This window comes from Oryzias latipes, chromosome 8 (assembly GCF_002234675.1).
Source record: "Oryzias latipes chromosome 8, ASM223467v1".
NCBI lineage: Eukaryota > Metazoa > Chordata > Actinopteri > Beloniformes > Adrianichthyidae > Oryzias > Oryzias latipes.
Genome location: NC_019866.2, coordinates 18,930,304 through 19,069,954, shown reverse-complemented (window position 1 = coordinate 19,069,954; position 139,651 = coordinate 18,930,304). Strand labels below are relative to the sequence as shown.

The 139,651-nt window shown below is 40.8% G+C and overlaps 7 protein-coding genes and 2 long non-coding RNA genes across 11 annotated transcripts; 4 read left to right on the top strand and 5 right to left on the bottom strand.

The window, feature by feature from the left end:
* Positions 1 to 2,275: 2,275 nt before the first annotated feature.
* wipi2 (WD repeat domain, phosphoinositide interacting 2) lies at positions 2,276 to 14,600 on the bottom strand. Its single transcript, XM_023957736.1, has 12 exons — positions 14,344 to 14,600; positions 13,594 to 13,676; positions 12,678 to 12,847; positions 12,494 to 12,590; positions 11,295 to 11,392; positions 11,054 to 11,146; positions 9,798 to 9,868; positions 9,590 to 9,703; positions 9,350 to 9,514; positions 5,850 to 5,957; positions 4,354 to 4,451; positions 2,276 to 3,543 (listed from the first exon to the last, which is right to left on the bottom strand). Exons 1-12 carry the CDS (start codon positions 14,415 to 14,417, stop codon positions 3,431 to 3,433), a joined length of 1,284 nt encoding a protein of 427 aa, XP_023813504.1. The 5' UTR covers positions 14,418 to 14,600; the 3' UTR covers positions 2,276 to 3,430.
* A 6,617-nt stretch (positions 14,601 to 21,217) lies between these two features.
* On the top strand, positions 21,218 to 35,276 carry mmd2 (monocyte to macrophage differentiation associated 2). Its single transcript, XM_004071928.4, has 7 exons — positions 21,218 to 21,497; positions 26,102 to 26,183; positions 28,634 to 28,794; positions 28,916 to 28,990; positions 29,067 to 29,168; positions 29,280 to 29,349; positions 32,580 to 35,276. The coding sequence occupies exons 1-7, from the start codon at positions 21,469 to 21,471 to the stop codon at positions 32,778 to 32,780; spliced, it is 720 nt and encodes a 239-aa protein (XP_004071976.1). The 5' UTR covers positions 21,218 to 21,468; the 3' UTR covers positions 32,781 to 35,276.
* On the bottom strand, positions 35,208 to 46,335 carry ap5z1 (adaptor related protein complex 5 zeta 1 subunit). 2 transcript variants are annotated; one of them, XM_023957733.1, is made up of 18 exons: positions 46,159 to 46,335; positions 45,204 to 45,341; positions 43,530 to 43,695; positions 43,302 to 43,452; positions 43,121 to 43,233; positions 42,873 to 43,047; positions 41,819 to 41,866; positions 39,183 to 39,323; positions 39,059 to 39,096; positions 38,761 to 38,923; positions 37,850 to 38,028; positions 37,639 to 37,781; positions 37,427 to 37,545; positions 37,013 to 37,140; positions 36,836 to 36,933; positions 36,626 to 36,758; positions 35,700 to 35,914; positions 35,208 to 35,625 (listed from the first exon to the last, which is right to left on the bottom strand). In XM_023957733.1, exons 1-18 carry the CDS (start codon positions 46,197 to 46,199, stop codon positions 35,373 to 35,375), a joined length of 2,442 nt encoding a protein of 813 aa, XP_023813501.1. In that variant the 5' UTR covers positions 46,200 to 46,335; the 3' UTR covers positions 35,208 to 35,372. The 2 variants fall into 2 exon arrangements, with proteins under 2 accessions (XP_023813501.1, XP_023813503.1); XM_023957735.1 differs by lacking the exon at positions 41,819 to 41,866 and having other exon boundaries at positions 35,239 to 35,625.
* Positions 46,336 to 48,109: 1,774 nt separating this feature from the next.
* Positions 48,110 to 77,675, top strand: card11 (caspase recruitment domain family member 11). The gene is made up of 25 exons (XM_011478466.3): positions 48,110 to 48,390; positions 59,092 to 59,291; positions 59,681 to 59,818; positions 60,856 to 61,032; positions 61,793 to 61,941; positions 62,025 to 62,204; positions 64,263 to 64,409; positions 64,632 to 64,757; positions 64,852 to 65,046; positions 65,172 to 65,321; positions 67,037 to 67,100; positions 67,204 to 67,379; positions 67,472 to 67,578; positions 67,655 to 67,695; positions 67,773 to 67,884; positions 67,969 to 68,170; positions 68,336 to 68,462; positions 69,645 to 69,888; positions 70,005 to 70,080; positions 70,276 to 70,371; positions 70,455 to 70,572; positions 73,874 to 74,056; positions 76,047 to 76,168; positions 76,792 to 76,907; positions 77,298 to 77,675. The coding sequence occupies exons 2-25, from the start codon at positions 59,102 to 59,104 to the stop codon at positions 77,500 to 77,502; spliced, it is 3,441 nt and encodes a 1,146-aa protein (XP_011476768.1). The 5' UTR covers positions 48,110 to 48,390; positions 59,092 to 59,101; the 3' UTR covers positions 77,503 to 77,675.
* Positions 77,676 to 81,153: 3,478 nt separating this feature from the next.
* Positions 81,154 to 91,636, top strand: LOC101170346 (carbohydrate sulfotransferase 12). 2 transcript variants are annotated; one of them, XM_023957731.1, is made up of 5 exons: positions 81,154 to 81,254; positions 85,658 to 86,321; positions 86,488 to 86,640; positions 87,558 to 87,737; positions 89,933 to 91,636. In XM_023957731.1, exons 2-5 carry the CDS (start codon positions 85,956 to 85,958, stop codon positions 90,479 to 90,481), a joined length of 1,248 nt encoding a protein of 415 aa, XP_023813499.1. In that variant the 5' UTR covers positions 81,154 to 81,254; positions 85,658 to 85,955; the 3' UTR covers positions 90,482 to 91,636. The 2 variants fall into 2 exon arrangements, with proteins under 2 accessions (XP_023813499.1, XP_023813498.1); XM_023957730.1 differs by having other exon boundaries at positions 81,176 to 81,612.
* A 1,498-nt stretch (positions 91,637 to 93,134) lies between these two features.
* On the bottom strand, positions 93,135 to 96,418 carry LOC101166136 (complement C1q tumor necrosis factor-related protein 1). The gene is made up of 3 exons (XM_023957732.1): positions 96,146 to 96,418; positions 95,963 to 96,080; positions 93,135 to 95,467 (listed from the first exon to the last, which is right to left on the bottom strand). The coding sequence occupies exons 1-3, from the start codon at positions 96,266 to 96,268 to the stop codon at positions 94,926 to 94,928; spliced, it is 783 nt and encodes a 260-aa protein (XP_023813500.1). The 5' UTR covers positions 96,269 to 96,418; the 3' UTR covers positions 93,135 to 94,925.
* Positions 95,477 to 96,144, top strand: LOC111947785. Its single transcript, XR_002873713.1, has 2 exons — positions 95,477 to 95,864; positions 95,951 to 96,144. It is a non-coding gene; the product is annotated as an uncharacterized LOC111947785 (long non-coding RNA).
* Positions 96,419 to 100,780: 4,362 nt separating the features above from the next.
* On the bottom strand, positions 100,781 to 101,041 carry LOC110015509. The gene is made up of 2 exons (XR_002290720.2): positions 100,956 to 101,041; positions 100,781 to 100,890 (listed from the first exon to the last, which is right to left on the bottom strand). It is a non-coding gene; the product is annotated as an uncharacterized LOC110015509 (long non-coding RNA).
* Positions 101,042 to 118,204: 17,163 nt separating this feature from the next.
* LOC101165891 (interleukin-2 receptor subunit beta) lies at positions 118,205 to 126,994 on the bottom strand. The gene is made up of 10 exons (XM_011478464.2): positions 126,702 to 126,994; positions 125,560 to 125,639; positions 125,350 to 125,470; positions 125,200 to 125,266; positions 125,009 to 125,102; positions 124,751 to 124,899; positions 124,393 to 124,594; positions 124,221 to 124,320; positions 120,141 to 120,219; positions 118,205 to 119,347 (listed from the first exon to the last, which is right to left on the bottom strand). The coding sequence occupies exons 1-10, from the start codon at positions 126,704 to 126,706 to the stop codon at positions 118,637 to 118,639; spliced, it is 1,608 nt and encodes a 535-aa protein (XP_011476766.1). The 5' UTR covers positions 126,707 to 126,994; the 3' UTR covers positions 118,205 to 118,636.
* Positions 126,995 to 139,651: the final 12,657 nt, after the last annotated feature.

The window sequence follows — 139,651 nt, the reverse complement described above, 5'->3', positions numbered from 1 at the left end:
GAGTCGCATTGTCAACATTTTTGGCGAGCAAAAGGAACTGGAAGTTTGAGAAAACAAAACTATGCAACTGTCCAGTTCAATCCGTGTGCAACCTCAGGAGCATTTCCATTGGCCTCCATGGGTTTGTAACTCCGTTCACATGCATTTAACTAACCTGGTTAGGGGAGCAACTGTTGGCGGAAGTTCCCTCAACAAAAAACTGGAAAAGGAGCTTACCTGCCAACAACAACCTCAGAGTTGTCTTCATTTCTTGCTTATTCTGGACTTCAGTTTGTTCTGTTTAAATATTTATCCAGAGATAAAGGTTAATCATAAAATATGTCAACTGTTGTAAGTTATTTTAGAACCTTTGGCATGTGTGTTCAACGTCACCAATCTTTTTTTTTACAAAAAGTTTATATTTGGAAAACTCCCTAGAATGAAATTTTTTTTTTCTACAAAACAACCTACAGATTATATGTAATAAAAATAAAAAACTATTGCACAGGTTTAAATTAATCGTACATAGTTAATCATACAGGAAAATATTGGAACTTTTAAGATTCACTTACATCCCAACAATCATAAAAAATACCACAACATCTGAAATAAAACTAAGATGCAATTTATTTGCCAAAATTGTTAAAAATTCAAAATCAGTTTAGTAAAAATAAAAACTCACCTATTAATAAATTGTCACATCAAGATAAAAGTTAATTTAAAAAAAATTATTATAGAGAAACATTAACTTACTATATTTCATGAGAACACTCTTTATTAGACAAACGTTTTCACAGAAATAAAATCCTTCACATCATGTTTTAACTAATGAACCTTTCCATAACAACATGGTTGACATTTTTATTGAGAAAAAAATATTTAAAATGAATAAATATTTTTAAATGTATCATCATCTTTTTAAGCTATAGTCTAAAATCTGCAGAAATGTAACTTGTTGTAATGTCCTTAAAATGAATGCAGTGATCGGTGACTGTGAGGAGACTTCCTCAGTGAACAACTGGAGTTTCAGGGAAGAAAAGACAAAAAGAGGATTGTACCAAAGAAACAGGGAAGCCAACCTCCCCAAGCAGTTTTAGAAGAAACACAGAGGTGTTTGGGCGTAAAAGCTGCCTATCTTTGCAGCGAACCAAAACCAAAACCAAACAAAACATCCTCTTCCGATGCTTGAACCTGACTTTAAACACGCAATGAAGTTATCAGTAAAACTTAACTCTGATGCTACACACACCAGGCATGTGTCACACGTTCAAAAACATGCTGATCGCGAGCTTTTAAACTCACTTTTAGCATATGATGTTCACACAGGACTGTTGCTACTCAACACCACCGCCTACAGCTGGAAGAGGCTTGGTGTCACAGCTCTATTTCGATATATGAAGGATTTGGTGTCCTATATGTTCGGTCGAGTATAAATCGCAAATATTAATTTATCCTCCATGACCAGTTTTCAGACAGTTGGCACTTTTGTGAATTGTCCATCCATTTATCATTCATCACTACCAATTCCAAGTTGCTGATTGGTAAAAGTTCAACCTGATTTACCTTTCAAAGTCCGTTCAATGGCTGTGCGTTTAGGACGTAGAGCCCGAAAAAGGTTGTAGAAACGTTTGTGAATGTGAGGGTTGAACACAGAAGCCCAAAACACACAAATGTACACACTTTTCATTGGATATTTTGGCTTGAACGTGCATTGCCAAGGCCAATGTGAATGCACGGTGCGTAGCACATGCCTGGTGTGTAGCATATGCCTGCAGATGTCATAAATGTGAAAACATCAGATTTTGCAAAAACTATTCAAACCTGTCATGTTCAATTCTACCACAAATTTTGTTTTTTCACTTAGACTGACTCACTGCGGTGTTATTCTTTTGTGTGCCAAAGGTAAAATTTTATTATAAACATGGATATTGTTTAGTCTAAAGGTTTAAGAATAGCATAAAGAAGTGAAAAACAAAAATTTTGAAAAATGTGTCACCAGTAAACTTCCTGTACTAAAAATATAAACACTAGTGAGTTTCTTTCTTGCTTTTTTTCCTTGCAAGTCAAAGTTCCTTTTGACCAACAGCTCCCTCTAATGAGCAGCTGTTTTCACTGCATGAGCTTTGAGGACATTTGGTCCATTCCTAGGAGCACAGTGTGAAACCAGATAATAATCAATGAATGCCCCCCCACCCCCCCCCCCATCAACAGTCTGCCAGACTGTTTGAATACGGCGTCCCAAAATCTCACCTACGATCTGCTCCATGAAAACACGATTTCAAAAATAAAACATCTCGTTCAGTAATACAGAATTTATTTTAATTTCAGATGAATGCTTCACATTTTATACAAAATCATTAGAAAATGCCTTATGCTCCAAAATCCCAGAGCTAATCCTCTTTTTGTTTTGTTTAGCGGCCTCAGAAACTAAAGGATTAACAGGGAATCATGCAGCATCCTGGACCAGTTTGATGAGGCTCAGCTTGACCTCCAGATCAATCAAATTACCCTCCAAAGTCCACCCTGTGGTCACATGGTCAAACATTTCCAGAGCGGTGACTTAAACTGATGCACTAACATAGGTAAGCCCACTACTGTACATTATATAGAGGGAGGATGAGGAGGTGGTCGCATCCTCAGCCATGTCTTCAGATGTATGGGCACAGTACCACATCAACAACACCATGCATGACACATCATTGGTTATATTGAGTCCTTTAAATCAAAAATAATTATGTTTTAGGTTAAAAATCAACCAATGAGTGCAGGCCTGCAGGAGGGGGGGGTCCACTGAGCCTAAATGAGGTAAAAATGATCAAAAGACAAGTGGAGGCGAAATTGTAAATATTCTGTAAAATGTAGATGTTCATCACGCGCGCACACACAAACCCAGGATTCAGCTCGACAAACTGGCAAACGCTGCTCTCCTGTGCGGTTCTCTGAGCATTGTTTCAGGGGTAAACTTGATTGTTGTCACACAAGACAGTGAGACGGTGTCCCAGAGACAGCAGGGGGGAGGCGCAAAAACGTTTGAACATCCGTGCTGACAGACGCCGATCTCCCTGAAGAGGAGAGACCGCAACAGCGAAGCAGAGAGGCACTTCCACAACCAGCTGCAGTTTACACAGTGTTGATGTGTGTCCATTAAGGAAACACAGCTACATTTATAGCCCCACACACACACACACACACACACCTGCTCTCATTGGACTTGGGTTTGTCTGTAGGAGTTGGCACATGTACATGCAAAGCTTGACTTTGGCCCGAACAGGCTAAACTGAGGGATGACGGAGCGGCGAGGGGAGGGAAAATTATTTTTTTTAAAAAGCAGATTGACTGACGGACAGGTTCCTGAACAACTACCCCCCCCACACACCTCCCGTCTTTGATACCGCCCCCTCTAGTGTCACGTGGTTTTAGCAGCAGAGGAACCCTCCAATTGATGAGCGAGTCAGTCAGTTTCCAGGATGAGCGGCGGCTGTTCGTTCTCCTCTTCCAGGCGCAGGTCGCTGAGATCGTCTTCTAGCCCCGCCCCTCCCATGGCGCCCTGCTCTTCGCAGTAACCTAGGAGACATGTTCAGCAGCTTTAAATTCAGCTCAGTTGGTGGCTTACACTTCCAGACACCGACAGCAACATTGTAAGCAGCGTGACATCACCCAAACATGACACAGAGTCCAATTCACGAGTCGGGGTTTTTCCACAATGCAAAGGAGGGTAAATATATCAACAAACCAGTTTCCAGTCCACTGAAAATAAACAATACCTGTTTTAGGAGTGCACAGGAAGCTTTCAAGTCCTTAAAAAAAAGACAACTAAACTCGTCACACGCTTCAAAAAAACTGCTTAAAGTCTGCAGCTTTTTATAGATTACTATGACATAATTATATGACACAATAGTTTAATTGAAGTCTCATTAGCTTAACATTAAAACAAGAGTCATATATTTTTCCAAGTCAACTTTAAGCACTTTTTAAAAACGTTTGAGACTAAATTTTGAGCCCATCAATTACATTCCTTCAGCTGTGATCAATCACAGATGTTACAGACTCAAAATGAAAATATCGACAGTTTTCCCAATAAAGCAGATTATGTACTAAAATGAAGTTAAATAAGAAATACAAAATATTCTAACTTTTTTGAGTCTTCAGCACAGAAATGTTAGTATTCTTTTTGTGTTTGAGCACTTTTATGAACCCCTGATGCACATTTTATTTGTTTTTAATTAAAGACTAAAGTAAACAGAAAAAAGTAACATTTAAGGCACCTAAAGTAATATGAAAAATAAAAATAAGGAACTAGGATCCAGCATCATCTCTCCAGGTATGCAACAGAACAAAATGCTGACGGGTTTGGAGGTCAAATGTGAACTTTACCTTTAGTGACAGCAGCACTGTAGGTCTGAGTTGTGAGGGGACGATCATGAGGCCCCTGCTCAAGGATTTCATTGGGAGGTTCAGCACTGCTGTCTAACCTGAGATCACAGAAAAAACAAATGACTTCACACTTTGATTTTTCATGTCATGAAGCCTCAGATGACTCTCCTCGCCGAAAAGGAGGGTCTAAGGTCAAGGATGCCCAGTTTAGCCTAGTCTGTTTAGTTTAGTTTAGCAATCAGTCATTGTATTTTATAACTGATTGTTCAAATACAGGTATTAGGGGTGTAACGATACGCTAAAATCTTCATTGGGTTAGGTTCAGAATTTCATAGGGCTCGGTTCGGTACATTTTGGTTTGGTACTGCTGTTTAACAAATCTGCCTGATATGAACGGCTATTTTATGAACTATTATTTTAGTGTCATTTATTGTGTGTATTTTGCTGCCGGACACCTGAATTTCTCCCCTGGGAGAATAATAAAGTTTTTCTCTTTCTATCAATTTTCTGTATTTTTTCGGTAGAAAAAACTAAGGCAGAACAAAATTACTTACAAAATGCATTTATTGGTTTTACATAACAATAATGAAATCAACCTATGTAGCTGATCAGCTTAATAAAATAAGAAAAACTATTAGCTGCCAGGAACAAAAACTTTGGCCTGAAAAAAAATACATTTGAACTTGCACATTTTTTTCTTGTCGACCCGATTGTTACACAGTCTGTGATGCCGTTTTAAGTTTGGTAACATATTAGATGTGTTACTGTGGCATACGCTCTCTTTGTGTAACAATGAATACACACAGCATTCGACTTATCCAATTGCCTTTTCCCTTCATGGATGCTGACTCCAAAGCCGAAGTGTTCCCCCCACACAGGAGGGGGGGTCCTCATCTCTGGCCTCGCGTCTGCATTAGCCATATGTTGACATGCTTACTGTCCGTCACCTAATAGTAACTCACGGCTAACATTAATTAGCCCCGGCTATAGCCACTGAGACTCATGGGAAGTGTGAAATCTTGTGTGTTGAATCCTTCACCATCACTGAGAGAGCTATGAAGAGAAGTGAGGTTCATGTTGTTATGCTGTTCGTGTGTGTTCATAATAAGTGGGTGTTAATGTCGGAAAGGAGATGGAGCAATCGATATCTCTGTCTACTCTACCTCTGAGACTCTTAGAGGGAGAGTGGAGTATAGGGCAAGGACAGTCAACGCAGCTAGTTTATTGTCAGTTCGGCTCTCGTTTCCCTGCTACGAGTGATAAAGCAGCTGGGTCGTTACAATGCATATGCGGGAAAAAAGATATGAAAAAAAATACAGAAACGGTACCGAAGTGAACCGAAACGAAACTGCCGTACCAAAACGGTTCGGTTCAACTACGTGTATCGTTACACCCCTAACAGGTATAAAGCCCATTGAGACAACTGTGTTGTTATATTGGGCTATATGAATAAAATTGAACTAAATTAAATTAAACTCTTAGTGTGTGTGTGTTACCTGTGCTGCTTCATCAGTGTGCACTCTCCCCCCTCTTGTGGATCCAGGTTGTACAGATAAAGGTAACCATCAGCCGCTGCGACCAACAACCTGGGAATCTTCTGGATCCTGATTAAAAACAAAAAAGGTTTTTAGTAACTGTGTTATATTGATTCAAATCAAACTTTATTGATAAGCATGTAAAACAATTATCCTCTCAGACAGTGCTGTATAGAACAAAATCTCCAAAGAACTATACAAACAAAGTACAGAACAAGAAAACCTACGAGCTATTGTGAAGCTGAAAGATCTTTTACTCTAATGGGAAAGAAGCCTGTAAGCTGGTCGGCATGGGGGGGGGGGGGGGGGGGGGTCGATCATCCTGGATCTTCCACACAAGCACAGTCTCACAGACTTGGTTTGAAAAGAGGACGAAAGCCTCAGATTTCAAACCTTGCTTTGGTTGAATTTGTTTTTACATTCAGGCTGGAAATGTCCAGCAGTTCAAACAGCTGGTTGTCTATAGAGAGAAAATAGACCCACTGGATGTGCGTGTGTATAATTCTTGATTTGTTGTGTGAATCTGTGTGTACTTGCAATGGTGCATTCACAAGTACACTTGAATATCAAAAACATAGAAACACAAAATACAGTTTTCGCACGCACAACTTCAAATGACAGCAGCTTGAAACTAACTACGAATTCAAAACGGCTCCTCTGTAGATTGTTTCTCTTTCGGCTTTTCCCATCAGGGGTCGCCACAGGGAACGAGTCGCATGGTAAACTTGGCAATGTTTTACGCCGGATGCCCTTCCTGACGCAACCCTCTCAAAGCAACCGGGCTTGGTACCGGCACAGAAGTAGAGAAGGGAACAGGGAGCAGCCCGGAGTCTAAAGGCCCGTACACACCGGGACGAATATTTGCCAGGCGTTATTCGCCAGCGTTTTTCGCCACGTTTTTTGTGTTCACACCCAGGCGATTTTCGCTGACGATGAGCCGAGCGAACATGCAATTTCATTCCCTGACATTAGATGGCGCTTAATGTAAAACCGAAATACTCCTGTACACAAGGTGGCGCTGCGCAACTTTACGCTTCTTAAAGTCGCTTTTCACTCAGAAGAAGAGAGCAAGTATTTACACGCTTGTCAGAATCAAACAAAGAAAACATGAATATTTCAAGCACCAGTAGCTCCAACTGGTGCTTGGTTCGGGGATGTTTTAGAATGTCCGTCATTATTGCTTCGCGGCTGTGTAGACGCTACTTGGCGTCTATCTTCTTCGCTGGTATGTGTGCTCAGCAAGGCAGTTTTGTTTGAGCGCCCCCAAGTTGTGTTTTACTGTAACTTCAGAAGCTCCAGACACGTGAGCAAAAGCGCCGTTCTCATTGGTCGAGTAGATTTCGACGCGACGCGTCGAAAAAAAAAAACGAACCCGAGGCGTTTTTGTTTTTTTTGACGCTTTAACGCCTGGCGTTTTTTCGCGTCGGTGTGCACACTCTCATTGGGGCCCTTTGTTTAGTCACGAGGCGTTAAACGTCGGCGAAAATCGCCGGCGAAATTCGTCCCGGTGTGAACAGGCCTTAACCCTGGTTTTACAGACGGAAGGCGCCGCAAACCAGCACGAGCTAAACCGGCTCCCCAAAACGGCTCCTCTGTAGATAAATGTTTAAAAAGTACACACAGACAAAACCACATGTATGAACCGATCAGAGTTACAGCTGAATGAGGGGGGACTCCTTACACGCCTCCAGATTTGATAGATGATGTGTTTAAATGTTGCTAGAATGCTGGGTCATCACAGTTTTCTTGGACAGCCGTGGTGCAGCGGTAGGGTGGTCGACCCATAATCGTAAGATTGCTCTGGTGGTAGGACTGAACCCCACCTTGCCTCTGGTGGGAGGCTGGCGCTAGTGTTCGGCTAGCGGAGCCGCCACCAGCGTGTGAATGTGTGTGTGACTGGGTGACTGACTAGTACAGCGCTATACAAGTATACGCCATTTATTATCAGGCACATTGAACTTTGATTGGGAATATAATCTGGGAAAACGTGAGAATTTTTGACGCCCTTAAAACAGGTAATTAAGATTTAAAAATAAAAGTCTAAGAGATCGACTCTCTTCAATCTCCTGGTGGCGCTGCAGACTATCGCCATGACGGGGGACCATCTTGAGAGCAAAAACACATTTTTTTCATAAACGGAAATAAATTCAGGTGTCGTGAGGTTAAATGAGACTTTTGTGTGAAAACTGATGCAGCAGTTGTAGTAAAGCACAGCAGCCATCAAGATTTTTGCTGCATTTCCACAGATTTAGTGTGAGGCAAGAGGAAGTGATTCATTGCTTTTTTAATATGTCAGCAAATACCACAAATCCAGCTTTGGAAATCACTTTACATCACACTTTGTAAAAGATGAGGGGGGAAAATACTCACCGTTTCTGTATGTTTTTGATAAAAACCCTAAACATCTCTTTGACTTTTAGCTTTTGCAGATGAAAAACTGCTGTATATTCTCTTTTCGGAGTATTAGGAGTTTTTTTCTTTACTTCACAGTACTTTACCTTTGTGAATTATTTGTTAATGGCCTCATTTTAAGCACCCACTCTGATGAATATTTGGTTTTTGTTGTTTTTAACTTGTTCTTGTGGCCTTTTTATGGTGAAGACAACTAAGCCTAAAATTGCATGTCTGAGTATTTGTTTGTTCAAATCGTTGTGAATCAGGAGCAGATGAAAAAGAGCGTGTTTTTGCTGTGAAAAAGTATGCTGGGTGAGCCACAAGCTCCCTGCTCCGCTCCATTCTGATGCATCCACTTGTAGACAAATAGATCCACGTACGTCTTTGTTTTTCTCATCCGAGCTGACATCTGCCTTAAAGCTGTACAGCTGGATAGCTCCAATATCGCTCGCCATTTTGTTGCATTGGTAATGTTAGGTTGAGGCTGCGTGGGGCTGTAAGCTAGCGGTAGAGCATGAAAACAGAGAGCTCTCAGTTATAGGTGACAGAAGGGGAAGGGGTGGGGTTACTCTGCACCAAGGGTCCCGCCTACAATTAAGAGGGAAATTTCTAATGAATTCCTGCCGCTCTGCAGAAACTATGTCCTAGAAAACGACACAGGTGTTTCGATTTTGGTTAAATACAGCAAAATGATAATTAAAGGATCACTGGGAACACTTTGAAAAAAGATCAAAAGATTATCACGAGTGGGACTTTAAAAAATACTTTCTTATTTGTGCACATGTGGATTTTTTTTGTCTTTTGGAGTTAAATTTAATTTTTGATTTTTAGAAAGTTAATTTGAAAACAATTTTTTGCTTCAGATGAGGATGACAGAAAATCTAAAATATTTTCACTGTGAAACCTTAAATTTAAAGGCTAAAAAGTAGGCTTCCTTAAAATGTCTAAAAATATTTTATTTGTAAATTTTTTACTTTTAAAGACTGGTTTCCTTGTGTTTGTTGCTTACACGAACCCATCAATTAAACAATCAATTGTGTGTTGTGCATTTGTGTGTGTCTGCTCACACAGCTAAGGCGCAGATGTTCTTGTGGCCGCAGAAGGGCAGGCGCACCGTGGCGAACGCTCGCCCCTGGGTGAACATTTCGGTCACTTGAGCCGGCAGGTAGGTGGTGGACGCCATCAGGACCTTCCCTAAGTAGCCCCCCCATGTGGTGGGCTCCTCTGCAGGCCTGTGAGCACACAAAGTGAGAGGCGTGGACCACAGGGGGACGGCAAAATCAAAGCAACTGGCGAGCGACACTTACACATACTTCTCCTTTTGAGTCTCCAACTTGAAAATGTGGACCGTCTCTGTGTTGCTGGAGGCAGAAAGGTACAGGCCCTCCATACTGAAGGCTAACGAACAGATGCTCACGCACCTAAGAGAACAAGAACACTCAGCTCTTTTGTCTCTGAAAAACAGACTTTTGTTCATCAGCTGCAGAGGTTTTCTTTTTTTTTTTTTTTTTTTACCTCTTGACTCCTCGCCGAAACTCAAAGAGCTTCTGTCCCTCTGGGATGGAGAAGACACGGATGACTGTGCCCTGAGAGAAAGAGGCGAACACAAACTCAAAGCAGGCCTGAGCGGAACTGAGCGCAACCGAGGAAGACACCTGAATTTCAATGCCACTCATGTAGGGGTGGGATTATATAAGATCGCTTCATCCCACTGCTTTTTAAAGAATAAATCAAGCTCTGCATGTCTTTTAATTTCTTTCTTTCTTTAATTAATGATCACTATATGTAATTAAGCAAATGTACGGTAACTTAAGCGTGTCTCTATTATTTTTTCCCTGTTTCTTTTTATCTATGCATTTCATAATTTCTGTAATGAGTTTGATAAATCTGGATGACTTTTTTATATCTTTGAGTACAATGCTTTCAATCAATCAATCAATCAATCAATGTTGAGGTTGATTCGAATAAGGCACCAAAATTGAAGCAGAATTTCATTTCCAACTGGTTATAGGAGAGAAAATGTAGGATGCTTAAAGCCATGTTACAGACCACTTTTGTACATTATATCAACATTTTTGTGTTATTTCCGCCCCAACATTGAACATTTTTGTGCCACTTTATTATTCTTGTTTTTATTTAACTTGTCCTTTAAAGAAAATGCCTGAAGTAAAAGGTAGAGATGAAAAAAAAACCTTTTAAAGTTTAGTTTTGTCACCAAATGTGACGATCAGGGATAATCCAATATTTAAAAATCAAAAACCATGAACAGTGTGACAAAGGCTCAGAGCTGACGTCTTATTCTCTGTTTACGCGTTTAGAAGTAAACCAAAAACTTTACTCAACAGCTGTGATTGGTATTTTAGCACAAAACAAAAATTATGCAACGATTGGAATTAAAAACTGGCTAATTATTCACTAAAGTGAAAAAAGTAAATGAATTCAATTACTGCATTTTGTGTATGACAATAAAGCTTTTAATTTGTTAAAAGGCCAAGTTTGATTCTAAAATGTTTTTTTACATAAAAATTATATTTTCTTGACAGTATATGATAAATAAAAGCCAGATATAAATGACCTGAAGAATTGTCTTATTTTGAAAGTACTGTGTTATTTTATTGAGTAGAATATTTTTGAAATCCAATCAAAGGTCTTCAACTGTGGTTCAAAAAAAAAAATCCTCTGCACAGACCACTAATTGTTTTTGTCACATTTCCCTCTGTGGTGCATTAGGATCTCAGCGTTTTTGAAATGTTGCAGGTGTTGGACAGTACCTTCTCCGAGGCTGTGGCCAGTTTGGTTCCGCTGGCGTCGAAAGCCAGAGCTGCTAACGGGCTGTCATGAGCTGGAATCATGTTTGCTGCACGCTAAAAAAAAGAGACATGGAACGGCAGAAAGGATTGTAATGCTCTTCTGCTACACCAACAGGAAATGGAGTGACAGGTTCCCAACATCTGAGGAAATTCCACAGCAGGAGAAACCATTCGGAAGTCTTCGCTCTTTGTTCTCACTCACCAGGTTGACCGTGTCAAACACCTGAACTTCTCCTATCGTGGCGCTGCCCGGGTAGGCCAGATAGCAGTTGTCATTGCTGATAGAGAGGGCACACAATCCTGAAGACACACAACCATAGATCATTGGTTAGTGCTGTTGCCTCAGAGCAAGACGGTCTCTGGTTCAACTCCTGACTGGTTCCTTTTTGTGTGGCGTTTGAATGTTCTCCTCCTGCACGTGTGTTTTCTCCTGCTTCACCCATGATCCAAAAAACATATTTCATGGGTTGGCATCTCTAAATTGCCTCTAGGTGTGTGTGTGTGTGTGATTGTATGGCCCTGCTACTGACTGACAACCTGTTCAGGGCGTACTCTGCCTTCACCCAAAGGTAACCCGAGATAGGCTCCAGCAACCACATGATCCTGGAAGGGATACAGTGGGGTTGTGGAGATGGATGTATTTTCTTCAAGTAGACAATAACATTTCCAAAATGTGTAAAAGTAAAACACCTGTGTGCACCTCATTGACTGTATATAAGAACAGTATTGAGTGACCCCTCCTTACACAGTCATTCTCTTTGTCAGAACAACCAGATACCTTTTTCAACAAGTTCTTGCTGATCTTTTTTATATATATATATATATATATATATATATATATATATATATATATATATATATATATATATATATATATATATATATATATATATATATATATATATATATATAAATAAATAAATTATCACTGCTTACTGGCGATTTCTAGCTCCAACATGGCGGCGTTATTATCACAAAAAAATTGGTGACTGAACTGACTTATTTTGGTTGGAGCTAGAAGTAAGCCGAAATCTAGGAGGGATGTCACTCACTCAGTCCAATTCTCATATACAGTCGATTGGTCCACCTTTACTTTTACAGATAACAGGAAATGAGCTGTAAAATAAAAATAAAATCCTATATTTCAAGTCCAATTCCCCCTAGATATGAACAAATACACACCAATTTTTATTTTAAGAAATTAAAACTTTTATGCTCTTGTGGGCCACATAAAATGACATGGCGGGCCACCATTTGGCCCGCGGGCCTTGAGTTTGACACGTGCCGTAAACCATAACAACTCCCCTTTCCAATCAAAAGTTGGGCATTTCTTCAGAGAAAGCGTTTCCACCCAACGACTTTACAAAAGGAAGTCAGAAGAGGCGGTCCTCTGAGACGCACCTGAAGGGTTGGGAGGAGTTTCTCTAATGGTGTGCAGCACTTTCATGTCTCTGATGTTGTGGATGTAAAGAGACTCCTCCAGACACACAATCAGCCTCTGCAGTGAAACAACACAATGTCAAAGCCAGCCCGACAGCTTCACAAAACCTTCGGCAGACACGACGGCCCTCCTCCTCCTTCTTACCTGTCTGTTGAGCTTGACAGCCAGTATGGTGTTAGAATAGGAGTAGTTGCAGATCTCAGTTCCCTTCTTGAAGTGACACACTTTCAGTTTCCTGGGGGCCTTCAGACTCACAATGGCCACAAGGCTGCTGGAGAACAGACGCTCCACTATACACACATCCTCTGTGTCATCTACACAAAAACACGTCAGGTCATGGCTCTGGTGCGTCTTTTTTCCCAACAATATGATGCTAAGTCACTAGGGGTGTAACAATTCATGTTAACGATTCAATTCCTATCTTAACTTGTGGTTGACTTTACGATTCATAGTCAACACTGGTTCATTTTAAATGATTCGATCTGATTCACTGACCTAAAATTGATCCAGGACATCTTTAGCCAAATATTTAACCAGTGTGACTCAGAGATAAATACATGGGTACTGAAAACTGCAGGTGAAATTTTCCAGATTCCCTGTATTTCTTGCAAAATAATCAAGCGTAAATTAAATGATGTCTTGACCATTTTCTGCTGACATCACATGTGCGTTGTCCGCTGTGATGCACATGGTTACCCTTACGCTATGGCAAAATAAACCTACTGTGTCTCAATCCAAACGGGATTTTACAATATCGATCAGTTTATTTAGTTAGTCTTGAAACAATGTTATAATAGTATAGTTCGATTCAATTAACAACATGCATCAGACAAATCGATCTGGTTGGATCAAGATCAATCAATTAAGTCGATTGATCGTCATACCCCTACAAAGTCACATTAGAGGACTCCCCCCTCCTCACTCCAATCAACAGGGCAGTTAATAATTTAATGGAGAAGTACCTGCACCCATCATGTACTATATAATGACAACAAAAACAGGAGTTTGAGGTACGTGACACAGATTTCATTAGTTAGAGCAGCAGAGCGCGCATACTTACTACATTCATAAATCTGCTCCAGTTTGTCCACAGAGGACAAAGAGAAAAACTTGTATCCTGATTTGCTGCCAACAGCTAAAGATCTGGAGGAAGAAAATAAAGACAGGAACTCAAAAATGATGCGTTCAGGAGTCACCGTCAGGGATTTGAACCCACGGCCGGAGGATGTTTCCTGCAGAGGCACCGGCTTGTGGTCACGTTCAAAATTGCTAAAGCACGCTGGAGGGGGTTACGCAACACCAGTAGGCCAGTTCGAACCGAGCCACGTTGTTGAAATATTCCCAAAAATAAAATTTCCAAATAGACTGTTTCAAAATAATAGCAGCTACCGATCACCGTTTCCTATATGCGTGATCAACTAAATGTCAATTTAGAACCACAGCAACAACAAGCACGTTGACTTTAACAAGAGGTTAAGTTCATTAATGCAAAAATAAACCCCTACATGACCGTCAGGGAATCAAACGTTCGTATTTTGTCCAAAGTTAGCCCCCCGACCACACAGCATCATGTTAGCTAAAACAAGCTATGCTACTAGTGTCGTTCTGGAAATTAACTGTTTCCAGTGACACGAACGCAGTGGAACCAGCAGCTGTTTGCGCTCTTTTTTCAACAGGAACGTCCTTCTGGATTCTTAACAGAAAGTCGCGCAACCCCGTTTACCACACACAGCTGTAGGCAACACTGGCTAGCCTGGCTGGAGGCGACACAGGCCAGCGGATCCCCAGACTCTCCCCGGCCCTGCCTTACGTGTTGTCCTGGTTGAAGTTGGCGAAGAGGAGCTGGCTCCCGCCAGCATCCCCGCTCTGACTAGCCAAGTTCATGGCTCGCAACCATCGACATATAAAGCTTGGGTTGAAAAGCCAGCGACAGGACCGGACCCTCTTTGAGATCACAGAAAGATAAAGGTGATGGACCTCAAGGGGCCATATCTTTTTACAGCTCTGGTGTTCCGCTTGTTGTTGTTACTCGTGAGGGATGTTGCTCACTTTTTCTGCGCATGCTCAGTGGACACGGCGTGCATCGTCCTTAAAGGGCCAGCATTCATAAGAGCTGTCAGACAAAAACAAAAAATACTTGCAAACATTTTATCTGATTTAATTCTCGCTTCTGCGGCTATTAGTGAACAAAAGGCTGTTCAGTATCTACATTATAAACAATAGTTTTTACAATACCAGCGCCCCCGATATTTAACACCAATGAAGCAGTCATATTTACCATGTTGAAGGTCATCTTAACCGTTCAATTGACTTATCTAAACTATAACACACTATTTATGTAATACTAAATGGTTCTTGTTTGGTTCATCTGTCAGTGATAAGCTACTAGAAAACCGGACAGGTTTAAAAACTATAAATTGAGTTTTTTTCACATAGAAACTTATGCAAGACAAAGTCCAGTAAATTCATTTTTTGCTTATTCCTTTCAGACCAATAATAATACCAATAATAATACTAATACTACTAATAATAATAATAATAAAAATAATAAATGTTTCTGTTGGTTTTTAATGTAACAATTTAAACAATTTCCGCTCTTATTCACCTCATGTGAAAACTTTTTCTTTAAGCCAAAACATTTTCAAAGTTTAAATTAAAAACCTGAGTCGATTTGATTAGTAAATGGGATTAAATTGTTAAAGTTTAAACTTCAGATTGAATTTATAATTTTAGAAATTACACCAATCCCTATTGAAAACTGCCCCCCCACACACACAACTTAAAAATCTTATTGAGGTAATAATTTAATTTAATTCTTAAACTACTTCTCTACCAAACAGTAATTAAATAAATACATTTGTAAACGTGTTTTAAAATATTAATGTGATTGACTTTCACCCGAAGTAATTAGACACTAAAAAAAACAAAAAGTCTTTTTTACTTGATTTTATAACTGGTTGGGTTGTTAAAGAGATCAAATTCATGGAATGTTCCTCAAACTAAATCAATGCATATTTTAGACATATAACATAATATTAGTAACCATAACATTTCTAACCTTCAGAAATATTGCAAAACAGCAAAAAAGGAAAATAACAGATATCAATTACAGATCAAAATGCATAAAACAAGCATAAAAAATCTTTTAACTTGGTGTCAGCTATGCAATAAGCTTGAGTGAAAAAACTGAAAAGTTTTGGAGGAGAAGACAGAGGTGTTAAACATCTTTAGATGTAATATTTGTAGCCAATATTAGGAAAAAAGCTTCAGATACTTCTTTATAATTTTTTCCTCCTGTAGAAAAATATTTGAGTTTTATTGTCTGTGCTTCCAGCAGAGGGCAGCATATTGAAAAGAAAACCTCTGAATCCCCTCAGACAAGTAAAGGTCAGTGATCTGTGAAATTCAGGAAAAAGTCAACTCTTAAAAATCTTTGAAAATATGTACTAATTTGCCATTCAATATTTTTCTATTTTAATTTTAAAAAAGTTGTGATTTTAGCTCAACAAAACTGTTTTTGCTTACCATACAGAGAATATTTGGCTGAAGCTGGAATGAATGACATGCAGTTGTCATGGATCTGTCACACTTAGACAGCTGTGATGGTGAATGAACTCAAAGTGCAAACAGTGTTTTATTTGTGCAAGGTTTCTCTGGAGTTTCAGGTGTTGCTCTGAATGTGGGGATGGTGCTCTCATGTGTTCTCGGTCGCACATCAGGGGTGATTGTGCATGAGTTATCCTTTGGAGCCTGAAATCTGAGGTGACAAACCGACACAGATTCTGCAGAATCCAGTTCATCCATGGAGGAGCAGGAACACCTCAGCTTGTTGACATTAGCAAGCAGGAAAGATGAAGAGACTAAAGGAATCTACACAAATCTGCCTTTGGAAGTGATAGCAAGTGTTTTCTGTAGTTGGTTGATCAACGTTATGGTCTCTGACTCCTTGATTGCTCAGTTTTGTCACCAGTGGACATCCAAGAGAGATGTTTTGCTTGTCTATACTTAAAAATGAATCAGAGGATTTTGATGGCTTTGTTAGAACTGTGGACTCTGTGGCCCCGGCTCCTGCAGGCGTCTGTCCATACCAGACTTTTTAAACAGGATTACAGGAGCAAAGCTGCTTTCTTTCTCACATGTTAAACAAAAACGCTTGTTTATATTCTTATCTTTTGCAGCCCTACACTGCAATATCCTTTATACCAATACATGCTTTTGAATTTTGGCAGCAAACGTAATCCAGTAGACCTTCTGTGTACATGGACGTGTTTATTTGACCGCAGTCATAGAAACGGACATTTCATCTGTAAGCAAAGCAGGATGTGTCACATGTTCAGCCCACTCGTGTTTATCTGGGTTTTTTTTTTTTTTTTGGTGTGTGTTTGCATATCCGTTGGGTCTCACGCTTGTGGCATGGCGTCCCAGCCGGCTTCTGCTGGCTGCCCACTGTTATTGTTGGATAATGTTTAATTTTCCATTCACCCCAGAGCCTTCAAAGAGACGCCTGAGGAGCTCTGTAAAACAAAGTTTAACACCCCAATTCATGGAAAACTCCACATTAGGTATCAGTGACTGTACAAGGAAGAAAAAAACACTGTAGAGATTTTTTGCCCTCCATTTTTTCGTATTATCATAATTACATGCTCCTTGTTTAAAAAAAAGAAAATCACAAAGTTGACTGAATTTGCAAAAAAATCTTGTGTTATAAAAGTAGAAACTGGGAATGATAATGTGAAAAATCCACTATATTGGGTCAAAATCTTGTTGGTGCTCAAACTCAGAGGTGAAGACAACTAACCTGATCATCAACTTGAAATGACCTCCTGTTCTCATTTGTTTAAACACAAATCAAGCTCAAATCTTCCGTGGTTAACTGTTGTTGCGCCAACTTCGTCTCCTGTAACCTTTATTTACCAAATCCTTCATGTATTCTTATCAGGACTCACATCCACAATGAATTTTGATCTTTTTTGTTTTTGTTTTATTTTGGTGTCTAAGCTCAAATGATGACACTCACATCACCATGACTGACAGCTGCTGAGTTATTTTCCTTTTCCAAAACGTTGCATTTATTTTTTTGTCATTGCAAAACCTGATTTTGGACAGAACACACCTCATTCTGACTGCCTTAAACTGTCCAATCTTTACCCAATTGTCATTGAATGGTCCATTGAAGATGATATTTCTGTCTGTGAAAATAGTAAATGATGCTATCAAGTATGTTTCAGCAAAATGAGCGATGCATAAATCTCAGTTAGCATTTTTCATGACAATTGTTGTAGTTTAGACCTCAAATGGATCCCACAGCTCCCTGTCTGGGCTCCAAAGCTGTTGACCACAAGCTGAAGCCAACAAGATGAAACTTCTGTGTAGGGCCATCAGGGAAACCAAACCTCTTATTGACTGATATCTGATTTTATATACGTTAATTAATGCAGAACTGACTAAGACTGTGGGTAGTGTTGAATTTCCCATCGTTTTAGTACCATTTTAACAGCAGTGTTGCCACGTTAACCCAAAGCACGTCTCTCAATCCCATGGTACCACAACACCTCAAAGACGTTAGATTGAAGTTACGTCAAAAGAGGGGAAATGTAGACCATTTGAGTCAAAGTGAACACCTTTGTACAGGTAGTAGACCATAGATACCATAATATGTTTGCATTGTGTTGATAAATGTGTTTGTGGAATAGTGCTACCATTGTTTACTCTGACTTTATTGACATCAATATTTCACATCTTCTCTGTCTGTGTGACCACAACCATTGCACTGTTGCACAGAAAAACGTCAGGGTAACACAAAGGACGGCCACATTTTGTATAGAAGAAATGAGTTAGCAGAGAGTTGTTTCTTCAGTATGCTGTTGCTTATTGAGGCAATATGGCATTTTCTCTGAAGGCAATCTTGGTTTTGATGCCTAGATGTTTGTGAAACACTTCATTTTTGTTGCACAAGGTCTTTAAAAATGTATATAACCAATTTTTGACATTTAAATTTAGATTCTGAATTTTTGTTAGTTTGTGTTTTTTCATCAAGTCCATATTGGTGTTGTTTCACAAATTAAGCCTTATATTGTGTTCGGGTCAAAGAAAGCAACAGAAAGCTTACGATGAGCTATATGACAGGTTAGACACAAAGGAAGGAGAGAAGGACTTGTACAGGCTAGCCAGACAGAGAGACAGAGATGGGAAGGACGTGCAACAGATAAGGGTGATTAAGGACAGAGACGGAAAGGTGCTAACAACCCAGGAGAGTGTACAGAAAAGATGGAAGGAGTATTTTGAGGAGCTGATGAACGAGGAAAATGACAGGGAAAGAAGGGAGGAAGATGTGGTTGTTGTGGAGCAGGAAGTAGCAGAGATTGGAAAGGATGAGGTTAGGAAGGCTCTGAAAAGGATGAAGAGCGGAAAGGCCGTTGGTCCTGATGACGTACCTGTGGAGGTATGGAAGTGCTTAGGAGAGACAGCAGTGGAATTTCTAACGAGTTTTTTCAATAGGATTCTAGAGAGTGAGAAGATGCCTGAGGAATGGAGGAGAAGCGTTCTGGTTCCGATCTTTAAGAACAAGGGTGACACGCAGAACTGCAGCAACTATAGAGGAATAAAGTTGATGAGCCACACAATGAAGCTGTGGGAAAGAGTAGTGGAAGCCAGGCTTAGGAAAGAGGTGGAGATTTGTGAGCAGCAGTATGGTTTCATGCCCCGTAAGAGCACCACTGATGCCATTTTTGCTTTGAGAATGTTGATGGAAAAGTACAGAGAAGGTCAGAAGGAGCTGCATTGTGTGTTCGTAGATTTAGAGAAGGCGTATGACAGGGTGCCGAGGGAGGAGCTGTGGTACTGTATGAGGTCGTCTGGAGTGGCAGAGAAGTATGTCAGAGTAGTTCAGGACATGTATGAGAGAAGTATGACGGGGGTGAGATGTGCTGTAGGTCAGACAGAGGAGTTCAAGGTGGAAGTGGGACTACACCAAGGATCAGCTTTGAGTCCTTTTTTGTTTGCTATGCTGATGGACAGGCTGACAGACGAGGTAAGACAGGAATCTCCCTGGACAATGATGTTTGCGGATGACATCGTAATTTGCAGTGAGAGTAGAGAGCAGGTGGAGGAACAGCTAGAGAGGTGGAGGTTTGCTCTGGAAAGAAGAGGCATGAAGGTCAGTCGTAGTAAGACAGAATACATGTGTCTGAACGAGAGGGATCAAGGTAGAAGCGTTAGGTTACAGGGGGCTGAGGTGAAGAAGGTGCAGGAGTTTAAGTACTTGGGGTCAACAGTTCAGTGTGATGGGGATTGTGGAAAAGAGGTGAAGAGGCGAGTGCAGGCAGGTTGGAGCGGGTGGAGGAAAGTGTCAGGAGTGTTGTGTGACAGAAGAGTGCCAGCAAGACTCAAAGGAAAGGTGTACAAGACAGTGGTGAGACCAGCTCTGCTCTATGGGTTAGAGACGGTAGCAGTGAGACAGAGACAAGAGGCTGAGATGGAGGTAGCGGAGATGAAGATGTTGAGGTTCTCCTTAGGAGTGACCAGGTTAGACAGGATAAGGAACGAGTACATCAGAGGGACGGCTCATGTTGCCTGTGTTAGCGACAAAGTCAGAGAAGCCAGACTGAGATGGTTTGGACATGTTCAGAGGAGGGATAGTGGATATATTGGTAGAAGGATGTTGGAGATGGAGCTGCCTGGCAGGAGGGCAAGAGGACGGCCAAAGAGGAGATACATGGATGTCTTGACAGAGGACATGAAGTTGGCTAATGTTAGGGTAGAAGATGTTCATGATAGAGTGAGGTGGAAAAGGATGATTCGCTGTGGCGACCCCTGATGGGAAAAGCCGAAAGAGAAAGAAGATTGTGTTCGGGTCAAAATTGACCCATTTTCACATTTGAATAAAGGCCAATTTTGACCCGAACACTATTTTAGGATTAAAGGGAAGAAAGATTTTTTCCTTTCCTTCATGACAGCTTTTTTTCCCAGAAGGCTCAGACACTCATAAGTATTTGAACAATTTTTGATAGGCTATCCAACATTCAAAATACATTTTAACACATTTATTTGTTTAAACCGAGAGTATTTAAAAAAAAAAACACTAGCTGTAGCTCAGAGGAACTTTATTTAGAAACCTTTTTCAATTTACAGAGCGCATAAAAAATGATTTTAAAGGGAAAAAATGGGTTTGGCAGCATTACAGCAAACAACAGCAACAACATTGAAATAAGATATAAATCATGAAACAGATCATCAGAAGTAGTTGGGCCATTTATGTCTTAGTTTTTAAAGTTTTTAAGCTATAAGCAGTCTATTTTGTATGAGGTGGTTTCGCCTGACTTTATGGACTATTGATTTATTAGAAAAATTAGATATTGATTGATTGAAAAATGAAATGTATACATTTCATTAGAAAATCGGATGGAGCTCAAGCGCCCATATTTAAGGGATGCCACAAAGACTTAACTTTTACATTAAAAAAGGGGTGGGGGGTGGGGGGTGGGGGGATTAATGTAATTTTAGGGTAAGATATCACCCAAATGATCTAAAACACACCTGCAACCTTTGAGTGGTTGCCAGGAATATTTTTGCCTCCTTGACTCTTGGTGTGGCTGTGGAAAGGGGTTGCTTATTTGCTGATGACTTATCACCAGAGAGGGGAAAGGGGGCGGAGAGAAGAGGAGGGGAGGGGTTAAAAACCCGCGCGGAACATCCTGCGAACACGTCCGAGACTCGGAGCAGAACCGCACGCGGGCGCGCTCCTCCATCACCTCCTTCCACGCCACCCGTGTCGGGATGAACTCCCCAGCTGAAGCCGTGTAGGTAAGGTGCGTGACCCACTCTGCAGGCCGCTGTGCCCCTGCGTGGACGCGCGGCAGTGAGTGGGACATCCGGAATGAGGAATCCGTAGGAGGAGGAGACGACGCTCGCCAGTTTGGAAGTTAGAGCGCAGGAGATGGACTTCAAGAAGACGAAATTCGGAAGGTAATAGAGTTTCCTCCAGAAAATGCCAGCTCTAACGTCTCGATTTCATATCTTTTATTCTTTAATGTATTTTTCGGTGTGACAGATGTTGCGCATCCATGCGCACTGACGCGCTGGCACAACCACTGGGTTGTTATGGATTACTTTTGCACGTGCGTGTATGAGACCGAAAGAAGCAACAAGCTTTTATAGAGGCTGAACTTCAGTTTCAGTTTTACTGAAAGGACGTTTCCTTTGATTCCCACTAAACATCTGCAGCGCATTTGACACCAGATTATTACAGGCCAGTCACTGTGTGTGCATAAATGATGTAATTGTGAGAAGTAGAGTTGAATTCCCACAGGAGATTAACTTGTTATGAAATGACCAGTGGAGGTGCAGAAACGTGAAGAAAAGCCCAGATCCCTGCAGGTTCACCCCAAAATCCTCAGCTCCCTGTGCAATCCTATTGTGTGTAATCAAACTCTTGCTTCATGAGGCAAAACCTGGTGTTCCACGTGCTGAGATCAAGCAAGCATGAGAGGGAAATAAAAGAGAAAGCCAAGAAGATAGTGGGGAGCTGTCATGAACGCAGAGTCCTCTAATCATTCTGCGAATCTCTTTCCTTGCCTCTCAGTTGATTACATGCACACATAGAGTTCTGTCAAAACTGATTAGAGGATGCCACGATTCAGCGGCGCTCACACACACATGTACTGTTCTGTTCAGACCCTGGCACTGCCTGAAGAGACATGGAACAAAGAGAGAAAGAATGGCAGCCATTAGAAAGAAAGAAAGAAAGAGCAGTTACAGCATAAGGCTGGAGTTTGACAATGAAAGCTTTTCAGTTTATCTGTTCGGTTTTTTGCCATGTGTGTTTACATGACAGCAAAGTTTTAAAAGCAGAAAAAAGGGAAAAAGGAACATTGATCTGGTACAGTTTGAATATAAACAGATGCAGAAGGAGGACATGTGGGCGCCTACGTGCGTTAACTCGCCCTGATGCCGCCATCCATCAACAAACGCTGTTCATACAGGGGCTGCCTGAAAACTGGTTTATTTTATTTTTTGTAAAACTTTCAAGTGTCGACAAGTTTTTAGCATCAGTAAAAAGACTTTTCTGAAATGTCAATATTGGGTTAAATCCCTAAATCAAAGTTCATCACCAGACTGAGGGTCATGGGCACAAAGCAAACTCAAGAGGAGGAGGGAAAGACAGCGGAGAGGTTCAAAATCCAGAAACAGATCCTGAAAGCGGGGGAAAGGCAAATAAAAAAAACCATCAGCTTTTCAAGTGAAATGATTTGCCAAAAGCGTAGGCACATAAACAGCAAAAGCATGCAAACTATAGATGGTTTTATTCAGAAATGTTGCTCAGGATCTGATATGTTGTGGAAAAAGGCCATTCCAGCAGAAACTTTCCATAAAAAGCTAAGCTAAGGAATTTTGGAACTATTCCAAACAGGAAATGTTGTACATAAGTTATGGGGATTTAAAGTAAACTGAAAGAAAATTGAAAAAGCTTGTGTTACTTTATTATCTACAATTATAACTGTTCTATTTAGCAACATGCAGGTAAACCTTAAAGACCAACTCTGATGAAAATGTTATTTTTGGTGTTTTTAATATGTTCTTGTGACTTTTTTCTTATTATAAAGGACACATATAAAGAAAATTTAGACTAAAACTGCATTTCTCAGTGTTTATTCAAATCGTGAATCAGGAGCAGAGGAAAAAAATGCTGTTTAAAAAGTGACGCAGAAATTTGTGACGTATTTGTGACGTAGAAAATGCCCTGGGCAGGTAACAAGCTCCCTGCTCCGCTTCATTCTAATGCATCTACTTACAGAAAAATAGATCCATGTCTGTCCTCATCTTCCTCGTCTGAACTGGTATCTGACTCAAAACTGTACAGCTGGACAGCTCCAATGTTCTCGCCATTTTGTTTTAACACTAGTGTTAGGTTGGGGGTGTGAGGGACTGTAAGCTAGCATCAGAGCGTGTAAACAGAGAGCTCTCAGTTATGGATGATGGGGATGATCCCGCCCACAACGCAGAGGCAAATTTCTAATGAACTACTCCCGCTTTGCAGAAACTAGGTTCTAGAAAATACAACGCAACCTTTGGATTTTGGCTAAAAACTTTTAACTAAAAGACGACTGAGAAATAAAAGATAAATAAACTGCATCCACTGCAGCCTAGTAGAAAATCCACTTGAACCAAACAAACAAACAAACAAGCAAAAAAATGTTATCCTCTATGGCCTTTATTTTTGAATATCTTGAAATATCCAGGAAGTCATAGCATTTGTGTGTGTGATCACCAAAGCAGACACATTTAAACATTTCATAGAGTAAATGGTGGGACAACCTACACTGTTGCATGGTTATTACAGATCCTGACATAAACTTTTCCTCTGAATAAAACATTTCAAAAGAAAATCTTTCACAAGCAATTTTAGATTTTTCAAAATAAGGAAACATTACAGGAAGAAATAGAACTTTAAATCGTGTTAACTAGGATAGGTATCTTTCAAAGGCATTGTATGGATTTAAGAGGAAGATCTGCAACTTTGCCTATTTGGAAAAGTAATTTGAAATGATGGGAAAAAATATGTTAGTGACAAAGATGCAACACATAGATCAAAAAAAGGGGTATGGATGGTTTCCTGCCAACTTCCAGGCGGAAGACGAAAAAGAACATGTTTGATGATATAATGAAACATGAATTGGTATGTTGTCATGGTGATAAGGTAGAAACATCAAATGGAGTTGGAGATCAAATACAAAGGAGACCTAAAGACCTGAAAGAGTTTCATTTTGTTAAAGCATCAACAAACAACCAATATTGACCCAAGGCCCAACTCAACAAAGCAAACCAAAGCAAAAGGTACATTTATTTAAAATGATTATAATCCAGTTTGTTCTAGATCATTTTAATGCGGTCCAGTTCCTATAATGGGATCAGGTTATATGGTCCTTATACTGATCCTGCAGTATTGCTACTGTTCAGAGGAAAACTCTTTCTTCATACCTCAGTCTGTTGTGGGTCACAGTCAGAGACAAACAAAACACAGACACATCCTCAACTACTTTACAGACCCACTCTAAAGTTTTTAACATGTTCCTGATGATAGAGGACATATATAGGAAATTCATCTAAAAACTGAATATTTCTTTATTAAAATTATTGTGAATAAAATAATAAGAAAAAGAATGCAGTTTGAAAGAGGTCGTATTTGTGATAAAAAAAAATATGTGGGCAGACCACAAGTTCCTTGCTCTGCTCCATTCTGATGCATCCACTTGTGGACTAGATCCATGTATGCCTTCGTTTTCTTCATCCGAGCTGGAATCTGGCTCAAAACTGTACGGTTGGATGGCTATGAATATTGCCAGTCATTTTTGTTGCATTGGTAATGTTATGTTGGGGTTGTAAGAGGTTGTACAGGGCTGTAAGTTGGCGAGAGACCATGTAAACAGAGAGCTCTATGCAACAGGGAGGGTTGCTCAGCACCAACAGTCTTGCCTACAACTCAGAGGTGAATTTCTAATGAACCACTGCTGCCCTGCAGAAACTATGGCCTAGGAAATGACGTAGGTTTTTGATTTTGTCTAAAAATGGCATAATGATAATTAAATCATTGGGATCACTTTTGCAACAGATCAAAAGATGATTGTAAAGGGATTTTAACCCCTTCATAATGTAAGTTGCTAATTTGCAACAAACAGTACTATCAAATTCAGGACCCTACTTAATTTAGAACTTTTTAGAAGTTTTTTAAAATAAATAATTGAAAATATAGTCAGGCATGAAAGGGTTAAATGTGACTTCCTTCAATAAAGACAAAAGGTCTTCAAAAAGCTTTCAGGTTTGTTCCCCACTTTTGGATTTTTCTAGTTTTTAACTTACTTTTTACTGAGCATCTGTTTATGAAAATATAAATGTTAAATCTACATTCTCTTCTTGAGTAAAGATACAGTAGAATATGGAGGGAGGTTTGGGTGAGCAGGTGTGAAGGGAATCTTCCATTGACAGGGTTGCAGCTTAGACAAAAGGGCCGCCACGTTCCCTTTGTTTGCCCGTTTCTCCGCTCCACCTTTTCCTCCGCTGGAGCGTGACGGTACACAGTGAACGAGGTGTGCCTGATCAGCACATGACCTACATGTGTAACGGAATAACGCAGCTGACCCCCACAGACACACCTGTGGCCTCGCATGGGACGCTGCACTTACAGGACGTGTGTGTTTGTTACCTCATCCCGCAGCATCAAATGTGCTTTCGTTACGCCTCCAGATGTTTTCCTCCCCCCTGAGACCAGCATCTCTGGAAGTGAGTCAATTAAAGACATAAGTTGTAACTTTTCACAGCAAATAATACTAAAGTGATTAATGAATAATGAGCTGTGGCATCCCGTTGTGGTGGGAACACTCAGTGACATCACCAGTGACTATGGCAACGCAGACAGTTGCCCCAGTAACAAACTTGAAATCAGACAACGTGATATGGATTAGAGACCAGTAAATCCTCCAAGAATGACTCAATCTCACTGACTTGCTTTCTTACGTGCTCAGTATGCGGTCAATCCCTGTCTGATTCCACCTTTTCTCACCCCTTTCTTGTAGATTCATGAACTGCAGGGTTCCAGCCAGTAAGAGGTACCAGCCGACTGAATATGAGCACGCTGCAAACTGCGCCACGCACGGGGTAAGCCCAACCGAAAAGCAAACATTAAAAGGCTCAGAAGCTGCAAAGGGGTCCTGATGCGGAAAGAAAAGGGTTTTTTTCTTTTTTTTTTGGCAGTGATGGATGGAGGCAGTGGGCCATAATCTGTGAGTCATCCTGTAGTTTCCTCTAATCTGCTGTAGGCTAATCCCTACACGCCGCTGCCTCAAAGCAAATGCACGAACAGAGGAGGAAACAGGGAGAACACTGACATAATGATGGCTAAGCCTCAGATGGGGCAGTTGTAGATGCAATCATGACATCCTTCCTCCCCTTTTGCTTCAATGTGGTGGGAGGGTGTCTTGGGAAATATTTTTGTGGAAGTCACCAGATGGTTTTAGTAAAAAAAAAAAAAAATAGATTTATTCTAGAAAATGATTTATCTGTTACATAACTTGGGCCACAAAAATAGTTTTCATCACACACAATTGATGGTTAGATTATGACATGATCAAGTCAACGCAGTAAATCCTGGTAAATTGACAATCATAATGATATTTGTGAAAATGTATTGAATTTAAAAGCGCCTTGTCAGACCCTTCCATGATTTCAAAGTGGGAGAACTTGCTAAATCAAAGGGTTTTCAAATACTTATTTCCCATGTCAAAATAACAGACAAGGATCTTGGGTTTTTTAAGCAATGACTCCTCTCATTTGTTTGGTCATAAAGAAGTAGTCTACCTCATGAGTACTACATTTTAACAAAATGTAATTGAATTTTTTCTAAACTTTGATGCATTTTAAGATTGTGCATTTTAATAGTATTTTATTTAACTATTATACTGCAATAGTTAAATAACACTTTTCAAAAAGATGTACTTTTTTGCATAAATCTGTTAAGTTGTCTGTGGTTTGGGAGGACCTATAAAAAGAGCTGCCATGTTTCAATAGAAACTAATCTGAAGCTGTTCTGTCAGAATCAAAAAATAATTTTGTGTTTAAGTCTGATTATTTGTGCAGCTTCCGTTTCTGACTAAGATTTTTCTAAAGTGTTTCAGAAAAAGCAACAAAAACAAAAGATTTGCTGTAAAGAATTCCATTTTTCTACTACATCTGCATTTTGACCCTTTTTTAATGATATTGGTGAAGGTGCTCACTCTTCCAGGTGCTGTCTTAATCATGTTTTCAAGTTTTTGCAGCTTTTTTTTATGTATGTAGAACTTTTCACTCCATGAGGAACCTTGCCAGCCATACTTCTGCTTTTTATTGTTCATTTTTATCTCTGAAAAACATGAGAATTATGCCTTTTTGAAACGAGTTGAGGTTCCCACCAAACCTGTTCCTACCATTAATTGTTATGTCATGGTGGACGGCTGGGAAAAAAGGAGCTCCCCTTAAGATTTCCTTTTTTCTTCTTCTGACTTTTCTGAGTTTATTGTGATCCCTTCAGTTCCTGTTCTTCCAGTCTCTTACTCTGAGGATCATCACTTTTTCTTTCATTTTTTCCCTGCCGTAGAAAAGCCTTGTGTGTGACATAAATGTGAGAAAAGAGGGAATTTTGGGAAACCTGTCCGACCACCTTTAAAGAGCAGTTTGTTGTACCTGCTGCTTTTCAGGCAGACACAAAACGCTGCTCTAAGGTTACTTTCACGCCAGCATTCACATCAGGGTTTGTTCAAATAAACAATCATTTTTGCCCCCTTTCGTGTTTACTCCTGTCTAAAACCCGCTGTTCTGGGTTTTACCGCGCCCACAAATAGCCTCTTGTGATTGGTTAACCTGCATGATGTGACTGCAGCATGGTGTGTCTTCATTTTATCAGTAAATAATCCATGAAGGGCAAAAAGCTCTAGTTGTCCCATACCCAACAGCTCATGAAAGCCCACATTTCCTTTCTTATTCAATAATGGCAGATATTTATTTTTTCCTCCATTGCTCTGATGACTGAAGAAGGTCGTACAAATATTCTTATGAAGTGAGAACATTGAGTTGTTTACTTTAAAAATAAACTTCTTATTCATCACAATATGTATATAGCTATGGGTTATTCCTAAGGATGGAGACATACATAAATACTATAACTTGAAATTTCCTGACATCTGCACTTTAAAACTCATTACTTCCAAAAAGAAACTTGCAAAATTGTAATGTGGTCATTTCAGAGGGTAAACACCGCCAAGCTAACTAGCTGTTCAAGCATTTAAATACCAAATGTGTCTGAATTCCCTCACTACTCACTACTCAGTGCACTATAGGGTGTCCGCCATTTTTTGGGGTGTCCGACTCTACGTATTCAAAATCCAGTAATTTCCCAGAAGTCTTTGAGACAAACTAGTGTGCATCAATGCTCACTAAATTGGAATATAGACCACAATTAATTATGTTTGTGTATCCAAGTTTTCATCATCATCACCAGAACACTGTGGATTCCTAAATAGTCTTCGTAAAATGTTTAACAACTTCATTGTGTCCCTTTTTGAAATGTTTTGCAGTTGTGGATCCTTCCCAGCCTGATGGGTGGATCTGTCCTCTACTTTCTCTCTGCGGACCAATGGCATCGAATCAGTGCCTGGCTCTACGGCATTGGCCTTACCGGCCTTTTTGTCACTTCAACTCTCTTCCACACAGCTGCCTGGAAGATCAGTCACCTTCGGTGAGTACCTGTATTTGTTTGGTGCAAACGGACTTTTTTTGACAACAAAAGTGGTTGACAATGAGAGTTTATAGAAACATTTAAGTAAACCTTACCTTTCAAAGCTTTTTTTTTAATGTAGGAAGGTGGAGCAGCGCTTTCACATGTGTGACAGAATGGCCATCTACTTCTTTATTGCAGCTTCCTACTCTCCCTGGTGGGTCATGTGACTTCAATGTAATTTAAATCAGCTGTAACAAACATTAAGGGTCGACATGGGTTTGTGTGGTCAGGTTGATGCTGAGAGAGCTGGGGCCGTGGACGTGTCACATGCGCTGGCTGATCTGGGTCATGGCTTTTGTGGGATCCACATATGTCTTCTTTTTCCACGAGAGGTAAAAGTCTCCTTAAGTCTGGCTCTTTGAAACCAAACAACAGTCCTTTTGTGTTTTGCGTCAAACGTGGGTCTGCCGTTTGATGAACTGGACTGTTTGATGTTCCTGCAGGTACAAGCTGGTAGAGCTGCTGGGATACGTGGCCATGGGGACTGTTCCTGCTTTGGTTATTCTCTCCATGGTAATCACAAACATCAAAGTCTTGTCTTCCTCTGCTTCTAAAAAAAAAAAACATTTGCATTGTGGGGAATCAGACGGGTATTGGTTTCAGTTTGGTTGCTCATGCGGTTGTAACTTTACACTCTTTCCATGCAAATGTATCAGTGGTTCAATAAATTCTACCACTGCCAACTATAATGTCACGAGCTGGAGAAGAAATCCAACACTCATCTGATCTTTTGTTTTCAAAAAAACATAATAGAGGTTTCAGTTTTCAACGTGTTGGTGCTTTAATATTACTACTGGAGTCAAACCCATTTTTAGATTATTTATAAGGTGTAAAATTTTGAATAAAAATACAATATTATACTTTATTTGGAATATCTAGTATTTTAATTTCAATTTTTCTGCATCAAAGACCCAAAAGTTTAGTCATTTAGGCTTCATTTTGTACTGGAAAGAGTGGCCCCTCCCCCATGACATTTCAAACAGAAAGTACCTGGTGGCCCTAAGAAGCCAAAATCCCATAGTCACTCTATTTGTCAGAATAACCATTTTTACTCTGATAACTTTTTAGATAATCAGATAACCAGATAATCCTAGTTTTTTTCACATTATTTCAGTAATGCAAGTCATTCAAACTGACCAATCGGATGCCTCAATAAAAGTTTGTGGTCTCATGTCGAGCATTCAAAGTTTTTGATTAACAGATTCTAGTGGTAGGGGTGTGGCCTTCCAATAAGTGAGAGCGGATGTAATAGAAATGTTGATTCAGACCGACACGGACCAATCCCTGCTTACAGACGTCGACTGGCTCCAACATGGCGATGTCTGTATCGCCAAAAAAAAAAAAAAGGCGACTGAATTGACTTCATTTGGTCGGAGCCAGAAGTAAGGCATTGTCACTCAGTCTGGTTCTCATACACAGTCAATGGTTTTACGTGAGCTGTTTAAGGTGTGGCCCCGCCCACATTCAGACTAGGTCTCTTTAGACCAGTATAACAGTCGAAACCAAACATCTCAGTTTGTTCTAGGTTTTACTTATACGGTTCAGAGGGATCTGTTGTCTCCATGCAAAGAAATTAATATGGGGGTGGGAAATTTGTAAAAGAGGGAAAACATTGGGGCCATTAATTGTTTAGCTCCTTTAGTCTTTAGTGAAATTATGTCATTGCACTCCTGTTAGGAAATACACTGACCAAAAATATAAACGCAACACTTTTGTTATTGCTCCCATTTTTTATGGTATGAACTCAAAGATGTGAAACATTTTCCACATACACAAAATAACCAGTTCTCTGAAATATTGTTCACAAATCTGTCTAAATCTGTGATAGTGAGCACTTCCCTGCCCTGAACAGTGTAAACCGGGATTCATCAAGAGAACACCTCTCCAATGTGCCAGACGCCATCGCATGTGAGCATTTGCCCACTCGAGTGGGTTACGACGACGAACTGGAGTGAGGTCGAGACCTCGATGAGGACGATGAGCATGCAGATGAGCTTCCCTGATACGGTTTCTGACAGTTTGTGCAGAAATTCTGTGGTTATGCAGACCGATTGTTTCAGCAGCTGTCCGAGTGGCTGGTCTCAGACGATCTTGGAGGTGGACATGCTGGATGTGGAGATCTTGGGCTGGTGTGGTTACACGTGGTCTGCGGTTGTGAAGCCGGTTGGATGTGCTGCCAAATACTCGGAAACGCCTTTGGAGACGGCTTATGGTGGAGAAATGGACATTCAATTCCCTAGCAACAGATCTGGTGGACATTCCTGCTATCAGCATGCCAATTGCACGCTCCCTCAAAACTTGCAACATCTGTGGCATTGTGCTGTGTGATACAACTGAAGATTTCAGAGTGGCCTTTTCTTGTGGCCAGTCTAAGGCACACCTGTGCAATAATCATGCTGTCTAATCAGCATCTTGATATGGCACACCTGCGAGGTGGGATGGATTGTCTTGGCAAAGGAGAAGTGCTCACTATCACAGATTTGTGAACAATATTTCAGAGAACTGGTTATTTTGTGTATGTGGAAAATGTTTCACATCTTTGAGTTCATGCCATAAAAAATGGGAGCAATAACTAAAGTGTTGCGTTTAAATTTTTGGTCAGTGTATTAAGTGTTTGGGGTAGACTGACAGGAGAAAACCCTGAAGGAGGAAAGAACACAACAAAGACCAGAAGTAGGTGGTAACATGTTCAGGCCCGCCTGCGACTTTAGGTTAACAAAAAGTTGCAGAAGAGTGTGAGGAAAAACACCAAATAACAACCAGAACACAAAAATCCTTGGAGATAAACACCAGCACTCAATATTTGGAAACTGCTCCGTAAATACAGACACTAATCACTCAAGTGCAGGCAGCTTCGACAGAGTTCAGGTCAGAACCTCAGAAGGGGGGGGGGGGGGGGTCACAGGCAACCTACACAGACATCAAATTAGAAATACAAATAAAGAACTCAAAAACAAAGAAACAAACTACGACATTGAGAAGTTATTAGTGTTCATCTTCAGTCTGAACAAATAAAGAAAAGTATTAAACACAACTTTAATTTCATGATAGTTAATTATAAATAGATTTTTTTCAGCAGACTTCAAGCCCTTTAGCCATATAATCTTGTCGCCCATTTTAATACCAGCAAAGCTATTACTTGTGTTTTATTTGCTCCCACTTGATCATTTTTGGAAATCTTTTGAGCAACTTCTTGTCCCACTTTAGGTTTCATTTTTGCCTTTCTGTGGCTTAATAGACTGCATCCACTGCTTCCTAGAGTATCCTTTGGGAGGGAAAAATATCCTTGCCTCTTCACAGCCAAAAGCACCATATTCAGAATTTTTCTAAAAACGATCAGGGGTGGTGTTACCGCTGTTAAGCATCACCGCAAATTTCTCTAAGTGAAAAAGGAAACAACTAACCCAAATTCAGAAGATTCTCTGTAGGGCCAAATTACCAAAAGGTCATTTTGGAAAAGGGGGGCAGTTGTAGAGTCATTACCATGTTTATCATTAATAAATGAATGTATTTTTCTGTGCATTGACTTATTAAAATGAACTCCTTTATCAGATTTGACCTAAATCAAAATCGTTTTTGGGCCGTGTCTGTATCTGACTGACCCGCACAGGTAAACCCTCAACATTTAGTCAAGTCGTAGGTATCATCAACGACCTGTCAAAGAACCTTAAAGTACACAAAATACTCAGAGTCTTGTTATCTATCTATAAGTATGAAAAAATGACATGATCTGAATCCTGCAGGTGGAGCGGGCAGGTGTGTGTGAGCTGGCAGTGGGAGGAGTCTTCTACGTGGTTGGTGTCGTCTTCTTCAAGAGCGACGGCCTCATCCCCTTCGCCCATGCCATCTGGCACCTTTTCGTGGCGGCCGGCGCAGCCGTTCATTATTACGCCATCTGGAGGTACCTGTACTCACCTGGGCCGCTGCTGCAGACGTCCAGGTGACCTCCAGCTTTCAACCAACTGCCTGAACTGCCAGCTGTAATGCATCTTTCAACATCAAACAGACTGAAGGGCATTTTGGTTTTGACGACTAACACAGGGGGATTCACATTAGGGTTTATGCTGGTGACGTTTAACCTCAAGAGCACTAAGACTCACTTTAATTCAACTTTGTATGACAAAAACACTCAGATAACAACTGATATTTGCAGGCTGGTTTAGTGGAAAGTATATATTTACTGAAAATATTGCTAAGATTAGCTTTCATGTACAGTCGGTCCAGATTTAGCATCTTAGAGAGGCACTGGACAAATGAAGAGACAAAAATTGATATTTCCACCTGGATCTTTGGTCCAAAGACAGGTAGATCTTAATAAACAGGGCTTTCAAAGCCTATACTTCAATAATTCAGTTCAAAATATGAATATAAAGACAAACTGGTCCTTTATAAGAGTAACTTTTATCTGATTTGAATATTATCAGAGGCAAAGCCAGAACATTTTATATGGGACTTTAGAAGGGTGGCAAATGAGAAGAGCACAGTGGAAGGCCATTATAAACAAAAGGATTAATAATACCTTTTTCAAAGTTTTTATTATTACTTTTATTTAATATTAAAACAACTGTTGTTTTAGCTAAGGTGCTATTACTATTGCTTGAAGAAACTTGTATTGATGATTTCTAAATCTTTGTCAAAAATGACATTGATATCGACTCAAAAATTGAGAGATAAATGAGGCTGCAAAGCTTTTTTGGCTCCGTCCCTGAATATTATTAAAGGTGGTAAAAGTACAAAACTCAAAACATTAGATGACCTATGATTATGGTCCGTGGACTCTTTCCATGAATGTGCAGCTCTGAGGATTGCATCCTCACAGATTATCTGCGTTTTTTCCCTCCTTTTAACAATAATCATGACGAACTGCTGTCTTCCTCAGGATTAAGAGAAAACATTCCCAGGTGTTTTTTAGTATGATGTTAAGAATAATCCCTCTGAAATTCATAATTTCAGAAAATGTTTTGTTCTTGAGAAACATAATCTGAATAAAAAAATATAAATATATTACTGATATATAAAGTAGTTTTGTTAAAATAAGTTTCTGAAACAAATCGACCTATGCTCTAATGCATTTAGCTGCATGTGGAAAACAAACTTCTTACAATACAAATACGGAGTCAACAGCATTATTTACAGCATTATTTTCCTGGTGTTACCATAAGTGCCTGTACCTTTTTGAACTGTTATATTTTGCTGCTAGAATTAGCTCGAGTCCTGCTGTGCTCAAAGATAACAAGAAAAAATGAGCAGGAACTCAGCAGCTGACCTGTGACATCAGCACGTCACTTTCTGTTGTGTCAAAAACATCATCTTTGGGTTTCTTCAAAAATGACAAATCATTACTGTTTTTTTCCGGAATTTTGCGCCAATTCTCACCGCACAGACTTTGTGTTTCATTTCTTATGAAAATATTCAAAGGACAAAAGCCTGAGCTGTAATCTGAGTTCACAGCCAGGACTGCTTTATCTGAGCAACGCACCAATTTGAAGTAACCGTTGGAAGACGGTGGCGGTTTATGGAGTAAGTCTGTTTTGTTGGTCACAACATCGTGTACTACGATATCTGTAAAGTCTAACATCACCAGGTAACCCATATAGAAAAGACCAGGGATCTGCAACCGGAGGCTCTGAGCCACATGTGGCTTCTTTATCTCCCACTTTGAAGAAAAATGAGCGAAGGTTGAATCCATCTTCAGAATGTTTTTATTGGTATAATCTTAAGGCATATTCTGGTTTTCTGCTGTGCAATAGTGTCTAGTTGCTGTTCAGAGGCAAAGTTCCTAAAGTATAGAATTTCATTTCCATTTCCATATATCTATATATCTATATATATCTATATAAATCTTTATATATCTTTATATAATGTAAAGGAATTTGAACTTGGTATTTATAGAAAAATACAACACTGTTATTATTTAACTATTGTAAATATTTAAAAGCTATGATTCATAAAAAAAAACGTCATAAAGGCCACAAAAACATAATTAATGTTTCTAAACAGGAAAGTGGAATTTTGCGGCTCTTTCTAGGTTCTGGTCTGTAAGAAACCGACCCAAATGGCTCATTTAACGTTAAAGGTTGCAGACCCCTGGGAAAGACCAAACGGTTAACTTTCAACAAGAACTGAAGGATGAGTTCTGTGGACTCAGGTAACTCATGCATTCTTAACCAAGAGCACTTCAACAACAACCTGGAGTTTCAGCAAAACCTTCAGGAGAAATGCAGATTCTATGTGAACATATTTGAAACTGAGAAAAGCTCTGAATTAATCAAATCTGCTGCAGAAAGATCGAGCACTAACTCAGGATGTGAATGTTTGTAATCATTTCTTATTAAAACATCTATTTTGTAAAATGATTTATTTCTGTGAAATGAATTCAATAAAAAGAAACTTTATTATGAAATGTTTGTGTTTTATCTGAAATCTATTTACAGGAAGAATGTGCAAACTGATCCATTTTTAGGACGGACAGCTCCTGTGTTTTCAGACATGAAGGCGTGAGTGTGTCACATTGTGTCACAGTGTGTGTTTGTGCATCACGGCGAGTGTGTGAGGGTGGTGAGGGCCAGTAGCTGCAGGGGCAGGGCCAGATTGGTGTCTCTGTGCCACCGGGGAGTGTTGACGTGGGGGGGCGGGGTCAGCACGCTCTGAGCTACGCCGGGGGTTTTTAGCAGCGACAGCAACTCCTCCCCTCGGGTTACTATGGCAACCATGTCTTCTTCATCGCTGCACCAGGGAACCGAACCGCCTTTTGTTATGTTTCTCAGCTTGGAGAGGAACAGGGACACCCTGCAGAGAGACAGACAGACGAGTCCAACGGGAGTCCTGACAGGGAAAAATCTGAAGAGCTTCAGAGCTCCTACCTGGGGATGAGGTCATGTGACCGCGATGCCAGCTTTGCCAGGGCGCTCATCAAAGTGGTGATGACTTTAGGGGCCGGGCACACCGACCCAGGGGGAGGGGCAGAGGAAGTGATCTCAAACAGCACGGCCTCCAAAGATTCGAAACAGGAAGTGATGAGCCTCACGGAGCAGCGGGAGTCGGACGATGGCGACAGGTATTCTCCCAGAACCCACACCTGAGCATCAGACGTGTAAGTTGTTTTTAAAATTTACAAAGAAATCTTTTGTAAAAATTAAAACATGTTGACGACAGTCAGATGTGAATTGTAGCAATGAAATTTAGCCCTTTTTTTGGTTTATCAGCTGTTCATGTAAAACTTATTTAGATCTGCAAAAGCAGTTGTTGACATAGAATTGGACACCGAGACAAACAGTATTTGTACTTTGGACATTTATTGCACAGACTAAGCCAGAAGGAAAGTTTGAACATCGGAATTTCTATTTTGAAGGTAGATTTTCTAAATAGACTGATTCAATTTGAGCAAAATTGTTTATTCTTTAACCATTTATTTCCAATTATATATAAAAAACAGTATTTTTAATTGTAGGTGATGCTATATTAAGTGGAGTTCTGGATAAAATGGTACGTATCGAATTAGCAACATATGACATAAAGGGGTTAAATACCTTTTCTGGTTTCTTTGATCCACCATAATACTTGTTTTTACTCTTTAACTCTGCTGGTAACCATGGATTTATGAACTATTATGAATTATTTGTTACTATGGCACAGTTTTAATCATCTTAATGTTGGCATTACTGGTGACGAGTAGTTACTGCTTTTGTTAGATCTTTGACCTCCCCTAGATCAGTGATGATGGATATGATGGCAGATTTGGGGGATTTTAACGGGACCCGTGTCACCACTGCAGAAGACTAATCCTCACCACATGAGTGTAAACGTCTTCTTTGCTGTAGACATTGGCTGTGGTTCCTGCGAACTCCAGCAGCTCTGACGACTGGTCCACCACCAGGGAGGGGTGGAGCTTGCACAGCCGGAGAAGCTGGCAGCTGAACACCCTGCAGGAGGCGCCAAACAGGACTGAAGGAGGCGATTGGGCAAAGACGGTACGAAAGCTGAAGGTGTCCGTTCGTACCTGTGTATCTCTTTGCAGTATGTCGGCATGTTGAGGAGCAGGTTGCTCCTCTCTAACATCACCAGGATCAAATGGGCTAAAAGCTTCTCATCGGCAACCTAAAGATGAAATTAAAGCGTACTAACCAAACTGTCTTTGAAAATCATCAAATCGGCAATCATAAATGAGTGCCTTCACCGTAACGACTGTGTTGAAGTAGATGTGCAGCAGGACTGGGGCGGTCTGAGCACACTGAACCACTCTCGGCCACTCTGCAGCCTCTGCCAGCAGGTCATGGAGCACGCTCAGTCGCTCTATTGTGTCGCCTAAGAGTAGAAAACATCAACTTACAAAAATTCTAAGAGGAGTTAACTGCTTTCAAAGCATAATGGCTTAAAAAATAAAGATGTTTAAATAAAATCCAGAATAACTAAACTGATAAGAATTTAGGAGTTGGATCAGAACCTATTCACTTTATTTTGTTCAGTTTTCTACCCATATTCCTTCAGAATCATAAAAAAGGTCTGAGCTGTAAGTTAAATTGAAGAGAACAAAGGTGACATTTAGAGACGTTCATTGCATTCGTGAGGCCATTTGTAATTCCTGAAGTACCTGAACCCGCCTCTGTGCGGAGAAGAAAGAGGAAAAGTCCTCTGAAAGTGGGGTTTCGGAAGGCATTGAGTGACAGGAGGCTTCGACTGCCCGGATCAGAGATGGGTAAAGTAGTGGACCTGTGAAGTTAAAACAAACTTAGTGATAAAGCGTAAACAAAATCAAAGTGGGAAGCTATTTGGGCAGTTTTTTTTATTTGAGAGTCCTGTTACCTGAGCTGCAAAACCAGTGTGGCAGAGAGACAGGGCAGGTCCAGCAGAGTGTGGAGCAGCTCCACTGCAGATCCAGGTGTCACCAGAGAGGGCAGCAAGTCCACAAAGTCCTCAAGCACCGCCGGGCTGTTCCACGCTAAAAACTACACCAGCAGACTTAAAATAGGATGCAGCAAAAGCTGCATTTGCACTTGTTTGTTTTGTTTTCTACCTTCAGGAAGTTGGGGAAGAAGCGTGTGAACTGTGGAGCTGCGCGTTGCAAACCCTCCAAGTTCAGCCGAAGGAAACGGAGGAAGTCGTGAGCCAGGAAGGGGTCATTGAAGAGCTCGGCAGGAAACTGGCTGAACACCAGCTTCCACACGCTTTCACAGTCCACTGCTGCCATCTCACCTGAAAAACAGAAGAAACACCTGTAAAAATCCTTAAATAGTTAAAAAAAGATTCCTTTTTTTTTAAAAACGAGTTGGAGTTGAGTTTATTAGATCTCTTCTTTGTAACTCCTGCAAACACATGCATTGGGCTGCAGTCTCTGTTGTCCAGGTTTACATAGATTTTGATATGAATCCTGCTTTTCGTTCTACCATCTTCTGATTCTGCTGATTTTACAGCCTTGTTCCCACTATATCTATTTATTTCTTATGTTTTTACTAGACAAAAGCGGTTAGATTTATTGTATTTTGTCATTCCTCCATCTGTACTTTAAATATATTTATTGAATTTTCTGTTTAATCAATCATTTTTTTCTTACACCTGGTGTGTTTTTCAGTGATAAGACAAATTATTCCTATGTTCATTCCTCTCGTTAACAAAGTAAGCACACACTTTTCCAGATTTTCCTCCATCTGCTTCCTGCTCTCACTATGACAATATCATCTGCAAACAATAAAATTCCAGGCAAAAAATGAAGATATATTGAGGTAAAATGGTGACATAGTGCTCCCTCACTATGTCAATAGTTCACCTTTGGCGGTCTCGCGAATTGCATGGATTCCTTTATTGCAATCCTTTGCTAATTTTATCGATTGCAGGTAATTTTTAGAATACAATCCTGCGATAAACGAGGCTAAATTGTATATTTTGAAGCGGATTTAGCGAAGGCAGTTGTGATGTGTGCATACACACCGTGGTTGAGGTAGAACTGCGCCACGGGCAGCAGGACTCTGGCAAACGACAGATCCGAGCTGAGTCGACCAAAGAGGGCTTTAATGCCCGGGAAGGTTCTGTAGACCAGGGACGGGTCCTCAGCGCACAAACAGTCCAGGATGCAGACTGCCTCCACCAGGCACTGAGGTGACAAGGCAGAACAGAAATTTGAACTGCATCTTTTTCCTCATTTTCTACTCCGAAAACAGTTTAAGTTAAACCGCAAACTTGATTTTTTAAATCTTTTTAGACTTTATGTTTGAGTTCAGAAGCTTACCGCTTTCTGCAGCTCTGTGTCTGTTTTCTTGAGGGCCTCTGGGACGGGGTGGTGGAAGGTAAAAGACTGAAATGGTTCAAACTGTGACCACAATGCAAGACATTTCACAGCATATCTCACACACTTCGATCGCACTGCTCGATGAGGCGCTGGCAGTACTGGAAAGATTTCTCTCTGAGGCGCTCCTTTGGAGACAGCAGGCGGCTGGAGGAGGAGGTGGCCGAAACCATGGAAACCACCGACCCATCCACCTCCGACCGATCATCTGTGAGACAAAAAGTTAAAAAATGCAATTTTTCTCAAGATTTGTTTTGTTATAGACAACTTTACAGTGCATTCTGAATTTTTATGCAAATTGTATTTAAGTGTCAAATAGATAAAATTTTGTTTTTCAATTAAACTCATGGATGATTTTGTATCTAGGGGCTCTTCGGATCACTGACATCAATCTCTGACACCTGTGATAATTAGTTTGTCAATTCAATTAAAGGAAAAACAACTAAAGACGGACGTTCCACATTATTAAGCAGACAAACATTTTCAAGCAATATGAGAAAGAAAAAGGATCTCTGCTGCTGAAAAGCAGGAAATGGTTAAATGCCTTGGAAAAGGGATAAAAAGCTTGGATATTTCATGAAACCGTACGTGTGATTATCATGGTATTAAGAGGTTTGTGGCTGATTCAGAGCACACAGGGGTTCATGGAGGTAAAGGCAGAATGAGGAAGGTTTCTGCCAGACAAATACATCAAATTAAAAGAGCAGCTTCTAAAATACCATTACAAAGCAGCGAGTACATATTTGAAGCTGCTGATGCCTCTGGAGTCCCATAAACACCAAGGTGTAGGATCCTCCAGAGGCTTGCAGTTTTGTGTAATTCCTCTATTCGGCCACCCCTAAACAACTGCGACGTCCGGTGACAAAGTCACGTTTTGGGCCAGATTAATGGTGTGAGAGCTGGTCGGCCCCTTTAGGGTCAATGAACGTGTAAAAAAAATGACCTCTCTACAAACCTATTTACAGGAAGAATGACTCTACATGCCTCTTATATGTGGTGTTTCTGACTAACCACCTTCTTCCGTGAAACAAAAATAAACTGTGCTTTTTGTAACTAAATCATCTTCATAAGAAAGCACCATTTCATGCTGCAAGGAATGCCTCTGCATCATTGGCTGCATAAAAGGAGATAAACTGATGGTGTGGCCCCCATCCTCCCCCGGCCCTCAACCCTATTGAGAACCTTTGGAGCATCCTCAAGCAAAAGATCTATGAGGGTAGGAGGCAAGTCGCATCCAAACAGCAGCTCTGAGAGGCTATTCTGACATCCTGCAAAGAAATTCAAGCAGAAACTCTCCAAAAACTCATAAATTCAATGGATGCAAGAATTGTGAAGCTGCTACAAAATAAGGGGTCCTATGTTCAAATCTAACTTGACCCATTGAGGTGTTTTTGATTGGAATAGTTTTTGAGTTCACTAAATATGACCTCCTTATGCAGCAAACTCAACAAATGACTATTTTCAGTTGTTTATATGGAACAGGTTTTACTTTTATCTTTAGGAGCTTTGCTCAATGACATTTATTATATACTCTAATGGTTAGTGACATGAAATGCATGCAGACTGTCATTTACATTGAGTATTTACAAAAATATAATTTATATAAAATGATTTGGTCGGTGCTGTAAAGTGATCTGATTTATCTCCGACTCTTTTGTATTGTATAATGTGCCTTATTGTTCGGTGCGCCTTGAATAACAGAAATTCAAAAATAGACGGATCCTTATGTGCGCTTATAGTGCCAAAAATATGGGTATGTGGATCATTGGGTGGAGTAGAGCTAAATTGTGTGATATGAACCAGGGTTTGTGTCTTTAGCATGCAGCATGGATCCACATAAGAAGAGGAAAAATTAAGCAAAGGTTGGAAACCGGCCTTGTCGTTAAATGTGCGGAAGGAGGATGAGGCGGCACATTAAAGACCGGCAGGAGTAGTCAATGTTCTTCTTTATGTCATTCAGTTACAACCACACAGGATTCAACTTAAGGTGTAGTGGACAGTTCCAACTGATTTTACATTTACTGTGGTTGTGGTTATTATATTTGTTTTGAGTTTTCCCTGTGGAGCTGAAAAGATAGTGCCAAGCCGAGAAGCGCAAGAGGGTTCAACCACTGCCTGGGCTCCACGGGCAGGAAAATTGTTTTTTTTTGTTTTGTTATGGGTCTTTTAATCAGTTTTTACAGTTTTGACTGATTGAAAGGATTTATTTTTGACCACAAATCTGTGCTCTTAGCCTATGACTGACTGTCCATCACGCCTTCATAGTGAGTGTTTGTTTCAGACAATAGCCCCTCCCCCTGACAAACGTTTCTTGGTGCTTTGGTTCATTCTTGCAAGTGCAGAGTGAAACTATTTCAGTGTTGCAGATGCTTCAGACGCCATGCATATAATATTAAGATGAACAATCCGTTTTTCACTCTTCACACAGTACAATATGTTTAGTTACTTGCAATTAGAGCAGTCGTAAAGTTAAAAGTTTAAGATCAGTACGTAGAACATGTAGTAATGTTAGTAAATTATTCATTTTGGCCATTTTTTTCTGTGGATTAAAGTGAAGGCTAATTGCACAAACACCAGAAAGAGTGCAGGTCAGAGGTTAGAGCTGGTTTTAGTTATGATCTGATCAGGATTGTGTGTTTTAGAAAGGAGTTGAGTTTGTTGATTATTCTGGGATGCGTGCATGCAAAGTCCTTTAACTCTTACCATTAGAAAGGGAGTGGGAGAAGGAGAGGCTGAGCTGCAGCCTGTTTGCTGGAGACGATGAAAACAGAGAATTACAGCCTTCCTCTTTCACAATATAAATGTGGAAGCTCACAAAGTAAATAAATAAATAAACTAAAAAGGTGCCAAACTGAGTTTTCAGAAATGTCAAGGGTTTGAATTATTACAGTTCACATTTTTCCCACCTCAGACAGACGTAGCTTGAATGGTTATAAATAAGATTGAATGGACAGGAAGTGTGACATAGAATCTGATTTACTTTCAAAATAAAATGCAGCAGATTCCACACATCACCCAAAGGTAAACATGTGATCTTACAAGTTCTGCTGAGAGCAAAATCTGTTCTGAGAACTTTTCAAAGACCCACGCTGATGAAAATAGTGTCTTTGTTGGTTTTAACATGTTCTTGTGGCATTTTTCTCATGACAGAGGACACATGTTAAGAAAACTAAGCTCAAAATTGCATTTCTGAGTATTAATTTATTCAAATCGAAGTGAATCAGGAGAAAAGGAAAAAAAATACTGTTTAAAAAAGAGCTTATTTTCTATGTAGGGCCACAAGCTCCCTGCTCCGCTCATTTTGGATGCATCCACTTGGAGAAAACTAGATTCATTTTCCCTGTCTGCGCAGACATCTGGCTCAAAACTGTACGGCTGATAGCTCCAAAAGTGAGGACTCTGCGTCAAGGATCCCACCCAAAATTCAGAAGTGGGTTTCTGACAAGTGTGGCTCTGCAGAAAACAAATTCTATTTAAAAGACTACTGGGAACGCTTTGAAAAAATATCAAAAGATGATCGGAGTGGGTCTTTAAACATTCTCTAAACATGTCTAGTCATTACTTTTGTAAAGTTTTTACTTTACAAAAATAGTTACTTTAAAAAAACGAAACAGGGGCCCAGACTTTAAAGTGCTACTTGTTTTTTTCCTGATTTTTGCAGAACATGGAGCACAAGATAATTTCAGATCAAAGCTACAACAGGAGGTCAAAATGTATAAATATGCCCCCCCCCCAGAAATGGCGGCTGTGGTCTTACCGGTATCTACTACCATGCTGTCATTGGAAACACAGTGGTGGGTGAGAAGCCAGTGGCGCAGCATAGAGAAGGAATAAACGTTCATCCATTGGTCCTCTGTGAATCCCTGCCCCACACACAGCACCGTGAAGAAATCCCCCGACACCGTCCCGTCCAGCTCTGCTATGGGCGCCGGCTGATGACACACAAATATGTAACAGACCTCTATGCTCGTCAATTTGTCACAACATCAACTTTAAAGTGCTCACCTGGCGAGACCTGGACCCTGAGAAGAATCCCCCAGAGGAGGCCCCACCCACTTGCACAATGCTTGCATAGCGTAGCCAATCAACAAGCTTTTTATTCAGCAAGGTGAGGTGATCTACAGGTGTGGAAAAAAAATGTCATATTTTAAAGCAAACATGCAGAAAGCTGAGGAGTTGCGGTCACCTGCAGTGAGGCATTCTGGGCAATGTGTGAGGATGCTGTTGACAAGCGGCAGGGTGTGCATGAGCGAGGGAACCGGACCATCAGACGGTCGGATCTCCAGGCTGCGGATGAGCTGAGCGCACAAGTCTGGCAGGTCATCCTTTGATCCGGCCTTGAAAAGACACGACAGGAATGAGGCGACGTCCCTTTGTATTTTTGTTTTGAGTTCTTGCTTTTAATCCAGAGCACCTGTGAGAGCAGCAGACCAGCAGCATGGCTGTTCAGCTGACCGATGTTCTTGTCCTCACCAAAAGGGGGCAGTGTTTCCCTGAGCACCGCAGAACTCAGCACCTGAAGCTGCTCTGAGGGTGAGGAGAGGAGCGACACCAGACTCTGCTGGAGCTCTGAGGGCAGCCTAGAAATAATAGTGACAGACAGGAAATCAGTGAAGCAAAAACAAAGTCACAAACTGAATTACCAAAAGATGAATCTCTTCAGAAGACACAGAAACAGCTTTAATCCTGATCAAACCAACATTTGCAGTTGTCACAAAGCATGTTTTCTTAAAACTCTCCTTTAAACTGTTTACTTTACCTTTAATTTTCCAAAATATTTCAAACTAACTTGAAGTAATTGAAATAAAATCATGATATTTATTGGATGTACTGATCTGTTTTGCAGAGCAGAGGCAGCCTGGTTTTAGCTTTAAGCCCTTTAATCAAAGCCCAAACATCACCATCATAGTTCTGTGTTGGTAAAATCAGCGACTGGTGTTCAGTGCTTGGATTTAGTGGGCTGCTTATCAGCCACAGTCAGAATGAAGCACTATAGAATACCTGAAACCCTCCAAACAAATTCAAACAACAAAGCTAAACAAAGAATGATCTTCTGATGTTGGAATTCATTTTAACTATGAAGCAGAGAGGCAAACAGACTTCAAAGGGCCTATTTCATCCAAAATTCACTTTTTTGAGGTTTTAACGTGTATTTTAATGTAAATTCCTCACAAAAAACAACAACCCCAAAGAGGTATTTTTGATCCATTGAGGCATCTCTGCCTCAGCCCCTCCCGATCCACCAAAGAATTGGGTTCTCACATTGTGACATAGACGAGTGAGGAACAGTCCCTTCCAGGGAGAGTCTGCGCTGCCAGCAGCACCCCCAGGCTAACACACACACACACACACACACACACCCACACTTTCTCCGCTGAGCTAGCGGTGACCATTCAAACTCTTTCATTTGATATGCACAATAAGCAGATCCATCTTCTCAAAAGTTTGGAGCTTGTTTGTTTTCGTTGGCAAAATGCAGACACGTTGGCGAGGCCGCCTCTAGGTTGACTTCATAAAATGGGGGGCGGCGCCTACACGGAGAGACTGGCGGTGTCTCAGATATCGAGTCGTCTTACTTTCTGGTAGGAAAATAACTCATACTTCATAAGAAGATATAATACTCTTAAAGGTTTAAAAAAGGCGTGATATAGGCCCTTTAAAGGTAGACAACAGTTTAAGGTTGGTAAAATAGAAATAATCTGAAGGGGGGAATTCTTGCTAAAATACTGGATCAATTTGATTAAAAGCAGTTTAACATTGAAAACAAGTTTTATTTTATTATGAAAAACTTTATTCACATAAACAATGACTCAAATGATTAATTATTCAACTTAAAGTAATTACCATCACTTATGCAATGGAAACTATCTGAAAAATGTTTTTTTTCCCTAAAAAATAACACAAACATTGACTAAATACTGAATTTAATAGTCAGTGGTGACTTGTAAATAAAGATGCACTTGAGTCGTGATTAAGAACCAATCATTTCGTCCTTCAAAGTAGCAGAAACTGTTGAGCACAAAGAATTCATGAAATACCAAACCCAGGATTCCAAGCCCTGTTGGGGAGATGGAGAGGAAGTTCTTACGTTCTGGAGTACTTGTTGGCGGAAAGGATGAGGTACAGCCGATGCAGGGAGTCCAACAACTCATGGCTGACCTCCTTGAACTGGAGCAACTTTACAAGCCGGATGTAGAACTTCTGCAGCTCAGAGTCTTGAATTTCTCTGCAAAATAAAAAACGTCATCTAATCTTTTAAAAAATAAAAATATGGTTTTATTTATCAGAAAAATCCTAAAACCTATGAAATTTTGAATCCTTTGGACCTTTATTTTACATAACTATGTTAGATTAAAGAAATAAGAAACACAGTTTTTTTAAAACTGATTTAATGTTTTCTTTCTCAGATGAAGGGCTAGACAAAAAAATAATAATTAAAGAATAAACCAAAAATCAAATCAATTTTTACTCAAGAAAATTCAATATTGATTATTCACAACTCTTGATCGATGTCATTTCAGGCAAGATTATATATAAAAAAAAAAACATACAGTTATTTGATAACAAATTGATAAATAATTCCATACATAAATGTTTCACCTTTCCTTTAGTTTTAGTGTCAGGGAGCATTTTTTTATGTAACCAGGGTTTATTGGTTTAAATTCATTTAAAATTGAAATCATTATTCAACCATATTTTCACTACGATCCTATAATATTTATAACGCTACAGTTACAAGACAAAGATGTCTAAAAGCTTCTTTAGTTCAGGATGAAGTAGAAGAAGAACTGAGCTTTTTCACAGTAAAATTGGCAAACATGTAATAAAGAATAATATCCCCACAGTAGTCCTGGTTAAAAGAACAAGAACAAATATGAAGGGAAGGAATTTGATCTAACATGAAGCAATCAACGTACTTGCTAATAATGTTTAGCTTTAACATGATTATAAGGATTTTTAGCAAACAAATCAAAATAAAATAAAAAGTCGCGAGGCACACAGACAGACAGACACTGCTAAAGAAGTAAAACCTGCTTCCTTACCTCGCTTGTCTAATCAGGCTTTCTGACCCGTGAGAATACATTTTTAAAAAGTAAGATAGAAAAAAATACTAAGAATCAGACAGCTTAGAGATGATGGCGAAGAACGAAGTTAGGATCAGAAAATACATTTCTGTGTTGCTAAAAGGTAAACAGTGCAGTCGCTAATCAGGTCCTGACTGCAATCACGTGACATGATAATGGTTCCGCTTTCGGTGCCGAGCGAACACAGACGGTCACATTCTAAAGAAAGCTCTGTAAAAGTCAATGAACCACAATGTTGACCTAGAAATTATAAATGCAGTTAATTAGTTTTACTGTAGTTTTACTAGAGTAGAAGCGGATTGAAAATGCCCTGTAACCAATTTTCTGCATCAGATTAGTCATGCTGAGGTCTATTTTGGACACATTTCCTGAGATGATGTGGTTAAACAAAGTCAGAGACCCCCTTAGCAAAACGCAGTCTATTTCAGTGTACTACAAGTATACTTAGCCCATATACTACAAGTGTCCGGCAGTATACTTTATATAACATCTATATGTTGTAAATTTCAATGTTCCACTTTAGTCTGAAGAAGTATTCATACTGCTTACGCACACATATACTTGATAGACTCAAGGATAGGCTACTTAATAAAATAAACTTCAAGTGTGCTACTTTTTGCTAAGGGTCAGCCTTAATCAAAACATGTTAAAGGCAACCTGTTGTCCTGCTTTAATTAACTGGGACTTAAATTTAAATTTTAGGTTGTAGATTTTGCAAAAATTCTGAAACTTAGTTTGTTAAAGATCACATTAAGCACCAAAGGTTCTTAACAAACATAATGTTTGCACTAACCCTTAGCAAAAAGTTGTCAGTTTAAGTGTACTGCAAGTATGCTTAGTATATACTAAAAGTGAGGAAGTATACTTGAAATTTACTTGTTATATAGTATGTATATATTGTAAACTTGAACTGTTCCAATTTAGTCTAAAGAAGTATTCAATTAGTATACTTTCTACACTACACGTACAAGGTTTACAGTATACGTGCCATACTTATACTCAAGTATAGTGTACTATAAAATAAACTTCAAGTGTGCTACTTGGTTTTTAGAGAAGGTGAGTTTTGGCTGAAGAATAAAAAGAAATCTAAAGTAAACATGTGTGTTTACATATGAACGTACTGTTGCATTCTAGGATGCACACATAGAAAAAATACTTTATTTTTATGATTCCACATGCACCTTGACATGATGGCCACCTCTATTTTCGCAATGCTCCTTGTGTGATGGCAATAAAGCATTCTATTCTATTCTATTCTACATACATCTTCTCGTCAATGAATCCTCTGTTTTCAATGTAGGTGGTGCAGAAATTGAGTGTACTTTCTTAATATTTGGCTCAGAAATCGGTATAAACAATTTTCTAATGGTTTAAAATGGTTATAATAGAACAATTAGGCATGTTTGACCTTGTTTTTCCCTTATATGGTTTGAAAATAAGATCCACCACAAATCAAGACAGAGATCTTCTCTTTCTTGGGTTGTACTGCCTCCCCTCAGATACGTCATTGCTGGCAATGTACAGAATATCAAATAGAAAACATAACAACAAAAAATAAGAGAAAAACTTTTTGAGGGTTTGTGGTCACCATTTCCATGATTCAGTGTGTGTGCATGGCTGAAATAGTTATTTTTTCAGTGAAGTAATGGAACTAAAGTGACATGATAGAAATAGTTTGACATAAGATTAAACGTTAAGGATAAAGAAATGGAAAACAACAACAACTACCTTCTTTTGTTTGGGCTGGTTTTGTCAGTAATTATTCATCAAACAATAGAATCGTCCATGAACACTCCCGCTCCGGCGGCGGCGGCTGACTATCGCGCTGCCTTCATTGCGGCTCGTTTTTTCCATGTGCGCTCACTCGCTCGCGCGCACCACCCGCCCGCCTCCGCTCTTCTCCCCGCGCCTTCTCAGTTTCTCACTCAGACTTTATCACAAGCAACAGGTCGGGGCACAGCTACCATGCGCTGTCCTCTTTCTTCCACAACTTCTGTTCTTTCTTGAGAAATGCAAACAACTTGACTTTTTAACTTTTATTGTTGTTTCGGACAACTTCTTTATTTTTTAAGCGAATCCACAAATTGCTGGAGAAGCTTAGCTACTAACCTACAAAAAAAGTTAGACGTCTCCAGCAACAGACATCGCTGGATCACACTTGGATTTTATTTTGTGCCGCATCTGTCTCAGGTAAGAAAACCCACCAAGACGCACAGGCGTCCCAGGTGCGTTGATTGTGTTTTTAAAGCAGCACAACAGGTTGATAAAAGGTGCGACAGTGGAAAAACTAGACTTCGTCACACTGACACCGCAGGGAGTTAATGTGTCATCACAAACATCAGTGACAAGTGAACGTCGCTTGAAAGGAAATTGTTTGGCAGATTTTTGTTATAATTCTTCTTCTTGCCCATAAATCTGATGCTGTTTTTTCCGGGAACAAAAACTAAAAATGTTGTAGGATCTTCTCTGTTAATTAAATGTCTCCTTAAGGTCAGCTATTCATTCAAACAGGAGTCAATTGGTGGAATGGATAGCTGACCTTGAAAATAACATATTGGTAATTTGACAACAGCCTTGCGCCCTGTTGTCTTGCAAACATGTAGCTTTGCAAGTAGAAATGCATCTCCTGCAAAGCTGCAAATGTGCAAAAGAGTCCTCTCCAGAGGTCCATCTACCTCTCACACACCCTCCAATAGGGCTCCTCCATGCGTGCAGGCACCATCCAGATGCAGAGCACGTGAGAAGTGGTGCTAACCTGGTACCTGGCCGCTGCACATCAGGGTACAAGAGGCTCAAAATGAGGAAACAGCTGTTTGAAAGAAGATCTCAGAACATTCCTTTATGGTTGCAGACTACAGCTCGTTCTGCTCTGCTGTTCTTTCTAGAGATAGAGATACTCTTTACTGATCCCACGTTGGGGAAATTCAATTGCTACAGCAGTTCAGTGCAAAAAAAAAAAAGAAGAGAAGAACAACAGCAATGTGCAAAAGAATGAAGGGTGTTCAAAATACAAAAAAAATACAAACACAAAATGTGCAAAAAAATACAAAAGTAATACTTATGTACACTATTACGACATAAGGTTATGCATAATAATAAAATTAAATAAATAAAGTAAAAGTTCCTTATAACGGTTGCTCAATTTAATAGGGAAAGAAGCTGCCAAGGAGCGTTGATACAACAAAGATGTCCTCATTTTTTTCAGTGGACTGAACTGAATCAGATTGAAATCTCAGTGCAAACGATCGACAGACGAGGTGAAAAATGTGAGATTTTTTTTTCAAGGATGAAAAACATTTTCTTGTTTCTCCAACAGCGACTTTTTTTTTTAATCAGCTTCTGACTAACTGTCATCGCTGAGCTTTTATCTGGGAATTTCAAAATGTTTGGAATTCCTGCCACAGGTGCAGAGGACACAATGGGGTCCAGTGAGAGGGATGTGCAGGGACACAGAAACACATGCATGAATTCATTCACACATCAATGCGTAAATACTCTGCTGGTGCAAATGGATGGAGTTTATGGTGAAATATTGCACATTTTCCTACAACTGAAAAATCTGTGGATAAACTTTCATTGGTTTTATTTATAGTCACCACAAAATGTCTCCAATTTTCAGAGTAAATCAACTGAAACGCATTTATGCCCTTTGAAAAAAAAGTTTTATAGTTTTGCTCTGAAGTTTTAGAACATGTTTTTCATTGATCACAAAATGTGTTTTTCTATAAACTATCTGTAAAAGTAGAAGTTTCATTCATCACAATCTTTAGTAAAAAATCTCCATAGAAGAGCATTAATGCCATATTTGTAAAAAAAAAAAAACATTTTTTTTTTCTGCTGGGAATTATTAGAATTTTGGCCTGTAATTATTGTCTCACCAGGAAAATTGGCAAAAAAAAAAAAAAAAAGATTTTGAATCTTGTATGTAAAAACACAAAAAGCATAAACAGGCTTTTGCTATAAACATTTGTAGTTGTACAGTGAATTATTCTTAAAAAAAGGCGTGGAATGTTTCCACCAACTTCAAAAGTTTTTGTCGTTTTTATATGTTAAAATCTAATTTAATGTTTTAATATTATATATATATCTATTAGGTATATTGCTGCATTGGTAAAAAGTAAATTATATTTTGGTCTTTTTTTGCAATAATTGTGTCCCTAATTTTATGTTGAAATCTTTTTTTCATCTTATTTCTTCCATGACGGACTGATGTGTTTTCGTCACGTTAAATGTTTTAGCTGCAACGTTTGTAACATAGACTTTCATTTCAATATCAAAGTAAAAATTTGAAAAGGGAATTAGCAAAGATTTTATTTTAAAAATAGATTAATATTCTTTATTGTTGTTGTTGTTGTTTTTAATACTTTTGCAACCATATAAAGTTTTCTAATCTGAGCTAAAAATAACCTTTATCTTCTAATCAGAGATGATCCTGTTTTTCCTTCACTCTGTTCCTTAGTCTCCTTAAGCAAAAGCTGAAGAAATTACTTCCATTATTTAACAACACATTAAAGATTGTACAAAAGAACATAAAGCTGAGATATATTGCAGTAAAATCCAGTTTAATGCCTGAAACGGGGTTTTCAAATGTCAAATGCCTTCCTCTAATTTCTTCATCTTTGAGCAAAAATCTTTTCTAAGCTCCGGAAATTTAGTTTTTTTTTGGCATTGGAATATTTGAGTGAGAAAAGGAAAATCTGAATAAAGTAAATGCAGGTTCTGTTTGAAGGGAACTTTCTTCCGTTTTTGGATCCACACTGACCATCGTGTCCTAATTAACTAGTTTTTGAGGAAACTGAGCCAGAAGAAGGAAAAGTAGAAAACAAGAGAGACAAACTATTATTTCCTTGGAAAACTTCACTTCCTTTCACTAAACTTTCTTTGGTAAAATGTTTCTAAAACATAGATGGAGATGTTTTAGTGATAGCAGGCAAAGTAACAATCTGGTCATGTAGAATTAGATTTAAAAATCTTAGAAATCTAATGAATGTTATTAAATTATGTCATGCTTGTGAAACATTGAAAATAAAGAGGTTGTATTGGATTTTGAGGGTCTAGATGTAAAACAAGTGTGTCTGGAGGAGAAGATGAGGAAATGAGGTTGTAAAAAGAAAAAAGATGACTATAATTAGACAGTGATGAGGAAGCCTGATATCACAGCCATTGGTGTCAATTCACACAAAACCAAACCTTTATCTCCTGCTTCTGAGAAACTGTTGCTCTGCTAAGTGCTTTACAGTAACATATCAGCTCCAAACAGGTTTAAAGCAGTGTGGACTCGACGAACTATCAAAACTGTTGTTCCAGTCGCGAGCGGTTCGCAGTGAGATGAGGCATTGGTGCTGTAGGTTGTGTGTCAGTAAGACGGCAAAATCTTCAACGTTTTTGATAGAAGTGAAGCCTCAGCAGCAGAAGCTTTGGCCAGAACTGGAGGTGAGAAGATACCAGTTATAAATCACTGAACACCTGAAATGCCATCATTAATACTTTGGTATGGAGGGCAAACATTTTGTTAATTTGTAACAGTTATTTTGAAATCCTATATTTCAGCTGCAGTTTCTTAAATCCAAAGGGAAAAAAAAACATGTGTTTGAGTTTTAAAGCTGAAGCCGAAAGAATCTAATGACAAAACTCTTGACATAACTAAACATCTCACTTTCTGTTATTTACCTTTCTTTTGAGCTGTTTAGGCATTTAAAGTGAGTTTGTTTATCAGAAATAATTTTTTTTTAAACCAAATATCCCTTTCTGTTCAAAATGTTTTAATATTTCAATATAAAATATATATAAATATGTATTTGTGTGTATAAATAAACAGAAACATGAACAGTTTATAATTTTTTTTGACTGTATAGGAGAATTTGACTGAGTGAGTGTGACGTCATCCATAGAAAATGGCTGACTTCCTGCTCCAGCTAAATTAAGTCAATATTGGAGCCAGAAGACGTCAGTAATCAGTGATCGGTCCGAGTCGGTCTTAGTCAATGTTGCTATGACTCTCGCTAAAGTGAGCTTCTTGGAAGTCCTGACAAAATGGAGAATCGGTTAATCAAACATTTCAAATGTTTGACGTGAGACCACCTACTTTTATTGAGGCCATGTTATAACTTGAAGAACGTGAGTGTCCGCCCTGCAACTGGAAGGTCGTGGGTTCAAACCCCGGCCGAGTCCTACCAAAGACTTTAAAAATGAAACCCAATGCCTCCCTGCTTGACACTCAGCAGTAAGGGGTTGGATTGGGGGGGTTAAGCCACCAAATGGTTCCAGAGCGCGGCTGTGTCTGCAGCTCACCGCTCCCCCAGGGGAGGGGTTAAATGCGTAGAACAAATGTCGCACACCTAGGTGTGTGACAGATAGTGGTACTTTAACGTGCACTTTGAAAAAAAAAAAAGTGGGATTTACAAAAATATGTCAAAAAAGGTATCAGCACAAGAATGGTTCTTCTAACAAATGGAGTGACTGAATTACAGCTGTTTATTTCTCAATGGAAGTTTATGGGATTTTGGCTCCTGGTTGCCAGCAGGTACTTCCTGTTTGAAACGTGAAGGGGAGGGGCCACTCAGTCCAGTTCTCTTATACCGTCAATGGTGTAGTGCCTTGTTGGACTAAAGCCTCCAAGCTTCAAATGTTCTATCACAAAGTTAGAAATTACCATTAATCAAGCCTTTTGATGCATTTATTTAAATTATTATATTAATTTAGCATAACCTGAAAGCAAAAACACAAGTGAGATTTGTTTTTCATTGCTGGAAGTACATCAAGGGGTTAAATCTTGACATCTTTATTAAACTTTATCCACCCATCATTTGTAAACTGATGGGTCTGTTTTATTTGTTTTTTTACTGTCTTAGTAATTCCTCTATGCTTTGCAGTCCTTCCTATAGCAGACATGCTGGCAATAATGCTAACTAACATGTTATTAACATGTGTATTATCATTTCAAGATACATTACTAAAGATTTTAGGAGGGAAAGTTTCAATCATTAAAGCCCAGTTTGGGAGTATTGTTGTATCTTTACACATCTTTGTGTGTGCTTTACTGGTCATTGTTGCTTTTTTACAAACTTCACTCTACAGAGTTTTGGGTTTTGATTTGTGATCTTTTACTCTTCGTCCTTTCTGGACCTTTCTTTTGGCAATCACTGCATGCAGTAAAACATCCAACTAATAAAACGAAATTAGCTTTAATTCAAAATAAATCATTAAAACACTCTTGAAAAGAGTGTTTATGATTGAAAATCATATTACCGTACACCAAACTGATCTATGTGTTGAATTATTACTGGAACTTTTAATGAAACTAATGGGTTTTGTGTGAAAGAGAATTATGCACATTTTTGTGGGTTGGTTTGTTTTTCTTTTGTTAAATAAAACATAACATATGAGCATTGGAGCCAAATTTGTGCTGTAAATATAAAAAATTGAACAATCCAAGAACCTTAAAACAAGCAAAATGCTAAAACATAGAATGATGGTAAAACTTCAGGTTTAGTTTGAAACACTGATGCATATACACACACATACACACACGCACACATACACACACACACACACACACACACAGGGAATATTTTCTCTAAAAATGACCGTTGTAACCACAGCACTACAAACAAATATGGCCGACTGACAGTGCTAAATGAGAATAGAGGAAGAGAGCCATCACACACACATCTGTTTCAGAAAGGAGGAAGCAAAGATGAATTTTCTCGGCAATAGACTCCAAAATAAGAGAACATAGCGGAGGAAATGTGTGTGCGTGTGGTTGCACTAGGGGGTCTGTGAGTGATAAGTGTGTTGTCTGGGTGTTCAAATTAGCATGCAGTGTTCTTCTGCATGTGCACTTGTGCATAGAGCCTTGAGTCGGTCTGAATGTTTTGTGGTTTCGCTGTCTGCTGTGACTTTGTGCACCCTGCACCTTAACAGCTCACAGTGATAAGTTGGGGGGGGGGGCAGCGTGTTACTGATTTTCCTCCCTGACTGCAAATCAGGTGTTGATGTTGGCTTATGAAAATACGAGGTGGAGTGTTTTCACATCCACAGCGCAGTTGAGCTTGCACTTTCACACTGCAAGCTCACATGAGCAGTGACATCAGACACGCATTTGCCTAACTGTTGGCTGCAGGTAACAAAGCACAGTTGTAAATGAACACTCACTAACTGTACAGCATGCAAATGCTGCAGATGCACAGAGACTGTGTACATACGTTTGTTTGTGTGTGAGAATGAAATGCTGCAGAAAGAAACTCAGGTGAAGATTGGAGTAAATCAGAGGAGTAAGGCGGAGAAGACAGGAGACTACTGCACGGCAACAGTATACACAGCTGCATTAAGGCTTTGAAAAGGTTAAATGTCCAAAAATACTTTCTCTAGGTCATTGCATTTCATTCCCAAACCTTCAAAAGGGGTAGGAGGAGTGGGTGTGTGCTGTTTTTCAAAAGATCAGTCAACGGCTTATCCTGTGTGAAAGTAATTTGTAACTGTGAAATCATTCATAACTGGAGTCATAAACAAGCTACATGTTTGTGTCGTTTGAGTGATGCCTTAAAAGCTCCCTCTGATGAAAATTGTGTTTTTGGTGTTTTTAACATGTTCTTGTGGCATTTTTCTCAGATCGGAGGACATTTATAAAGAAAATGAATTTGTGCTTCTGACTATTTCTTTTATTCAAATGGTTGTGAATTGGGAGTAGACACAAATGCTGTTGTAAAAAGAGGATATTTGTGACAAAGGAAATATGTCACAAGCTCCCTGCTCCGCTCTATTCTGATGCATCCATTTGTACTCAAATAGATCCACGTACATCTCCATTTCCCTCGTCCGAGCTGACATCTGGATCAAATCTGTTCAATTGGATATCGCCAATATTGCTCGCCATTGTTGTTGCTTTGCTGATATTATGTTGGGGTGTGAGCTGGCAGGAGAACGTGTAAACTGATAGCTCAATTTTGGGAAATGAGAAGGGAGGGTGGGGACCATGCCAATTCTCCAATTGCCCCGCCCACACCTGAGAGATGGATTTCTAATAAGATCCTACCGCTCTGCAGAAACTATATCGAAGAAAAACGTCACAGGCTTTTGATTTTGGCTAGAAAACAGCATTATAATAATCAAAAGACCACTTGGAATGTTTTCAAAATAAATCAAAAGACGATTGGAGTGAGACTTTAAACGTGACAATAAAGTTGCAGAGATCTGATTCAAACTAATAAAATATGCTAAGCAGGACAATCAGGCCACCAGTTCACCTAAAGGGAACATTTGAAGTACATTTATTTCGAAAAGTGAGTTATTTCCACAGCTGCAACAGTGTGTGAAACAGACTCGAGATTTATCATTCATGTCATTGCCACACTAGTAAAATGCGACAGGACATGTTTGCTGAGACGCAACTTCTTTGCTAGAATGAATACTACTCAGCCACGCCTGGTATGTTCAGGCCTTCACTACTGTGTCACTGAAATTTTGAATCTTTAAAATAAAAAAACTAGCTACAAATAATTTCCAATCCCCGTTTTGAGGCTTTAGTAGAAAATCTGTTATTCAGAAGTTGAGACGTGAGAAGAATTTGACATTCCTATGCTCTGAACATCTAAGCATGTTTGGCAAAGTTCAGCTTCTGGAAATGGTGTGACATTCATGCCACACAAGTAAGTGGGAGAAAGTTGGAACTGTCATAGCCTGATGACAACTACACCTTGGTAAAAATAAACAAGTTGAAAGTTGTAAAGCCTGAATAGAAATATCATTCTACTTAAATACAGGTGCAGCACGCTGTACAATGACAGTTCAAGGTCAAGAAAAAGAGATGTGAGGGTGCCACTTCTTTGTACTCACCTTTCATTTGACTTTGTTATAAGCTGTTTCACCCAAATCTCTCATGAGACTCATGCTTACCCAGCTGCATTGTGGGTTTTATCATAAAGTTCAGGGATTATGTTTTACAGCTGGAACTTTTAGAGAGGAATAAACATTTGTTCAAGCTTTAACCAAATGAGTTTATGTGAATTTCTGAGTGCCACTGTGACCGATTTTCTTTTCATTTGGGCTGCTGTGTCTAATGAGTAGCAAATATTGTACTCGTAAAAAAAAAGATCTTCCTAAAATAACCAAATATGGTAAAAAAGGAAAGACAAATTTAGAGTACCGTTGTGATTGAAGACATCTACGAAGACCTTACTCTTTACAGATGACAAAATTGCAGGTTTACTGTAAAAATGATAAAGAAGAAAATGACAGATTATGATGGTGGATGAGCACATGTGGTCTTTGCTTATTGCTCTTCCCTGTAGACATTCAAGTCCCTCTCTGATCATCTCTTGATCTATTTTGAATGTGTTCCCAGTGGTCTTTTAATTATGATTATGGCATTTTTAGACAAAATCAAAAACCTGTTGTTTTCTTGGACATAGATCCTCCAGAGCAGCAGTAGTTCATTAGAAATTTGCCTCTGAGTTTTGGACAGGACCATTGGCACGGAGAAAGCCTGCTTCACATCCCGTCATCCATCTGTTTAGGCGCTCTCCAGCTAGCTTACAGCTCCTCAGGAACACAACCTAACATTTCTGGTGCAACAAAAATGGCGAGCAATATTGGAGCTATTCTGCCGGCTCAGGATAGCTCAGCTCAGATGATGTATTGACGATGCACATGGATCTATTTGAGTACAAATGGATGAAATGCAGCGGAGCAGGGAGCTGTTGGCCTTCTTACTGTAGCTTTTATGTCCCAGCTATAGGCTTTTAACAACAACGTTTTGTCGTCTGCCCCTGATTCATAATGATTTGAATGAAGAAATCATCAGAAATGCAACTTAAGTATATTTTCTTCATATACTTAGCAGTTTTGGGGCCCCAGGCGAACAATAACATGGGGTCCTTTGCAGCAGTTGTTTTCATAATCTTTTTTAAAATCCTTACCTATGGTGTAAAATGTCAAACAATTTCCTTACTGGTCCACTTTAAAATAAAGTCAACATCAAAAATCCCAATTTTTTTTTATTATATACATTGTTTTTACTTTGAAAAATATTAAATTTATAAAATGCACCAATTTTATGAATCCCTCACTTCCTAGTAGGAAGAAAGGACGATTTTCTGTCTTTTCTTTAATTTTTCAGGTTTTACTAAAGAAGCAAAGGAAACAAACTACTTGAATAAAGGACTAAAAAACTGATTGGCAAAAAAAAAGAAATATTTACGCTAGTTACCATTTTCTTCCCCTCCCTTCGCCTTTCCTCTCCTTTTTTTTCCACTTTTCTCATTATTGACTTTTTTTTAAACCTTCTTTTATTTTTTTTAAATTCTGTTCTTGTTCCTTCTATTTTATCTCCAGCACTCTTAAAAATTTTGGCAACACAGTCTTTGTTTTCTCTTTGCCTTTTCCTCTTTTTAAAGCTGCTCAGATCACTCTGCTTCATTTGACCACTTTAAAAAAAAGTCTTTTGAATCATTATTTAATCTCTGGAAGTGTTGCCAGATAGTCGTGGTTTTCTAGCCCAAACATCATCCGAAAACCACCAGACCCAACAAAAAAAGATAAGATAAAAAACATAAATTAAAAAAAGCAAATGTCCTTGTGGAATGTAATAAAGAGAGATTTGATTTTCAAAAACCTGTTCTTGTGAAAATGACATTTTCCAAGTATTAAGAAAACACTAATAACTAAATCAAACATGACCTGAGATGAAACAAAAAAGTATTTGTTGTTTTTCTAACACCAACAGTAAAAATCCTCCAAAAAACATTAATATGGATTCATAAAACAAATGACCTATTGTTTTAAATTAATATCACAAAAAGCACTGATGTTTTCAGGCCTCATTTTGTCTTTTCAGCGCAGCTTCAAGTCAGATCCCAGCATTAAATAAACGAAATACATGATCTATCAAACAGAAAGGGAAGACATGGAATAAAGATGTCTAGAATGTAAAAACAATTAAAAAATCATGACATTATTAGCATATGCTGCGTATACTAAAGGGACAATCAAACTGACATCACTCGGGATAACATAATCCCTCGTGTGGCAGAGCCAGTGTTGCCAGCCCGATTTGAGTGGAAAACGGCCCAATCTGGCAACACTGGGCAGAGCTTGCAGTCTCTTGCTGAAAATACACGGGGAGACGCAAAATACAGCGATTTTGAGGATAAAAATGATTAGAACTTTACGTCAAAAAATTCATTAATGGAACAGGTTAGTGGACACATTTCTTTTATTATCAGTAGGCTTTACACCTCTTGATGGCAGGTGAGGATGACAGGTGAGTTGAGACTTACTGTTTTAATCAGGAACTAAAAGCTCCCGAACCAAATCCCAATCTCAATTATGTCCATCCACCTGAGAAAAGTCTTACCCGCAAAGGCAGAATAAAAACCACCCTGTTGAGCTGGAAACAGCCCAGTCTTACTGGGCATCTTACACCCTGCAGTTATGTTCTGGATTGTTTCAGGCGCCTCTTTGCACAGCCTACACCTTGGGTCTTGTCTGGTGTGGTAGATCTGAGCCTCTATCGCTCTGGTGCTCAGGGCTTGTTCCCGAGCTGCCAGGATAAGTGCTTCCTGTCCTGTAGGCCAGACATGTTTGTGTTACAAAACATAAACTGTATCCACTGCTACATATATTCTTTAAGAACAAAAAACAATCGCAGTCCTTCAAAGCACCAAGAAAACTCTAACATCCCAATTAGTCTAAGAAACCGTGTTTTCACTCCTTTCAAACAGCAAAGGTGACACACCAAACAAAGTCATGATTACGATTAAATAATCAAATTCATAATTGTGAACAATAAAAAGGTAATCTTAGGCACATTATCAGGTCAGGGTTCCATTAAAGAAGAGGTATTGCCACAGTGTTAAAAAGAGAAACCACACAAATTACCTCCTCTATTTTCAGAGAGACTGAGATGGAGAATGGGACGTCTGATGATGTGGATGCAATGTGGGATAAAGTGGAGTGCAAACGCTACGAAATCTGTCGCACCATCTCCCCAGCAAAGCTGACCCCCTACCTCCGCCAGTGTAAAGTCCTGGACGAGCAGGATGAGGATGAGATCCTCAACTCCCTGCTTCTGGTCTCCAAAGCAAATCGCACAAGTAAGTAAAAAACTTGGTTTGAAACTATCATACATGGGGCGCAAAGGTAGAGTTGTCGACTTCTGATCGGAAGATTGCAGATGCAATTGCCGCCCCTCCCACCCAAGTGTCAAATTGTCCTTGGGAAAGATTCTGAACCCCAAAATTCTCCTGGTGGCTATAGGTTGGCTCTAGTGTTCTGCAGTGGTGTGTGAATGTGTGTGTGCATGCGAGAATGGGACTGTGACTGTAAAGCTCTTTGGGCCTTTAAGAAACATAGTAAAGTGATTTATGTACCATTTACCATGCAAGTCTACTTAGAAGTTTTATCTGTTGTTCTGAACCTGTCAAATCTTAGGATTAACAATGTTGTGATCTCAGATTTTCAAAACATTCTAAATTTTGTCCAGGCCGTCTACTCGACATCCTTCGCACTAAAGCGGAGCGGGGCTACGTAGCGTTCCTGGAAAGTCTGGAGTTTTACTACCCTGACTTGTACAAGGTGGTTACAGGAAAGGAGCCCACACGACGCTTCTCCACAATCGTAGGTAAGACAAAAATGTTCATGTTTTCTCAGATGACGATGGTTTCGAGACCTCACCACCTTCATCTCAAATGAGTAAAATCTTTGCAAGAACCAAGGCGTTGGAAGTGGCGTGAGATTTAAAATCTATTTCTCCGTGTTTTGATATTGTTAAAAACTCTGATTAAATAATTATTGATAAATATTTGGGAAATTTTCATATTCTGTTTCAGTTGGGATGTGGTGTAGAACTTAAATACTAAGCTTTTGGATAATTCACCCTATAGCTTAGCCATCAAATTACTTTCCATGTTAGAACAGCTTTAATTAAGGGAACAACCAAAGAGTGTTGGTATTATGAACTGAAAAAAACATAACTGTACATTTTGAATATTGGAGTTTGTTTTTTATGCCTCTTATGCTATGTTCACACTGGGCATGTGAAGCACATACAAGAATGTGCTAAAAGTGTGTTCACTATCTGATACTAGCATATCTTCAGGCTTGGTGCAAAATGTTGAAGTGGTGGAAATCTCACAAATCTTGCCCCAGGGTTTTTCTTGCACAGCTCTATTCTGACATATGAAGGATTTGGTGTCATAATTCTGTCTGGGAACAAAGCGCAATTATTCTTTTTAAACTCCGTGATCAATTTTCAAACAGTTGACTCTCCCTTGAATTGAAAAGAACTCCATCCGTACGTCCCAACCAAATTCAAGCCCCTGATGGGTCAAAGTTCAACCTGGTTTAACTTTCAACACGCGTTCAACGGCCGCAAGTGAGAGTTTTAAATACAGAAGCCCGAAATGTGTGTTTACAGGCATTTATGTAGACTTTTCATTGAAAGTGGCTGCTTAAACTCTCGTTGATGAGGGCGATGTGAACGTAGCTCTAGTGTTGGCTCCCAGCAGCTTCTGTTCCTGAATTTAAAACTGCCTTTAAAAAGCCATATATATCTTCTGCATTTGGGTTTACCACACATGCTCGTATTCTTCATGCCCCATTAAACTGCCTGAAATGAAATCTTCTATCTTTTCTTCCTTTTCTGTTATCTGTCTTCAGTGGAGGAAGGCCATGAGGGTTTGACTCAGTTTCTCATGAATGAAGTGATGAAGCTGCAGCAGCAGACAAGAGTCAAGGCCCAGCAGCAGGCTGAGCTGAGCAGGAAGAACTGCACCTTGGAGGACGAGCACAAGAAACTGCGGCTGGCCAACCAGGAGCTTCAGGCCTTCCAGCAAAGTAAAAAAAAAACTATGGTTTCATTACACATACCAGGAACCCCCTCTGCTGTACTTTTGCACTGCATGTTATCATAACGGGTACAAGAAACATAGATGAAAGTTTATTTCTGCTTAAGAATGAGTCCAAGCACTTGGTTTTTACTTATGGGCCAAAACCGCTAGCTTGATCGCTGCACCATGTTTGAGCCTCACATGAAACCAGGACAATGCGGTTTTGTCTTTGTGCCCTGTGCATATCTGCAGATGGTACACAAGCACCTCTGGGCTTAAACAGCTGCTAAAAATAAACCGAGAAAACTGTTTGGGCTAGCTCTGCACACGTTTCTCACAGACTTCCTGACCTACATTCAGACACATACACACATAAAGCAGACATGGCATAATTTCAGATTTTGTAGGACTCTTGACTTATATCCAAAGATCAAGATTTCAGTCATTATTATTGTGCTGCAAAATAAAACACTGAAGCAAGCAAAAAGTATACCCAGAACTGTCAGGGCAATGCCTTTGTAGTTTAGTTTTTATATTTTTTCATGTTTAGGGCTTTCGGTGCTTGCTTTTTTCAGGTTTCTGATTAGGGTTCTAGTTGCCAGTTCTGTCACAACGTTTGATCACAAATAAGGTTGCTTTTTCAAACTCTTTAAGCATCTGGTCTGCTGCTTTTGTCTACTCTATCACTACTACACCAGATAGACAGGAAAACATAAAAAAATATAGAGATCTGAAAATGTTTCCTTAACTTGCTTTCACTTTTGCAGGGTACAATAAGTTGCGAGAGGAGAGGAACACTTACAGTGACGAGTTGCTGAGAGTAAAAGATGAAAACTACAAACTGGCTATGAGGTATGCCACACTGAGTGAGGAGAAGAACATGGCCGTGATGAGGAGCCGAGACCTGCAGCTGGAGGTACTTGAAGACTGGCGCTGTCAGTGCTGCATCTGGTCTGAGTTTGGGGGAAACGAGACGTTTAAGTTGTTCCTGCATTGCAGATTGACCAACTGAAACACAAGCTAAACAAGGTGGAAGAAGAGTGCAAGATGGAGAGGAGGCAGAGTCTGAAATTGAAGAACGACATTGAGAATCGGCCAAAAAGAGAGCAGATTTTTGAGCTGGAACGAGAGAATGAAATGCTCAAGATTAAACTACAGGAGCTTCAGTCCATCATACAGGTACAGGTTCTAAATCTGCCCAGCCTGACTCTTTTGCAGGTGTCTTGAACTTCCCAATTTGGTTTCTGCAGGTTTATGTTGTGATGTTGTGAAAGTGCAACTGGAATGTTGTGCGATATATTTGAGCCGAAAGTAAAATGTAATCTTTATTTTGCATATGTCATAAAAGTCCAGAGGGATTTTGGCTCAGGGGCTTCATGGTGGTGAAGTGGTTTGCACTCTTGCCGCACAGTGCAAAACCTCTTTATTGAAATCCCAGTTGGGTCCTTTCTGTATGGGCTTTGTACGTTCTTCCCTTGCAAATATGCATTGTAGGTCCATCCGTCCATCAATTTTCTTAACCTGCTGCATCACCTTTGGGGTCACAGAGTTGCTGGAGCCTGTCCCAGCTACTGTTGGGTAAAGGCGGGGTACACCACTTCCATGAAATCTCAAAAACACTTTTGGCAGGAAAAGTTTAGCTAATTTTAAAAAAATTATGGTGATAATGACTCACCTTTTGTCATTCACATCTTTAATTGACTACTTGCTGTATTGAAATTATGTAAAATTTATGGATAATTAAAAGGTAACACAACAGAACAGTTGGAGTCTGACTCTACTCTCAGCCCAGATTTTAAAAATGCAACAACAAAAATTGGCGGGGCTAGGGGAAGCAGGCTGAGCGCATGAGGTGTAATCTATATCTGTGATTGACAGTGACAGTGAGGTTAGCTTGAAGTAACTAGAGTATCTTTTCATCATTGTCTCGATTAAAATAAGAAAAAAAACACATGGTTGAAGAGGTTTGATCAAGCTGCCTTTCCATCCCACAGCGGTTCTCTGTCTGTCGGCAAGCCAGCTGCCCAGGGGCCGGGGGTTAGTGAGCAGGCGAGCTCTGCCGCTCTTGGCATTGCGGGGTGAGCTCCTGCGCCCCTTGGAGCGTTCAAAGATGGGCGGAGGGTTTTATACTGGAGCTGAAGAGCATGAAGTAAAAGGACATGGGACACTAGGGGAGCGCCCACAGACTATTTTAGACCAATAATTAATAATTTTAGGAATTAAACAAGTTTCTTTTAAATTTTCAAAAATTTGGCCAGGACCAACAATCAGCACTTTTAAAACCGAAACAGCCAAAAGAAGTTGATTTACTGTTTAATTACCCTTTAATTCTTTATAATACAGTTACACCATGTGAAAATGTGTGGATCACATTTGAGACAGTGGGTAAATAAGGTACTTTTTAACCTGAACACTCATATAGTTGCATCTTAAACTTACATTGTTGTGAGAAAAAAGTGACTAAATCATGCAATTTATTATAATGATTACTATCTATATCTAATAAAAATTGATATTGTACATTTTTTTGTGGATTTCATAAAAGGGTTGAAAAAAACCTCTTAACTGAATGTTTTGTCATTTCTTTAATGTAGTGGGCTTTACATGGTTAAACATTTGATTGACACCATCACAGTATGTAATTAAGTGAGATGGACACACTAAAAATGTTTCTCAGAAAAAAAACAACCAAGAGGAGCGCTGAAAGAGATGTCTGTTTGGCAGCCATCTTGTTAGAACACTCACATCTTCTGTTGTTTCTGACTTCCAAACATTTTCACAATCAGAGAACAGCCTATTGCGATGGACTGGAGACCCATTCAGGGTGTATCTCGCCTCAGTATCTGAGATAGGCTCCAGCAAGCCCGTGACCCTAAAGGGTCAGGCAGAATTAGAAAATGAACAGATTTATTGTTTTTTCAGTTTTATCGCTTCTACATAATTTCAAACCCTGTGTCCTAGTGGCATACTGGCCTCTTGTCTGAATTCTACCTAAAACATAATGAGATCCATTATTTTTTTGTTTGTTTGTTTGTTTTCTGGCTCCATCTAGATAGATTATTAATCTTGAAACAGAGAACACATCCATGAAAACAGCAATACAAGTATTTGATTTGTCTTTGTTTATAAAATTAAAAAAGAGTCATACAAAGACAGCGTAAGTGTAGCTTCTGCCTGTCATGTAACTCCATGTCTAACTGATGGGTTTCAATTTTATGCTTGTGTTTCTTCACCTAGCCCGGGCCCTTGCCTGAGTCAGACAAGGCCATTCTTGACATTTTGGAGCACGACAGACAGGAAGCCCTGGAAGACAGACAGGATCTGGTCAACCGCCTCTACAACCTGCACGAAGAAGTCCGACAAGCAGAGGAACTACGAGATAAGGTTACTCACACAAATTCAAGTACTCAGGATTGGGAGTTGATGTGAGAAGCAGAGGGAGGCAAGGAACACACCCTATTAACACAAAACCTGTGACCAATACTCAGGGGAGCTTTATGAAACGCACCCTATACAGAAAGCTCCATCTGCCTTTGTTTCTCTTCCTCTATGTGCCCGTTTATCTAGCTAACCTGAATAACTCTCCTGTTCCTGTTGTGTGTGCAGTACTTGGAGGAGAAGGAGGAGCTTGAGCTGAAGTGCTCCACACTTCAGAAGGACTGTGAGATGTATCGGAACCGCATTGACACAATCTCTACGCAACTTGATGAGGTGGAGAAGGAAAGGGACCAGGTGAGAAAACTCATACTTTCACACACTGGTTTTTGTCGCTTTGTCTAAATATCAACACCTTTGCTGCTTCTTTACTCTTGCTCTGCGGCTTCAGGCATTTCGAGCCAGAGACGAGGCCCAGCATCACTTCTCTCAGAGTCTCATCGACAAAGATAAATATCGTAAACAGATCAGAGAGCTGGAGGAGAAGAGCGATGAACTCCAAATTGAGATCGTACGAAAAGAAGCCAGGCTGCTCACACTTGAGAGTCGGCTTCGACGGATGTCCAAAGACATTCCCTTGGATCAGGTCAGACACAAACAATAAAAGGCTAAAATCTTACGACTTGTGAAGCAAGGACTAGAAAGGCAATCAAAGCAATGTTTTTGCAAATAGCTGCTAGAATTCTTCATACCGTTTCTCTGTTTTTGTAGAGTTTACCGAGGGACTTCCCTCCAGCCATCATCTCCCAGATGGACGAATTTAAACAGCCACAGTCAGAAACGTCCAGTGACGAGTCACATGAGGAAAAGTTATCATCTGAGGGGCCTCGACTCATTCGCAGACCAAACCTTAAAGCAACAGTAAGTTAATGCAAGCATCTCCCATATTATCTGGGCTTAAGTTGTGTGTGTAGTATCAGTCAATAACAAAAACCTAAAAATAAAAAGGATTAGCCAACATCTTAAGAAATGTTTTTATGTTTGAGCGATTATGCCAGTCTTTTTTTTTTTTTTTTTTTTTTTTATGCCAGATTATGCCAGTCTTTGGAACATTCTTGTTAAAAGACTAGTTTGTAACTGGAGATGTTTTTGTCTACTTACTGAGTTCCTATAGTAAATATATCTGGCTAGCGAGATTATTTAATATTATTGTTATTAATGGACCAGCGATATTTAGCGATGGTAACAAATGAACTACAGATCCCATGATGCCGTGTTTCAGCTGCCTTGTTGAACAACAGTGTTACCAGATTTTGCAGTTTCCTGCCCAATTGGACAGTTTTGATTCTAAATTTGGGCGGATTTGGAGTCACTTCTGTGGTTTTTGTTCCTTATTGAAGCAACCCTCAACAGTGGCGTGTAGTTGGGGGAGGCGGGTAAACCAGACCTGTAAAATAACCTCGCCATCGTGAGCAACTAATGATAAAATGAAACCGTGTTCAGTAAGCTGTTCTATAAATGCAATTTAGAATAATGACCTTTACTCATTTTTAATCCTCAAAATCACTGTATTTTGCGTGTTTCCTTTCCAGTTACTGTGAGGTGGAGCAGCTCACGGAGTTCAACCTCGATTGAAAATCCCTATTAAACTGAGTTGATCGTGTCTCTTTAAGTTACTGAGCTTATGCAAAGAATGTTATTCTTTATTAATGTTTTTTCCATTGTAGCCTTTTTTATTACATATATGTAAATCTGTTGTTTATTTGGTATTAGTATCTGACATAAAGTTGCACTGAATTGACAGAAAGTGATACCAGCAGTAAAACAACGGTGCTTTTTTTACATATTAATTAATAAACAATAGATCATTTGTTAATGAATATGTATTAGTTTTTGGGAGGATTTTAACTGTTGGTTTTGCACAAAATTAGAAAAACACCAAATGTTTTTTGAAGTAATAGTCTATTTGATGTAGATTTTTAATGTTTTTTTTAACATTTAAAAAAATTATATTCACAATAACAGGTTTTCTCAGCCCCAACAGGGTTTAAACCTGCAGCAACCTTTTAAACTGAGGTCCATGTCAATACCTACTAGGAAACCAGTGCCGGTCCACACACTTTAATTTCAACATTGTAAAGTAACCAGTTAAAGTCCCACTCTGATCATATTTTGACTGAGCCTATTATTATCAGTGTAAAGGTGTTCCCAGTGGTCTTTTAATTTATGCAATTTTTTGTGCCAAAATAAAAGAAACCTGTGTTGTTTTCTAGGACATAGTTTAATTTGGACATAAATTTAGGACATCGCAGAAGTTCTTTAAAAATTGACCTCTGTGTTGTTGGGACTATTGGCATAGAGTGACCCCGCCCCCCTTGTGGCCTGCCCACCATATTTTCAGATCACAAATACAATCTTTTTCAAATATTTCTTTCAACTGCTCCTGATCCACAATTTGAATAAAGACATACTCAGAAATACAATTTTACGCTGAATTTTCTTTATACATGTCATCAGAAAAGTGCCACAAGAACATGTTAAAAACACCCAAAACACATTTTCTGTCAGTCTGGGTGTTTAAATATACCAGAAGATTTACTAATCGTAAATGTCATTTGTTTTTTTATCATTAATAGAGAGCAAAATCTTCAGTTTGTACGCTGAAAGACCCTCAGTTCAACTCCGAAGGCTGTCAGCGTGGTATGCTACCCTTTACTGTCTGTGTTCCGAAAGCTTTCAGTGCATCGGTTGAGACTAACTTGCAGCTGTCTCCGCCTCACACCCTCCCATTCTGCCAATCAAGGAGACCTACTGGGCATTCAGATGCCCTTGCACCACAATGGCGGTTCACTCCCACCGTCGCCAAGCTTCCCGATATCTCCCACTTATCCGGGATCCACAGGCCCCCCCTTCTCCTCCTCCTCCTCGTCCCCTTTCCCATCCTCCTTTCCCCTGTCGGAGCAGTCCAGGTCAAACTTGGTGAGTCTGAGTTAACTGCACTTTTCTAGTGTGCTGTCGGGCTGCAATAAATTGGGAAATAAAATGTGCTCTTCCTTTTCAAAAATCTTCAGCTGCGTAACCGTAACGACAGCATGATGTCTATAGTCGCAGAACCCCCAGAAAAAGCTTCTCTGTGCCGCAGAGAAAGGGAAAAGGAACACGACTTTTACCCCCGCAGGTACCCATGTCTGCTGAAATGAGATTTATGTGCCTATTTGATGTTTTTAATGCATTTCTTTTTTTATCTGTACTAGTCTCTCAGATTTTGATAGTGACACTATGGACATTCAGACAGGTATTGAACGCACTTTAAAAACCAAATGCATTTATCTTATTATTATTTTTACTTATTGCTGTGTTTTTTTCTCATAGAGGATGGCCCAAACTCTGTGATCTCCTCTTCGTCCTCCCACCAGTCAGAGGGGCTGGACTCGTACGACCTGGAGCAGGTCAACAATATCTTCAGGAAGCTCTCGTTGGAGAGGTACGGGACTGATGAAAACTCAAGAAACATGAAGTTTGTGGGTTTTCTTCGCTCACACACGCCTGTTTGTGTGTTGTGTGTTAGGCCGTTCCGCCCCTCTTTGTCCTCCTTTTCAAGAATCAGCTCATCTTTGAAGCCGGTGCAGGAGGTGTCATTTCTGGGAGACAACCTGCTTAAGGACATCACCTTGGTTGGTGGCAATGAAAGCGGGATCTTCATCTCATCCGTCCAGCCTGGAACAAATGCTGAGAAGGCGGGGCTAAAGGAGGGATACCACCTCCTGCTGGTACAGAGTTCATTTGATCCTACATTCTTTTAAACAAGTACTGTAATACAAAGCTTAAATGCACATATGAATCTCTACATTTGCTTTGATTTTTGCCTGTTGTGTTGTAATTAACAGTCGAGATAATTCAAATCATCTATTGTTGTGCTCTGATTGGTGAACCAGCTGGAGGGGTGTGTTCGAGGGGAAATCCAACGCATTGCATTGGATACCAGCACACAGGAAGAAGCCCACTGGACGCTGCAGCACTGCTCTGGATTCATCACACTGCACTATCGAGCCAGTTTTGATGGTAACCATTGTTAGAAATAAACAGAAAATCTACCCAGTAATGTCTAACAAAAATTGGGTAATTTGGATATTTTACCTCGTCTGACAGGTGTAAAAGCTCATTTAAAGAAACACTCTGATGAAAATGGTGTTTTTAACATGTTTTTGTGGCATTTCTCTTATCATCATATATACACATATGTATGTATGTGTATGTGTGTATATATATATATATATAAAATAAGCTTAAAATGGCATTTCTGAGTATTTCTTTTTTCAATTTTATGTCAATAGGGGGCAGATGAAAATGAGCAGAGCCTATTTGTGTCGTAGAAAATATGCTGGATGGGTCATAAGCTTCGTTCTGATGCATCCACTTGTAGACAATCACTTACATGTTTGTCTTTGTTTTCCTTGTCTGAGCTGGAATCTGGCTCAAAACTGTACGGCTGCATAGCTCCAATACTGCTTACCATTTTTGTTGCACCGGTAATGTTATGTTGGGGCTGTAAGCTAGCAGGAGCGCATGTAAACAGAGAGCTCTCAGTAATGGGGAAGGGAAGGGGGCGGGGTTGCTCCATGCCATTTTTCCTGCCCACAACGCAATGGTAAATTTCTAATGTTTGCAGAATTATGTCCTAGAAAACAAGACAAGTTTTTTGTTTTTGGCTAAAAGTGGCATAATCAAAATGAAAAGACCACTGGGAACAGTTGGAAAATAGATCAAAAGATGATCGGAGTGCATCTTTGAACTGTGTCACAGAAAACAGGAAATACGGATCTCTGTTAATTTGCAAGTGAACCCTGATGTGGTCACCACAGTAAAGATACAATGGACTGTTCTGTGGGTTAAAGAGAGGAAGTAAACTTATTGAAATCACAAAAGTGGCTTCAAATTTTAGGCGAAAATAAAATGATCCACAGCTAAGATATGAAGGAGTGTGGATCACTACAGTTGGATAAATGGCTAGTTTGTGGATGAGGATAATATAGACAGGAAATGGGTTTAAAAAATACTTTAATAGGATGTATAGTTTAACTTAAACTGCGTGATATTTTGATTCCATCTAGACTTATTCAGTTTTCTAAACTTTAGTGTGAAAGCAAATCAAACCATTTATTTTTTTCTGAACTTCCAGTCAAATCTAGTCTTCTGGTCTGTCTTGTTTTAAAAGTGCGTTAATGCTGTGTTTCTGCTCTCCAGCATATCGCCGTCTCCAGAGGGATCTAGCAGATGGTAAATTAGCTTCTGGCGACTCTTTCTACATCCGAGTAAACCTCAACATCTCCGGACAATCCGACTGCTGCTCTTTAAGCGTGCGCTGCGATGAAGTTGTGCACGTGCTGGATACCAGGCACCAGGGCCTCTGCCAGTGGCTTTGTGCTCGTGTGGAGCCATTTAGTGGCTCTGACCTGGCCGAGCGTGGCACCATTCCCAGCAACTCAAGGTACTTTGCAACTGTTTGTTTAATGTTCTTTCTCATGCAGGAGGATGTTTTATAATGGACAAAAGGAGTTTTGGTTTTGTTAAGACTTTTCTCTTGGTATGAATGGGTGTGTACAGAGCACAGCAGCTGCTGCTGGTGAAGATTCAAAAGTTGGTGTGTCGAAGTGGGAAAGAAGAAATTGACAATAGCAGAGTAAGTGAAAACTTGATTTTATATTCAAGCTACATATTACACAAAACAATTGTATAGTTTTTCATATCAATGCTATTTGATTTCAGCAGACACTTAGTAAGTTAGCTTCGATTTGGGTCAAACACTGTGTCTTCTTTACCTTTTGCAGCTTAAAGATTCTGATATTCTTTCTATTAATTCTTTATGTTTGTCTAGAACACTTTAGCGCCAGAAGAAACAAGCTCGTCTCTCGATCCCAAAGCCAGTCCACGCTTGTCCAGAGCGAGCATTTTCCTCAGTCAGATTCTGCAGGTATTTAAAGAAAACCAATCCCACTCTCATGAGTCAATCTGAGCCCTGATGTGCCATTTCTTGTGGGTTTCTTGGGTTTCTAGTTCGTCGGCAGGGTGGACATCAAATACAAACGAATGAACAGCAATGAACGCGTGAGGATTGTCAACTCTGGCAGCTCATTACTACCAAGACAAGAACTGGAGATGCTCAGGCCTGAAGGTGAGCATAGAAACAATGCTTTTCATGGATGTAAGGGGAATGACGGACCTTGGTTTGATTTTAGGACTAGGGATGCCACGATTCTCAGATAAATCATTGCATTCCTGTTTAGGACCTACTAGGACATAAAAAAATCAAAATCAAAAGTCTGGAACCACAAAGCCTAGCATAAATTCAGATATTCAGATATTTATGTCAAACTGAGAGAAGCTTAAAGGGAAATAAATATATTCTTCTTCTTACTGTTTGATGGTCAAGATTTCTTTAATAATTTATTTTAAGGTGGCAACTATGTTGTATTTATAGACTAATTCATATATTAACGGAACCAATTGTCTCTGATGTTACCTGTAGGATTCTAAATGATGAACATGAATGCCTAACCCTTGTGCTATCCTATGACCCCACCCTTACATTGACGTGTTCTCCCTACCATGACAAAGGTGGATAACGGTGAAGAGGATTTCATGTAATCCATGGACACCAGTGAAGTTTACAAATCATTGAAGAAAAAAGTTCAGGGGTCTAGATGACCCAACTTCCAATGTTAAAGTGCCTAGGATAGCACAAGGGCTAAAAAAGTGGCATGAACATACAGAGTAACTCCTATTCACTCAACAATTGGAGAACTGTCAATCAAGAAAGACCATAGAGATTCTGTTTTTTTTAGGCCACCCAAGACTGCAACCTTCACCCAATCACCCAATCTGCCTTGATTTCTTATAATTGAAAGATAATCCCCTCCCTCCCTGCTGCCCCTAGAGCTGCAAATAAAAGCACCAAATATTAAGAAGTGTTTTTTGACCAGGCAGAGCACAAGTGTATTTTTTGTGTGTTATTCTGCTCTGAACCTTATTTAACACAGTGGTTTACTGGAAGGTTTTGAAACCTGCCTCTGGTGGTTCTTTGAGGAACTGCAGAAGTAGCCACTTCCTAGTTTGATTAAAGTTCTCAGAAAATCTGTTTTTATTTTGTAACATCAGTATTACTTACATCTACCATATAACATTTTTCTGAAGGCTGACTAGAAATATTTATGTTAAGCTTTTGTTAAGCTGTGTTATTGTTTTATTAATTCATGGCTGATGCTCTGTAGGCTGATGAATTCATTAGAAAGACAAAGGAGAAAAACTCTTATCAAATTAGTGAAAAATAGATGGATCTCTCCAGGAGGCAGAAAAAGTTTTAGATGACAAAGAAAAAATGAAAGCTTTGTTTGTGTGGGAGTTAAGACTTGTGCTCTAAAAAACCAGAGGATCACACATAGAAAATGAAAGATTTCTAAAAATAAAATGTGAGAGCTAGAAGGGGGTTGAAGTCTCGGTGGAGGTAGAAGAAAGCTGTTTGAAGAATAAGATGAAAGCAAAGCAAAAATGTCTTTTGAAGTAAACAGAGCAAGAGTGTTTGAAATGTTAAAAAAATTACATTTACTGGTAGACTGTAATGTCTTTACCATTGCTTTGATTACCAAACGAAATAACAAAAGAGCAAAATGTATGAAAAAAATAAAACCTCAAGTTATAACAAATGAAACCAAACCAGGTAGAAAACAGGTTTCCCTCTTTTACAGGGCCATGCTTTTCTTAAGCCTTTTGTAGGAAAAAATATCTATGTACTGGATATGGTAATACATTACCTTTGGAACTCATAATAACATTTTTTATATTAAATATTAGTTATTTTCCTGAGCTTTTTTCCAATCCGGAAGTAAAACAACTCAATATCTGAGGTTGCGCCTTTCGCTCCATGTGGGTGCCGCCCATTTCTTGATGTCATCCTAGAGCCGGCCTCCGCAGCGTGTCTGTGTCTCGCCCACGAAAACAAACAACATCCAAACTTTTGCAGAGATGGATGTGCATATAAATTGAAAGCATTTTGTGGGTGTGTGTGTTAGCCTGGGGGCGCTGCTGCCAGCGCAGACTGTTCCTGGAAGCGCCAGTTCTCACTTATCTACGTCACAATGCGAGAACTTGCATGTTTTCATGGGTTTGGGGCTGGTGCTCAGAGCCCAGGTCTTTAGAGGAATACTCAGAATTGTGGCATCCCTAGTCCTAAATACCGATTTGGGGTTTCGATTTGTGAGGAATGAACATTATAACTCACTTAAAAGCTGAAAAAAATGGATTTTGCATGTTAAAGGTTCTAAAAGCGCAAACGAGAGAGTTTATTAGGTCAAAAACTAATTTTACAAGCATATTTTTTTGTGTTTGCTAAGTTGTAGAGAAATTTAGTTTTCCCCAGTATAAAGCGTTCTGTTTTTTTTTTTTTTAAACACAGTTTGCCTTATGATCCACAACCCCTATTATATGGATTAAGTGTGGTTGTGTTTACTTAGGTGAGATATTTTGAGAGGCACACGGTGCTATATCAAAATGGTGGTCTGTTTTTGTATGCAAACAAGGTTGGGTGTTATTGTGAACACTCTAATGGGGTTAATGTGCAGCGATGTAGGAGTGTTTTTTTTGTCTTACTAGCAAGGTTGTGAGTTAACATAGTCAGATTTGTTTTAGTGGGATCAATGTTTTTTTTTTGACAAACAGACTTAACGCTGACTTATTTGTCTTGCTTAATGCGCCTGATAGTTCAGTACGCCTTATGTATGACATATGTTTGAAAATAGATAATTCATTGACAATGCACCTTATAATCCTGTGCGCCCTATAGTGTGGAAAATATGGTATTTAAAGAACCCAGGACTCAAAGAGAAAATTGACTGATGTAAAGAGAGATCTATGCGGGATAACATTTGGCCATTGATGAAAAAATGGGAGATTTAGTAGTTTGTTATTTGTTACGTGTTTGGATACACTTTTCTATTTGGAGAAGTGTTTCCAGATTTCTATCCTAGAAATGCACATCAGTGTCATTTTTCATGATTTTTGATGGACAAAACTAGCATTTCAGTCAGGAAGACAGATGCTACTTGGGCAAAATTTTTAGGTTTCAGAAGATACCACATTGAATTTGTTTTGGTTTAACTTAGATTAAAGATTTGATTTTGTTTCTTATTATTGTATATCTAAAATGGTGAACAATTCCAATGCAATGATCTGGGGATTTTTTTTAGAAAGAATAAGCACAGCAAATCCCTTCTAAAGCAGAGGCTTAACATGCTTTGACAAGAATGACAGAATGTCTCCATAGATTAGCAGCACAGGGATCCTCCAGGCTCATAACATACCAGGTGCTAATATATTAGGGAGATAAAACCTGTTAAACGAAAAGATTTTAACGGTAACACGTTTTTTTAAGGACCAACCAATTTTAACGTTGTCTCCCTGGGTGTGAAATTTCTTTATAGATGCTGCTGACCTAGACAACAAACTGAGCAGAGGGTTGAACCTGATTCCATACAGTCCTGTCACCCTTCAGCGGACCCAACGAAGACGGCCTGTCCTGTTCGCTCCTGCCACTTTAGCCAAAACCATTATCCAGAAAATTCTTAACATGGGAGCAGCCATGGAATTTAACATCTGCAAACCAGGTCAGTTTCTGACAACAATCAGAAAACCAACAACTCATACTTTATTTCTCAAAAAACGCAGCATGTGCAGTGTAGAATAGATTTCTACTCTGGTTAAAGCTAACCTACTCTTCAATTAACTTTTAAGTCTCAACTTAAACCAGTGATCATATTTTTTTGATGTTTTTTGCATTTACACTTGTAGAAAACACGTTGAAAAAAATACTTGCTGTTGCGTACAGATGTAACGTACACCAGTACTGTATGCCTGTAGCATACAATGCAAAGATCTGCAGCAGTCAGTGACGGCCGAATTCTTCCCCTACCCCTATGGCTTCTCATCTACCCTTACATTTAGCCTTCCAAATGGAGTGTTATAGAAAAATAGCATCTTCTAATACGGACACTTGTGGCATACACTTATAGTGTACACTTGAAGTGAACTTTTGTAGCATATGCGTTTGATACCCACACAGGATACACAAGGGGCACAGACCCAGGGATGAAAAGATGCGGTGATAGAACGCAATGCCGGCTAGAAGGAGATCAGCTGTGTCTTTGCTACTTTAACACACATTCAAAAGCAGCTGTGAGCTGATGCCACCAAAGCTGTGAACTAGGCAGCACTTTATCTCATCATTTTAGTGTCTGTGTGGTTTTTAGTGTCTTGTTATCTCTATGGAATGTGATTTACGTCCCTCTCTCCCCCATTTGCGTTGAGCATGTACGTCTTACGGGGTGCGTTTGATTTGTTTTCTGGGGACACTTCATTCACAGTCAAGTAGGCATTTGTCTGTGCAAGTTGGAGGTTGGTCAGTTTGCAAAAGGACAAGAAAAACCAGAAATGATTCATACAGTTTTCTCAACACTGTTGTGATTGATTGTTCAAGATAAAACGGAATGCAACGGTAGAAGTGAAAAATGATAATAATAATTTATATTATAATTTTTATTAGAAAACGTAATAAAAAAAGAACAATGCAGGGAAGATTGTTAAAGAGGAAGATTGCAACCTAAAATCAGAAGAGGAGAAGAAGAGAAAGACAAAGGAGATGCTTTGGGACCATTAAGTGGGATTCAATGCCATATGTCAAAACCTGTAGCATACAATGGTGGCCCACACATGTAACATATAATGGTGGCCCACACATGTAGCATACAATGGTGGCACACACATAGCATTCCTTGTTGGCATGTACATGTAGCCAAGACTTATAGCATAATTGTGCATCACACACCTGTTTAGTTCTGTTTGACAATCAAACTGTCTTTAAATGACCATAGATAAAATGATGGCATTTCCAAGGGTTGTCCAGAATTTATAAGCCAAAACATGCAGGTTTTGTTAAGCAAGAGGAATGCCTTCTCATCTCCATTGTCTATTTGTTCTGTAAAGAGACTTCCTGTCTGCTTGATCCTGTTAATAAAATACGATTCCGTCACTACAATGTGTAGAAAGACAATACATGACTATGGGGCACCTCAAACTCTTTATGTCTGGTGTGACCACATTCATTGGATAGAATGGCTTTTTTGGTTTGAATTTTTAAATGACTTTGCAAACATATTAGTCCAACTTTCCATGTTACAACTGAAATATCAGGAGAAGTTCCTTGTGACAAATTTGGATAATCCAGTTTCTGAGACAAATGCAACTCAAGTATTCAGATTAGGCAGTAAACAGCCTTATCATGGATATGTTACAATGTTACCATGGAGACCGAGTGATGGCAGATGGCCAAACTGACTAACCATGATGACAGTGACCCAGATATTTGAGACACTCCTACAAATCAGGTAAATCCTTCCTTAGAGATTAACATCCTTAAATTATGGCAAACCATGTGCTCCTGGTACAAAAGTGTGTGTTCCTGCTGTCATAAGAAGCTGAACATCTGGCAAGCTAAGATGTGTGACTAAAGTTTCGTTTGAGTTCCTTTGGGTGAAAACCTCAGGTTTCTGTTCCTCATGGTAACAAATGAGTACAGTTCATTTTTGTGTGCTTGTGCAGATACCCTGTCCAAAGAGGAGTTTCATCTGAAACAGAACGTGGAGCCTTTCATTCACTACAAAGAAAAACAAGCGACATTTGAATGCATCACGAGAGAAAACATAGAGGCTGTTGCTGCCAAAGTAGGTGTATGCTTTGCCGCATCCAATCACATGCTATTTATATTTCTGCAGGTTTGTACCAACGGTTCAGCTTGCATAAACTTTTGAAGGGGGTTCTGAGGAAAGAAATTGTAAATCTTCCTTGAGCAATGTGCAGTTACAGACAAGTTCAAACTTGCAAACGCTCAAAGATTCTGCAAAGTAAGGAGGATTCACTGAATTCCAGTTTTAAAGCGGGTTTCCCTAGTTTAAATTTTTATCATCATCAATGTGCTAATTATAATTTTCACTAATAGTTTTTTTAATTTAGTAAAAGTGAGCGTAAAGCTGGAGAAGGTAATCTCATAAAAGCAAAAGTGACTTTTAATTCATGTACAACAGACGTTTTCCTCCAAACTTAACCAGATATAAAAAAGACATTGAGTGGTATATTAGACCTGCATAAAACAAACTGCTGCTTTTAAATCTTGAATGTGTTACCCTGTTTAGGAAATTTAGAAAGCCATGTCTTTTTTTTGGGTGAAAAATGTGTGCGAAACGCTGTGAACAAACGACCAACTTCTGCAGAAAAGTCACATCTTTCTTAGTTTGCAATTTGCAGTGCCATATCTGCCTCTTTCAGGTTGTTTTCTGTTCTTCATCAGGGGAAACACTGCCTGCTGGAGGCTGAGCTGAGCTGCGTCAAGGATCTCCTACGGAGAGATATCTATCCGATCATCATTTACGTCAAGATTAGTGAGAAAAATATCAAAAGGCTCAGGTAGGCTTATCCAAACTCATTATTTACACTTCAACAGAAAGTACACAGCTGCATGACACAATTTGCTTTTCAAATGCATCCTTTAACCTAAAGGTTCAAGCAGGAGGTGCCTCAAATGCTTCAGGATCAGTGTTTAGCTTGATATAATCTTGTTTTTTTTCATCCTCAGAATACAGCTTTTACACTAGTATGCCTTATTATAAATAAAATTCTCTCATCTCATCACTTGTGTAAGCAGGATCACCCTGCTTACAAAAACCACTTTGCTAAAAACAATGTCTGTAGACCCCTGCTGCAGAGCTTTGAAAGGATTTGTTCAGAGATAGATTTCCAAACGTTACGACAGTCACCACAGCAATGCTGCTTCCTTCCTGTTTCCTGTCCACACAGGAAGCTGCCTGTGCGTGTGGAGTCGGAGGAGGAGTTTCTGAGGTCATGTCGGGCTAAACAGAAAGAGCTGGAGGGCCTGCCTTGCCTCTACGCCACCCTGGAGCCCGAATCTTGGACGGGGACGGACGACCTGATCCGGGTCATCAAGGACCGAATCATGGAGGAGCAAAGGAAGACTGTCTGGGTTGAGCAGGATCTCCTGTAGTGGATGTGGCCCTAAGAACTATAAACTGTGTACACCAGTCATCATCTCATATTTATAGTCAGCCTTAGAAAAACATACACTCATAGACACTGATTTCTTTTTGAATAAATGCATTGTATATTTTGTAAATGTGTGTTTCAGATAAAACAAATAAAAAATGTAATAGCTTTAAATAACTTTTTTTTTTCCATCACAGGAAGCTGACAACTATTTTTGATCTTGATCAAAATCATACTACCCTCTAGTGGATGACGCCTAACTTTTTTATAGCTATGTGATTGTTTATCTTTTGGCTTATCTCGTTTGTGATCGCCACAGCAAATTAGCTTTCTCTGATTTGTGCAGGTGGTCAGGCAGAGAGTTTTTATTTTATATTTTTATTATTATTTTTCATAACTTGTCCTGTCCAACAGCTGAGCAAGCAGGTCAGAGCTTACAGAGCTTAAGGCCTCTTGTCTTAGTCAGATGTTACTGTAACAATAGGGGTTTATGAATCTTCAGACAAACGAAGTGTATATTTGTATAAACCCCTTTTGTATTTGAGGCTAAACTTTATTTATAATAATAATGTTTATGTGCATTCCTCGTTGGACCGAACGGAAAAAAAGAAGAAGAAAGTGAGAGTTGGAAAGTTAGACATTGGGGGTAAGGGGTTAAGATGGGGGAGATAGAGAGGGTGAGGGAGCAGTCGATAATATAGAGTCATAACATAAGAGTGTCATAAGTACTGTGTATTGCATGACTTAGTTCTCACATAAACACAGCTATACACACCAACAAATAGTATGCAAACAACCGTCAGACAATGACCTAGGAACAACCACCCTCACGCGCACCGGACCCCCACCACAGTGACGGACTTGGAGGACTAGACCCGGCGGAAGAATAGGAGAAACACAGAGTGTGCAGACACGTAGCCCTCGTCAGGACAGGAACCTCCCCCACCCCAAGGCACTCCAGGCCCAGACCCAATCTCCCAAACACACGAGATCTACACCGGTGCCCAGATGACAGGCACGCCACTGCCCGGGAGACATGAGCCCCCATCTGTCCCACCCCCAGAGGCAGGCTGTGACCATCCATGGCCAGTCCGCACTGCACACACAGGCAACCTGCCCGCCAGCCCCACCCAGCAGAAACTAGGGGAAGCGGCAGAAACCTCCCGACTCGGAAGGCAGACACCGGAATCCAGCAGAGGACCCAGACAGGGCCAGAGGACGGTGAGCCCGAAGACCAGGCTCCAGTTGCTGTGAGCAGCAATGGAAAAATTGAGGGGGGCCCTGGTGTGTCCAGAAAAGGGACCCTACCCGCTCCTTGGGGGATACGGTCCACCCAGCTCAGATCTTATGGACCCCTCAACACTTGTAAAAAGAGCTGCAAGGTTAGGGGCGCAGGAACCCAAGGGACACCACCAATGCCCCGTCAGCAGCCACTGGCCTGGTCCACCCAGTCTGGGGAGCAGGAGACAGGAAACAACGTGATCATTCCCCTTTTGCTGTGCGTTTGTGCGTACTAAAGAGGTGCATTTAAAATTGGTGGACTGGGCCATACAGAATCCTCCATTCTTCAACGGTGGAGTCTGATCGGCCAAACATGTCCACCACAGCCCTGGCTGCTCGGGGCTGCGCCTGACCTGGGTTGGGTGCCTGCATGTGTTCAGGGCTGGGCCTATGTCGCCTCTGGTTCTGGGGGTGGATTGGGGCTGTCCTGACTGGCCTGCCTGTTCCCCGGGTTCCTCCCGTCAGCTCAACCGGAGCTGGGGGAGGTTCCTGTAGCTAGACCCCCCCCCATCAGGCTTTATTTGCTTTAGACATGTAGGATTCATTGGTGAAAGCAACCACACATTTTAATTGCATTCCAATCTTAGTACATACACTACAGACTTAATATCAACATACACAAATACACTCAGGCAGAGGGTTTTTATGCCGAATGCCCTTCCTGACACAACCGTGAGTTTTCAAGGCACAGGGGAGACCCAGATGGGATCCAGATGAACTCAGGTTTCCTACATGTCATACTTACACCCAGCCAGCTACACTATCCAACTGGTTACAACATCAAAAATATTGAGCACTTAAATACTTTTGATCAAAGTCTCCATATTTCCATCATGTATGTTCTGTGAAAGAATAGAACTAACCTGAGATGGCATTCATGTTAGACATGAGAGGGGAGTGCAGGGCAGAAGTAACTCGCCACACTGAGTGGTATCCCACACTGCCAGCAAGACCAAAAGTGGTGACATCTGAGGGAAGGCAGCATTGGGAGCTGACAGACCCAATGCCATTATGGAGGCAGGACCTCCAGTTTTATCTTCAAACGACCCAATTTGAGCTCCAGATCGACAACAGAAAATGTTAAATAACTTTAAAGAAATGTTGTTTTTTTTTACCTATATTGGTTTAATACATTATTAAATGTCTTCTGTTCTAAAAACATCTAGGAATCCATTTAAAAGATGGAGCTGAGGGGATTGCATAGACTAGATAGCAATTTAGGCCGCCCCCTTCTAATGATTCCCGCATAAAAAGAACTCATCTCAAAATTTGTCATTTTCTGCTTTAATTAAGCCTTGTTACTGAAAATCTGGAAACAGCTGTGACACAGATGGGCCGCAGCACAAAACACCAGCATTAAACCATTGTGCAGACGGCCTGTCCTTTTCCTTCATAGACACGTGTGCATGTTCGTCTGGCCAGATGGGACAGAGGGAAGCTGCATAATCTCATCTGCACGGATAAGCGTGAACACATCATCTTGTAATTATTTACAATCACGCTTTGGAAAAATTATTGTACCGTCTCCAATTGGCATTAACTTGAGGCAAAGTAAATTGTAAAATTTGAACTAAAGTAAAATTAATACTGGTAAAGCAAATGTTCCAAATCATTCTAAAGGCACCAAGTAGACAATAATTTATGTGCAATTTCGGATTTTTTTTATACATTGAAGGGCTGCACACGGTGGTGGATTGCACTCTTGTCTCACAAAAAGTAGGCCCTGATTCAAATTCCAGCTGGGTCTTTTCTGTGTGCATGTTCTCCACCATTCCGAAACTGTCCCACTTGTGGGTGCACAAAGGCAAAAAATAAAATGGGCAAATCTGTATGGGGCACACAGGTGGCCCCACAAAATTTTGGGATTGTAGACCCTTCAATGTGCCCAAAAAATGAAAATGGCCTGTGACCCCAAAAGGTATTCTGTGGGTACAGGAAATAAACAAATGGATGGACGAATGAATGAGTGGACGGATGGATAAGCATTGAAATAAAATCTAGAAATTGGCCACTCACACAAAACTTGTTATTTGAGGTGAAATTACTAATAGAAAGCAGAGTTAATAGAAAATGTAACTCGTTACTTTTCATCTCAGTGTTGATAGATATAATGAAGAGATCAAGAAAACAGCATTTAATGCTGCATTTCTTGCTCTTGCTCTCACTGATAGTGGCATTTGGTTTTGCAGGTAAGCAAAATGAGGCTATAATCAGCACACGGTCTCTGCGGGAGGGGGGCGCTGAAACTGTCTACATAAATCATCTCAGACCGGAGACACGTTATGCTGGAGTTGACCCAGAAAAAGTGAATGTTTTCCTCTCTTCCGAGCTCTCGCTGCAGAGACCTCAGCCACCAATCTCGCGAGATTACGCGCGATCTTTGGAGAGGGGGGAAAAAAAAGAAGAGCGGCTCTCCGAGTCCGCTGCTCTCACAGACAGGTTCAGCTGACGCGGCGCGCATTGGAGACGGAGGTGAGGCTTTTCCGTTCCGTCTTATTAACACCACCTAACGGATCATCTTTACATTCGCGGGTTCTGTCATGTGGCGGCTGCGCGCGCCTCTCCGTGGTCATCGGCTTCAGTTCTGGTGACCAATGTGGCACCAACTCCTATTGAGTTCGCTAACAAATGACAGAAAGCAAAAAAGGCAGCCGGAATTGTGTTGGCGGCTCCATCTCCGGGGGGGTCCGCGGTTGTGAGGCTTTGCCCCCGCTCCCGGCGCCGCTCCCCTGTCAAAGGCCACATTGTGTCCGCTCTCCTGCGGACCGGACCGGACAGCTTGATTTCTCCTCTGGCCTCTCCCGGAGCTTCATCTGCTGCAGACGTGATGGTAAAATAAACTATTCCATTAAGTTCGTTATTTTTGACATTTGACAAAAATCCTGCACAAATGTAAAGACATACATATTTGTATTCAAAGGTGTGACTTGCAGTGGCGCCTCGAAGGGGGGCAATCTCCCTTCTGAAAAAAAAAAAAGTCCACCTTATTTGATCCTTTATATTAAAGAAAACCTTATATAGTTTCCTGTATAATAATACATATAATAAGATATAGATAATATATTTATTTATGTTTTCTTAAATGTATTTACAATATCTATATAAGAATTGTTAAAAAACAATTTAGGACATTTTAATGAATATACTCAGTAGTGCTGTGTGTGTCTATATATTAGGGCTCCAGAAAACTTGCGATATGCGATATGAGTTAATAATAATGCGATAACGATATAATTTGCGGTATATAAACAAATAGCGAAACAACCAAAAACATCATTTCTATTTCATTGCAACAGTTTAAGAATTATGCTCCAAATGACCCTCGTCGACATAGGAGGGGAACATCTAACATAAAAGGGCTCCACCTGATTGGTCAACAGCGTTAAAGGGTCTATCCGATTGGTCAAATGCATAAAGGGATTTATTTGATTCGTTAAATAATTCAAGCTGCCATAAGATTGTTGAGGCACATTTAAGGCAACCATTTATTGCACTTTTTTCTGTCTTTTGCATTATGCTTAATGCACAGCCTGATTTTGCGATAACGATAAATTTGCGGTATATTGTGCAAGCCTTATATATATGTGTGTGTGTGTGTTTGTGTGTGTGGGTGTGTGTGTGTGTAGCTTTTTTATAGTCAATGAAATAATCTTGAACAGAAAAACAATCAAAAAATACATATTATGGTATACCTCTTGTACTTAACCCATACTACCTTTAGGGGGAAATAAATGCACATTCTATCCAAAAGCCATAGAAGAAAAAAATAAGTGGTACTAGAAACAAGCCAATACCCATCAAATCACTTAATTTTCCTAATTAAGTTGAGAAAAACAGGTTTTTTTTTTACTTTTAATTTATGCGACAAACTCTGTTTGTTTTCCATGGAAAGTTACTAAAATAGTTAAATAACCTAAACCCCTTTTCAAAAGAGTGCTGCTCGTTTCTAAAATACTTTTTTGAGGGCTTTGACTTCCTGCTCCAATATAGTTTTATTTATGGGCTGATGTTTATTTTTATGATTTGTAAAAAAAATGGGTTTTTGCTGAGAAGGAAATTCTTAAATGTGTGTTTCTCAGATTTCAGATGAGTGTGCTGAGCTGTGTGTGTGTGTGGGGGGGGGGGTTAGGTGGCACCACCACACCTTTGGTGTGTCTCTGAATAGACCTGCCCCCACCTATCCCTGATGAAGATGACCTATAGGTGCCATAGGCCAGTGTTTTTCAACCTGAATAAATCGCAAGGCACACCAGCAACCAAAAGCAAAAGTCTAGTCTGTATTGAAGCACAGTCCTTTAATGATCTCTCATGTATTTTATTGTAAAAAGCTGGAAGTTGCAGCTGTTTTTCCTAAAAGTTGCAATAAAAGTTACGATAGTTTTCAGTAATAATTTCCAGCTAAATGAGTTAAAAGCAGCTGTTTCAGTTAGAAAGATGACTTGGACCAAACACTGGTATCTCCGGCTGTTCAGAATTCATTTGTCCTCCAACACGAACCTTGAGAACTAAACTGTATATCTGCTGTCGTCGAGAAGAACTGTTCGATTTTTGTGTTTGGTGTTTTTCATGAATGTTAACAGTGGCGCAGTCAGAGACGTTGTCACATGAACCCAATGCATCATGGGAGATGTAGTGAAAACCGGTGGTGCTAAAGCCAGACCGGCTCACGTCTTTAAGTTGAATTATTTTATATATTTTTTTACACTGTCTGACATCGGCTCCTGTGGGAAGCTACACCACTAAACACGATTGTCAGCTGTTATTTTTGTTGTAACTGAAAGACTTTGAGCCATGTCGGCACCAGGAAATGGGGACGTAACCACTTCTTATTGGTTAGGCTGATGAAGTTTTGATAAAGCCTCCAAGCATGATTGGTGGAGACAGTTTAAGGGGTCGGACTTTCCCAAAAACAGCGTTGTCAGCTAAAGTTGCAGCTGAATTGCGTTTCAGTCATTTTTATCATTGCCTTGAATAGAAATCAAATAAACACAAAGAAAAAGTTTTTATGAACATTCATATTCCAAAATACTCTGTATTACACCGGTTCCTTTTTGGATGAACACAGAGCTGATATCCAGGCGATGGTAAATGTTTTTAGACTAGTGAAAGTGAGTAACTTCTCACGGCACACCTGACCGTCTCCCACGGCAAAGGAGCTATTGACTGAAAATACGATCTGGACAGACTGACCCCTCCCCTTCACGTTCCAAACAGGAAGTACCCGCTGGCTCCAAGAAGGCAAAATCCCATAGACGTCTATAGAGAGATAAACAGCCATTACTCTGTCATTGTTTTCATCAGAATACCCATTCTCACTCTGATACATTTTTCTTAAAAATTTCTTGCTAATCCTGTTTTTTTCATGCTATTTTTTCTTTATTGCAAGTTATTCAATGTATAAACTGACCAATCAGATGTCTCAGTCAAAGCATGTGGTTTCTGGTGGCCCCCACCTCGAACGTTTAATTGATTCTCTTGAGCCAGGGGTGTGGACTTTAAACAAGCTTACTTCTGACAGTAGTTGCCCTACAAACGTTGACCCAGACCGACTTGGACCAACACCAGTCGACTGGCTCTAATGGCGGTTCCCGTATTGGTGAAAAACGGACTGTATTGGCTTAATTTCACTGAGCTTAGGCGTTTTCTGTGGGGGACGTAACAACCGGCTGGGTCCAGTTCTCTAAATACGGTCTATGCACAGAACACTGGTTGAAAAACACTGCTATAGGCAACCTGGAGATTTCTGCTTTCATGAAAAAAGGCCAATTTATTTGAATTGAATATTACTTTTTTCAATATCTTTATGACCCTGTGATACTGTCATAAATATATTAGATTCATAATTTAATTATTAACATAATCACATGTTAAGCAGACAGAAAATCCAGGAAATCAAATGTGATGTACGTTTTTCTTCAGGAACTTGCAGAATGGACTGTTTTAAACAAGCAGGACTTCTGCCGTTCTATTAAACACATATTACTTTAAAGTGTAGTCCAGCTGGAGTATAATGAAATGCACACAGGGAGGAACCCACGAGCGTCTCAGAGCTGCCTCAAGCCTTCCAAGTACTTCAGTAAATGCTGTTTGACTCGATTTCTGGCAGAGAAACTCTTCGCTTTTTCCCAGTGATGACGAACCCGATATGAAGCAGGAGAGCAATTAATCTGTTCGTGTGCAGACAGGAAGAGGAGCAGCCTGCTGACTTTTCAGGGTGTTTTCCATGTCAATGACTCTCTCTTTGCTGCAGGAATAGGCAAAACAACACAAGTGCTCAAATACAAAATGTAAAATTTTAAGTTCAATTTTCTTTATATGTGTCCTCTATCATAAGAAAAATCCTACAAGAACATGTTAAAAACACACTTTTTATCAGAGTGGGTCTTTAATCTAAGCATTTTACTCACCCAGACAGTTTTTAACAGCTTTTTTTTATACACAGACAATCCCAGCAATAATAAGTAGGTGTGTAACATTTTAAACTGGCTGTAGTTCAAATCCATCCTTTATACGAAGTGGCTTTTACTATCTCAGGAGTGCTCTGTGTTGATGCAGTGTTCCATAACTCAGCATTGGGCTTGTTGTGTGCTGAGCCCCTTAACGTTGAGATATTTCACGGCCATTCGTGATTTAACTGCTTGGAGACTAGAAGTAAGTCAACTCTGGAAAAAAAAAAAATCTTCGAGGTTATAAATTTGGCCCTAGAGAAGTGTCCTGCTGACTTTTTCCACCCCAGCAGAAGTTCTTCTTTTGGGTCAGTGGGGTTAACACACACACAAAAATGCATTCATGTAATAATAAATGTTAAAGACTAAATACATTTTTCACCTGATCTGAGGTGCGATACAAACCAAGTGTCCTCTGTGTGTGTGCAGGTTTGAAGTCCAGGTGGGAGCTTTGTGAAGACCGCCTTGTTCAGGTCCTGCGGTAAACGGGCTGCATGATACATCTGAGCCTTATATAGACTTATCTTGTATCTACTTCATGGTACGATGGAGCTCCTGGACCTTGCCTCTGTTTCCATGGTAACCCTGTAGCAAAAGATCCGAGCCTGTTGTCCTGGCAGCCACATGAAGAAAAGTTTCAATTTGTTGCCATGACAGTGCTGTGGAGACGCCTCGTAAAGTCGTAAACTCGTTGCTATGGTGATTCTGTAGCAAGCAAACCGTCACCATGGGAACGTCTAGGATGTTTCGCTTCTTTGTGATCTTGGGATCAGCTTTCATGATCCTCCTGATCATCATCTATTGGGATGACGTGAGCGCGCCCCATCAGTATCTGCACACTCCAGTATCTCCAGGCCCTAAGGTCGCACATCCGCCCCCCAAACCAAGGCCCCACACTTCCCGGACCCCATCCTTTCTATCCGACATTGATGCTTTTGTCAACCAGTTCCTGGAGCCAGGCACTGGGGAGCCCACTGACACCGCTCCGGCTGACACAAGCAACCAATCCGAGAAGGCGGAGGAGCGCTACATCCCGCGGAGGGAGTGGAAGATTCACCTGAGTCCAGTCGCAGCAGAGCTTCGAGAGAGACAGGTGAACTTGATTCATCCCTGTGTAAATGATTACTGTTGACCAGCTTGATATTTAGTTCTTAAAAACATAGATTTTAGTTACTGAAGGCAGAATCTGACTCGGTACATGTGAAAGTTTTAAATGCAGTTGCTAATAAAATGTTTTAAACTGTAAAAAAAAAAAACAGGAGCAGAGACGGAGGCTGCTACAAGAAGTGTGTGCTAACGAGAGCGTGGCGTTTCCTGGCAAAAACCGTTCATTTGATGAAATCCCCAACAAGGAGCTAGATCACCTGATTGTGGATGACAGGCATGGCATCATCTACTGCTACGTTCCAAAGGTAGGACACCTTTACTGCTGTACGACTAATGCTACAGTCACAAATTTAACTGCCCCCACGCCGTAGGGAGGTTCGGCTGAATCTTCAAGATTTCATGCCGCAGACCGATTTTAAATTTTTAATTTTTTTTAAATTGTTGGTGTGGTCATGAAGGACCAACCATGCCTCCCAAGAAACCAGCAATGGCAAAGACCCAGCACCTAAGAAAAGGAAGGTCATCAGATGAAGAGCATCAATGCATTAATGCCGTTCCCCCATTTAAATGCAGTACCCACGTTGACCAGGATTGGCAGGTTGACGTCTGGTCATCGCTGGGCCCTTGGCCCATCTCGACAGCCCTCGTCGAGTGCCCCTCGCTGCTACCATCCAATTTCTAAAAATTGGACGATGACAATGGGATGGGGGCTGGAGGGGGCAATCTGAAATTGGTTGATCATCAGATGATTTTGGGGACCTTGGAGACCCTCCAATCAGACAATTATAACCTTGCTGCCTTCCTGCCACCCGCCTGTCACTGGACTGCCACCACGTGACCTCGTAATATTCCCAGGCGGCTACTGACCGATGGCAAAAAGATCGTCTGCTCTCCATAAAATGTTACCTTTCTCTTAAAAACCTCAGCGGCCACCGAGGCGTGTAAAAATGCGACTGCCGCCTCCCGATTACAAATACTGCCACCTGCCAAATTTGCTGAAAAACATGCATTTAGGTTGCAGCACATTGGCATTCTGGGAAATGTGACCATAGTCTTTGGATTAGCTGTGAATACTTTGTTTGCATTGAAAAATATAGCAAAAAATACCATCACAAATTTTTTTTTCTTCTAACAATTTGACTTTTAAACTTGTTTAAAAACATAAATATTTGGAGGCAGGTGCAATACAAAAATGTTTGGTTCCCTTTATGAAAAACTCCAGGTGGCGTGCAGCAACTGGAAACGCATCATGATAGTCCTCAGCGAGAGCCTGTTGACAGACGGCGTTCCTCAGAGAGACCCGTTGGCGATTCCCAGGGAGCTGGTGCACAACAGCAGCATGCACTTCACCTTCAACAAGTTCTGGAAACGTTACGCCAAGCTCGCACGCCACCTCATGAAGGTCCGTAGATGTTTGTTTGTCAAATGTGTTTTTTGGTCATTTTTGTGACACAAAGCTCTCCTGTTTATTCCACTTTCATTGCCGTGTGAGATTTTCATTTCTTAAATCCAACATAAATATTGATTCAGTACATCATGCTGCAGATAATAGTTTTAATTTTTACTCAAAACCTATAATGAGAAAAATTCTTTCAGACAGCAGAAAATTATTTCGCTAAAAATACCTCATTTTGCTTTTGTAGAAATATACACAAAGAATGTGGTAAAGAAGAGTTTGCCTCAACTTAATGGTGTCTTCATATGGAATGACTTAATGGGTTTTTGTGTTTACATGTAACAAAACAAACAATTATAAAAAATACACAGGTGTATTTTTGGGGAGTTTTATTGATTTAATTTGCAAAATTTGTTTTAAACAAAAGTCTCCTAAACTGGAGATGTTGCAGTTCAGCTCATAACCACTAGGATGTTCAGGAGCAAGTCGGTTTCTACTCACTTGGATTTCAAAATAAGAGAAACATCTCATGTTAGATGTTTGAGATAAATGCAGGGAAGCAGATTGACATGTTTTGGGCATGTTGAGAGGAAAAACACTGATGATGATGGTTAAAGGACGATGAGGTTGGAGCTGCCTGGAAAGAAGCCTAAGGGAAAAGCAAAGAGGAGGATCATAGATGAAATAAAGGAGGACATGAGGATGCACAAGAGAGAGCTTGGAACCAGAAAACGGAGAGTTAATAACATCTCAGCAAAGATAATGTAATTTCTTTTCATGCTGACAAAACCTTAGCTATAAGAAGTTTAAAAGTGTTGCTGACTTGAACGACTTGAAGCTCCAATTTGAGCTTCAGCAGCTCAAGTAGGAAGAGAGTGACGATGGAAATCCAGGGACAAAGAAGACTGAAGTTCAGACATGAAAATCCAAAAGGGGAGGCATGCAAACCGAAAGCCTGTGATCCTGAGGCAGAACTGGGACAACCCTGAGGCGGGCAGACCGAATAGTAAACGGGGACAGAAACTGGTGAAAAAGAGACAATCAGAAGCTCTAAATGCTGGAACGTGAGCTAAAGCACAGGAAGCTGGCAGAGAAGGTGAGAAAAAGAAATAGAAAGCCTACCACAGATCACCACAGATGTGACCCCTGAAAGGAGTAGCTGAAAGACAATGAAGAAAGTAGAAATAAACATGAATGTTGATGATTGACATCCACAGACAACCTTGACATTTAAAAAAAATTTTGTTTAGGACCCACTCCAATTATCTTTTGAGCTATCCTAAAAGTGTTCCCAGTGGTCTTTTAATTATGATTATTAATTATTTAATTATGATTTTTAACCAAAATTAACAAACCTGTGTTGCTTTTTAGGACATAGTTTCTGCAGAGTGGCAGGAGTTTATTAGAAAATTGCTTCTGAGTCGTGGTGTCGATGTGAAGCAACCCCACCAACCTTTTCCTCCGCTTTGCTGAGAGCTCGGAGCAGGGAGCTTCCACCCAGCATTTTTTCTACGTCACAAATATGTTCTTTTTCTGACAGCAGGTTTTCGCCTGCTCCTGATTCACAACAATCTAAATCAGGAAATAGTCAGAAATGCTATTTTAAGCTGAATTTTCTTTGTATATGTCCTCCATCATCAGAAAAATACCAATAGAAAAACACCAAATACAGCCTTTTCATTGGAGTGGATCTTTAAAGCAATAAGACATCTTGATTCTAGTAGAAATGTTCCCTGACAAATGTTGCTGAGGGGTGCGGTTTTTGATTGAAGTTAGTTTGGGCTGCACAGTTTTCATGTAGCTCTGCGTCTTCGCTCCGTCCGGGTTGAAGAATATCGCATTGTCTGCTTTTGTCTGAAGCAGAGGAGTCCATATGTGGATTTTTACTTCAACATCTTCGCGCATTCTCTTTGTTTGTTTGTGAAAAACTTGTTTGCATGATAATATTAATGTGCATTTGTGTGTTAACCATAACAGTGCAGGAAATTAGAGGATTATCTTAAAGACAGCAGCTTCTGAAACGCTTAAAAAACTGACATTTCAAACCTGATGTGACCACTTTGATTAATTAGATAAAAGTCTGTCACTGCTTTCCCTTATTGGCTGTTTTTCAGACTTTTTTAAACTATAATGTAAAACATCTCATTTAAATTGTTACAGTTGGATGTAATTTTTCCAAATCTGTTCTTTGTTTTTTGAAGGTGAAGCTGAAGAAGTACACCAAGTTCCTGTTCGTGCGGGACCCCTTTGTACGTCTTATCTCTGCCTACAGGAATAAATTCGAGATGCCCAATGAGGACTTCTACCGCCGCTTTGGGCAGGTGATGCTGCGTCGCTACGGCAACCAGCCCACTCCCCCTGCCTCCGTGGACCAGGCGTTCTCTCTGGGCATCCACCCGTCATTCTCCCACTTCATCCAGTACCTCCTGGATCCTCAGACGGAGACGGCCATGCCTTTTAACGAACACTGGCGCCAAGTCTACCGGCTCTGTCACCCGTGCCAAATCCAGTACGACTTTGTGGGCCATTTGGAGACGGCGGAGGAGGACGCCGAGCACCTCCTGCGCCTGCTGCGAGTAGACGATGTGGTGGAGTTCCCCACCTCCAGCAGGAACCTGACATCCAGCAGCTGGGAGTCAGACTGGTTCAGCATGGTTCCTGCGGAGACCCGGAGAGAACTCTACAAGCTCTACGAGCCGGACTTCAGGCTCTTTGGCTACGACAGGCCGGACTCCCTCCTCAACGAGTGAAATCCAGACTTTTTTGTAGGAATCCTTCCACACTTTCAGCCACAGAAAACATGCTGACAATGCTTTGTCACAAAAGCAGAAGCACACCAATTAGGGCAAACGTGTTCCTGAAGACGGACCTTCAGTGGGATCACATGTCATGGTCATAGAATGTTGATGGCACAAGACGGCTTTTACCTCTCTTCTTGCACAGAAACAGGAAGTGCGGACAGTCAGACCAAACCACCAACATAGATTAGCTTGCAGATGTAGTTGAACTGTTATTACTAGATGTCAGATAATGTATTTCATATTGTTAAGTGCAATGTTCTTAGCATGAAAACGACATTATTTTTGCCCAGATTGGAAGACCATGTTTACACTCACCTAAGACCAAAATACTTCTTTATTTATTTGATTTTTTTGATTTTATGTTGAATAGATTTGATGCATTTGTCTACTTTCAGAGCCACAATGTAGCCTCTGCATAAAGAAGCACAGCAGCTCCTGCAGGCAGCACAAAAGGCTGAGGACCTGGATTTACCTCAGCGTGGGTTCCACAAGCTAACCTGAAGCCTTTGGGTTTCGACATCTAAATCTTTAAAGGGAATCTTGCAAAGCGCATATTTACTGACCATGCATCACTCCAGAAGATTTGAGCTGATTTTTATTTAGCATTTAGTAAAGGGGACTGCAGGAATTTGAACCGCTGAGGACAGTGCCTTTGGTTGCAAAAGTTTACACAGCGATAAAATTACAAGTATTTTTATAGTTCTTCATTATTACTATTTGACACATTGAGATGTTTGTTGGAGGTGCTAGGAGGACATTTCTTTGGGACCAATATGAAACTGAGCAGAACTCCATGTGACCTACACTTGATGTATGTTTTGTGCTCCGTGAACGTTTATAATGAGCCATTGTCCGCTAACATACGTGCTCTACGCCTCCTCATTGGTGGACATGATGTTTGTGTCATCTCTAGGTCTTTGGCTTCTTCAGTTTTGGATCGCGGAGGAGCATTCCGGTCGATCCGCACCTCCTCATTGTTTGTGTGAGCATCCACATTTGTTTTTGCTGTTTTTCTGTGCCAACAGAGTCCAAACGGAAGCAGATTTCTTATTGTGACAACTGAGAATAAAACCTTTGTACATGCTGCTGGTGCAGAGCGGAGAATCCTGAGTCTTCATTCAGATGCAACCTGTTGCCGTGGCAACAGCCTCTCATAAAAGAATAGTCCCTCCAACTGTTTGACCTCATCCCAAGTGTGCACAAGCGCATACATGAAAACATTTGCAATTGTTTTAAATAACATGTATTGAAGAGTAAATATGGGTCATAAAAGATTAACGTGTTTCTGCAAATGATTTTTGTTGACACGGTGAGAAGAAAATCTTTAAATTTTGTGATCATAAAAGGAACAAATTGCATCAAAGAGAACTAAGAAACCACAGTTTCCTAACAGCCCACATTATTCAATCAGGTCTTTGTGTAGAAGGATAGGTTTTTTTATGTGTGCTGAGCTCTCCTCTGTGTAGTGACCTTAAGATGGCAGTGTGGTCTTGTTAACCAGTCTGCTCAAAATAATGCTGTCCTTCCACTGTTGCCAAACAACATGAATCAGTTTGCTTTCCCACAAGAAAACAGCCATCATCACGTGTATCACGGATACATGAATACAAATGTTATTGTTTCAAGGATATTCAACATTTGAAAACTGTTAGAACCACAATAAAAAAGTGGATTTATGCAGACATTCAAATTTCATTCCTTTATGTAGAAATTATAACATTCTTAAAGACTTCCTGCTCTATATACTCCTGCTTTAAAAATGAAATACAATCATTGGAGTATTATAGAGAAGTGTATTAATACAAAAACATAAGACTTTCATAGATGGAGATTCAGGGCCCACTGTTTAAGATTTCAGTTGTTTAATTTTACATAAGTTGGGGTTCCAGCTTAAAAAAAGGATTTCAGAAAATTAGAAAACTGTGTAGAAATCTGCCCAAATTTTACAGGACATGAATTGTTTCAAACTGAGTTTCACTAACTAATCATCTGCTAAACTCAAGGCACTTGCACATGTTCCTCTAGATGTTGTTAAATAGGTTCAGTTAGGCCGTGCTGAAGATCATCAGATGCTGCGCTGAAAACACAGACTATTCTTATTTACATTGATAGAATTGTTCATCAACAAATCCACACGTTAACTATGTTGTCTTCATGGATTTTTTGTTATTTTTTTCTTTTCTTTTCTTCCTAGTCTCATCTCCTATACCGCTTACAATTTCCCTTCACGGAATCTATTAATTACAACTCCCAACAAAAAGGAGTTGCTGCTTTAATCAATAAAAATGTTAAGTTTACGCATAAGAATACAGTTACTGGCCCACAAGGCAGATTTGTAATAATTAACAAATTAGCTCATTATCAGATTTCTGTTGGGAGGTGGGGTGTCTTTTGGTTGGGGGGATATCGGGGGGGGGGGGCAGCTTGGGGGACAGGACCTTAGAGGTTTGATGAGTTGGGGTTTGTACTGAGACCATCAGGCCAGCCTTGATTGGTCAACTGCCTCAGTGCCTGACCAGACCTCTTGCTGGGGCAGTGCATGGGGGCAGGGGCCTGGGACTGCCCCTGGGACCGGCTCCTTCTTGGCTCGTCTTTCTTTGTGTTGGGTTGGGGTTAGGGGCTGGGAATGAAATGGGCGCCACCCACAAGAAGCAAAAGACAGGGCCTCAGAAATCCAGTTGTCTGACTTCCGGGTAGGAAGTGAGGTGTAAAAATAACTCGTTTCATAAAAAAATCGTTTTTTAGTGTGCCAAAAGTATCATATTACCACATACAGTACAGACCAAGAGTTTGGACACACCTTCTCACTCAAATAAATAGGAAAGTATGTCCAAACTTTTTGTCTGTACTGTATATGGATGTAGTTTAAGAAAAGCATGATGTAGGCCCTTTCATATTATCCTTAATATGTTTTCTTTTTATGGTTCTGTGCTGATGCAAGTGAAAACTGAAAGTTTAACATAACAATTATACAATCTTCATAAAATATTGTCAACTAAAGGAAAATGCTATCATAAATGTATACAGTGAAGCTGTAATAGTGGCTGTATGCCCTGCTCTCCAACATGTGATGCTGGAAATAAAAAGCTTTTCCAACTGGCCTCGTGTTTAAAAATACTTCAAAACAATTTAGTAGATTATGTTTTCACCATTTTGCTGAATTTTATTCAATTTTTCAAAGCCAGACTGGATTAATTCCTGAGCTGTTGATTTAAAAGCTTCACGTAAAAAGAATCCATCAAAAAACGAATGCATGCTAACAATTTATCACTTAATCGTTTCTCTTTTCAGAATAACTTTTGTAAAGTTAAAGAGGTAAATTATTGGCATGTTTCTTATAGTGTTTATTTAATTTGAAAATCCGGAGACTAACATGTGTCAATGTTACTTTATTTTTTTATGTTTACTGTTTCCAACTGGAACATTAGATTTTCTCAACTTTCTGTTGTCCTAGGAAGTACCTGTAAATAATAAAGGAAGGAAGAAAAACCAATGGATGAATGAAAACACATTATAAAAAAACATAAAATGCGTCATTAGAAATTTAAAACGACAATACAGTGGTTAAAAAGTGCTTCAAGACCTTTGAATACATGGCATTTTGTAAAAAAAAAAGAAACCTAACAGTCAAATATGGTGCTGGTAGTTTGATGGTGCTAAGCTGCTTTAGTACCTGGTTTTACTGTTACTGATGGAACCAAAACTTTTGCATACTTTGGGGGAAAAATCTTTGTTTTGCCCCATGACCTTAGGGTCTGCAGTATTTGGGTTACACAGGAAGATCATTTTAAAAACCCATCAGCAGGTCTGTTCACTGTCTGGATTTAACTGTGGTTTAGACTTAAATGTGCTGGGAAACCCCAAATCTGGCTTCAGACAAGGTGACAGTCTAACTGACTGGTTTCACATTTTTTATAGTCAAAAATGAAATAAGAAATAGAAGGGTTGTCACTTTGATGCCGAGAAACAGGTGGATTAATCGTTAAATTATGTCAAAACTGCCCTTCCTGTTTGTTCTTGTTATATTTTGTGTGAATTTCAAACAAATGTATTCATCCGAGTCATTTAAATGACTCAGAATATGCTAAAAAAAATTGCAAAGCAAAAATTCTTTTAGCCACATATGAACAATCTTTGTGATTTTGAAACCTTAGTTGGCACCAGGTTAGCTGTTTCTGCATGTTTCCCATCTTTGTTTGTAACCTCAACTCTTTGCAGATGACTGTGGTTTCATGTTTACTCACATCTGGAGTTTGGTGCAGGAGAAAAGTCTGGTGACAGTGTACAGAGTTTATTTTTTCATTTTTTTGTTTTATCTGGGGTTGTTTCATTTTTGTGATCATGACCAAAGGACGGTGTATATTCATTTTTTGGAAGGTGTTCTTTCTTCCTCTTATTTAGGTGTAACAAGGTATCCGCTGAAGGTGATGTAGACGTCCACGTCGTCGCTGTAGATGGCGTTCTCCCGCTCCCTCTTGTACAGACGGAGCCAAACCTCATCCCTCAGTTCCAGCTCCAGCATCAGGCTCTGACTCTGCATGATGGAGCGGTCGCTGGGCTGGGCGTACACGATGGCCCGCTCTGTGTCGTTGTGCATGATGTGCAGGTATGTCTCTTTGAAGTTCCATGTGTGGATGTTGACGTTGAAGAAGTAGATCCCCGGGATGTGGCAGAGGAATTTGCCCTCGAACATGTCGAAGTGTTCGTGGAGGTTCACGAAGACTGTGTCAAAGATCACTGTCTGGTAGGCGTCCTGGGTGTGAAGGGATTTGCGACGGCCAACAGAGAAAGCGGAGTACTGGACCTTGCAGGGTTCTCCAGGAAGACCTGCCTGACCCTTACTGCCCTGTGGACCAGTAGGTCCTATGGACCCTGGGGAACCCTGTTCCCCACCTTTGCCTGGTGTTCCTCTGTCACCACGATCTCCTTTGTCACCTGAGTAATATAAGAGCACAAAATATTAAAGAACAGTAACTTCTGTCATCATCTCTCTAAATATGACAGGAAATCACAGAAAAAGAAGCACAATGTATAAAAAGTGTCAAAATAAAGGCGACTTTCTCTTTGAACAGATAGTTTATGTTGTAACATTGAGAATATTAATGATAAATTTAAACTGTTTCTGATTGGCCGAGCACAATCTGCATTCTCCTGAGAACTAACAATATTAACCTCACCACTATACAGCACCATCTGTCACGGTGCCCCCGGCCGGGTCCTCCTCATCAGCTCCACCTGATGCCTCCAGCTGCGCCTCCTCATCCTCATCAGCCAGCAGACTCTTAAGGAGACCACGGACCTGTAACCGACGCTAGTTCGTTGTACTCCTATGGTGCATCTCCTGGCCTCTCATAGATTCTGGCCCTTGCCTGTCTCTTGCTTACCACTAAACTGCTTTTGTCTCCACATTCATTCCAGGACCTCGCTTACCGGAGGAGCATACCTGATCACGGGTCACCTCTCGCCGTCTCGCTCGGACGTTCTCCAACCCCAGTCTCGGATCACGCGGTTGCTGCCAACAATACCCTCCAACCACTCCTTGGACAATCTGGAAGGATACTGGAGCTCAAGTCCATCCTGACCTTTTCTAATTAAAAACCTCATTATTCTCACCTCACTGCCTGCCGAGCCTCCTTCCGGGTTCCAGCACCTGAGTCGACCACGCTTGCTAATCATGACAGAACGAACTAGCCATTCCTCCGACTCAGCTGACCCGGAGGGACTCCGCCTTGCCATCGCTCAACAAGGTATGTTGCTCAGTCGTCAGTCTGATGCCCTCTCACAAATGTCCGCTGCTCAACAGGAGTTATTCCGCCGCCTGGACAGCATCACGCACACCCTAGCCGGATTTTCGGCCCAAGCTTCTAGCCCCATCGCCGCTTCGGATGACATCACCACCGTCACTTCCGTCTCCCCGGAGGAAAACATCCGGTCGCAGCCGGAACCTTTTCACGGTGACGTAGAAGCATGCGGTTGTTTCCTATTACAGTGCCGACTGCTCTTTCAACAAGCACCCCGGTATTATCATTCAGATCAGAGCAAGATTTCCTTAGTTGTCAATTCCCTCCGCAGCAAAGCTCTTCAGTGGGCCCAGGCCTTTTTGGCCACCCATCCACTCTCACATCTCCCCTTTGACCGCTTCATAGGTGAATTTCAACTAGTTTTTGACCAACCACGCAAACAGGAGGAAGCGACCCGGCGGTTACTCAGCCTTAAGCAGCGTAACCGTCCGGTGAGCGACCACATTATAGACTTCCGGATTTTGGCGGTTGAAGCGGGCTGGCCGGACATTGCCCTCAAGGGTGTTTTCTATCAATCCCTGAATGACAAAATCAAAGATCACTTATGTACCCAACCCGAAGCGGATACTTTTGAGGAACTTGTGACCGCCGCGCTCCGCTCTGACATACGGCTCCGTGAGCGCCAGGCAGAACGGAGTTTAACCACACGCCGGCCTTCCTCTGACGTTCCTCACCGTTCCTTTCAGGTTCACCATCCTACGACCGCTGGCGCTGACGCCTCTAGCAGCTTCACTGACGAACCCATGCAGATAGGACATTCGAAACTCTCTCCTGCTGAAAGGCATAAACGCCGCAACGAGGGATTATGTTTTTATTGCGGAGATGCCAGCCACACTGTTTCACATTGTCCCATCCGTTTAAACTCCCGAACCCCTCGCTAAGCGACAGGTCGCGAGGGGACCTGTCGGAAAAGACCACAGAGCCTTTCCTGTTCATGCCTGTCAAGTTTTCATGTCTGAATCATGTCCATGAATGTAATGCCTTAATTGACTCTGGAGCTGAACACAGCCTCATAGACTCTAATCTCGTTCGTCAACTTCAACTACCGGTTGAAGCTCTAATCACTCCCGTTAAGGCTGCCGGTTTGGGGGGTAAATTACTCTCAAAAATCACTCAACGTACGGAACCTATTCAGCTGATTTCGTCCGGTAATCACCGCGAGTACCATCAGTTCTTTATTACCGACTCTCCTCAAACCCCGGTTATCTTAGGGTTTTCCTGGTTGCGCCAACATAATCCCCAAATAGACTGGTCTAAATCCCGGGTAGTTAACTGGAGTACCTTCTGCATGGCTAATTGTTTACATTCTGCTCTTCCCACCTCAGGCGCTGCCAAATTCCCAGAACAGGAGGATGTTGACTTGTCTAAGGTTCCATCCTGTTATCATGACCTCAAGACCGTGTTCAGTAAGTCTAAGGCCTGTGCTTTACCACCTCATAGGCCTTATGACTGCGCCATTGAACTCCTCAGTGGAGCCCCCCTTCCCAAGGGTAGGTTATTTAATCTGTCTGGACCTGAGAAACTCTCCATGGAGAGTTACATTCAGGAGGCGCTCTCTCTCGGTCACATCCGCCCTTCCACGTCTCCTGTTGGAGCGGGATTTTTCTTCGTTGAGAAAAAGGATAAGACCCTCAGACCCTGTATTGACTACCGAGAGCTAAACCAAATAACGGTAAAGGATAAATACTCTCTTCCCCTTATTTCTTCCGTCTTCGACTCCGTCCAGGTAGCCAACATTTTCACGAAACTAGATCTGCGTAACGCATACCATCTCGTTAGGGTTCGAGAGGGGGACGAGTGGAAAACCGCCTTTAATACCCCTCTCGGACACTATGAATACTTAGTCATGCCCTTTGGTCTCACCAACGCCCCTGCCATCTTTCAACGGCTCGTAAACGACGTCCTGCGGGACTTTCTTAACCGCTTCGTCTTCATCTATCTGGATGATATCCTCATCTACTCCAATAACCCAGTTGAACATCGTCATCACGTCCGGCTTGTCCTCGAGCGTTTATTGGAGAACAAGCTTTTTGTTAAATCCGAAAAATGCGAGTTCCATGTCGATTCTGTAGCGTTTTTAGGTTACATTCTCGAGGCTGGCCAAATCAAACCAGACCCTTCAAAACTACGAGCCGTGTCTGAGTGGGAAGTTCCCCAGTCTCGCAAAAAACTACAACAGTTTCTGGGTTTCGCCAACTTTTATAGGAGATTCATAAGAAATTATAGTAGCATCGCAGCCCCACTCACTCAGCTTACCTCCATCAAGGTTCCCTATGTTTGGAACAACGCTGCTGACTCTGCCTTCCATGAACTTAAAGTACTGTTTACTTCAGCCCCCATCCTCATACAACCTGATCCTCACAAGCAATTTATTGTTGAAGTAGACGCCTCGGACTCTGGGGTAGGGGCTGTGTTATCCCAGCGTGAATCACCTTCCGGCAAACTCAAACCCTGTGCTTTTTTTTCAAGAAAACTCAATCCTGCTGAGCGTAATTACGACGTCGGCAACCGGGAGCTACTGGCCATCAAGCTGGCACTGGAGGAATGGAGACATTGGTTGGAGGGGGCAGAACAACAGTTTATTGTGTGGACTGACCACAAGAACCTGGCCTACCTCCGTTCAGCCAAGAGACTCAACTCCAGACAGGCCCGTTGGTGTCTGTTTTTCGACAGGTTTAATTTTACCATCACCTATCGTCCAGGCAGCAAAAACGGCAAACCCGATGCCCTGTCCCGAAAATACAGCACCACCGACGGATCTGCTACACCACCCATTATTCCGGACTCTCTATTTGTGGGCAACCTCACGTGGGACATAGAAGCGAGAGTGCAACAGGCCCAAGGTGAGAAACCCGATAATACTAACTGCCCGCCTGGTACCCTGTTTGTACCCGATAGGCTCAGGTCTGATGTCATCACCTGGGGCCATTCGTCTAAGATCGCTTGCCACGGTGGGGTTCGCCGCACCCTCATGCTCCTTAAACGCCGTTTCTTCTGGCCTTCCATGGAAAGCGACGTACGCGAATACGTCTCTGCCTGTACCACCTGTGCCAGGGCCAAGTCATCCAACTCACCTCCTGCTGGTCATCTCCATCCTCTGTCTACGCCCAGCCGACCCTGGTCACACATCGCCGTTGATTTTGTCACTGGACTGCCTCCTTCTCATGGTTACACGGTCATTTTTACCATCATTGATCGTTTTTCTAAATCTGCTCATTTCATTCCCCTCTCTCAACTGCCCACAGCCACCGAAACAGCCCAGATCCTGATTAATTTTGTTTTCCGTCATCATGGCATACCATCCGACATCGTGTCTGACCGGGGTCCACAGTTCACGTCCCAGGTCTGGAAGGCCTTTTGCTCCGCCCTCGGGGCCTCCGTCAGCCTCTCGTCGGGGTATCATCCCCAATCTAACGGCCAGGCCGAAAGGGCCAATCAAGAACTTGAGGCTTCCCTACGCTGCCTGGTGGCCCAGAATCAAGGGGATTGGTCGGATTACCTCGTATGGGTGGAATACGCTCACAACAACCATCCTTCGGCAGCGACGGGTATGTCACCTTTCGAGGCATCGTTGGGTTACTCACCACCCTTGTTCCCTACCCAGGAGCTCGATCTGGCGGTGCCCTCCGTGCAGTTCCATCTCCAGCGCTGCCAGGAGGTTTGGCACCAGGCTCGGACTGCTCTCCTGCGTTCCAAAGAGAGTAACTGCCAGATCGCGAATCGTCACCGAGTGGTGAGTCCCTCTTACCAGCCAGGGCAACAGGTGTGGCTCTCTTCTAGGAACATTCCTCTCCAGGCAACCTCTCGTAAATTGGCTCCCCGCTACATCGGGCCTTTTCCCATCGACCGTGTAATCAACCCCAACTGTGTCCGCCTCAAGTTACCTGCTGCCCTCAAAATCCATCCTTCATTTCATGTGTCCCAAGTCAAGCCTGTCCACCAAAGCTCCCTTTGCCCGCCGTCCGCTTCCCCTCCACCCGCCCGGCTCATCGATGGCGCCCCGGCCTACACCGCCAGCCGGGTCTTGGACGTTCGGCGCCGGGGTCGTGGATACCAGTACCTGGTGGACTGGGAGGGTTATGGCCCGGAGGAGCGGTCGTGGGTCCCGCGCTCCTTCATCTTGGATCCCTCCCTCGTTGACGACTTCTTCCGGGCCAACCCCGATCGCCGCCCTGTTCCGCCTGGAGGCGGTCGTTGGAGGGGGGGTACTGTCACGGTGCCCCCGGCCGGGTCCTCCTCATCAGCTCCACCTGATGCCTCCAGCTGCGCCTCCTCATCAGCCAGCAGACTCTTAAGGAGACCACGGACCTGTAACCGACGCTAGTTCGTTGTACTCCTATGGTGCATCTCCTGGCCTCTCATAGATTCTGGCCCTTGCCTGTCTCTTGCTTACCACTAAACTGCTTTTGTCTCCACATTCATTCCAGGACCTCGCTTACCGGAGGAGCATACCTGATCACGGGTCACCTCTCGCCGTCTCGCTCGGACGTTCTCCAACCCCAGTCTCGGATCACGCGGTTGCTGCCAACAATACCCTCCAACCACTCCTTGGACAATCTGGAAGGATACTGGAGCTCAAGTCCATCCTGACCTTTTCTAATTAAAAACCTCATTATTCTCACCTCACTGCCTGCCGAGCCTCCTTCCGGGTTCCAGCACCTGAGTCGACCACGCTTGCTAATCATGACACCATCCTTGCAGCATGAGATGGTGCATTGTCATGAATAGGATTTTGCTACGGAAAGCACAATTCTTATTTTTGTACAACAGAAGAAAGTGTCAAAATCTCCACACACATTTAAGAGGTCATTTTCACGCCTGAAGCTGTCTTCCCATGATTCCTGCCCAAAACATTCAATTTAGATTTTCAATTTCGATATGACTACACCACCTCCTTTCTGGAGCCTAGTTGGGACACGATGGCCATCCACCCACGGGACAATCCAGGGTTGCACGGCGTTCATCAGCGAACAAGACTGTTTGAAAATGAGTCTTCATGTATGTGTCGGGCCACTGCAGCCGTATCTGCTTGAGAGTGTTGTTTAGTGGTGGCTGAATAAAAGGTGTATGTAGGACTCCAAGCCTCTGTGTGGAGGATCCTACACCTGGATTGTTGGTGAGACTACAGGGACACCAGCAGCTTCAAATATGTGCTTGTTACTTTATAATGGTATTTTAGCAGCCGCTTTCTTAATCTGACATATTTGTCTGGCAGAAACCTTCCTCAATCTGCCTTTATCTGCACAAGGCTGTGTGCGCTCTGAATCAGCCAGAAATCATTAAATACTACGATGATCACATGTATGCTTTCATGAAATATCCAAAGTTTTTATACCTTGTCCAAAGCATTTAACTATTTCCCGCTTTTCAACAGCAGATATCCTTTTTCTTTCCCATATTGCTTGGAAATATTTGTCTGCTTAACCTTCCTCTGGTGTTAGCTTTCTGCTGCCATCTGTGGTGTTAGCGGGTCATTTTGGACCCGTGTATTAAATCAGCCATAAAATACCCTAAAAACAATTTTTTATCATCCAAAGTTTTTCTTAACTCTTGTTTAGCTGGTTGGGCTCCCTTATCCATGAAAAGATTGGTTTTAATATTTTTTGTGGCCCCCTGGGCCTTTGTTTTTAACAGCATACCCCTTGTTTTCAATGTCTAAAAAGTGGTCAAATGAACCTTAAGAGAAGAAGGCAACAAAATAATCAGTTGTTCTGTTACCTGAATATAACTGACAGATATTAAAACACATTTCTTAAATATTCAACAAAATTTTTTTTTAATTTTAATATTATCAAATATAGTAACATCTATGGTGTTCGGGTCATTTTTGACCCGTATATATTTACTTCAAGAAAAGGGCAAAAACAAGTCTTTTCTCCACACAATAGAACTCTAATACAATATTTAACAATATGAAAAACAGAACAGTTGTAAAAAATAAAAAATTACAATAAAACAAAGATTTGCAAAGTCAAATAAACAACAACCAATCAAGAAAATCACACCAAAAGAGATCAAGTACTTCTATAAAAACTCTGCAAACAACATGCCTGTGTGTGTGTTTAGATGCACGTGTTGCAAAAAATTACACTTCTAGTGTGTTCTTTGCAGATATATTTGTTGCAGGTGAAGCACACTATGTAGGTTTTTCTGTCCATATTGCTAGGGCAGACCTGACACCTCTTTCTTTCTTAGCGAGGTGGTCTCACTGGCATTGTGGCTGGAGTGCTTGAGGCAGGGCTGGCTTCTGAGGGGGAAGGTGATTCTGATGCTCTTCTTGTTGCTGTGGATGTGGATGGCTTGTTTGGGACCCCTGCAGCTGTCTGACCAAGTCTGCAGCAGCCGGAGCTCGGGGCACCCGTTCCTGTTGCTCAATGTGCGGCTTGACAAGGGCATTCCCGAGCTCCTCAAGACACATTCTCCGCTTGGTGTTTTGGGTTGAATTCCACCCTTGGTAAATATTGGTCCACAACACAAATGCATTGTATGTAGACACATTGAGGATGTTGTAAAACACAACCATTGGCCATCTCCTGGTCATGTGCCGGCAAGTGTAGGTGGCAGTAAGCTTGTCCAGATTGTCCACTCCTCCTTTATTTTTGTTGTAGTTCAGGATGATTATGGGCTTTTTGTCACTTCGTGACCCCAGGGGTCATTTTGATGATGTTTGTAGCAGCTGTCCTTCCATGTACATCAGGAGGAACTGTGCTCCAACGGATGTTGCCACGTTTGGATTGGAATGATTCAGCAGGAGTAGCTTCAGCACCAGTGACCTCCTCTGCAGACTGATCAGTTGTGTCTTTTTCTTCCAATTGGTACTCCACATCATCTTCGTTCTCAGAGGCCCGCTCATCTCCATCGCTAAAATCCTGTGTGTCCTCTGCCTCATTTGCAAGAAATATGTGATCCAAAACTTCATTTACATTGAATTTTCTCCTCATTGTTGCATCCTGTGAATTGGAGATGTTTACTCTGCTTGTGGTGTGCCCCAGGGATCGATCCTGGGACCCCTTCTGTTCAACCTCTACATGCTGCCACTAGGGCAGTTAATACGCAGTAATAACATATCTTATCACAACTATGCAGATGATACTCAGATCTATGTGTCACTGACAACAGGTGAATATGGGCCGGTGGATTCACTCAGCCACTGCCTCCAACAGATCAGTGCGTGGATGCAGAACAACTTTCTCCAGCTAAACTCAAACAAGACCGAAGTTCTTATTTTTGGCCCACAGAAACAAAGAGAAAGTGTCAGCAGCTACCTTCATTCTCTGTCTCTTAAACCCTCAAATCAAGTCAGAAATCTAGGGGTAATCATGGACTCTGACCTGAACTTTAACAGCCATATCAAGTCAGTAAAATCAGCGGCATTTTACCATCTGAAAAACATTGCCAAAATCAAAAACATAATGTAAAAGCCAGACCTGGAGATACTTATTCATGCATTTGTCTCCAGTAGGTTAGACTACTGTAACGGCCTGCTCACCGGCCTCTCCAAACGAGCTGTAAAACAGCTTCAGTACATCCAGAATGCTGCTGCTCGAGTCTTGACCAGAACCAGGAAGTATGATCACATTAGTCCTGTGCTCAGGTCTCTGCACTGGCTCCCTGTACCCGAAAGAATAGACTTCAAAGCAGCTCTGCTTGTGTACAAGTCTCTCCATGGCCGAGCACCAAAGTACATCTCTGACATGTTAGTGCCATATGAACCATCTCGTACTCTGAGGACCTCAGGGGCCGGCCTCCTGTTGATTCCCAGAGTCCGAACTAAACAAGGGAAATCAGCGTTTCAATATTCTGCAGCTAAAATCTGGAACAGCCTCCCTGAAGTCGTAAGACAGGCCTCTTCTGTGTTCATGTTCAAATCTAGACTTAAAACATTTCTGTTTAGCCGTGTATATGACTGAACGGTCCTATCTGCACTTTTCTTTCCTTTCCTTCCTTTATTTTGAAATCAATTTTAAAATTTTTTTTTTTTCTTTTCTTTTCTTTTAAAGTAAATTTTACGTTGATTATTTCTATGATGTATTGTGATTTTAATGCATTTTTCTGTTTTGCGAAGCACCTTGAATTACTTTGTGTACGAATTGTGCTATACAAATAAACTTGCCTTGCCTTGCCAAGTCACCACCTCTACACTCAAATGGCTTGACAAGTCTCTCCCATTGTTTGTTCTCGCAAAAAGGCAAGGAGAAAAGCCCCTAAATGAAGCTCAAGTGGTTGGAGGAAGAGGCTGTTGGTTGATTCTGTGTTTATGATTTCATTTTTGTCATTTTTTATTGTTTTATAATCGAAAATTTTGACTGGGTCAAAAATGACCCGAACACCACAAAAGTCATTTTTTTCATCAGCGCACTTTATAATTTAGTAAAAAAAATAATAAAGCTTTTATTTTGTTTAAATGGAAGTTTCTGACAAAGTCAAAAAGTTTCAACGCAAAAAACAAATATATGAAGTACTTTTATGCATGCTAAAACTCAAAACGGGTCCGTAGGGACCCTAACACCATAGGAAGGGTGGAACATCCTCTTAAGTTGTTTTACCTTTAATTGAACTCACCTGACAAACTAATTATCACAGGTATCTGTAATTGATGTCAGTGATCCAAAGAGCCCCAAGACAAAATATCATCCTTGAGTGTAATTGAAAAACAAAGAATAGTATCTTTTTGACATTTAAATACAATTTGCATAATAATTTGGAACGCACTATATTTATCCCCTGACTACCACCACTTTTAGACTGGGCTAAATAATTCAACACTTCATTCCACTAGCTCCTATCCTTCATCCATATATCCTTCTCTTGTCCTGCACATAAGCTCTCCTGTTAGATTTAAGCCTCCTTTCTCCTTCTCATTTTATCCGGATCCTTGTCCGTTCCCTCTTCTCTGGCGTCATCAGGCACCGTCTGGTATCTGCGGTCAAACTCATCAAGATTTGAGAAATGTTCATGAATATTTTAGGCTAGAATGTTACGACAGAAGTGAGGAAAAATGAAAATCTAAAGCATAAAATCTCACTCCAATTTTCTCATTTTTTGCATCAAACTAGTTGGCTCTTCAGTCATCAGATTGCCTGATGGCACTAGAATTTAAATTATTTTGGTGTATTTAAGTTGGTGATCTTTGAGCCTTTTTGTCATCTCATGATAGCTAGAGCCAGTAAAGTGACCTGCTTTTCTGTTGTACATAAAGCTGAATTTAATCTGAATTCTGCACCCGTTACACCACCCAAACTATACAGTTTGTGTAATGTCAAGTTTATCTAAAACATTTTTCTTGATCTAAGACACAGTGACATCACAGAATGTTCACTGTGTTAACTTTCATCAGAGATTTTAAATAGAAAAAATATTCCTTACAAAAAACAGATCTGCAAACAAAACACGACACCAGCAGATTTATCTGCAAGTTGTTTTGTTTGTTAGGTTGGCCAATTTGACTGTTTCAAAAGACAACTACTGTAATTTCAATAGTGTTTTTGTATTTTTACACACCAGTTTAGATTTGTTTTTTGACTCCAACCTTGTCTGAGCACAGCTCTGGCCTTCTATCACGTAAACCTGAGAGGATTCCGTTCACACACGCATAACGGCGCCAACAACAGGAAAACGTGTGGAGCAGCTCCAGAGAAAAAAAATAAAAGAAATAAATTTAAACTAAAGAGCGAACTAAAGCCTGGGTTTACACCAAATGTGTGGGTTCTAAAACATTGTACAGTCAGTGATCTGATAATGTTTTTCCAATTTGTTACCAGAGAAAATAGTCCAGCACCTCGGTTCTCAGCAAAAACAAAACAAAACAAACATAAAAAGTAAAATAAAAAAAAAATAAAAACTTTAAAAATGCCAACTGAAAAATATGAAGCAGGTGAGGTGCATCATGGGAGTTATCTGTCAAACAATTCTGTTTGAGTGATTGTCCGGTTTCAGGTAATGGTATTTTTAACTACTATTTTAGTCCTGTACCTTTGTTTAATTTGATTAATTTATGAATGCTAGACCTGTTTTATAGCTAATCATACTTATGGAGCAGTTTGTTATGTTTTCATAAGTGACTTGAAGACAAGTTTTTGTTGAAGTAAAGTTGACTTTTAAAAAGTAGCACGTGTGCTAAGATTGATTCACTTCACTGGACAGCAATATAAATGTTCAAAGAAAAATCTGATGTGTGGGTCTGTTACAATGTTTCTGTTACTTATTTCAAAGCTTGGAGATTACGATCACTTTATTTTTGGCCTTTTTAACCGCAAGCTCTGCATATAGTGGGACCTTAAAAATGCTTTCCCAGGGGGACAGAAGAAGTCCTGGTCCAGCCTCTAAACACTGCACAAAAACCAGAGACAGAAAAAGATTGTGGCTCTGCACACAAGTTTATGAGAGCAGGAAACCTTGATCTTTGACATTTTTTTCTAAAAACAAACCAAGAGAATCTGGAATTTTGAAAGGGAACATTAAGTTCTTTGATGTCTGATAGTGTTTATAAAAGCTTAGAAATTAGACACATGCTTTAAATTCTCCATCTGTAAACTGAGAGCTGCAGTTCTGGTCCGACTGCTTTTGGGGCTTTTTTACCTTTCAGGATGGTCATGTTGATGAAAGTGCGGACCTCAGGGATGTGGCTGAACTCTGGCATGGCTCTCTGATCTCCACTGCCCTCTGCTGGGCCCAGGGGATCACAGCAGCGTTTGCAGGCCACAGGAGCACTGAGAGGAGGCACCATGACCACCGGGGAGGAGAAGAATAGCAGGAGGAGAGCTTCTAACATAACTGCAACTGAAGGAAGAGTAGAAAAAAAATGCAAAATTAAATCAATTCTGATGATGGAGGACATATAGTAAGAAAATCAAACTTAAATTCCATTACTGAGTATATCCTTCTGACTAGCAATGCAGATTTGTCCTCTGTAGATAATATTTCTAAACCCAATTATCTCCCAACAACTGCATTCTACTGACTTAATTCCTTTTGGTATCTACTGAGAACATTTGAGGCTTTTCAATGGCACTAATTATAAAGAGGTGGGACTCTGGGAATTTTAGTTTTTTTGGGTTAAAAAGTGTTTTGATTGGACAAAAATGTTTTCTCTGGTATTCAGGACGATACATCTGCTTCCATAAAATTATCCAATTCAGCAAACAAGAATTTGTTACACTTGGATGCTCCCAAAGCTCAAAGCAGTAGAAGCTCTTTTTGTGTTAAGCAGAAAAATATTGGGAGATTTTTGACATGAGAGCAATCCATAAACTTTTTGGGTTTAAAAAAACAAACAAATGTACCGGTAATCCTTCATTTTTTTCAAGCAACGTTTTCTGTAGCTTTTTGAAAAGTGTTTTCTTTGTTACAACAAATTATGTGAACAAAAGAGATGAAAACAAGGACTAGTTTGCATGTTAGCAACAATACAGTCCATGCAAGTGCCTGAAAAGTCGGATTTTTTTGCTAGTGTGGCGTGAATGTCTGGAGGAATTTCCTATCAAGCAATCAACTCATTCAGTGCAAGAAAACAAAAGGTGTTTTTGCATGTTAGCTGCAGCTTCTGCAGCAGAGATGTAATATAAGTAAAGATCCCACATCTGCTCCTGGTGTTTTTCTCTGATCTCAGTGGGAACATGCAGACTGGAGCCAGATGTTAAGGGTCATTTACTGACGGAGCACATTACATAACTACTTTCCTTTTTTTTCTTTCTCAATAAAGAATGCAGTAGACCCTGAAACCTGTTTAGCCTAGTTGCATGGAGTTAAGTTTTCCATTCATCCATCGCTGTGACTGAAGTCATATTCACTTAAAGAATGTTAGTCCTTCACATCAATCTGCCTTATTGTCAGTCATATTTTGTTTATGCTTTCCTTCTCAAATTCTCATGCAGCTACAGCATTAATTCCACGAGGAAGGACTCACCTGGTTCAGGTCTGCTGCAGCTACAATGTGCTTAGCAATGGGAGAAATCTGTCTTCTCTTTTAGGAACTGAGATCCCCATCCGACTAAAGCCGCCTCCTTTTCCTTGAGCCCTCCTTCCTGTGAACTCTGGAAACTGTTTAGCCCAAGAAAAGCTGTCCCTTTGCCCACACAGCCTGCAGCAAACAGCAAAAGCATGCACCTGTGCAGCAGCTACAAACTGTTGAGGAGTATTCTTTTGAACCTTTTCTCCCCTGTTAATAACATTAGGTTATTGTATTCCTTTCTTCCATTCTGGGTCCACCCATTTTCTGAATTGTTGCAGAGCTTCACTGATCCAGCTGCAAGGAAAAAGGCATAAACTTTAGGAAATGAGGGGGGAAAAAAAGGCCACAAAAAAGAAAACAATGAAAATGGGAGCAACATCCATCAAGGGATTATGTGTTTCCAGACTCAGGAATGTGCTGCTTTGATTTGCTGTTAGATTGTTTATGAAGGCAGGGAGGTCATAAAGATGGAGGATCTCTGGCGTCGATTTTATTCCTGCTGTTTCTGCAGAGAAAAAGATGGCAAATCTCCCTTTTTGTCGTTAATTTTAGATAAATAAAATACTCTGCAAATAGATGGACAGAGCATTTACTAACATATTCTAGTTATTGGTTTGTTTAGAATTGTAAACCATTTAAATGATTATATGATAACCGAACACGACCCAGAGAAAGGGGAAAAAAGGTCTCATATTAAAGGAACACTCCCAGAAAAGGGAGGATTTCTTCATGACTTGTCAATCAAAAGAAAATGTGGTAATTTTGTTTTTTTAACAATTATTGGTAAATCTCTGCGACCTGTTCATGGTGACTAAACAAATGAAACTTCAGATAAATACCTTTTTGACTGTTATATCATTCTAAAAAACAAAAATGTGGTCAACACCAAGCAGATCCTAAAGAGTGTACAACAGTTTTTCTCTGTTGGTTTGGCTCATTTCTTGAAACTACAATGACCCTCTCAAACACACTTCTACACAACAGTTCAGCTTCCAAAAAAAAAAAAAAAAATCACATTTCTTTCCGAAACTCTTCAGACACGATTCAGAAGCAGATTCTTTCTCAGATAAAGAGCCAATGCCATCAACATTACATAGACCCTTCTCAGTTATTTTGTCTCATTCTCATCCACTTAGTTCTTTTCTCCAAATAACTGGAATGCTTCAGCACACCATGGATCCCCGGCAGACACTCAGATCTCTTTCAAAACAGTTTACCAGGTTTCTTTCTCAATTAAACAGTCAGTGGCCACAAAAACTCTGTCCCTTTGGTAGTGTTTGAGCTCTGCAGGTCAGAATACTTAGATGTTTTGTCAGCATGGAAGAGGTCGAGCTAACAAAATACATTCACGTATAAAAGTTAAAAAAAAAAAAAAAAAAAAAAGGATTTCACAGTAAGAGCAGAGTCTGACTGAAAATAATAAACGCATTTGTATGCACCAATGGCTTGATGTCCCTCAGATGCCAAGACCCAATGCTGGGTTGTTGTTGGAATGATCGAAAAAATGCAACACATAAATGCAGAATGCCTTTCTGTACCTGATCGAAGTTGCATTTCACTTGTGGTGCACTATGGGGAGACACCAGAACAACAGGTAAAATAAAACATTAACAAGGATTATTGATATAATTTATTCCAGTTTGCTCTGTCAACAGACCGAGCCGTCGTTCGCCCACCCTTGGTTAGTGACATATAGATTTATAGGAAAACAGTGTGAGAAGCAATGTTTATCACGTAAAAAATCGTTTCAATGAGCCTGAATTCATCTGAACTGAAAACTTGCTTCAGATTTTGGGGGAACCTAATGCTGAAAAACACATTTTAGTTGCTAAAGCTGCTAAAATAAAAGCTAGATGCTGAATAAACTGAAGAAAAACATGGATTAAAAAAAGCTTAAAATGTAAAATAGCTTTTAAAAGTTTCAATGTTAATGTCACAGATTCTGGTCTGTCAAGTCAGATGAATTCCTTTTTACCCTTCTGTCTTTCCATGCCTTGCTCCGTACACCCGGCCCCCCCGATTCATCTTCAGTAACATGCCTCTGTTTCTCTTCATTCTGGTGTGAGTTTGTTTTTGCCTTGCCTGCAGTTCCACTTGCTCATGTTTTTAATCATGGTTCTGTTTGGATTTGTGTTTATGAGCCTCTTCTTGACACACTTTGTGAATTATTTTGCCTTTTTTCTGTTGTGATCTGACCTTTTCTTCCTCCAGCAGCTGTTAGCTGACTTCTTCCTACTCAGCCTTTAGTGTTTAAATCCGTTTAAATGTACTTTCTAACTTCCTGTATGTGTCCTAAATTAGCTCCTTTAATTTTTAACATTGATATTTAAAGATAAAAATCGGACTTAATTGCTAAAATTGCAGGAAAACAACTGGAATCTCAAAGGAGAGCATTTCGACAGATTGTTTAAAACCTTAAAGAAGTAAACAAATGAAGGTTCCATTGTCTGCTAAAACTGCTTAAAGTTCAAATGATCTTTCTAACTTTACATTTTATGCAAAAGTCAAGTCCAAAAGAAACAAATGTTTTATTTGTAAAGGAAAAGTGCACTTTGGGTTTCGAAGCTTTTGTGTCTGGAAAATATTTTTCTCAGCCACAGCCCCACCCTTGTGATTTCTTCAAAACATGCCATAATTGCTTTCAGCATGGAGAAGCAGAGGTGTGCTGACCTCTCTGCAATTCTGTGGTTTCACTCAGTGAGCTATCTGCGAAGGATAAGCATTCAGCTTTGTGGAAATGATGAACTTTTGGATCAAAGTTTTTCTGATCGACCATGCTCCATTTTGATGTCAACAAGTCAAAACTCACCTGTGATATCACAAAAACTAAACAGAAAAGCATCTTAGATTGCGAAAGTTAAATCTAAATAAGAGTTACATACTCTGATGTAATTACGGTATGTCATTCTTGCAAGGATGTGTGAAGGAGGGCTTTCAGGGACAGATTTGGATTGGGCATGAATGTGTTTTTGAACCAGCATCCATGACCATTCAAAATGCAGATATTGCATTTGAAACTCTTTGAATTTCACAACTTATGAATGAAAGACTAGGTTAACTAAACCTACCATAAATTGTATGAAAAATTAAAGGTCAAAATTGTAATTTTCCATGTTTTTGAATATGACCCAAAAAGTCCCCCCCCCGCCTCAATTTACAGGATCAACCAGCATGAATTCAGAAGTTTGATGTAATTTACATAACTGGCTTTGATGAGGCTGTACATCACAAAAATCAGTGAAGGATGGGATAGGGGCAAACCTTTATTGATGACGATAAATATGAGTTTTCTGAAACACTGTAAAAATTGGTGCTGCTGTAAACATAATGTAGCAACAAAGTACTGCATGATGTGGCTTCTTAAAGGTTAGGACAGCAGAGATGGTGTCATGGTGCTCGGTTCAGTCTCCTCCCCTCCCCTCCAGCTTCTCCACTCCTAATCACCACCAGCTGTCGTCACTCAACCTCATCAGCTCTGCTCTTCAAAATCAGACTCCTCATCATTCAACGCCAGTTCGTTATCCCTTATGGTGACTAAGCCTGGTGTCACGTCACGTCACGTCACGGCACGGCACGGCACGGCACGGCACGGCACGGCACGGCACGGCACGGCACGGCACGTCACGTCACGTCACGTCACGCTTTAAGTCTCTGCTCTTGTTACAAACTAACGCTGTTTTCCTGCTCCAAGAAACCCTCGCCACAAAAGACGTCAGTGGGACTCTTGATTCGCTTCTCGGAAATTCTCCGGACCTCTCGACCTACGCTGACCGCGTTTGCACCTCCAGCTTCGCCACCAGCCACAGCCGCTTCTGGATCCACGCCAACCAACCTGACCATCTCGGAGAAAATAAAATCATTCTTACATGCCACTTACCTGTCTTGTTCTCTGGGTTCCAGCATCTGGGTCCGCCACGCTAGGAAGATCATGACAGATGGCAAAGGACAGGGTTAAAGTTAGCCTGCCTCTTTTTAGTAACCACACTTGTATGTATCTGATAGAAAACGTTTTTATTACTGTATTAAAACTGCTCTTTCAAGACATAAAATGAAATCTCATTTAAATAAAAATATTAGCTTCCAGGCAAGATGGCGGGAGGTGCTGGTGGTGCCACACCATGCTCTCCAGCTGCTTTAGTGTGTCGACTTAGGCTAAAGCCTGAAATCCATGAGACTGTGGATGGCAAAACAATTATAGAAGATAAACTTACAAATATCTTGCGATGAAGTCTAGAACTTTAAGTCAGGATGAAATTGTATTATAAGCAGCAATAACCGTTGACTCAGACTAGATTGAGCCCTCCAAAAGTATGCTGTTTGAGCTCTGCCTGACAATGCAGCGCAATATAGCGCATAAAGGAGTGCAAAAAGACCTAAACAATCTGAAAAGTTGCCTCAAAGTCCTCAGTAGGTGCGGTTACATGTGCAAATTGGATCAGAATTGTACAGTGTATATAGGCTTCATAACTTAACAATCGGAAAAATGTTTTCCAATTATTACAAACGTTTACACATGCCACACTTTCGGTCGAAATAAATCATTTGAACATGTGCAGAATACCAGAAACCGGTTTAGAAGAAGAAACATTGAGTTCCATTGTAAACAAACAGAGTTGCGACATAGAACGAGATGATTTTCTAAACGTGCTTTTATTATTGTTATGATTATTATGAAGCACCTGTTCGCTCACCATTTTATCTTAATCCGTGTTGTCAGTGTTTTTTTTGGTAGCGTAACGGAGCCGGAAGAAGGGTTAGGAGTAGGCTAACATGTGCTAACAACATTTAGCCTTGTTTGAACATGAAATCAATGGCACAACTTGCATCTTGGCTGCATGTAAATATGTGGGAATAACATCAGCCTTTATTTTGTCTAGACACGACTGGTAATACAAATCCATGTAATTGTTCACACGGTTTCTAAGGACTGCACGGCGTTTCTGCTTTGAAAAGCTGCCTCTATTAGCTCACACACCGCCCCAAAGCCTCTCCTTTGCTAGGGGACCAAGTTCTTCATGGAGACACGGTTCTCCTGAGTTCGGCAGAGCGGCTTAACAGACTGCACACCGGAGCGCACTGGTAACAAAGGACCCTCCCCTGCTGCAAACACAAAGCTACGAGTCCGGCTGCTGTGCTTAGCGACATGCTTTGCTCATACAGAGCAGCCGGCCGGTCCTGTTCACGCTCCAAAGCCTTCTCTGGAGCGCCACACCGTCTATGCATTTACAAACAGGACCCATCCTGTTTATGATCTATTGTACATGCTTCCCTTAGGAAACATAATCAGGAAACACAGCAGTAGTTTTCATTGTTATGCTGACGACACGCAGTTGTATTTATTTATTAAACCTGACCAGAATGACAATATAGCCAACCCAGAAAAAACTGAGGTCATTATACTAGGTCCCAAAAACCGCAGAGATGCTCTGTCTGCTCAGATAGTCTCCCTGGATGGCATAAGTATAGCCTCCAATTCCACAATTAGAAACCTTGGGATTTTATTTGACCAGGATTTATCATTTAAGACTCACATATCTCAGGAATGTAGAACTGCCTTTTTTCACCTGCAGAGTATTGCTAAGATCAGAAATATACTTTCTAAGAGTGATGCTGAAAAACTCATCCATGCATTTGTTACGTCGAGGCTGGATTACTGTAACTCCTTGTGACCAGCATGTCCTAAGAGTTCCTTAAGAAGTTTCCAACTTGTTTAGAACGCAGCAGCTAGATTGTTAGCAGGAACTAACAGAAGAGATCACATCACTCCTGTGTTAGTTTCACTTCAATGGATCTCAGTTGAACCAGAATCAGAATCAAGTTCAAGATCCTCCTGTTAACCTATAAGGCCTTACATCCTATATCAAAGACCTCATAGTCCCTTACCATCCAAATAGAACACTTCTCTCCCAAAATGCAGGGCTGCTTGTGGTTCCTGGAATTAGTAAAAGTACAGTTGGAGGTAGAGCGTTTAGCCACCAAGCTCCTGTTTAATGGAATAAACTCTCAGCTCATGTAAGACAGTCCAACACAGTTTCTACATTCAAAGTTAGATTGAAAACATTCCTCTTTGGACAGGCTTATTGTCTAACTAGCTAGTATTCAGAGATTATTTAACCTAATGTTAATGTGTTTAAATTAAACTTAATAACAAGTAGTTGTCACTAGGCTGCTAGTAATTTTGAAGCTGGGGTAGCTATGGTGCACTGGGGTTCTGTCCTCTTTTCTCATCTCCTTCTACCCTCCTTCTCTCCTCTGTTCTTGATCATTATTCATCATTTAATTCCTTCTGTTTGCTGCAGTGCGATTCATGTACTCTCCCTCTTTCCCTCTCACCTCTGGGGGAGTGGGAGTGCTTCCAGATTCCAGTTGGCTCATCCGTGCTCTCTGGCTCGTCTCTGCTCCTGCTCCCACACCTGGCTGTGGATCCTGTCTCCGGCTCGACTCCCGCACCCGGCCGTCCCCCCAACTCCGTCTGGATGAAGCTCGTCTGCTGGACTTTAGATATGTAGTTTTAGAGTTAGATAAGTTAATTCTGCTCTATGAGTTCTTGTTAATCCCCTGTCCGTCCTGGGGGAGGATCCCTCCTTCATGTGGGCACCCCTGAGTTTTTTTCGTTTTTTCCGGAATCCGTTTTTTTTAGGAGTTTTTCCTTACCGCGAAGGAGGGTCTAAGGCCAGAGGGATGTCCAGTTTAGACTGTTTAATTAGTTCAATTTAGTATGTTCCTATTGAATTCTATGTATTCATGATCCTTTTGATTTTATGTTTAACTTTTTCAATACGATACGAGGCCCATCTAGACGACTGTTGTTGTGAATTTGGGCTATTCAAATAAAATTGAATTGAATTGAATTAAATTTCAGGCAGGTAACTCGAGCAGTGCTTTTACCTGGTTACTCCTCCCCGCGGGCGGTTCTGTCTAATCAACTCACCTGTTCAGCGTCCTACTTAGGTTCCAGGTGTGAGGTCCAATTGCTCTTCTTCCATTTCCGCGAGCTCTGCGTTCTTCACCCCACCCTTCTCCCCGGCTTCCACCTGTGAGCTCCGTTAGGGGTACTTTAATACCCAAAGTTTTCTATGGAGATCTTTGTTTTATGTATTTGAATGGAGCCTTATGCCAAAATAAAAGGAATATGTAAATACATTTTCTTTCCTGCATGGGTTGTCTGACTGAAATGACCTTTAAGATTTGAGAAGGTCATTTCAGTTTGAAGAAATGAGCCAAACCAAAAAAGATAAACAGTGAAAAAATTAATAAGATGATAAATTTTACTATGCCAAAAATTAAATTTGAAAAGAAACAGAAGTCTTTTGTTGGGTTTTATCATACTAAAGCATTAATTATTTTTTATCTTCTATCTGTGGTGCAAATGCTTACAGAGCACATTCCATTAAGTGCAGTTTCACAACCAAATTTGTTTTACTCTTTTTTTTATTTTTTACTTACTGAGTAATAGTTACCCTTTTTAGTGGTTTTAGCTGCTGCATTGTCTCTTTCTTTTCACATAATCTTTGCAAAAAACAGCCAACCACATGTCAGCCTCTCTTTTAAAATATACATTAATTAGAAAACAAAGGCACATTTTTTTAAGCAGGATGCACACGTTTCCAGAGGGAGGAAAAGAAAGGGTCTGCTTTATTTGTTTGAAGCCTTCAATGTCTTTTAGAGGCAAAAAATGTAGTTGCAGCAAATACATTTATGAAAACCATGAAAGCAACCATTTACATGTAAAATATATTTTTGTGTTTATTTAATATAACAACTTTAAGCCAATTAAAATAATTAATTCTCCTATTTGTTATGTAAAATGTTAACTGCAAATGTTGATCATCCCCGTGGCTTCTCAAAAAAATAAAATAAAGAGTAATTATTGAACGGATGTGGGATGTGATGTTTGAGTCTTCATCTAATCTGATGGACAGTAAAGTACCCAGAAGTACAGGTTGACATTGTTTCATGATTGAAATCCCCTCCTCTGTGCAAGCTTTTTATAAGTCCCACGTCAACGAGATCTTATCTTGTAATCTACAACCGCTTGGTATGAGAAGACATCCACTCTCTGCACTATGATTCCCAGCAACACAAATCTTAAGTGGGTGAGTAGTTTTGCAATCGCAAGCAAAGCCACATTTGCATGTTCATGTGCACTTAAAGTTAATGCACCAAAGCAGGAAACAATGCTTTAACTTTTTTTTTCCTTTTCTGCCCAAAGAAAAATAAAAGATGTGTTTTGTACATGTTGAATTATTTCCTTTCCTGTGTTTACATTTCTACCAAAAATTCTGTCGAAATATCAAAAATTCTACTTAAATAATTGAGTTTGCTATCATTTTTCCATGCATTTTCTTTGTATTTACTTTTCATTTGTCCATTTTTGGGGGTCTGTGGCACAGAAAATAAATGGTCCTCGGAGTAAGTTTGCTGGTTGAGTTCCCACTTTGTCTGGGATTGTGCTTCGTGTCCTGGATAACAAAATGGGTCAAACTAGCCCAAAATTATTTCTTAGTAACTTTATCCACTCATCCAAGATTAAAATAATCTTTTTAATAGGTTTTCATTTTTATAAAAGTTTAAAATAACAACAAAAAATCCCCACAACAACAAAAACAAAAGTTTTGGTTTGAGTCAAACAACACAAGAGATAAAGACTTTTTTGGGAGATAACGGTATTTGTTTACATTATGGGATGGGTCAAACTAACTCACTGTGTTGGATTTAGTGACTTCTTTAAACCATTCTAAATAGTTGTATCTATTTTAGACAGAAATTAAAAGGCTTGATTGAACCTGAAAGCCACATGGGGAAGAGTTATGATAGTTTTACCAAAGTAAAACTTCACGTTTCCTTTTCTAAAACCAAAAAAAACACTTTTAAAAGTCTAAAGCACTGTTGGAGAGATTATATTTGCAGAATTAGTGGCTCACTATGATCCATTAAATGTGCTTTTATTTACTCACACTTGGTGAAATGTTTTATTTTAAATCTAAACTTTTTATTTAGATTTTTTTTAATTTAGATTTATTTTATTTAGAGTGTAATGATTATTAGGACAATCTTGTTTAAATGACAGGTTTGACAATTGTTGTGCAACTGACAGATGAGAGGCTGGAAGCGCTGATGTAAATGGTAAGTGCGTTCTGACTTACTCGCCAAAATAACGTAAATCTTCTGAGAGGTGAACGGATGTCGCTGGTTTTGTCAGACTCAAATGTCAAACCACACCCTAATACACGCTCACAACACACCATCAGGACCACCTGACAGGACATGTAAACACTCAAGAGAAGACACGCAGCACATGTTTTGCCTCCCACACTTCACCTCTGCCCACCCCTCAGCCCCCATTCTGCAACGACTCAGGAAGTGAAGGTTGACCCATTTCTGCCAGAGCGTTTAATTTGTTTGGTCTTTACAGAAGTCACTGAGTACAACGGAAAGATAGAGCATCTGCGGAGACGTGACATTTTTCATTGATCTCACACTTTCTCCTCTTCTTTTTGGTATCTGAGTGTTGAAAGGTGACCACGGTGTCATTCTGTCAGACTATAGAGACATCTTGACATGCTGCAGTTGACATTTACCAACATAAAAAGGGCAACTTAGCTGCTTTTCTCCGACAGCGACACCAGGTTAAAAGCTTAAAGATGTTGCATCAGGACTTAAGAAGCTTTCCTGTGCTGCTACATAGCAATTTACACAAAAACCATCAACTCAGGGGGATAGTGCTTAAATAAAGAAGAAATTTGAACAATTGCTGTTGAGCACAACAAAAAAAAAATCACTGCAACTGACTTCAAACAAAAGGGGAAAAACCCTCACTGGACTACTGTTCTTTTATTTAAAGTTTAACTTAAAGTATTGTCATTCAGTATAAAAACAAAACAAAAAAACAAAAACATTTTTCTAAGTTTTTTTTTTTAAACAATTCTTAATTATTATTTTTTTTGTGCATTTTCTTTTGTTTGAAATAAGATGAATTCTGTGAACATGTTTAACATCTGTTAATCTGTGAAGCAGAACTTTTGCGTCTCGTAAACTTATTGATACCCACTCTAGTGGTTAATGCTCATTGGTGGAAAGAGAAGCTCAAGAAGAAAAATATTTTTTTATGAAAACCTCTGAAAGTCTCCTTTTGAGAGCCTCAAATGTTATCAGTCATGGTTTCATTTCAGCAGAGTTTAACTGACCAGAATCTCACCACACGACTTCACGGGATGCAGACAAAAACCCACAATCACTCTTTTAAAAAAAAAAAAGAATTTTCAACTTTCCCACATTTAGAAAGCTCACAGGAATCAGTTTGCTTTAGTTTGATTATAAACATCATTGTACTTTAGTTTGATGTCTGTATTTTCAGATGGACTTGTTGCTGAAAGTTGCCTGCAGCTCCTTCAGTGTCAGATAGCCACTTCTACTGGTCTCCACAGGCATGGAGGAGGATCTGCAGACAGAGCTGCTGGCGAGCAAAGCTGCTGAGCTGCTGCCTGCAGCCGCATCTGCCACTTCCTCTTGCAGGCTCTGAGAGGATGTCTGTGTTGCAGGATCAATGTGAGGAAGAGCTGGAGGCATGGAAGAGGTGAAGATGCAGGAAGAAAGATGCTGGGAAAAGAAGAGAAAGGGAGGACAGTCCTCCTGTCTTTCATCCATGTGCCTTTTATTTGTCTCCTCGTTTTCCTCTATGAAGCCAATGCCAGAGTCGGGACTGCTTGGTTCCTTCTTCAAACTTTCATAAGAAGGGTCTGAGTCTATGAATGGGTGAGGGCCGAAATCGTCTTGGTAGGTGAAATACCCTGGATTGGGGTCAGTAGGAGTTAAGGCCCCAGAGGAGCTTGACATGAAATAACCCATGTTGGAGTAGTTGGACAGAGAGGAGGAGTGGTAGCCAAACCTGCTGGCATTTGAGCCCGAAGAGCGGAAGCTCTGGTTGGAAAGAAGGGCCCTGGTAGAGCCGGTGGCTGTAGAGGGCATTGTGACCCAGTCCTCACACACCTCAACAGGGGAAATCAGGTCACACAGCTGTGCCGTGAAAATGGACTCGGACAAGGAGAGGGGATTAAGCCATTTCTGAGGAAGAAGAAAGGCAGATTGAGATTAGGAGATGAAATCCAACAGGTTTTTTAAACTGTAGAAACATTGCAAAACCTCACCAGCAGTGCAAACCTTCTAAAGGTAAAGCTATGGACACACTGGGTAAATTATGCGCGTTCAAGAACGGGCTAAATATACATTTTTGAATGCAAGTATAGCCCATGGTATTCACTCTGGACAAGCAATGACTAACGCACGTCTACAGGGTCTACAGTTGGAAGAGGCTTGGTGAGAAATATCAAAGCGGCGCAAACCTCGTGAATCTTGCTCCAGCTTTTTTCTTTTACAGTTCTACTCCAATAAATGAACGACTTGCCGACATATATTTCCAGCAGGGCACAAACCGCAATTGTCAAATTTCCCGCCATGATCAATTTTTAAACGATTACATACATCACAACCAAATCCAAGTCTCCGATTGGTCAAAGTTTGACCTGATTTTACTTTTAACGCATGTTCAATGGAGATGTGTTTTGTATTTAGAGCCCATGAACATGTGCAGCTACGCATGAGTTTTGAATGAGGAGACCAGAAATGCGCATTCACATGCATTTACATAGACGTTTCATTGGAAGTGGCCACTTAGACACTTGGCAGAGGGCAGTGTGAACGTTTCTGAGCAGAAGCCCTGCAGAGCAAATACTTAGAGACAGGTGCACTTGCATGTTCATTAATGTTGGAGTAAAACAACTATAAAAGAAATAATTAGCAAATCCCATAACATGTACGAAAATGTGTTTCATTGTTTGCTGATGATGCTCAAATTTACCTTCAGGTCTCCTCTGTGGATGGAGTGGAGAGAGTTGAAATACATGGATGGGTTTGGAACTGGCTTCACTTTGAGGAGACTGCAACAACAACCTGATGTTAGTTCTGTTTTCTGATCCAAAACAATGTGATAATAGGTTTGCAATGCAAACAAACATCACGAAATCATGAAGTTTTTTTTCTTCTTCAAAATTTTGTTTAAAACTTGACATAGAAGTTCGCAGATGACACAGCCATCGTGGGGTGTATCAGTGGCGACGAGAAGGAGGAGTACAGGAGCCTGGTGGATGATTTTGTTGTCTGGAGCCACAAAAACAACTTACAGCTCAACACCTCCAAGACTAAGGAACTGGTCGTCGACTTTGGGAGGGACAGACCCAACCCCAGACCAGTTCTGATAGGAGTGGAGGAGGTGGAGGTCGTGCAGACCTATAAATATCTTGGGCTGTGGCTAGACAACAAGCTGGACTGGACGAGCAACACGGGGCAGCTGTACAAGAAGGCCCAGAGCAGGATGTACTTCTTGAGGAGGTTAAGATCCTTCAACATCTGCAAGAAGCTCCTGGGGATCTTCTATCAGTCTGTGGTCGCCAGTGTACTAACCTACGCTGTGGTGTGCTGGGGGGGGAGCACCTCAAAGACAGACTTCTCCAGGCTGGAGAAGCTGATCAGGCGGGCTGGCTCTGTGGTTGGCACAAGGCTGGACCCTCTGGCTACTGTAGCAGAGAGAAGGACACTAAAAAAACTAACGTGTATCCTGGACAATGCCACCCACCCTCTGCACACGACCATCAGTAGCCAGAGAAGCACCTTCAGCAAGAGGCTGCTCCTCCCAAAGTGCAGGACTAATAGACTGAGGAACTCCTTTGTCCCCCGGGCCATCAAACTCTTTAACCACCACTTAGGAGGGGGGAGGGGGACAGAAAAGGAAAGGGCCTGAATGACCTTTTTTTTGGAATATGCTGTTTTTGCAGATATTTAAATTGTTACTTACTGTTCTAATCTTTCTAATTTCTCTAGTCACTGTGCTGCTTTTTCCTTTTTCCTATATGTATGTCAACCAGTGCTGTATGCGATGGAGATGTCAATTTCCATGCGGGAACCTCCCAAATGGATAAATAAAGTTGTCTATCTATCTATCTATCTATCTATCTATCTATCTATCTATCTATCTATCTATCTATCTATCTATCTATCTATCTATCTATCTATCTATCTATCTATCTATCTATCTATCTATCTATCTATCTATCTATCTATCTATCTATCTATCTATCTATCTATCTATCTATCTATCTATCTATCTATCTATCTATCTATCTATCTATCTATCTATCTATTATCTATCTATCTATCTATCTATCTATCTATCTATCTATCTATCTATCTATCTATCTATCTATCTATCTATCTATCTATCTATCTATCTATCTATCTATCTATCTATCTATCTATCTATCTATCTATCTATCTATCTATCTATCTATCTATCTATCTATCTATTTACGCAGTGTGCAGATGTATTAAATACAAGCTGGTATATCAAAAACATTTTTCCTTAAACCATTTACAATTATAGCTGATAGATAAGAAAAAAAATCTATATTTCAGTGTCTTTATAAAGCCCACTAGTACTGAATTCCTTTTGGGGTCACAGGGGCGCTAAAGCCAACCCACCTACTGTTGGGGAAAGGTAGGGTACATCCTGGACAGATCACCAATCTGTTGCAGGGGCCACACACTCACATTTTCATGTCCACTTAGGGGCAACGAGTCATCAATTAATCTAAAGATGGTGTTTTTGGATGGAGGAAGGAAGCGGGAATGCCCAAAGAAAATCCACTCATGAAGGGAAGGGTCCCAGATAAGATTTGAATCAGGCTGTGAAGGCGAGAGTGCTAACCACTGCACCACCGCGGTATTGTACCCTTGCAGAAGTATTTGGCAAAGCATGAATTTTATCTACATGTAGCTTTCAAGCCCTGATGGAATTTTTAAATCAGCATTTCCATAAAACTGGTTAGCATAAAGCATAAAAGCCTGTAAAACCTTCCGGCAGACAGCTGCACTGACATTGAAGCTGATAAAACACAGTGAAGCAACACCAGCTCCACAAATGACCACAGACTGGAAAAAACTCTACCCCAGAACCCTTAAAATGTGTATTTTTTTTGTCTGTCCTAATTTCTTACTGACTCAGGCACCTTGACTTCCAAAAGAATTGTTTTTATAACAGATTTAAAGAAAAAAAAAAAAGTAAATCTCTGAGCAATAATTTAGTTCATTTCCTCCCAGATCAATGAGGAGATTATGACAGGGTGACTTTAGGTTTACAAATATTATTATCTCTCGGCTATCTATCGGGTTTAATAACACAGAATGTGTTGTAGATCATTTCATGGCTGCGGATGATTTGTCATGTTCTCCCCCATGATTAAGTCTCGGCTGCTTTAATCAAACTGCTTTAATAATTAATGTACATATAATGTCAAAGATGAGTTATCATCAGAAGAAGATGACAGGAAATTAATATTTTTTACCAGCATAGCAGTGCCATTAATATATGTAAAAAAAATGTTGTGTTTTTTTCTAATCAATGCTTCAAAGGGATTTATCCCTTTGATGTGAATATGCATCAAACCACTTTGGTTACAAACTGAAGGGTTTAACTTTTTGACTTATACTCTTGCTAATTAGGAGTAATTTGTCATTGCATTATTATGTCATTCATTTTTCAATTATTCTACACAAGAAAGCAGACCATTATTATTCGATATTATTCTGGAGTCTGTCTGATTCTCTCATTTTTAAGCAAAAATTCAGATGACTGATTTGAGTTTTTCCCGTCAATTCAAACCATAAGTTATAAAAGTTTTGTTACCTTTTTTTTAATACAAAATAGTGGCTGCTCCTGTAGCTTCCATTCTTAGAGAGGGGAAGATTCTTTTAGGATATATTTTTTTTCTGTCTACAGCTCCAACGCCTACGGAGCCTGTATGCGGATAAATGTGACGATTGGTGCTGTTTGGGTCAGATTAGGTAATCCTGTGAGGATTACAATTTATAAAAGGTGGCAAGCGCCATTAAGATAGTTGCTGATTAGGGGTGTAACAATGAATCAACTTAATTAATGAATCAATTTCTGTTCCTACGATCCAAACAGGTTAATAATCGAATTGACTTATCCACTGCAGGAACACATCTCCCTAAATTGATTATATCTCAAGGGACTTCCTGCTAAAGTAAAGGTTTAATTAATGAGATAAAATAAAAGTATAAAATTATTTTTAAATGAAATAAATAGAGTAAATCAATAATGGAAAATACCAGAGACACGGTACATTTATTTTACTATAACAAATTTTTTTTCCAAGTGCATCACAGCGGACAACACTCGTGATGTCAGCAAAGTCATTCCTGTCCAAAGTGTGGCAACACTTTGAATTTTGCAAAGATTGACCATACAGCGTGGTAGAATGTTCTAATAATGTTCCCCTTGGATTATTTGGATGTGGAAAAAAAACAATGGGCTGAACCTTAGAAAACTAAACTGTGAATGGATTTAACATTAATTCTTGGAAAATTTCAGGCATTCATCTTTGAGTCGCACTGGTTCAATTTGTGGCTAAAGATGTCATGGATCCATTTTAGGTCAGTGAATCAGATCGTTTAAATTCAAACAAAATCATCTATGAATCTTATCAGCCACCACAAATTTTGATAAAATGGAATTGATGGTCAAATGAAAGTTTGCTCCCCTATTCCTCATATAATCAGACTGGATGGTGACGGCTAAATATTGGATGACGGACGAGCAGCGGAAAAAGGCAGAGGCGGCAGAAGTGCTCCTGTGTGAATCGAAGCAAACTCACAAACCAGTAAAGAGGATTTGGAGAAATATCTAGGATATGAGTACAAGAAATGACAAGAGACACCAAAAGTACCACAAAGGACTGTAGCATTTTGGATCTAGGGTTTTTCTTTTGTTTTAAAATTTATTTTATTAATCTTGTTCAAAAACAGTTGCTAAAATAAAACAGGGAAGGACATAATGATGATTAAAAGCTGCTCTGTTTCTTACCTTCTCTTCCTCCTATACAAGGCCAGTAAAAGAGAGATGATGAGGAAGGAGATGAGCGTGACTCCGGTCACTATGAGAAATACTTGATCCCCCCATGGTCCTGAAGCATAAAACTTTGTCTTTAACACTACTGATAATAAGAGACAGAAGAAGTGATGAGGAACATATCTACCTTGATTATTTGAATTTGGAGTGGATTTAGTGACAGCGTCCTCCGTCTGCGTCTCCCCCACCCAAGTTGTAGTTGGACTCCAGTCACTCCACTGACTGTTCTCCCTGACGGGGATAACTCTGACTCTCAGCTGCCACAGGCCGCTCAGGTGCCGGTCAGGGAGTTGCAGCTCCTGCTCTCTTAAACAAATATTCCTGGCCTTCTGTTAAAAGCAAGATCTAAAATGATCATTTCTCCTTCTTTCAACTTTCTACTAAGGGTGAAATGTTGTGCTTAAATCAGCCATGTAAACAGTGTTATTGTACGTGTTTTTTTTGTATGTTTTTGTTGTGATTCACGTGTGCAGACTGCAGCTCACCTCCCAAGATCCATTGCTTTTTTTTAGCTGAAGCTCAAATTTGTATCTGGACTTGAACAGGAATGAAACTGGGCCTTCTAGACGCCACCACACCCGGGTCCCGTTAGCGGAGCTGCTGACGTTGGGAGCGCTTGGACGATGCATTTTGACTGTGAGGACAGAGACGTGTGTGAGGGTTTTTTTTTCCCCACAAGTCTGCAGCATCACACATGTTTAGTTGAACTTATTATAGATCAGCTGCAGCAGTAAAAAACATACTGTGAAGACTTGGCTGGTAATTTGTGAGGCCTTCCACAAACGTGCTGTTACACCTCACGCTGATACTTGGCAACACCTCTGAACCCGAGAACGACTGGAGGACGGAGATCAGTCAACCCACTCAGAAAAATCTCAGCTTCATTTTAGCTGTGGAACAAAACATCAAGGATGCGTCCAATCAACTAACTGACCTTATTCTCAAAGACAAAGCTGCATCCTGGAGGAGAGTTTTCCCAATGTTTTACTTTGCAGCTCCGGCTAAAAATAAAAATAAAAAAAAGACAAAATTCAAAATGCTGCCTCTGTTTTCAAATGTTTTTGCAAGTGATGCTGTTACTTACGTGATGAAATGGCGTTTTTCTTCAGTCCAGATTTTCTTCTCCCCAGAAATCCAGCAGTCCTCACCAGAGCCACTCCAGACACAGCTGACATTGTTGACATAGTCATTGGTGCATTGGAGCCCTTGATGCACGGAGACACAAAAATGGGGAATGAAGTTCAGAAAATAGCTCCACAGCGATTTAGCCACAAATAGCGAGGAACAACCGTACTGTGAGAACGAGCTGCATGGATTGAGAGTAGAACCATCAGATGGTGGAGAGGACACTGCATGACCATGACTGCAACAAGGCTGGGAAGTAGAACAACACAAAAAAACGGCATCTTTAAAAAAAAACGCCGTCACATTCAGAGAAACTGCTGCACCTGCAGGAAAGTAATGATTTGTCAACTTAATCGATGAAGCGATTTATATACGATCGAACCAGATCGATCTGTCAGAGGTAAGTTGTTAATCAAATCGGCCTAAACTGTTATAAAATCATTTTAAAATGAAATAAATCGATTATATTTGATATTGGAAACTGTTGATTGGATTAATATGGTAGATTTATTTAACTATAACATAAAATTGACCAAGTGCATCACGGTGAACAACACACATGTGATGGCAGCAGAAAATGATCAATACATCGTTCCAGTCCAATGTGTGGAAAAACTTTGAATTTAGCAAGACGTGTGACCACACAGTGCTATAATACTCTAATAGTGTTCCCTTTGCTGTGGAAAAACAACAGTGGGCTGAACTTCAGGAAACTAAATTGTGAATGGATTTGAGATTAATTCTTGTTTACTTGTTTGTTTGTACACATATTCAATTTACACTTGATTATTGTGACAGAAATACAATGAATCTGGAAAAACTTCACCTGCACTGTTCAGTATCCAGGTATTTCTCTCTGAGTCACACTGGTTGAATATCTGGCTAAAGATGCCCTGGATCGATTTTAGGTCAAAATGAACTAATGTTGACTATGAATTCGATTTGCAACCATAAATTATGATCTGAAAGGAATCACTGAAACGATTCCTATTCACCTGAGTGTAAACTTTCAACCCCCCTTTCAAATCCTAAACTCGATGCTTCACAGCTGAAGGAGCCTCTCTGTGTCAAACCAAAACTCAGTTCTTATGCTCGCTTCATGTTTTCTGGTTTCTGCTTCTAGAAAGCTGGCGAGCATCTGTAAAAAGTGACCAGTCCTTTCAAAGCAGCTGAGTGTCACACAGAATAAAAAGTAATCTGGATTCATCCAAACTACAGCTACTTCGTAGACATCCAGAACATGCAGCTGATGTGTGTAACAGTTGTACAGTAACATTTCCATTTTCAGCAGAATCAATTTTGAAGAAGTACCTCATGAGTCGTGGCAGCAGGGGGGCTACATTGTCCTCCTCCGGACTGTGGAGATCGTCTGCAGTTTCTAGCCTACTTTCTTTATACTTACACCTTTATCTCTCTCTTGTGCAATCTTTCATCCCTCTGTCATTTTTTTGAGTGCCCGGTGACATTTTCCATTTGAAACCACAGCTTGTGTCTGACAGGAAGCAGCGCAGAGCGATAGTGAGAGGGGACAGGCCGCGGTGGAGGCGAGGAGGTGCTGGTGTCAGGGTGGAGGGAGGAGCGCATCCTCCTCCTGCTCTAACAGCAGCACCACCGTTCTGCTCAAGGGGTTCGAGGTCGCAAATGAATTATACCGAAAACAAGAAATACAAAAAAGCCTTGCCACATCCTGTTTCAATCTGAACATAAAGTGGAGCTGTTAAAAAAGAAACTCATCTGTCTTATGAAGTGGTTTGCATCAGTGAATTTCAGCCTGAAAGGAAAGATTCAAAGGCCTGGAGGGGCTAAATGCTACCAGATTTAGAACGGTGGGTTAAATGAATTGAGCTTTCTGGATGACAGACTCTAAACAGCATCAAAACCGCTGCTGTTTCAGCCACAACCGCTGTAGATGCACGTAACGCAGGCAGGTTGAAAGTCAAAGCGGGTGGTCAACCAGCATCTCTCCTCTGCAGCTGCAGGCCTCCGAGCTGCTCCTCTGGACAGGAAACGTCCCCCACTGACAGTTAGTCGCAGCTGACAGCGTCGGCTAATTTCAGTTCTTAACGTGAATGGTCAAAACAGGTTCTCTGAATTGTTTTCAAAAAAAGCCAGATGGAAGTGATGAAATCAGTGCACATGTGGATGAGGATCTGACCTTTCACCTCACCATGCATTGTGTGCAGAAAGGATTCATCCAAACTGTTGCAACATTATAATGCTTGAACTCCCTGCTGCAGCCTGCCTGCCTGCATGCCTGGCTCGTGTTCACGCCTGCTGCAGGTCAGAAGACAATCCGGCTGCAACCGCCACCAGCCCCTGCCGGTTTCAGAGGTGCTAACATTCGGGGATGGGGGTGGGGTTTGTGCAGAAGAGCTGCCCTGGGTGGGACGCCTATATTTAAAGGTCAAACTCTGAGGCGAGAAAGCCACCGTGGTGATGTTTGCACTGGGGAGGCAGCAAAAAGATAAATCGGGACACAATGGGGGTGCGAAGTGGGTGGGTGGGTGGGGGACGGTTTCAACAAAAACAAGAGGGTGCATGCACGGAACAGATCCCTCGCAAAAACAATGCAAAAACATGATATCACCCATCGACTGGGGTTATGACCGGAGTGTGTGGTCTTAGTGACTCATCAAATGCAGAAGTGGGTTGGAAATTTCAGTGCAATTCCTTTCAGTGCTGCCTCAAGTGGTCGCACTGATATGAGCTAAAGTTTGAGCGGCCAAACTTGTTTCGGTGACATCATCAACCTTCATGCTAGCTGCGGCTAACACCATTTTTGAACACGATCTGGAATGTCCATTTCTTTGACATTTGCAAGCTGAAAACAAAGGCTTTATCTGTCTTTTAGCCTCCTACAGCTACAAAGATGTTTATCTGGAAGAGTAAAACCACAAACACAACAGGCACAGCAGCACAGGGCCCACTTTTTTCTTGAGTAGGTATGCTTCTTCATCTGTGTAGTAAATAGTGGATGAGGGTGTTGCTGATGACAGGAGAGAAAGCTGGTTGTAAAAAAAAAAAAGAGCAAGTTTCAGTGGTTTCTGCTGAAACCAACCTCATTCCTGTGCTTTTACGCTTCTCATGCAGCAAATAACCCCCCCGCCCCCCGGCTGGTACTTTACACTTTTTTCTGCAGATGTTGTGGTGGCCTCCATCATTAATCAATTTGAAAAAACAGGAAGTTGTTAAACTTTCTCATCATCTCCATCCACTTTTATAGAAGCAGTTCTGCTGCAGCAACGGGTTGGTTAGACCTAAACCAGCTATCAGTGGGGATCTTTTTTGTCTGACCGTAGATCTGCTGGTGGGATTTCATCTAACTTTGTGCTCACATCATTGTGGACAGGGGTGCACATTTTTTTGCAGCGCTCACATTTTTCTGTCCGCTATGTGTGTTGTGGTGTTCAGATAGGAAGCAGGACCTCATTACGTGATGTACTTTTTTCTTCTTCTTCCATTTCCGTCGACTTTATGTTCAGTTTCATGTTTTTTTTCCCATCTTTTTCTTTGTCCACTTTTACAAAAATGACATTTTTCAGAAGGAGTAAGAGTGCTGTCCAAAGAAACACCAAATTTCCAAAGAAGTTTTTTAAAACTTCATTTAATCTTTTTCATCATGCAGGAAAAAAAAGACTTTTCTCAAAGCAGCATTGGTTTGAAGTCTGTATTTTTATATATTCTTTGAAAAATGTGCATGGAACTATTAGGTTGCATTAATCGACCTCACATTTGTTTAGAATCCTCCAGCATACAGATGAGTTTTTGTTTTGATCAATTCCTCAACAGCAGTTTGAAGGCTGCTTTCGTAAGATGACCAGAAGTCTCAAACAGCCCCAATGGGCACTTTTGCTTTTAATGCTAAGAATTTGCACAGATAATGGAGCTGTAGTTTTGGTTAATTTGTTTTAGTTTATTTGTATTTTATGTTTAGACTTTTACCATAGCATAAAACGATCAAAATGACGGTTAAAGGTTTGATTTGCTGTCTGAGTGGTTTATTGTTAGAAGAAACTTAAAGCACATACAGTATTTTCTGCTGAACAACAGCTGTTCAGAGGCAAAGTATATAATTGCATTTACATGTATAATTAAAAAAAAAAATAAGAAAAAAAGGATTCTACACCAATATTATTATGTTTATATTTGATAGTAAATGGAGTAAATATGAAGCATCACCAAATTCATTATGAGAGAAAATGTCCTGTTTGACTTGACCTTTTTGCATTTTTCCTGCTGCTGCAAGAGGATCTTATTTACACAGACAGTTTTTATTTTGAAAGGAAGTTGATACGTTGCAAAAGGTAAAATTGTTATACTGCATATGGAAAAACACATGACTTTATTACTATATTTATTTATCACCATAACTCAATTATGGTAAATATTTAAAAGCTACATTTTATAAATGAATGGCTTAATGGCCACAAAAACAAAGTACATATATTTTTAAAAGTGAGATTGCTGGGTTTTGGTCAGTAAGAAGCTGGACCTGTTAGTGCTAAAGGTTGGAGACCCCTGGTTTAAAGATCACAAGCTGGTCAGAAGAACAGATTTGCAGTGCAATAAAAAAGTTATGTGCAATACATTTATGTAAGTTGTAAAAATGCATATATCCATAGTTCCACATATTTTCTTTTATCTATTTTTAATTCTAATATGTATGTCACTTTATTTTATTTATATTGATCAAGCGGCTGGAGAGCATCAGGAATTTTTGTTTTCGTTGATTCTGATTTAAAGATCAGATATTCATTAGATAATTTTTTCAGTTTTGCCCCATAAATATGGGACTTCATACCGTAATTTATGTTTTGCAGCAGACGTCAAGCTGAGAAATCCAAAAATACTAAAGGGAAGACTTTGAAGGTCATGTTTTCTACAGTGAGTCAAGCAAATGCATCTTCATTTGTACAACACCTTTCATATGCAGAAGCAGTTCATGAATCTTTACAGAAAAGCAAACAAAAAACGTTTACATTTGCCCTTAAGAGTGGATAAAGATGGGGTGCATAAATAGTTCCATCTGTGCGCAGCATTGCAGATAAAATAGTTTTAAAATGTTCCTGAGGTTCTACCAGCTGATTGTGTCCTCAAGAACTAAAAGCCTAAATGGGTTTGAGAACCCTAAGATGATTTGAGTATCTACCATAAAGTCCACATCACTGAGTAAATTAATATATGATCATGAGCTCAGCTGATAGCAAATGTAAAGACATGAAACAGCCGAGCCCCCTCAACTGGCTCCTCTGGATGTAGAGAAGCAGCAGCTCTACTTTGAGCTCTCTCCAGGTGACTGAGCTTCCTGAACATGTTCCGTGAAGACATGTTTGTGAATCCCTTATAATGGCAAAAATGGCTTTCTCCACAGAACGTGCAGTTCATCTGCTCTGATGTCGTCTACGAGTACTGGCCATATTTGGAGCAGGTTGTGGGCCAGTGTCCTAAGATGCAGGACCTGTTGAACATGCGTCCTTTTAAGCTCACTAATAATTATCAAAGGCTTATTTCTCATTATTGCTGTTGGAGTTTTTCTAACTCTTTATGATTTAAAAGTTGACAAACATATTTTTTGTTGAAATTAGGAAGATCTGAGGATGTTATCAAGAGGGAAAACATTAGGGAAAGGGACTGAACCAAGTGAACAGCTTCCTCTCTTCAGCGGACACGTGTTCCGAGTATGTCAAAACCTGGTAAATACTTATTCAAGAGGCATCTTTTTTGTGTAGTTTGTTTGCTCAGTTTAATACATTTTGAGTCCTTCATTCCGCACAGACATCCCCACCATTCAGGCCGGTGGCTGGAACAAGCCAAAGTCAGAAAAGCTGGACTAGACATTACCAAAATGAGGCTCCCAGGTATAAAATTTGAGCAGTATTGTAGATAAAGTGTCAGCTTGTTTCTTTCATGCTACTCTGATGTGGTTGATTTTGAAGCCAACAGGACAACATCATCTGCAAAAAGCAGAGAGGAAATCCCGTGGTCCCCAAACCAGATCCCCTCCGGCCCCTGGCTGCGCCTAGAAATTCTGTCCATAAAAACTATGAACAGAACCGGTGATAAAGGGCAGCCCTGCCAGAGTCCAACGTGGACCGGGAACAGGTCTGACTTACTGCCGGCTATGCGAACCAAGCTCCTACTCTGCTCATACAGAGACCGGACAGCCCTTAGTAAGGCTCCCCGGACACCATACTCCCAGAGCACCCTCCACAGGATACCACGGGGGACGCGGTCGAATGCCTTCTCCAAATCCACAAAACACATATGGACTGGATGAGCAAACTCCCACAATCCCTCCAGCACCCTAGGTAGGGTGTAGAGCTGGTCCTCTGTTCCACGACCAGGAGGAAACCGCACTGTTGTTCCTGAATCCGAGGTTCGACTATCGGACGGACTCTCCTCTCCAGTACCCTGGCATAGACTTTCCCAGGGAGGCTGAGGAGTGTAATTCCCCTGTAGTTGGAACACACCCTCTGGTCCCCCTTCTTAAAGAGGGGAACCACCACCCCTGTCTGCCAGTCCAGTGGTACAGTTCCCGACTGCCACGCGATGCTGCAGAGACGTGTCAGCCAAGACACTCCCACAGCATCCAAAGACTTGAGGTACCCAGGGCGGACCTCATCCACTCCTGGGGCCCTGCCACCGAGGAGCTCGTTGACTACCTCGGTGACTTCAGCCCGGGTAATAGACAGGCTCACCCCAAAGTCCTCATTCTCTGCTTCTTCAAAAGAAGGCGTGTCAGTGGGATTGAGGAGATCCTCAAAGTATTCCTTCCACCGCCCGACAATGTCCCCAGTTGAGGTCAACAGCCCCCCACCTGCACTTAAAACTGTGCCTGTGGAGAACTGCTTTCCCCTCCTGAGGCGCCGGACGGTTTTCCAGAATTTCTTCGAGGCCAACCGATAGTCCTTCTCCATGGCCTCACCGAACGCCTCACAGAGCAGAGTTTTCGCCTCCGCAACGGTCCGGGCCGCAGCTCGCTTAGACTGCCAATACCTGTCAGCTGCGTCTGGAGTCCCACAAGCCAGCCAGACCTGGTAAGACTCTTTCTTCAGCTTGACGGCATCCCTTACTCCCGGTGTCCACCACCGGGTTCGGGGGTTACCGCCGCGACAGGCACCAGAGACCTTGCGACCACAGCTCCGGGCAGCAGTAGAGACAATGGAAGTGGAAAACATGGTCCACTCGGACTCAATGTCCCCAACCTCCCTCGGTATCTGTTTGAAGTTCTCCCGGATGTGGGAGTTAAAGACTTCCCTAACGGAGGGCTCAGCCAGACGTTCCCAGCAGACCCTCACAGTACGTGTGGGTCTTCCAAGCCTTTCTGGCCTCCTTCCCCGCCAGCGAATCCAACTCACCACCAGGTAGTGATCGGTGGAGAGCTCCGCCCCTCTCTTCACCCGAGCGTCCAAGACACAAGGCCGAACGTCGCCTGAAACAACTACAAAGTCGATCATCGACCTCCTGCCTAGGGTGTCCTGATGCCAGGTGTATTGATGGACACCCTTGTGCTCGAACATGGTGTTCGTTATAGATAGATAGATAGATAGATAGATAGATAGATAGATAGATAGATAGATAGATAGATAGATAGATAGATAGATAGATAGATAGATAGATAGATAGATAGATAGATAGATAGATAGATAGATAGATAGATAGATAGATAGATAGATAGATAGATAGATAGATAGATAGATAGATGACTTTATTAATCCCACAATGGGGAAATTTCATTTCTGTGGCAGCAACACGACATTCAGAAATAATCTATATAATATAACATCAATAAAGGACATCACAAATGACATTTATATTAGATAATTAAAAATATTACTAAAATTATTATGAAAAATTATTATCAAAAATGAGATTCTTATTAAATAAAGAAATAAATATTAAATAAATACAGCTGCAAAAATGTGTAAAAAACATGCGGTCTGCAAAACATGTAAACTGTAAAAAAACATTACAAATTTTTTCAAAATACAGAAATAACTAATGAAGTTCACACCAAAAACAAAAACAAACAACTGTTCAGGAACAAAAAACTATTTAAAATTGAAAAACAACAACTACAACAAAAGTAAATGAATCAATGACTAAACAGAAAAACACCCCTGGGACCGTGGAGTGTCACTTTGACACGGTGTTGTACAGTCTGATGGCTGTGGGGAGGAATGACCTGCGGTAGCGCTCCTTCTTACACTGAGGGTGCAACAGTCTTGTGCCGAAAGAGCTGGTCTACAGCCTCTACAGTTTGGTGCAGGGGGTGGGAGGGGTTATCCATGATGGATGTCAGCTTAGCTAACATCCTCCTGTCCGCCACCTCCTCGATGGACTCAAGTGTGCAGCCCAGGACAGAGCCGGCCTTCCTAACCAGTTTGTTAAGCCTCTTCAAGTATCTGCCTGCACTGCCCCCCGCCCAGCACACAACTCCATAAAGGACCACTGAGGCCACCACAGTGTCGTAAAAGGTCCTCAGCAGCTGTCTGCACACGCCAAAGGACCTCAGTCTCCTCAGCAGGTGAAGGCGACACTGGCCCCTCCTGTACAGAGCATCCGTGTTGTTGGACCAGTCCAGTCTGTTGTTCAGGTGAACACCCAGATATTTAAATGTGTCCACGACCTCAATGTCTGAACCCTGGATGTTCACCGGTGACTGTGATGGTGAGGACCTCCTGAAGTCCAGGATCAGCTCCTTTGTCTTGCTGGTGTTAAGCAGCAGGTGGTTTACTTCACACCAGCTAACAAAAGCCGCGTTTACATGGGCAAAAGTAATCGGAAAGAACGCCTGATCGGAAAGAAAATGCGTCATGTAAACGCGCCGTTCGGAATACTCTGCCCCGATCAGACTCATTCGGATCAGAATTTCTTTCCGATCGAGATAGGTGGGTTATACCGATCGTTTATCCGATCATGGAGCATGTAAACGGTCATTCCGATCGTGTGTCACTACTGCTCTGGGTTACGTCATGCATAGACGGTGTTTCGCTGAGAGAAAGCTTTGAAGCGCATACGGGACCACCAGCTGCTCTGCGGACGCCCCGTGAAAAGCGCCGCTCCGCTCTCGCCCCTCTGGCTGTCTGCCTCTCCCTCCTTCACGAGGGGTATGCGGGGCAGCAGCGCTTTGTTCCACTGGCACCCGAGTCCCGGTGCCAGTGGACCAAGTGAGCAGAAGAGCCAGATAACTTTGTGTGTGAAGGGAGGGAGGGATGCTTAGTTACATGTGCGCTTTTTTGTTTTGTTATGTGTGGGAGAATTCAGACTGCGAGCCGTCCCGCCGCTCTGGGTTAGGGACTGCAGGACTCAGGAGGAACCGTGTTGTTTGGGGCGGTGTGTGAACGTTTCAGAGCAGAAATAAATGTTGCTCCGCCCTTAGAAGCTGTCCGGGCAAAATAAAGGCCGATGTTATTCCCACATATTTACGTGCAGCCAAGATAGATTGCTGCGTCTCTCGCACGGTCCTGGATTTTGTGTCCACAAGCAAGGCTAATGTTGTTAGCGCGTGTTGTTAGCCTGTCCTAACTCTTCCAGCTCCGTTCTTCAACATAAAAAGCAATGACCACACGGATTAAATAAACGATGAGCGAGCAGGCGCTTCATACTATTCATAACATTAATAAAAGCACGTTTGGAAGATCGCCTCGTGTTACGGAGCTGTTGCATAAAAGTCTGTGGCAGCGGTCTGTTTACAACGAGGCGCACCTCTTCTTCCGGTTTTTTTTTTTTTTTTTACCACTGCTGCGCATGCCCAAACGATTTATTCCGACCAAAGGTGTGAGCCATGGGAACGCTTGTTCTAATCGGAAAAAGGTTTTCTGTGCCCATGTGCACGGGTGAATTTTAACCCGACCATTGATCCGATCAAGATATTCTGCCCATGTAACCGCGGCTAAAGTCGGAGATGCCCCCCCTGTACTCCTGCTCATCCCCCCCTGATACACAGCCCACAATGGCACTGTCGTCTGAGAACTTCTGCAGATGACAGTGGTGGGAGTCGTAGGTAAAGTCTGATGTGTACAGGGTGAACAGGAATGGGGAGAGCACAGTCCCTTGAGGTGCCCCCGTGCTGCAGACCACCACATCAGACACACAGTCACGCAGCCTCACAAACTGTGGCCTGTCTGTGAGGTAGTTGATGGTCCAAGCAACCAGATGTTGGTCCACACCTGCAACCTCCAGCTTCCTCCTCAGCAGTGATGGCTGAATTGTGTTGAAAGCACTGGAGAAATCAAAAAACATGACTCTCACAGTGCTCCCAGGGGCCTCCAGGTGAGACAGGGCCCGATGCTGCAGGTAGATGATGGCGTCATCCACCCCGATGCCTGGTCGATGGCTGAGGATGATCCTCTCCATAGCCTTCATCAGGTGGGAAGTCAAGGCGACAGGTCTGAAGTGGTTCGGTTCCGTAGGACGAGGTACCTTTGGAACCGGAACCAGGCAGGAAGTCCTCCAGAGGACTGGTACCTTCTCCAGTCTGAGGCTCATATTAAATATGAACAGCATCACCACACAGAGCTGGTCTGCACACTCCCTGAGGAGCCTGGAGGTGATGTTGTCAGGGCCTGTTGCCTTCCTGGCCTTTGTTCTCCTTAACTCCATCCTAACCTGATTCAGGGTGAAGCAGAGGGGGGTTGGAGGATGGGTGGGCGGTGGCTGGTCTGGTGCTGTGAGTCGTTGGGGGGGGTCCCTTTGCTTCTGTTGGAAGAAGGGGAGAGTGGACTGTTTGGTGCTGAGGTGATAACAGCTGCAGCTGGGAGGAGACGCCTGAGCTGGAAAGGTGTGAAGAGGGGGCCGTGTGGGTGGAGACTGGGGGCTGGGCAGAATCAAATCTGTTAAAGTACAGGTTCAGTTCATTTGCCCAGGCTTGGTCACCTGTGACCTGGCGACCATTTCCAGCCTCAGCATGGACATGGACAAACTGTGACGAGCACAGAAGTCCAAAAACGAAACACCACTCGGGTTCAGATCAGGGGGGCACTTCTACCAATCACGCCCCTCCAGGTGGCACTGTCATTGCCCACGTGGGCATTGAAATCCCCCAGGAGGACAATGGAGTCCCCCATTGGGGCACTTTCCAGTACCCCTTCGAGAGACACCAAGAAGGCCTGGTACTCCAAGCTGCTGTTCGGCCCGTAAGCCAAAACCACAGTTAGAGACCTGTCCCCCATCCGAAGGCGGAGGGACATGACCCTCTCGTCCACCGGGGTGAACTCCAACACTTGGCGGCTAAGCTGGGGGCTCACGAGTAAGTATTTCGATGGATTGCAATAGTATCTTGTGGGAACGGAATAGTATTTCGTGCAAACAAAATATTAATTTGTGGGAACAAGATATTAATCTGTGGGAACAAGATGTATTTTAATTTTTTAATGTTAGGACACGTGCTCCATAGTAACAGCACTAAATAATGATAAATGCAGCTCCTGTGGGCAGAAGTAGAGATAAGTATGTGTGATGGTGGGTTAGATGGCGTTTTTGTTTCTTTTCGTATTGTTAAAAGTTTGGATAATAACTTTTTTCTTTTGAGTCACTATTTACTTTACAGACTTTTGCTTTTAAAATCACTTTGGCTGAATGACACTTTGGATTTTAGTTGAACATTTGGAGATTTTCACAAAAATCAAGAGATCTATTCTATTCTATCAAACCACTAACTGATATCCAACAAAAATATGATTTAAAATTAAAAATGTTTCTATTTTTACATATAGTTTAATCACTGTAAAATCGTCCTAACACAAAGTTTACATCATACAGCTCAGAGGATGGAGAGAAAGACGAGAAGAGAGAAAAAGAATCAGGACAGATGGAGGAAAGAAACAGGCTGGTCTTATGGTAGATGTACAGGGCAAAGCCAATTGATACCAAATAAATAGTATTCTTCATTAAAAAAAACATGCATTAGCAAAATGTTTAATTTATTTAAAACATTACATAATTTTTGCTTGGCCATAGGATTTAGTGGAGAAGAACACTGGCAAGAGGTGAAGGAGACAGACATGAGGTGAGTGATGCATCTGATATTAAAGAGAGCGGAGATGACTTCAGGTAGGAATCATTAAAGTATTGAAGCCACAAAAATCAAGATGCTCATTCTGGTTAAAACTTCTGCTGAACACCTGTTCACTTACTTTGGAAAAAGAAGTGCAGACATACATGACAAGTCAGTCACAACAGAGAAGAATGAGAAGAGAGGTTCAGATAAAGATGATGATGATGATGATAGAGAGACAGCTGATCAGCTGATGATGAAGAGGGAGAAGAACAGAGAGGTACAGGGGAGAGGGCTGGGGCAAGGCATTACTCAAATCCCTCTGAATGGCCTTCACCACACAAATCTGGGGAATCATTGAGGCAAAAAACTGTTGAAAATAGTTCACAAAAATGTTCTGCTGGGTCATATCCAAGATCAGACAAGAAGTAATGAGATTTACACATTAAACAATAAAAGCGCTGTGCAGGTCTTTAGATAGCTTTACGGTGGGGCGTTTTTATAATGTGCATTTATGTCTGTGTGTGTGGGGGGGTGGGGGGTGTTATAATGTGCCTTTATTTCGGGGGGTTAGAATGTGGCCACATGTGAAACTGGATAGTTGGTGACCTCTTGGTGACAGATTGTCATAAATATCTGCACTCTCATAGCTAAAACAAACATTTATATTTCAGGATTTATAAATAGGTCTGTACATTTGCACGTCTTTAACTAAGTGGAAATGTATTTTTTTTTAAGTTTTATTTGACCTTTAGAGATGTGCGGGGTCCCCTAACTGTGTGGAAGATCTCGAGATCGGATCCTGCTTTTAATAATGTCTGCAGCTGTCCTCTGCAATGAAGACATACTGCACAACTCACACAACAAACAATAGGAGGAGAATTGCAGCACACTGGATGTGCTGCTGCACAAAGCGGCTTTTACACCTCTCTAGTCCGGACACAGTGAACCACAGCAGAGGTGAAAGTAGAGAAAACATTGGGTGTGAAATTTCTTCAGAATGTTACCAAGACAGTTGACCGCATAACATCAGGTGTTACTTTGACAAAAAGCCTGACTTTTTACCATAAAAATCAAAATCAACAGTTTTGTAACCAAAACTCCCCTCCCTGTTTTATTAAATTCCTCAAAAATGAGTCTAGGACAGAGGCCACTTCTGTTTAGGAGTCAGTCTAGGACTGCACAGTGGTTAGAGCTCTCACCTCACAGCCAGTTTAAATCCCAGCAGGGTTCTTTCTGTGTTGACTTTGTATGTTCTCCTTTTGCATGTGAGGGTTTTCTCCAGACACTCCAGCTTCTTCCCACAGACCAAAACAGATGCTTCATAGTTGCATTGATGTCTCTAAATTGCCCCTAGATGTGTGATTGTGTTGCCCTCCAACAGACTGGTGGCCCCAGAGTGTACCCCATCTGGGCAGCTTGGTGGGTGAGGTGAGAGGCTACCACGCAGGAAACCAGGGTTCCGGAGGGGAATGAACAATGGTACTGGAGCAAATACCATATCAATGGCGAGCAATTAACTTCACCCAGTGAGGGCGAGATCCTTAACGAGGATCCCGGGCGCGGTTCGGCTGCAGCTCCCCCAGGGGATGGGTCAAAATGCGGAGAAGAAGTTCCCCATTGTGGGATAAATAAAGTATCAATTATTATTATCTTCCCCCAACAGTGGATGGGTTGGCTGTAGCTGCCCTGGGACCCTAAAAGGGATTCAGTGGGTTCTGAATGCCTGGATCTCAGTCTACAAATGAACATGAGGCCCATTAGGCCACTTCTGTCCAGAACACTGAGGAATAAAAACTTCTTTGTAAAAACATGTGCATCAAGTTTACATTTTCTACATGTCATTTTTATTCATTTAACTTTTTAAATTTATTCTTTTTTCAATATAAAACAAAAAAACTCAATAATTTTTCAATGTTGCTGCATATTTACTGTTTTGTATGTTCATCCATCCATCCATCCATCCATCCATCCATTTTTTAAAACTGCTGAGTCCGGTTCAGGGTCACAGGGGTTGCTGGAGCCTATCCCAGCTCCTGTTGGGTGAAGGTGGGGTACACCATGGACAGCTAACCAATTTGCACCGATGTTGCAGGGCCATACAATCTTATGCACACGTTGGGACCATTTTGATTGCAGTGTTTTTCAACCTTTTTTGAGCCAAGGCACACTTTAACGATGACAAAAATCCCCCTCTCTGTATTGATCTACAGCCCCTCCACAATCTCACATCCTTTTTTGTGATAATTCTGACAGAAAAAGC

Bases quoted from the DNA above. Each gene is read 5' to 3' on its own strand.
- wipi2 (XM_023957736.1), bottom strand. From the start codon at position 14,417: ATGAACTTGGCTAGTCAGAGCGGGGATGCTGGCGGGAGCCAGCTCCTC. The intron at 9,704-9,797 runs GTAAAAAAAAAA...TTGTTCTCTTAG, and splicing joins TTTCGGCGAGGAGTCAAGAG to GTGCGTGAGCATCTGTTCGT. The intron at 4,452-5,849 runs GTAACACACACA...CTGTGATCTCAG, and splicing joins ACACTGATGAAGCAGCACAG to GTTAGACAGCAGTGCTGAAC.
- mmd2 (XM_004071928.4), top strand. From the start codon at position 21,469: ATGGACTTCAAGAAGACGAAATTCGGAAG. The intron at 21,498-26,101 runs GTAATAGAGTTT...CCTTTCTTGTAG, and splicing joins AAGAAGACGAAATTCGGAAG to ATTCATGAACTGCAGGGTTC. The intron at 28,795-28,915 runs GTGAGTACCTGT...TTTTTAATGTAG, and splicing joins TGGAAGATCAGTCACCTTCG to GAAGGTGGAGCAGCGCTTTC.
- ap5z1 (XM_023957733.1), bottom strand. From the start codon at position 46,199: ATGTATTCTCACGGGTCAGAAAGCCTGATTAGACAAGCGAG. The intron at 45,342-46,158 runs GTAAGGAAGCAG...TTTATTTTGCAG, and splicing joins AGCCTGATTAGACAAGCGAG to AGAAATTCAAGACTCTGAGC. The intron at 35,915-36,625 runs GTGAGGATTAGT...TCTGATGCTCAG, and splicing joins AAGACGTTTACACTCATGTG to GTGTGGGTTCTGGGAGAATA.
- card11 (XM_011478466.3), top strand. From the start codon at position 59,102: ATGGAGAATGGGACGTCTGATGATGTGGATGCAATGTGGGATAAAGTG. The intron at 59,819-60,855 runs GTAAGACAAAAA...ATCTGTCTTCAG, and splicing joins ACGCTTCTCCACAATCGTAG to TGGAGGAAGGCCATGAGGGT. The intron at 70,573-73,873 runs GTGAGCATAGAA...ATTTCTTTATAG, and splicing joins GGAGATGCTCAGGCCTGAAG to ATGCTGCTGACCTAGACAAC.
- LOC101170346 (XM_023957731.1), top strand. From the start codon at position 85,956: ATGGGAACGTCTAGGATGTTTCGCTTCTTTGTGATCTTGGGATCAGCT. The intron at 86,641-87,557 runs GTAGGACACCTT...GAAAAACTCCAG, and splicing joins TCTACTGCTACGTTCCAAAG to GTGGCGTGCAGCAACTGGAA. The intron at 87,738-89,932 runs GTCCGTAGATGT...TGTTTTTTGAAG, and splicing joins TCGCACGCCACCTCATGAAG to GTGAAGCTGAAGAAGTACAC.
- LOC101166136 (XM_023957732.1), bottom strand. From the start codon at position 96,268: ATGGCAAGGCGGAGTCCCTCCGGGTCAGCTGAGTCGGAGGAATGGCTA. The intron at 96,081-96,145 runs GTGAGAATAATG...GTATCCTTCCAG, and splicing joins GAGGCTCGGCAGGCAGTGAG to ATTGTCCAAGGAGTGGTTGG. The intron at 95,468-95,962 runs GTAAGCGAGGTC...TATATTACTCAG, and splicing joins TGATCAGGTATGCTCCTCCG to GTGACAAAGGAGATCGTGGT.
- LOC101165891 (XM_011478464.2), bottom strand. The intron at 125,471-125,559 runs GTACGGTTGTTC...CCGTGCATCAAG, and splicing joins CCATGCAGCTCGTTCTCACA to GGCTCCAATGCACCAATGAC. The intron at 124,595-124,750 runs GTGAGCTGCAGT...TGCTTTTAACAG, and splicing joins AAAGCAATGGATCTTGGGAG to AAGGCCAGGAATATTTGTTT.